General features: G+C 35.1%; 16 protein-coding genes across 22 annotated transcripts; 9 read left to right on the top strand and 7 right to left on the bottom strand.

Moving 5' to 3' along the window:
- Nucleotides 1-499: 499 nt before the first annotated feature.
- On the top strand, nucleotides 500-6,985 carry Bma-sec-24.1 (Uncharacterized protein; the record flags this gene model as incomplete). Of its 2 annotated transcripts, XM_001899353.2 has the most annotated exons (21): nucleotides 500-587; nucleotides 777-847; nucleotides 964-1,033; nucleotides 1,146-1,274; nucleotides 1,361-1,935; nucleotides 2,050-2,161; nucleotides 2,405-2,532; nucleotides 3,058-3,196; nucleotides 3,268-3,383; nucleotides 3,464-3,588; nucleotides 3,692-3,883; nucleotides 4,291-4,384; nucleotides 4,487-4,603; nucleotides 4,801-4,971; nucleotides 5,100-5,196; nucleotides 5,462-5,544; nucleotides 5,632-5,830; nucleotides 5,947-6,141; nucleotides 6,256-6,392; nucleotides 6,486-6,656; nucleotides 6,758-6,985. In XM_001899353.2, 21 exons carry the CDS (start codon nucleotides 500-502, stop codon nucleotides 6,983-6,985), a joined length of 3,237 nt encoding a protein of 1,078 aa, XP_001899388.2. The 2 variants fall into 2 exon arrangements, with proteins under 2 accessions (XP_001899388.2, XP_042929586.1); XM_043073652.1 differs by lacking the exons at nucleotides 500-587; nucleotides 777-847; nucleotides 964-1,033; ... (6 more) ...; nucleotides 3,464-3,588; nucleotides 3,692-3,883 and having other exon boundaries at nucleotides 4,343-4,384.
- Nucleotides 6,986-11,529: 4,544 nt separating this feature from the next.
- Bma-srgp-1 (Uncharacterized protein) lies at nucleotides 11,530-19,182 on the top strand (the record flags this gene model as incomplete). Its single annotated transcript, XM_043073651.1, has 21 exons — nucleotides 11,530-11,593; nucleotides 12,001-12,059; nucleotides 12,208-12,332; nucleotides 12,693-12,858; nucleotides 13,845-13,925; nucleotides 14,153-14,290; nucleotides 14,377-14,505; nucleotides 14,710-14,912; nucleotides 15,065-15,169; nucleotides 15,358-15,556; nucleotides 15,674-15,824; nucleotides 15,959-16,133; nucleotides 16,227-16,321; nucleotides 16,400-16,566; nucleotides 16,738-16,908; nucleotides 17,322-17,461; nucleotides 17,597-17,830; nucleotides 17,983-18,112; nucleotides 18,450-18,559; nucleotides 18,701-18,812; nucleotides 19,081-19,182. The coding sequence occupies 21 exons, from the start codon at nucleotides 11,530-11,532 to the stop codon at nucleotides 19,180-19,182; spliced, it is 2,856 nt and encodes a 951-aa protein (XP_042929585.1).
- A 558-nt stretch (nucleotides 19,183-19,740) lies between these two features.
- Nucleotides 19,741-20,130, top strand: Bm2844 (Uncharacterized protein; the record flags this gene model as incomplete). Its single annotated transcript, XM_001899355.1, has 1 exon — nucleotides 19,741-20,130. The coding sequence occupies one exon, from the start codon at nucleotides 19,741-19,743 to the stop codon at nucleotides 20,128-20,130; it is 390 nt and encodes a 129-aa protein (XP_001899390.1).
- Nucleotides 20,131-23,523: 3,393 nt separating this feature from the next.
- On the top strand, nucleotides 23,524-41,673 carry Bma-wdfy-3 (Uncharacterized protein; the record flags this gene model as incomplete). The annotated part of the gene is made up of 60 exons (XM_043073650.1): nucleotides 23,524-23,673; nucleotides 23,974-24,197; nucleotides 24,382-24,529; nucleotides 24,611-24,803; nucleotides 25,179-25,377; nucleotides 25,507-25,708; nucleotides 25,809-25,955; nucleotides 26,301-26,449; nucleotides 26,557-26,657; nucleotides 26,748-26,837; nucleotides 26,949-27,034; nucleotides 27,128-27,241; nucleotides 27,321-27,569; nucleotides 27,670-27,839; nucleotides 27,913-28,005; nucleotides 28,133-28,283; nucleotides 28,494-28,708; nucleotides 28,895-28,999; nucleotides 29,162-29,356; nucleotides 29,523-29,664; nucleotides 29,792-29,980; nucleotides 30,095-30,243; nucleotides 30,361-30,466; nucleotides 30,535-30,672; nucleotides 30,762-30,873; nucleotides 30,991-31,181; nucleotides 31,237-31,457; nucleotides 31,572-31,736; nucleotides 32,001-32,216; nucleotides 32,430-32,637; nucleotides 32,801-33,051; nucleotides 33,140-33,230; nucleotides 33,357-33,576; nucleotides 33,659-33,774; nucleotides 33,892-33,982; nucleotides 34,054-34,179; nucleotides 34,294-34,455; nucleotides 34,711-34,895; nucleotides 34,989-35,204; nucleotides 35,306-35,423; nucleotides 35,528-35,666; nucleotides 35,758-35,914; nucleotides 36,130-36,295; nucleotides 36,518-36,807; nucleotides 36,968-37,125; nucleotides 37,256-37,468; nucleotides 37,784-37,899; nucleotides 38,018-38,166; nucleotides 38,261-38,485; nucleotides 38,604-38,849; nucleotides 38,973-39,136; nucleotides 39,310-39,491; nucleotides 39,564-39,715; nucleotides 39,860-40,186; nucleotides 40,272-40,409; nucleotides 40,487-40,611; nucleotides 40,726-40,930; nucleotides 41,008-41,153; nucleotides 41,217-41,411; nucleotides 41,571-41,673. 60 exons carry the CDS (start codon nucleotides 23,524-23,526, stop codon nucleotides 41,671-41,673), a joined length of 9,990 nt encoding a protein of 3,329 aa, XP_042929584.1.
- A 1,493-nt stretch (nucleotides 41,674-43,166) lies between these two features.
- Bma-let-70 (Uncharacterized protein) lies at nucleotides 43,167-44,454 on the top strand (the record flags this gene model as incomplete). Of its 2 annotated transcripts, XM_001899357.1 has the most annotated exons (4): nucleotides 43,167-43,190; nucleotides 43,324-43,497; nucleotides 43,858-43,963; nucleotides 44,315-44,454. In XM_001899357.1, the coding sequence occupies 4 exons, from the start codon at nucleotides 43,167-43,169 to the stop codon at nucleotides 44,452-44,454; spliced, it is 444 nt and encodes a 147-aa protein (XP_001899392.1). The 2 variants fall into 2 exon arrangements, with proteins under 2 accessions (XP_001899392.1, XP_042929583.1); XM_043073649.1 differs by lacking the exon at nucleotides 43,167-43,190 and having other exon boundaries at nucleotides 43,411-43,497.
- A 1,101-nt stretch (nucleotides 44,455-45,555) lies between these two features.
- Bm6855 (Uncharacterized protein) lies at nucleotides 45,556-48,578 on the top strand (the record flags this gene model as incomplete). Its single annotated transcript, XM_043073648.1, has 10 exons — nucleotides 45,556-45,627; nucleotides 45,827-45,929; nucleotides 46,104-46,195; nucleotides 46,460-46,566; nucleotides 46,771-46,871; nucleotides 47,258-47,472; nucleotides 47,621-47,775; nucleotides 48,044-48,103; nucleotides 48,374-48,482; nucleotides 48,564-48,578. The coding sequence occupies 10 exons, from the start codon at nucleotides 45,556-45,558 to the stop codon at nucleotides 48,576-48,578; spliced, it is 1,029 nt and encodes a 342-aa protein (XP_042929582.1).
- Nucleotides 48,579-49,862: 1,284 nt separating this feature from the next.
- Bma-atg-7 (Uncharacterized protein) lies at nucleotides 49,863-53,999 on the top strand (the record flags this gene model as incomplete). Its single annotated transcript, XM_043073647.1, has 11 exons — nucleotides 49,863-49,992; nucleotides 50,612-50,784; nucleotides 50,991-51,068; nucleotides 51,207-51,517; nucleotides 51,594-51,773; nucleotides 52,207-52,416; nucleotides 52,607-52,758; nucleotides 52,842-52,972; nucleotides 53,108-53,275; nucleotides 53,514-53,693; nucleotides 53,787-53,999. The coding sequence occupies 11 exons, from the start codon at nucleotides 49,863-49,865 to the stop codon at nucleotides 53,997-53,999; spliced, it is 1,926 nt and encodes a 641-aa protein (XP_042929581.1).
- Nucleotides 54,000-54,652: 653 nt separating this feature from the next.
- Nucleotides 54,653-55,723, bottom strand: Bm1508 (Uncharacterized protein; the record flags this gene model as incomplete). Of its 2 annotated transcripts, XM_001899360.2 has the most annotated exons (4): nucleotides 54,653-54,733; nucleotides 54,984-55,153; nucleotides 55,447-55,552; nucleotides 55,670-55,723. In XM_001899360.2, the coding sequence occupies 4 exons, from the start codon at nucleotides 55,721-55,723 to the stop codon at nucleotides 54,653-54,655; spliced, it is 411 nt and encodes a 136-aa protein (XP_001899395.1). The 2 variants fall into 2 exon arrangements, with proteins under 2 accessions (XP_001899395.1, XP_042929580.1); XM_043073646.1 differs by lacking the exons at nucleotides 55,447-55,552; nucleotides 55,670-55,723 and having other exon boundaries at nucleotides 54,984-55,076.
- Nucleotides 55,724-57,091: 1,368 nt separating this feature from the next.
- Nucleotides 57,092-64,169, bottom strand: Bm5538 (Uncharacterized protein; the record flags this gene model as incomplete). Its single annotated transcript, XM_043073645.1, has 15 exons — nucleotides 57,092-57,439; nucleotides 57,635-57,787; nucleotides 58,182-58,390; nucleotides 58,486-58,590; nucleotides 58,798-58,996; nucleotides 59,142-59,253; nucleotides 59,359-59,528; nucleotides 59,719-59,842; nucleotides 60,141-60,237; nucleotides 61,913-62,053; nucleotides 62,417-62,544; nucleotides 62,772-62,837; nucleotides 63,348-63,445; nucleotides 63,659-63,815; nucleotides 64,051-64,169. The coding sequence occupies 15 exons, from the start codon at nucleotides 64,167-64,169 to the stop codon at nucleotides 57,092-57,094; spliced, it is 2,226 nt and encodes a 741-aa protein (XP_042929579.1).
- A 9,052-nt stretch (nucleotides 64,170-73,221) lies between these two features.
- On the bottom strand, nucleotides 73,222-78,053 carry Bma-enpl-1 (Uncharacterized protein; the record flags this gene model as incomplete). Of its 2 annotated transcripts, XM_043073643.1 has the most annotated exons (15): nucleotides 73,222-73,359; nucleotides 73,448-73,645; nucleotides 73,722-73,862; nucleotides 74,178-74,417; nucleotides 74,566-74,655; nucleotides 75,278-75,454; nucleotides 75,570-75,731; nucleotides 75,854-75,970; nucleotides 76,194-76,421; nucleotides 76,482-76,650; nucleotides 76,792-77,066; nucleotides 77,151-77,277; nucleotides 77,409-77,536; nucleotides 77,648-77,769; nucleotides 77,996-78,053. In XM_043073643.1, 15 exons carry the CDS (start codon nucleotides 78,051-78,053, stop codon nucleotides 73,222-73,224), a joined length of 2,370 nt encoding a protein of 789 aa, XP_042929577.1. The 2 variants fall into 2 exon arrangements, with proteins under 2 accessions (XP_042929577.1, XP_042929578.1); XM_043073644.1 differs by lacking the exons at nucleotides 75,278-75,454; nucleotides 75,570-75,731; nucleotides 75,854-75,970; ... (5 more) ...; nucleotides 77,648-77,769; nucleotides 77,996-78,053 and having other exon boundaries at nucleotides 74,566-74,649.
- A 2,303-nt stretch (nucleotides 78,054-80,356) lies between these two features.
- Bma-imp-2 (Uncharacterized protein) lies at nucleotides 80,357-83,590 on the top strand (the record flags this gene model as incomplete). Its single annotated transcript, XM_043073642.1, has 8 exons — nucleotides 80,357-80,443; nucleotides 80,953-81,143; nucleotides 81,507-81,736; nucleotides 81,867-82,036; nucleotides 82,224-82,391; nucleotides 82,525-82,693; nucleotides 82,953-83,122; nucleotides 83,426-83,590. 8 exons carry the CDS (start codon nucleotides 80,357-80,359, stop codon nucleotides 83,588-83,590), a joined length of 1,350 nt encoding a protein of 449 aa, XP_042929576.1.
- Nucleotides 83,591-87,210: 3,620 nt separating this feature from the next.
- On the bottom strand, nucleotides 87,211-90,086 carry Bm4254 (Uncharacterized protein; the record flags this gene model as incomplete). Its single annotated transcript, XM_001899365.2, has 7 exons — nucleotides 87,211-87,462; nucleotides 87,829-87,975; nucleotides 88,240-88,482; nucleotides 88,933-89,059; nucleotides 89,131-89,216; nucleotides 89,592-89,750; nucleotides 90,009-90,086. The coding sequence occupies 7 exons, from the start codon at nucleotides 90,084-90,086 to the stop codon at nucleotides 87,211-87,213; spliced, it is 1,092 nt and encodes a 363-aa protein (XP_001899400.2).
- Nucleotides 90,087-97,536: 7,450 nt separating this feature from the next.
- On the bottom strand, nucleotides 97,537-100,852 carry Bm6514 (Uncharacterized protein; the record flags this gene model as incomplete). The annotated part of the gene is made up of 13 exons (XM_043073641.1): nucleotides 97,537-97,681; nucleotides 97,781-97,864; nucleotides 97,996-98,142; nucleotides 98,225-98,369; nucleotides 98,443-98,630; nucleotides 98,717-98,818; nucleotides 98,933-99,099; nucleotides 99,284-99,415; nucleotides 99,474-99,626; nucleotides 99,786-99,877; nucleotides 100,020-100,142; nucleotides 100,222-100,399; nucleotides 100,736-100,852. The coding sequence occupies 13 exons, from the start codon at nucleotides 100,850-100,852 to the stop codon at nucleotides 97,537-97,539; spliced, it is 1,773 nt and encodes a 590-aa protein (XP_042929575.1).
- Nucleotides 100,853-102,601: 1,749 nt separating this feature from the next.
- Bm13821 (Uncharacterized protein) lies at nucleotides 102,602-105,306 on the top strand (the record flags this gene model as incomplete). Of its 3 annotated transcripts, none has more annotated exons than XM_043073638.1 (8): nucleotides 102,602-102,756; nucleotides 103,137-103,231; nucleotides 103,303-103,486; nucleotides 103,571-103,746; nucleotides 103,958-104,064; nucleotides 104,194-104,366; nucleotides 104,464-104,601; nucleotides 104,931-105,306. In XM_043073638.1, 8 exons carry the CDS (start codon nucleotides 102,602-102,604, stop codon nucleotides 105,304-105,306), a joined length of 1,404 nt encoding a protein of 467 aa, XP_042929572.1. The 3 variants fall into 3 exon arrangements, with proteins under 3 accessions (XP_042929572.1, XP_042929573.1, XP_042929574.1); XM_043073639.1 differs by having other exon boundaries at nucleotides 102,755-102,756; XM_043073640.1 differs by lacking the exons at nucleotides 102,602-102,756; nucleotides 103,137-103,231 and having other exon boundaries at nucleotides 103,329-103,486.
- An 88-nt stretch (nucleotides 105,307-105,394) lies between these two features.
- Bma-pat-6 (Uncharacterized protein) lies at nucleotides 105,395-108,869 on the bottom strand (the record flags this gene model as incomplete). Its single annotated transcript, XM_001899368.2, has 8 exons — nucleotides 105,395-105,562; nucleotides 105,735-105,950; nucleotides 106,057-106,233; nucleotides 106,705-106,842; nucleotides 107,026-107,213; nucleotides 107,776-107,857; nucleotides 108,383-108,472; nucleotides 108,789-108,869. The coding sequence occupies 8 exons, from the start codon at nucleotides 108,867-108,869 to the stop codon at nucleotides 105,395-105,397; spliced, it is 1,140 nt and encodes a 379-aa protein (XP_001899403.1).
- Nucleotides 108,870-109,625: 756 nt separating this feature from the next.
- On the bottom strand, nucleotides 109,626-114,653 carry Bm4324 (Uncharacterized protein; the record flags this gene model as incomplete). Its single annotated transcript, XM_001899369.1, has 17 exons — nucleotides 109,626-109,679; nucleotides 109,803-109,994; nucleotides 110,152-110,319; nucleotides 110,492-110,623; nucleotides 110,756-110,956; nucleotides 111,051-111,223; nucleotides 111,302-111,461; nucleotides 111,595-111,867; nucleotides 111,964-112,166; nucleotides 112,304-112,504; nucleotides 112,598-112,773; nucleotides 112,888-113,075; nucleotides 113,275-113,394; nucleotides 113,577-113,672; nucleotides 113,742-113,838; nucleotides 114,077-114,279; nucleotides 114,396-114,653. 17 exons carry the CDS (start codon nucleotides 114,651-114,653, stop codon nucleotides 109,626-109,628), a joined length of 2,895 nt encoding a protein of 964 aa, XP_001899404.1.
- Between the last annotated feature and the right edge of the window lie 599 nt (nucleotides 114,654-115,252).

The following is a 115,252-nucleotide window of genomic DNA, read 5'->3' as shown; positions in this document are numbered from 1 at the left end:
GACATAAATTGCCTCATCATGTACATCCTTACAGACCAGTGATACATTTTCGCAGGAGCTAGTTTGAAAACTCCTATGCAGTACATCCGCAATCTTTACTATCCTGGAAGATTAGTGAGATATTCAGATCGAATACGACTGAAGGGGATATTCTTTTCATTAAAAACTATTGTGTGTCGTAAGCTCCCTGCAGTATGTTTGTTTTGGATATGCAGTTGCGTTGTCACTATTCACGTTGAATGGTCCGGATGATTAAACCAAAAAGACGTGCAGTAATTTTCTCGGGATCTTAAATGCTAGAATTCCTGTGCGGAACGATGACTGATTAGCTCTGCATGCAACGAAGTTGCGAGACAGGTCACATTTCATAGCGGTACTGGTGTGATGCCACGGCAACACTATTCGGCTCTTAGAAGTCTTGGAGGAAAGGGGGAGGTGGTGCTTGTTTTCTTGTGTGGTTGGTTTGGTTTGTGTGACTGTTGTTCCGGATTTTTTTCAGATGTACCGTGCAGTAGCGCCACCAACTTTTATGCCAGCTGGACAGTCGGCTAGCGATAATGTGAAGAGTATGCGGATTACCTATCCAGGTGTTTCTTCTTTTTTCTTTTCATTACTTAAATCAGACTGTCAGCTAGGCGAAATGATAAAATGCAGAAGAACAAAGCTAAGTTAACTGTGATCGCAACATATGTAAATGTGTAATATTAGGCAGAAGACGCAGAGCTTTGCTGAGCAGTTATGTCAAATCTTGTCAGTAACTCCCTCATGAGTTCTAGGTGCAGTAAATACAGCACAAAATTATGTGACTTTGGATAGTGCCGTTCACTACAATGGACAGATCCCGCAGGTATCTCCGTATTTGCAAATTTTATTCGCTGTGTGTATAAAAAACCGCATTTTTGTTGCTTATTAAAAATGTTTGAAGCTGTTTTAGAATTTCGAATGTATTGATATATGTTGCAGAACATGGCTTTGCAAACTGGAATGGTATGTGGACAACAAGCATTTCCACCGCAGTTCACTCCAATTCACGGTTTGTTTTGCAAATATTACTTATATAGCCACCTATTCTTATGTGTGTGAACCCAAAGTAAAACTGCCATCGAAATTTTTTTCGCAGTTTTTAAAATTTTGAGAATTTGCAGAAATTAACGATGATAAGACACAGATTATGGCTATGAATGGTGGAGCTCATCTCTTCTCTAACCCACCCAGTAACTTTCCGAGTGATGTACAGCAGAATAGTGGTATTCTGTCAAATCTTCCTCATACAAGTTTGTTTTTCGGAGTTGTTTTCGATGGATTTAGTAAACAAGAATTTTTTCTTTTTTTTAAGAACTTTTAGAAAAATTCATTTCAGATTCACAGCTAATATCTCCTAAAGTTTCTATAACGCCTACCGTGACTGCAACTTTGTCATCTGCACCAACCGGAACCGCATCTTCAACGCAAACTTTTATTGGGAATATACCTGCTGTACCTGATGTAGGAACATTTTCACATATATTTTCTCACCCAATTCCACAAGTAGTACCTAATGCAGAAATTGCGCCGCGAGTGCCTTCGATCGAAGTTACATCATCATCAGATACTGAACAATATCTCGGCACTCATAATGCTCCACCAAGAATTGGAGATGAAGCTCCACCAAGACACCCAACATTTGGTGGTTCCATAGGACTAAGTAGTTTTCTGAAACCTGCTGGCAACAATGGTCAGCAAATGTCTATTCCCCCACAACTGCCTGAAGCATACAGTAGTATTCTTTCTGGTTCACCCGGCCTTCCATCAGTGCCTGGTGCACCACCTGTTAATTATTCTACTGTCGGTGCTGGAATGACTCGACCACCAATGCATGGAGAAACAATAGGACCACCTGCTGTAGGATTATATCAGCAGAAACCTCGTTTGGATCCTAATCTGATGCCAAGTGTGGTATGTTCATAGAATTTCCTCATTCTAAAAGCTTAGAACAAAAGTTACGCAAACTGTTCATGTCCTACAACTCTCCTCTTTTCGGCAGATTTTTCAAAGCATTTTTAAATTTAGGTCCAAGTAATCGAAGAAGATCGTTCAACAAGGAGTGGAACATTTCCAACTGGTTATCCTACAGCTGAACATCCACCACTAACATCAACTGAGTTTATTGCTCAGGATCAGGGTAAGAAATTAAAGTTTGAAGATCGTTTTGTAGTTCTAAAAACAAGATAATAAAGCGGTAGTTCTTTCATTCATTATGAGTGCAGCTGAAGAATTTCAAAAAGTCCCTTGAAGAAATGAGCTTGCTTCTCTTACTCATTATCTTCTATATTGCTTGATAGTTTCATTATTTTTTAAATGAGATGGATTTACAGTTTTTAAATGCATTTGAGGTATTCAAATAGTTTTTAAATTCCCTTTTCAGGCATTTGTAACCCGAAGTTCATGCGGTCTACACTTTATGTCGCGCCTGCATCATCCGATATGTTAAAAAATTCACAAATACCATTGGCAGTCGCTCTCACTCCATTTGCACGTTTGCATCCAAATGAGGTGTTTTATTATATCATTAGCTAGTTGAAATAGAACAAATAGAAATTAAAGCTGTGGGAAGTTATATTTATAACTTGATTTCATCCGGTCTGCCCTGATCTTTAAGAAATAGAAATTTGCAGTAGCATTTATCTTTAGCAGAATACTTTCATAATCTTAATTGGTAATCCATTTGAAACCATCTTCAATTAACCGAACACTAAAGTGATATTGTTTCCAAAAAGTAAGAAAAATAACTTCTGGTATATATGAGTACAATTTTGTGGCACTGAAATTTATTAAATACTGCGCGTTTGACATTTCAGTATATAATATCTATCTGTTGTATTTGTATTTTCATTCACAGTGGTTAGAAAGTACAAAGAATGTGCAAGAAGTGAGATATCAAAAATGTAGTGTAATTAATCATTTGCAATCAAATTCTCAGCGGTTTTAGCATCAGGCTTTTCAGATTTTAAAGTTTTTTTATCTCTTTCAATTTTGTTGATAAATATACCCAGTATGTTTTTTTTTAAAACATCTTAGATACCACCTCCAATCGTGGATCTTGGAGAGTTGGGTCCCGTGAGATGTCATCGTTGCAAAGCTTACATGTGTGCATTTATGGAATTTCAAGATGGTGGTCGTCGCTTCAAATGCCCGTTTTGTTTTACATCCACAGCTGGTATGTTTGGATTCATAATGATTTTGCTTACAAAGATCATTCATTTTGCACTTGTCTGTTTTTGTTTTTAGTGGATGATTCATATTTTGCTCATCTGGATCACACCGGACGCCGAACCGATATTCAACATCGTCCTGAACAATATCTTGGGTCTTATGAACTTGTTGCAACAAAACCGTACTGTAAAGTTTGTTTTTTTCATAATCATATTTTCGAATTTTATGAAACAGACTTCTTAACGTACTTTTATTCCGAGATCATTTCCAGAATGGTTTGAAACCAAAAGAACCTGCATTCATTTTTATGTTGGATGTGTCGTATTCTGCAGTGCAATGTGGCCTAGTATCAATATTTTGTAAAAATATTCGAAATTTGTTGAACGATTTACCCAAGTTTGTTTCCTTCATATAATGAAATGTGGCAATCGAATGAAAGTTCATTTTTATGAATTGAAAATTTTTCTTTATTCTTAACTGCCATAAGATAATATTGCAGAGAATTGGATCAGGTGAATTCGTCTTTGCGCATTGGATTTGCAACATACGATCAGACTATTCATTTCTATAATTTGAAAAGCCATATAGGTCAACCTGAAATGTTGGTCGTTGGAGATGTGAACGATGTTTTTGTGCCATTGGTAGACGGGTTTTTGGTAACATTGGAAGAGGCCGATGTTGTTCTGAATAGGTAGAACATCATATCATCTATGCATTCAAGTATAACTCTCCTTTGGTGATTTTTCACTCAATCTGCTTCCCAAGTTCACGGTCACAATTTCTAAGGTCATTAGTTTATTCCACGCTGAGTTCAAGTACTAGACTGCTTGAACTTAGTATCCAACTTGGAAAAATTTTTTCTCTTTTACTTAACGTATGCAAGAATATGGTTTGCCTAGATTCGATAAAATTCTAGCTCTTGTCATTCTTGCATGTCACAGTAATAGGTTGTCTTTGTATTTTAAGAAGAAATAAAGCGTATCACTTATGTTGACAGTCAACAGGATCGTTGTAGCAAATGACTTTATTTAAAATGATATATCAGCAACAATGAAAATTTGTTCATTTCATAGCAATTATTCATTTATATTTTTTGAGCTTGTTATATGAAATTGAAAAGGTCTTTGGCGAAACGCGAATCACTGAAACAATGCTTGGCCCTGTTATCCAGGCTGGTCTGGATGCACTAAAAGTACGCATGATGTTTTCCATTAGTTTGAATTTCGCTGCAACCAAAACTTTTAATACACAAATTGTAATATTCATGCAGCTTCATAGTCAAACAGAGTTTCAGTGTGCTGATAGAGCAGGGAAGTTGTTCATATTCCATACTAATTTGCCGTTGCTGGATGCACCTGGGAAGTTAAAAAATCGTGAGGATCGGAAACTACTTGGAACAGATAAGGAGAAGGTTATTAATTTAGACCGATGATTTGATTGGACTTGTTGTTTTGCATCTTAGGTGCTGTTAATTTATTTGCAGAAACAAAGTTTTATTTTGATACATATTAAATTCATATTATTGCTGGTCTGTATAGTGGTATCATATTACCGTAGTTGTAGTATGGTTGGTATATACTTTCATTCGTTGAACATTATTTGTTTCAGACTGTATTACAACCGCACATCGATTTTTATAGTAAACTAGGCGAAGAATGTGTGAAAGCAGGTTGCGCTGTAGATTTATTCTTATTCCCAAATTCCTTCGTGGATGTTGCATCACTTTCACCCGTTTGCTATCTAACGGGTGGTTCCATATACAAATATCAATACTTTGAAGTATACTTTAATCATTTTTGATTTTCGATTCATTTATCAAATGACGTGCACAACATGCTGTTCTTTTGCTGCCTTATTTTTAAATTTACTAACTAATTTGTTAATTATTTCGTTGAGTTTCATTTTAGACGCAAAAAGATAGCCAACGTTTCTTGGCAGATCTTTCCCACGACATAAGTCGCGAAATTGTGTTTGATGCGATGATAAGAGTACGTACATCCACTGGTAAGTGTTAGCTTTTGTTTGTTGAGTTTTTGAAGTTTTTTTTCTCTCAAAATAAATGGTTGGGATAATCGCGTTTCTCGACAACTGCATCTGAATGGTAACTTTTTACTTTTGCAAGTACTCTCTGGATCCTAATGGTTTGTTTTGGATCCAAGTTAAAATAAAATTAAAAAAAAATCCGGCATGCATGTAGGGAGTTCATGCTGCCAGTTGTAAGAAATTTTTTTAATAGTTGGTAGTTTTCTGTATTAATCATTCCTTTCAGGTTTACGGCCAACTGGTTTCTTCGGTTCGTTCTTCATGGATAATACTACGGATTTGGAAATGGGTGCCATTGATTGTGATAAAGTGATTTTTCCTTATAATAAACAATAACCGTAATTTTTTAATGTTAAATATATGAAACCATAATTGATGTTTAACATTTGTTTATAGGCAGTTCACGTAGAAATTCGACATGACGATAAATTACCAGAAGGAAGCGCCTACTTACAAGCGGCTGTACTATTTACATCATGTAGTGGACAAAGAAGACTTCGTATCCATAATCTTGCTTTAGCTGTTTCGTCAGATTATAATCAGTTGTATCGTGTTGCTGATTTGGACTGTTTAACTTCTTTCCTCTTTAAACAAGGTAAAAGGCACCTCAACCTTTACTTTCGAAATGTAATTGTTGTCTTCATAATGGAAATTCATTCGTTTCATGTTGAAGCATTTGCAGTTCCACGATTTTATTAACTTTTTTTTCAGCGGAATACTTTTTGCGAGACAAATCTCCTAAGGAAGTGCGGGAAGCAGTGAATGCACGTTGTGCGCAAATGCTAGCAACATACCGTGAGAAGTGTAGTGAACAAGCACCGCTTGGACAACTTATTTTGCCAGAATGTTTGAAACTTTTGCCGTTATTCGCAAACTGCATATTAAAGAATGATGCACTTAGTGGGGGTCGGTTTCCAATCATACAATTCACTAACTTGAATTATTTTTCCTATTTGAAATAAAGACTTGTTTAATTAGCTTAATTGTTTTTTGAAAAGGAGTCGTCAAAATCTTTTTCAGGTAACGATATGACGGTCGATGATAGAGCTTATCTAATGCATCTTATACCGTCCTTGAGGACAGAAGATGCATTAACTTTGTTGTATCCTACAGTATTCCCTGTTTCTGATCTGATGCTTGAGCAGCAGACAGCTGAGGTATTCAGTTTATATGCTTTTTTTTTTTTTTTTTTTTTTTTAATTCATTAGATTATTGTTTATTGTTAACTTTATTTTGATGTTGATTTGCAGATAACATTGCCAGTCTGCATACGCGCTTCTTACGATAACTTATCTCCAGAAAAAGCATATATAATTTTTAACGGTATCATGATGTTCTTATGGATCGGTTTAAAGGTATCACAGGATTGGATGCAAGATGTTTTTAATTCCAACTCAGTCGCACATCTCAATGTGGACAATGTGTGTCTTTGAAATAGTTCATTTGGAAATTTGAACATGCTAAAATTATTTCGCTAGTTTCATTCGTTTAACTCTCCCTTCATTAGGTAAATGTGTTTCAGCATGTCGTACCGGAACGTGACAATGCACGGTCACGTGCTCTACGTTATGTTATTAATCGGGTGAATTTAAATCGGTTGCGACATATGAAACTGTTCTTGATTCGACAACAAGATGCATTAGAAGCTTGGATGAAAAAATTTTTAGTTGAAGATCGTACATCTAGCATGCCCTCATATGTGGACTATTTATGTAACATTCATCGTGAAATTAGAAGTTTGTTGACTTGAAGATGGCATGTTTTCATGTTTTCCATTTCCGTATTTTATTGCCATCTTTTTATTCGGGGAATTGGTTTATCAGTTGTTAATATTAAACTTTGTAATGTGATATGCTGACTGTGACAAACGCCATATCTTTATAATAAAACCAGCGCTTAAAGCATCTTTCTATTTTAGTTTAACGGGATCTCTTCGTCTGGAACTAAAATGTTGTTTCTTTAACATTATAGTGTTTACCAATTTACTATTTTGTAGACCACTATATTGAAGCTCTGGAATGATATTTTCTTACCTTCATTGTATTGTGAGCAATGATTTTAATGGTAATTGTTTGCAAATTATGGTTATTGATGGTCATGACGAATAATGCGATGCATGAGCCATTGTTTGGCATTTGTACGCTCACTCATTGTATACTATTCCGCACTTCGTTTCATTTTCCGACTGAGTCCATGTTTGCATCATCCTTTTCGTTGTGATTGTACTGAAAAGCCTTATTTAGATTCATGATTTATATTTATATTCACACTTAGTTTTATCTTTTTCTTAAAGTGATTTGTTTTCTAATAAATTCATCACTTCCAGTTGCGTCGCTTAATTTCGTCCTGACTGGTCTTGGTATAGATATTCCTTAAGTAGCTAATTTGTTTATATATAAAATTAAAGTAGGCAGCGTTGTTGGTTAAGAGAAGTGGAGGGAAGTTTGCAAATAAAATTCAACATTTAGATTTTCTGAAGCAGAAAGAGTTAGTACTCTGGTTTAAATTGGATGATGCGATGGGGGTTGCATGTTGATATATTAGGAGTTAATCAGCGTGACTGTAATGGGACAGCAGTAGCAGTTCAGATTCTTATTGCGTGGAAATAGGATTGTCAAGAAGTTGGTCATGAATTGGTGTTGTTCATTTCATAGGAGAGATGAGGTTTGCGTCTGAGACTAGACTTTGTGATACGGGACATTATTGGGGAGCTGGTTACACAAGTTTTTGTATACACGTGATTCCGTTTTGTCTTTATTCCGATCTAGTCTTTCGCGACGTCTGGTTGCTAGTAGTGGTTATAGTTGGAGAATTGTACAGGTGGTTTTTCCAGTAACTAGTAATTTCGTATGTTCCAAATTGAAAATTTATACTTATAACTTCGGCTTATAAGTGTGCCATCTAAATCGTATTTATCTACTCGCTGTGAAGTACATAGTGCAGGGTACAGATATGATTATAAAGTAATTTGCAGTGTTAGGGACGAAAGGGCGCGAGATATTTGGACATTGCAATGGACGTCAACGAGCTGCAAGAGGAAAACGATGTATGCGAACGAAAATGAAGTATGCTGTAACGATGGATATGGGATTGGCTTTGGTTTTCGGTATATTGCAGAGGTGGTGGTATGGTTCTACGATATATTAGCATTGTCATCGGATTTGTCAGAGATTTATTCGGCTGTCCAAATCTCAGATATTGCTTTTTTTTCAGGGGCAAAAATCTTTTCGTAATTCTGATGTATATGATAATTCCAAATTTACAAAATGCTCATTCAGCGTAATCTTTATTTGAAAGAGAGAATTGGAATGCTTCAACCGCGTTGATGTCTGTCATAGTCCTATCTCTCGTAGTGATTTCCTTATTTTGTTTCCGAACAGTGGGAAGTTCTCTTTTAAACGAGATCGAATTGCATTGCTCCTTAAACTGGGTTTTTACAAGTTTATTTGTAAATAAATGGTGTGCTCTGACAAAATCTGTACATGCCAGTGCGGTTGTCGGAGTGCTTAACGGTTAGATGAGTTGCCACAAGTTTCATAGCGTCGTTTGTAACCACATCACTATTCTGAATTTAATCACATTAGTAATCTATCGTAAGCTGCGTAAATCATCTTATTTTTTCTCAGAGGTTATCAAAGAGTAGGAAAACAAATTCTTACCTAACAATAGAAGGCTTTTTTAGGATGTCGTGTTGGAAGAGCCTTATGGGATAGACAATGCCAAATCTTGCCATTGTTTCTCATCGAACATTTCTCTAATTCTGTTGTATAAAGCATTGTGTTATACATAACCATAGGAATGTTTACAGGTATGTACTTTGTAGCCAATTTTTATCTATCAATAACATTTCAGATCGCGTGCCCCGGCAAACTATGATAGTTCCGGGTCCAGGAGCAGTAGTTAATGATATCCGTAAGATGTCGCTAACCAAAAGCAAAACGACGCTCCACAGCTTTGATCATCTTGTCAAAGGTAAGCTGTATCTGTTTTTGATCTTTGATTGTTCCTCGTACAATTAGTTTTGCTTTATTTTAATTTTCTAGCAGAGACTAATTTTTTTTCACTGTTCTAGGTCGTTCATGTTTAATTTGACACGCATTTTTTTTTTTTTTTTTTTTTTCAACCTGAGCTAACTGATTGAGTCTACAGTTAGAATTCTTTCGTCAACTGTTACTGTTCATGTGAATTATATGTTTGCTAGGAACGCAAACATGAGTTGAACATAAGCATAAAGAAACATTCTGATCTACAAATGAAAGGTGGGAAAAAAAATGAATGTAAAAGAGGAAATAATGTGGAAAAGGAATTTGAAAAGATCTTTTAATAGTTCGTGCACAAGTTGTGTAATATTCAAAATAATCCAGTTTAGCTGTGCACATTACACTCCTTTTGTGGTCATTAAAGAATCAGTGGCATTATTAGATTTTTTTATAGATTTTGTTTCTGAGTTCCGCTGGATCATCTTTTAGAGATAACGTAAGCATTCGACAGATTTTGTTAATATTACATTTATATGTATATCGTTAATAATAGGTTTATTTGTCATAAGATGTCCAAGATGTAAGGCTGCTAATGGTGCTGTAGAATTTTTTTAAGAATTTTTTTCCGCTTCCATATGTATATAAGAAATAGTAGAAGATGAGAAAAGGAGCAGAAAATGGAAGATAAAAGAAGAGAGGATAATTCTTCATTATGATTATGTTTATATAGTTGATGTGATGAAGCACATGCTTCAGATCGGGGTTTTGAGTCCTTGTTGTTCTGTTCTGTTCCTGTTCCTGTCCCTGTTCTGGCTTGTGCCGTTTGTTCTGCTCTGTTTGAACTTTTCGAAGAGTCGTCAGGCTTTTTGTTTGGCTCACTTCCTAACTACATTTATTATTTTCATTAGTTACGTTGTTGTTGGTAATATTATTAGCATACTGCAACGTTTGCTAATAGTGATTTTGGGTATATGTGATAAATTATGTGTGATTACATATCCTTCCATGTGTACGTATTTCGTGTGTATCTATATTTTTGTTCATTTGTCCTTGTAGTTATATGTTTTGTGACAAGGAATGTTATGGCTTTTGAAACGGTGTGTGTTTATATAAAATTTCTTGTTAAAACGTTCTGTCAAATAGCTTTCAAAAATAATATTCTGACAACGATATGCTTCAGGTGCTAACCTTGTTTTGCATTATTTTTATGCGAATTTCTATATGCATAGACTCTGTAAATGAAGGCTATGGTCAGTTAGCTAAATTATTGTCAGTATTTTCCTTAACTGATGAATACCTGATAGTATTTACTAAGTCATTTCATTCCGAAACTATTTTATTCTCCACTCTGATGAAGTGAAAACTTACACCTTGTTTACAGTTGCTTCTACAGTGTAATGTATGTCACAGTTTAAGTTGGCATGATTTTTCCTACATGTGTTTGACAGCTTTAGAGCAATATAATAAAACGGTTAGCAAATCCGCTCCCAGATTTCAGTCATGCTACGAAATAATTGTATGCTGCAGCAGTAGATTGTTCAATTATGTAACCAGTAGCAAAAATAACAACAGTGAGAATTTCAGAAACAGAATACAGTTGTTAAGGTATTACAATGAAAAAAATGTTTTGTGTATTGTATTTTTTCAACACTGCTAACGTTTATTTTGTCAAAAATAATTTGGTCTTCTTAGTTGAATATTTTTTTCTATTATCCAGTAAGCACCCCATTTTGCAGCTCTTTGATGTGGCAATAATGCTACTGTTTACTTCTGTTCTGATCCATAATATCGACGGAAATCTCTTCTTATAGGGCTCGACTGTTTGTTTTATAGCCATTGTCGCGAGAATGCAGCTGCATAATTGTTACCAGCATTTGCATCATCGTTGTACTGTCACTACTACGCATTTTTGATGGGAGATGTTTCACCTTTTACTCATGGATTTGAACATATAAACATCCACAAAATGAATGCCAAGATTGGGCGTAATTAGGAAATCTTATTTGAAATAAAGGGCATCTTCCGGTGACTAAACATTAGTACCTAAAGGATCAGCTTTGCACAAATCGTAGCATGCTTCCCTTGGCTAATTGGTATGCAACAAAAATTGCGATCTTCTGGAAGAATGAAAAATGGGTCGTTTTATTGCAAACTCCATTCTATCATTGCGTGCAGTTTGTTTGTGATTTTTCCAAAAGATCTGTTGTATTTTCTTGCCGTTCTGGATATACGCATTTTGAAGTGTTATGAATACAGTCTTCCGCTATTGCTGTTAATATTTTGTGCTGTGTCTGCATAAATTTCGAGAAATTCAATGGTTCGGGCAGCGCTATGTGCAGCCAGTAGTCGTACAGTTGAACATATTGTTGATATGAGCAGTAAGTTGTTAATCCGTCTTTGGCTCTTTGTGGAAGGATTGACTGATTCGAGATTTCCAGGAAATTGGAAGATTGAGCATAGCTGTTTTCGTTCTGTGAGTTCTTGTGGAGTGGGACTGATGATTTGACTGATGTTTTAAGCATTTGAGAGCATAAATCCATGCTTTTTTTTGGTTTAACTTTACTTCTACTGCCGTAAATTTAAGACACTATTTTCCATGAGAAACACACAGCTGCAATAAAATAGTCATCTGCGGAAACTCAAGTTATTTTTTGAGACTGTTCGTTGTGGTGAGACTCGAAAATCAAGTTATACGTCTTTATTCTCATGTGGATATTTGGTATGAATATATGTGAAGTGCAATTAAAGATGAAAACTGCCTTGTGTTCATCGTTTGAATTTTCAGAAATCCGTTCCCAACTAAATGACCAATTGCGTTGCTTGGAAACCCGAACGGAGGCGCAGGTAACTCACAGACTGTAGTTTCTTCTGCATAATTCCAATATTCTTGTAACTTTTCTTAAGTAGTACTTTATTATTTTGAAAATTTGGTTCGTAATAAGCTGTCTTGAATGCAACTGATTTTTGGAAATTTCATGTGAAGTTTCTGCAGACTGCTATTTTACTGGAACTAAATGATTACTATCGGAAGAAAGCGGAACTTGATGGCGAATATGGAAAGCAGCTTGAAAAACTTGCAAAAAATATTATGCAGAAACATAAAAATGAGCGGTATAAGTAGGTTTTATGTTTTTTGTCGATTTGTTTTTGCGAGTTACCCGAATTTCATAGAAGATAAAGTGAACTAGAGGACCAGTATTTTTTTCTTGGTTAGTATTTCTTATTAGATAAGTGATAAGGAGGTGAGCATAACAGTAAAAACACTGGTTCTAAACGGAATTTTAATTTGGAGCAATACAGCAACAGTACTTTTTATATTCGGAAAATTTTCTTTTGATATGCAAAAAAAATGACGTATGACTGGTTATGAAGGCTTTACGCTATGTTTAATTCCTTCGTTTTTTTTTCTTTTTGCATTGTACAAATCCTAATTTGATTGGCACTGTTGGTCTTTTTTCACTTTCACGGAGTTTGCAGGCGTGATGCTTGGACTTTACATTCAACGTGTGGGCTATGGCAACAGCTGGTGGATCAGACAAAGGAGGAAGCTAAGCAGAAGATGGCTTTGGCTGATTTATACGCAGCTCGTCTTACAGTACTTATTACTCAGAGAGCAGATGATTTACAGCGTATTTCTCGAAAAGTATAACTTTTTCTTGTAGAGTTATCTACATAGGTTAAAAATATATTCTACTGTTATTGTAGGACTAGCAAATACGCGACTAATTGTCTATTTTCAAAGATTTTTGGTGCTAGGTTGGATGTGAATTTTGATTGTTAGTGTTAAAAACATTATTAACATAAGTCCGTGTGTGAAAATGTTGGGTGATAAGCATGAATGATTAAGAAATCCATTCTATATATTGATACAGAGAACCAAGAAAAAAAAAATTAATGATAGAACAATATATGTGATAAAAATGGCTTAGTCAGATATACCGGAATAGGTTACTTTGACGGATGAGATGAATTTGTTTGAGTACATCATCTCAGAGTCATTGTTTATTTTACTGTTTATTCTGTCTGAGTTTTCGTTTTCATAAGTGTGATATCATAGAGGCGGATGCTTTCATTTAAGTACCATCATGCTTGTTGCCAAGGCATTTAATCACCGCATCACTTACATTAATAGTAGACGGGATGCATTCTTCCTTTCATTAATGTGCATATCTGTAATATATCCCTTGATTGTTTGCTGCAGCAAAAAACAGTTGTCTTCCTCATCGACTAATATGTTCTAATACTAACTTTCCTATATTTGTGGTACAATCTTTATTCATCAAATATCTGCTAGAAAAAATGACGAAGGCCATGGAAAGATGTTTGCAGTATAAACATGTTTCTGAAGTTTATGAGCTTAAATAATGAAGTTTTTAATGGAAAAAGATTTGAATATTGTTAATGAGCCGTTTATCTTCATAAGAATTTTTGGACCAAATTCTTTTATTTCTTCCCTACATTGCTTTATCATAATTTTCTTCACCCAAACTTTTGAAATGTGTCGTAATATTCTCGTTTTGTTCATAAGCTTGAGGATTTATATTTTATATATTTCATTTCTGGTAATTTATCATCCCGAAAATAAGTCAGACTAACCTAAGCCTTCTATTATGATTATCACTGTTACAGTGTCGCGAAATAGGTGCACTTGCTCACGGTGAAATATGTCGAGTGATAAATGAACTGCATACTGCCATGAGGACTTACCAAGTATGTTATCATTTTGAGATGATCATTTCCAAACTCTATGTGTCACTGACTTTAGGTATATTAATTATCATTTTGTGTAGGTAGTGTCTCATGTTTCAAGGTTTTATCAATAATGCATTGTAAAATTGTATGCTTCAGGGTTATGCATCCTCCAGTTTTCAGTCATAATTATATGAGTTCCCTTTGTTTATATGAATTACCTTTCAGAAAAAGTTTTCTTTTTACAGCTTTGTTTTCTTGAATGTTCATCTCTAGAAAGCAAATTTCGCCAAGTTGAAGAAAATAAGGCAAAATATGAAGAAAATAATCCAACGAAGCTCGGTATTACTCGTAAGCATCGGTGTTTAGCAAAGCTTTATAATAAGGTAAACTTTAAAAATTATTGCTGATAAGAGTTTAATAAGTTATAAGAATTTACTTTCTTTCTTTGTTTTATGAATTTATTTTTTAGAGGCTGGAAAAATACAATGCGATAAAACTAAAATGTTTGAAAGCCAGAAATGAGTATCTGTTATGTGTGCAGGCGGCCAATGCAGCTTTGCATAAGTATTTTGCTGACGATCTTTCTGATCTCATCGATGTATGTTTTACACCATTCTAATAAAAAAACATTCGTAATCCAGAAATTATTTCAATATAATTGTATTTTTATTTGGATATAAGAGTAATTTATTTGAATGTGATTGTAATTTTATATTTTTATTTGAAATAAATTATTTGAATATAATTGTAATTTTTTCAGTTGAAGGATTTTATATTGTAACTTATCAATAAATTCGTTTAGTGCATGGATCTTGGTATGGATCAGTGGTTACAGGGTTTTATAAATTGTGCCGTGACAGCGCGGAAAGATATGTGTCAAAAGGAAATGGATGCTTTAGCAGAACTTTGTGGATTTAAGGAATCACTTGATTCAAAGACGGATAAACAACGGTTTATTGAAGCAAATCATGCGACTTTCATGCTGCCAAAACGATTCGAATTCAGGCAACATTTATGACGTGTTTTAAGTTCCCATTCGACAGAATATCAACTTAATTTGCTTGGACGAAACTTTTCTAACAAGTTCATTTCAAATCAAGTTATTTATTTGGTACTTTCTGTCCTTTTCTAGCTGTATTTTCAAAGCAAAATTTCAGGGGGCAGATTGGTGATGCAGTGTCTACGGTAAGTGCAACCGATGTCGTTGCTGAAGAACTGCAACAGCGGCATTTGCAAATCGAACGGAGACTTGCTAATGTGAGGTATTTAATTTTTGAAATTGACTTTCACTTCATTCATATCATTTTAGGTTCAAACTTTGGCTAGATTCTGATGTGGTTTATGGTCCTTCACTAATGTTTTATTTTTGCCAACCACAGGTATTTCTCAAAGGAAGCCCATTAACAAACAACGATTTCATTTTCCTTGTTAAATAATTTCAATTTTTAAGAATTGAGTCGGAAGAAATATGGAAAACCTTGGAGTCCACAGAAAAAGCGGTTGCTGAACGTTTTATGGAGGCGATGACTAGTTCGGTTGCATCTGCTGAAATTCCAAATGATACATCACGTGAAGATTGTAATGACTCAAGCATTTACAACTTTAAAAATAGACTAAATGCTAACGAATTATATGACTTTTATCTTGGGGTTAGTCTAATCATTTATATGAGGTCTTAATTTATTTTTTTTTTTTTAGTACTGCTGTGTATAATTTAGGGTAATTCATTTTGGTACGAATCAGCTTAAACGGGTTTTTTTTTTCAGAAATTCAGTCATTATATGCTGAATAGTAACTTAATCGAACGTCTAGAAGCACGGGCAAATGGAATTGCCTTAGCTTTGAACGGGTATTCCAGCAAAAGTTTTGATGGTAGCACCAGCTCTGTTGTTGTTCCTACCCCTAACTCTTTCTGTCGTATGTTTTTGAAATTTCGGTTTAAGTATAGTTTAGAGCAAAAAAGTAATTACAGTTTAAGTATTTTTCATATTATTTGTCTCTTTTTCGGATCTTCTTGTCGATACTGTACGGTGAGGGAATATTATTTTCAGAAGATGGCGATGACAGCGCAATCTTTCCTTCCGTTCGTAAAAGTGCGAAAAAAAGAATTGGCAGTGGTTTGCTATCAGATGGTATTAGGCGTCCGAAGCTCTTTGGCGGTAGTTTGGATGAGTATGTTGAAGCAACAGGAGAAACAATACCTCTCATTGTCACTTCAACTATACGGTTAATAGTAGTATATTGTCGGTCCATAATTTTTCATATTATTCCATTTCATTGAACTGTCATCTGAATATTTTCAACTATCTTCTCTTCCAGTGTATTATCCCAATTCGCTTTACATCATCAAGGAATATTCCGTATATCAGGCTCACAAATTGAAATTAATATATTTCGAGAAGCATTTGAAAAAGGTAATAACATATTTAATTTTTTCTTTTATTCTCTTCTCTGGCCATGTAAAAATTAGCGTACTGGCGATACAATTGTAGGTGAAGATCCATTACGACATGTTGTTGATGCTACAGATGTCAATTCAATTGCGGGTGTTTTGAAACTTTATTTACGTGAACTTCGTGAATCCCTTTTTCCTATATTTCTTTTTGATCAGTTAACAGAGTGTGCGAAATGTTCAAATGCTGATGAATTCGTCAAACAGGTTTTTTCTGTTTTCTTTAATGAATGCATTGTTCTGAAAAGTTTAGATTTTGAGTTTGTTTAGAGCTTAGCTTTGAACGTTATCGTTTAGACTTTTGAACTTTAATTTTTCACTTTTTTAGTGGTGCTGCTGTAAATGATATTTCGTTGCCAGATTTCTATTACTCTTCAGGTTGTACCGCTTATCCAGAAATTGTCACAACCTACTCAGCTTGTATTACGATATCTGTTTGCGTTCCTCAATCACCTCAGTGAATTTAGTGATGAAAATATGATGGATCCGTACAATCTTGCCATCTGTTTCGGACCTACACTTCTTCCTATTCCAGAAGGAAAAGATCAGGTTGTGCGACTTACATTTTCATTATTCATTGTTAAATGCTTCTTGCAAAATTCGGAGTCAATACAGCTTTAAGCACGATGAAATTATCTACAAAAAACTCGTGCCAAGAACTCAGTATTGTCGATCTCTCCCTAAATAATATCTTTTTAGTGATTTGTAGGTCATCCTGCCAAATCAATTATAACTCAGTAGCGGTCAGAGTTTAAACTTAATAATACTGAACGGAAAACGAGCACCCTTCTTTGTTTCATCCTTCTTTTTTTTGATTGAGACAGGTTGATCGGACGACGGACTTTTCTGGTGTGCCTGCTCCTATTTGTGCTAACATTATGATTGGTAACATAGGTCATATCTATGATATTTGTTACTGCCTAGAAAAATATATCTTTTTTAGGAAAATGACGATATTTCAGGTCTTTTACCATAATTTTGTAAATGAACTTGTGAAGAATTTGATTGTTTATCACGAACAAATTTTCTCCACAGTATTACGCGGTCCGCGGTATGAGAAGTATCTAATTGAATCCGAGCAAGCACTCTTTATTGATGAGCAGTAAGTAACTGCTTTTCTTTTAGATTCAAATTTTTGATCAAAATTTTAATTCCCAATTAAATGAAGGTCAGATATGTTACTGTGTTTTGTTTAATGCATGTAAGTCAGGCTTTATGCAACATTATAGTTTTTTAGAGAAAGTGCCGTTAGTGGTGATGAAGAAATTATAACGACACCGACTGATTATTCAAACGAAAAATCGTTGACGGGACTTAAAGCACTTATGGTGGCTCCATCTTGGAATGCTGCTGTGGAAATGCTATCACCAGCTTCAGATGCCGCTGCATGCACATTAGACAACCTTCCAGAATATGCCGTTGCTTCAGCTGACCAGAATCCTGTGCTCTCAAATTTTTTTGACAATTCAGCGTACGATATTACTTCTTCTATAGTGCATTTATGTTATTGGGTTCACTAAATTTGCAAAACTTCATTTCAAATTCTCAAAGGAAAAAAAGAATTCTAGGCATTTTTTAATTCCTGAGTTTCCAAATTAGGTGTCGAGGTTTTTTTGTTTTAAGGTTGTCAGCAAAATTAATGCCTGGACTAGATAATGATGTAATGAGGCGTTTTGAAAGTAGTAGTAATACAACTGTGGCAGGTGCTCAGAACCTTTTATTGATTAACAACAATGAAATCTCGTCGAAGCAGGTACATCCGGAAATATTTCAATCTATCAGTGAAAATATTTAGGGCTTTAATTTCTTGATGTCTCGTTTAGCTGCTGAGACTTGTCGGACGATTGTTTTTGTATGGCGTTGTTTTCTTAAACGGTTATCAGTAATTAATTCAGAAAGCTGACATTTTTTATGGTTAACAGTTTCAATGATTGAACTATTTGTGGATACTTCTATCACTAGTCGTATTTCTCTTTAGATATGAATTCGTGAAGTTAGGATGATAAACTCCGTAATATGTGGGCAGGTTGGAATTTGATTTAGAGATTTTTTTTTCAACAGCTGTAATAAACAATGTAAATTATTCTTAGAAACGAGCGCAGCAGCAGGTCTGGTCTCGTCGAGGATGTGGCGTGAGTTCGCTACGTGAACAGCTGCACCACAGTCGAGTACAGCAGCAGGCTTTTACCAGTGATAAGTTGTTAGTTTTCTCTTTTTTTTTTTTTTTTTTTTTTAATAATAATTCTTAATTAAAACAACTGTTTTTTCTAAAAACTTGTAAGAACTTCTCGAATTTTTCAGTAGTAAATTTACAAATTTGATATTTGAAATCTGATTTCAGATCACCGTCATCATCTTCTTTAGATGCTGTCATTTTTGATAATCGTTTCGATGGAATAATGTTCGGAAATAAAGTGTCATCAATTAGTAACGAAACTCCTGAAAGGAAAACGGTATCTCTTTCGAAGGAAAATGCTTGTTTCATCTAATCGTTTCCTGAACACTTTAGTTTATAACTTTCAGTGATTTACTTTTTCTACTTATACTGTTGTCTAGAAGGGTAACTTTGTGCAACTACTTGATTTGTGAACAATTTTATAATAGTATTCCAATTTCTGGTAGAGCTTCTATTCAGTTTTTCTATAGCTGGAATGATATTTCAGAAGTCGGAAAGTTGTTTTTCTCTTAATTTCAGTTTATTTAATTGAATTTTTGTTCTAGATATTTCATGAGAAGCTGAGAAGTATGGAACCAGATTTAGTACGCTCTCTTCCGCATGATATGATTACTGTTCATCCAAATCAGCCACCAAGAAATACATAGTAATGGGTTGTGCGTTTTGAGACCAAAAGAAACATAATCCCATCATAAATCACATTTTTTTTCTTCAAAGACATGTTAATAAAGCGGTTATATCAGAGCTATTTAAAAAAATTGTAATTGTAAAATTCCGTAGTATTAAGCAGTTTATGCATGTGTTCTAGGGACTTTCAATAATTTATACATAAAAAATTCTGCTTTGTATTTTGCAGTATTCATTTGCTTTAATGCGAAACATATCTTCCATTACATGTTCGTTGAGATACAAATTTCTGTTTTGTTATAGTCGTTTTTTATTTATGTATGTTACCGAAAAAATAAAAGATTATCCATTGAGAAATATTTTGCGATGAGCAATGCATTGGTGACCAACATTCTTTCCAGTTTCAAGTCAATTGAACATTCAGTTCAATTGACTTGAAACTTTTTGGATAGAAAAGAATTGTCGGAATTTAAGATAGTGCTCAATATCTTACAAACATTGGTGTATATATCTTGCAGTTTTCTGAGGATGGAAAGGCATGATCAATTGTGATTGCAATTTCAATATTTTAGGTTCAGATGCGACGGGTCTTCACTGTCGCTAGCAAAAAAAGTGGCCGAACACCGTATTTCTTATGCATACGTTGTCGAGCAGATGTAAAAGCAGATTCTAACAAAGAGTTGAATTTGGATAATGAGTCTGAACGGATGACGACATCCTCTCGGATTGGAATTGTTACTCCTGAGGAAGCGATCCATCACTTATGTGTTCCTGAACCTCCAGATCCTGGGGCATGTTGTGCGTCTGGATGTGCAAATTGTGTTTGGATTGAATATGCTACCGAACTAATGCGTTACTACAGAGATCGCCCTTTGCATGAAGCTATGAGTGAAATTGACAGAGTAGTCCCAGACATTGGTGTTCGAGAATTTGTCAAAGCAGAAGTCCGTGAACGTACCAAATGTTGATTATGTAATAGGCTGTTGTTTCAAAATTATTTTCCATTCTCGGGTTCGATAAATCTCTTTAAGCTTGACTGTTCAATACTTTTCTCCAAGGAGGTTTGCGATTTCTGCTCTGTTTCAGTCTTCTGCCATTTCGTGCTGTATCATTTTGCTAGTTTATTTGTAGCGATGCATGAATATTCATTCTAAAATTAGTAGTATTCTATATGTATTAAAAACTTCATGATTTCAAGCTAACTTCTGCATATTACCTAATAATATGATTTTGCGATTTGTGTGTCGAATCTTAAAACTACAAATCTTAATTTTTATATATTATATGTGAATAACATCCGCTGGTAGCTCTGATGCAATCACTACTTCAACGCTATGTGTAAACGGCTAGGCTTACAGCGTGATATCAAATTAATGCATTTTGACAATATATTGTTATTTAATATGTCGTGGTTTGTTTTTATGTCTACCATTACAAGTGAGACACGTTCTGGTGTTGGTAGAATTTCTATCGAAGCCCTTTACAGCTTTAGTTTTTCTGTGCTTAGTAAGATGAATCATGGGAACTCCTTGCAAATATACTGCTGTTGAATAACTAAAGCTAAGCACTTCCACACATGAATAATATAGAGTAAAGAAATAGTTTAACAAGTGATACTGTTGTCCAACTAATGACGATTCAAATAAAGTTTTATTGTATAAAGTTTATGGAAACAAGCTGGAAGTATTTTTTTCGGTGTTCGAATTCATGAAAGCGTGAACGAAATTGAGTAGCTTGCAAAGTTTGTCCTTTCTTGTATGCCTGAGAGCTCAGTTGTCATCCAATGGACAGAGACCAGGTCCAGGCAGATCCAGCTACGAACTTTTTAACCGCAGCAATGACGATATACACTTTGCTATCGTCATTATCATAGATGTTATAGGTGAATCGATTTCGACTTATTATTATAGGTGAATCAATTTCGACTTATTTGTAGAACAGTGGAGCTTAATTCGTTTAGCGAGAGATTTTTGAGGAGTGATTTATTAAATTTCAATTATTTAAGTTCATTAAGTTCTTCAAAGCATCACAATCGGGATTTAGGTTTGCCTATCATCTATTTTGGAAAAAATATTTTCATGGCTTAGAGCCGAAACATTTTTAAACCTTATTTAATGACTTTTGAGTGATTTAGTTTTCGATAGTTCTTTTCCAGAATTTTATTGGAAAAAAGTTTTTACAAATCCCTACTCTAAGTAATTGAAGACAGTATGGCCTCTTAATTGATGTAATATCCCAATTTTGATATTACAGATCAAACAGAGCAAAGAATGAAATATGTGTTGAAATTTAAACCAGAAGGATCTTTATGACGCATAAAATCATGTAACCAATTAGGAGCGCATCTATGACTACTCGTGCAACTTCAAGCAAACAGAACTGTGAATACCGCGGGATAAATATGAAAATTTTTTAAAACAATGGTCTACAAGGAAATGGAAATAAAAGTTAAAAGATTAATAATAAAATAACCTCACGAGCAAATTTGACAGCATAAAATAATTATTAGTAGTCAGTGAAAAGTTTAGCGGAAAATTGAAAGAACGGTTAAAGTTGAAGCCTATAGAGATCTTAAAATTGATAAGGGAAGGTACAGTTCAGTAAAGAATAATTAGACGGACAAACTAAGCCATCAAAAAGTATTTACAATATTTGACAATAAGGTAATTAAAGTAACTGGATTTCCCAAAGAAACCTCAGAATGTCCTCACTATAGCGTTTAATTTGCATGACAACTGGGCTGAAAGTGGTCAGTTACTCTCAACGGAAGTTTTATTTTGGGAACGAAATACTAGCCTGTATACAGAAGCATCATTTTCCTAATTCAATCCAAAGGGTAGGACATACGCAGTTCGAATCACTTCTAGAACATTTGTTTTTCCTCTTCTTGTCCTCAATTTTCCGTCGCGAACAAATTTTTAACCGTTCAGCCAGTGATGAGTGGTAATATAATAAATGTTGTTCTAAAGTTTACGTAGATGAGTTTTGGAATTCCTGCGGCCGAGAATCCCAACAATGTGAGCCAACAATTCCAGAAAATTCGTACCAGAGGGTCAGCCTAAAAATAAGGCATCTGTACGTATGTGCATGAGAATGAGAATGAAAGATGCTAATTCTTACTTTAAAAATTATAGTAAAGTACAAACACTATCTGAACATCACCAGATACGTCACTGATGGTTCACCTTATTTCATATGACGCCTCAATAACTATCCAAAGGCTATGAATATTTCAAGCAGCTGTGGGATTTAATGCTAAACGTACTCTTTACTTATTTACTGAAATCCAAACTTTTGATTTATTGCAGTCCTTTCTCGTCATCTTTCTTTTTTTTACTATAAGTATTACGAGCATCAAATCAAAGTAATATATCGGGAAATGATTTGCGAGAGACATACAATTCAATAATTTAATTTTTGTATGTCTGGTATGTTTTATAAATGGACTGCAACTTCAAAACTACTTCAGAATCCTAGGCAGTGGTAATTGAGATAAGTTAACTGTTGGATAATAGATTATTTGAGTTGATTGCTCCTTTATTTTGCCTTCTTTAAGGCAAACATTCATATCATATCTAAGGTTATATGACTTCCTTTATTTCACTTATTATGTTAAGACACTGAAAGTAAGTTAACTTTTCAGCATGTTTTATCGTGTTAAATTTATTCTTTCCGACAATACATTTGATGTTTGAGATGAGATGGCATTTCACAAATGTCTATCAAACATATATTTTTTTGGAGTGGAGAGAGGATGGGTAAGATGAAGGAGAACTAAAAATTAGCAATACAACCTACAAAATTCCTCCAATACCCCTCTATCAGGGTGACCCCAACAGACGTGCAAATCTCATGGGAGGCCGCGTTTTGTTTGTCATTGATTAAGCGCAGGCTGGTGTATTTTTGATATCATTTTGTGTTTGCCTCATTATCTCAGTGGTAAGGAAATCTCAAGGCAGTTCTCCTGGTTGTTAAATAATATTTTAGGCATGTTGACGAATAAGACGGATCGTCCCATATAACCTTACTACTTTCGGACCATTTATTCGTTTAGCGATTTCTTACTGAGTTCCAAAAGGAAGGTGATGTACTGTCACTTGAATATGCAACGCAACAATATAGTTATAATTGGATAATTAACTAAACAAGTGAGTTTATTTTTATTTTGAAAGTGATGTTCTTGAAAAAATTCAAACTGATGAGAACTGCATTTGGATTTTCAAGAATTGAAAGTGCTTCAAATTGAGACATAAATAGGAAATATGACAGTTTTCTTATTATGTGTAGAAAAGCCACTGCACTGCAGTTGTAAACAGTGGTGTGCTAACAAAAAGCTAATATTTCTTGGTAGTCATTGAAGGATGGAAGGAAACGCTAGAATGGAAGACGCTGATCGTTCGTTGACTGTGTTGCATTTGCGTAAGACATTTAGCGAGTACTGCAGTATGCCATTAGGTGGTTCGAAAGATGGAGATCGGAAGTTTGACCGTGTGCTTCCACTTTTTGGAAGGGTAATGGAAATTTGAAGTCGAAAGAAATTTGAACTTTTTTGTTTGTTCATTTTAATATCAGCTTGAAACGAGCAAGTTGTAAAAATGTTAATATTCTAAAAGATTCACGATATGCTGTGGTTGCGCAGTCATTCTCTAACTGCACATAATTATAAGTGATGTAACCATCAATATTTTTAGATTTTGCACCACTAGTTGGGTCAAAAAAATCAGGAATACTGAGTTAAGTTGATTACGTCATGTATAGAATTGATTGCACTACGAAAATTTTTGGAATTACTTTTTTGCATCCTCCTATAGGTTATGGTAATGTACCCTTCACCAGAAGAAATTGTCGATAAATTCAAAGAACTGTGTGCGTTTACGGGTTATCTTTGTCGTCACCTTGTACAGGAAATACGCTTAAGAGCAGCGAATGAATGTACTCAGTTGGCAGCTTCTGCTATTTTAAATTTTCTGTTACCAGATGTTGCTGATTGTCGCGGCTTTACGCTATTGAATGCAGCGTGCTATCTTAGTTACACGTTAGTTTTGATTTTGGTGATTTTTATTCTTAGTGATTTCATTTTTTTGCTGATGAATCAGAGTTAATGTATAGTTCACTTGAGTGCTCGTACAATTTAAAAGCAATTTGATGTGGGAATTGTTTATTTATCTCTTTCACTGGGTTTGATCGAGTTATTTTTTTTTATTGAAAAGGATTTCCAGGAAGCAGGAACAGGTCATTGAAGTGATGTGTAAAGCAGCATTGCCTTCTACTTTGGTTAAAGCACTTTATTTATTTTTCGATTTGCCTCCTTCATCTAATGAAGATGTCACATTATCCAAACAGAAACTTTTCATAGTTTTCCAAAAAGTAACTTTTTGTTTTCTCTCCATGAAAATGAAAAAATAAGGAAAATTCAAGACTGTGAATGCATTAATTTTTTTTATTTAGGTTTTAAAAAAATTATGTGAATTTAATTGTGTTGGTGAAGAGCTTACTCGGAAAGATGATTTATTCCTTCTCTTTGCTGGTGCTTCTTGCGCATGTCCTGCAGAAAATGTCGAATGGAGGGAAGCTGTATCTCAGTTACTTGTAGTGGTAGCTTCGAAAAGTTTATCCTCATCTGTAACGAAATATATCCATGGTATTGTTTCCTAATCTTCGAGGACTGTAGGTTTAATAATCACTCTGTATTTTGTGGTATGAAATTAACAGGTTTGATGAAGTAAATTTGAAATAAAAAGTGGGATATACAGAACAGTGTATTGATTGGCGTGTTGAAGAGGATGATAAGAACTAAATTACGTTCGCTTTTCAATTATAAGCTAAAGTGTGCTGGTTATGGTGGTGCTTGCACTTTTAAGTTTAACTTTCCGAAAAAATGGTAGGAAGAAAATATCCGCAAAAAAATTTAATTGAAATGCGAAAAATTCATTAACTGTATATTCCATCGAATGGTATTCTAGGAACTTTGTTATGTTAGAGATGAGTAGTTTGCAGGTTTATTATTTGTTTACAGCCAAGAATTGTATATCAGTATTTTTATCAAATATATATAAGAAGGATGAAAACTTATTGGATCAGGAGCGCATCGGAATGTTTATTTGTTTGCTGTCTGTTTTGAAGGACTCCGCTGCCATTGTGAACGTTCTGCTGCAGGATTTTGCTCGTGCCAATGGTTATCTTTTATTACGAGACTTTATTTTGAAATATTCAGAGTAAGTTTTAGTTTTAAGTTAACATTGCGACCTTTTTCAAATTTCGGGTTTTTTTTTTTTTGTAAATTCATTGCACCTCTCCAAATTGCTGCACTCGACTTTAAACTACTTTTTTTTTTTTTTTTTTAGGAATAAAGAAGCAGAAGAAGGTATTAAAAATATCTTATTACTTATAATGAGTTTGACGACATGTGGCATTGCTGAACTGAAACCAAATTATACACCAGGACTGATTGTACTTCCCGCCTTTATTCTTCCAATTCCTTCAAATAATGGTCTTACATTGCGCAATATCGATGCGTTTCGTCTTCTTTTTCAGATTTTTATGCAGGTAAGGTTTTTAGAATTTAAAAGTTTGTCTCATTCTTTTGCCTTTGATCTTTTATTTTCATCAAATTGTCTCTTTACGAACTTAAAAATTTTATTTTTAGTGTAAAAATGAACGAATGTGTGAGGCAGTTGTTGATGCTGTTCATAATATTTATGCTTCTGATGCGGTTAATTATTTTATTGCTGATAAAGAATGCCCATTATCTCAAATGATTGAACGAATGGGATCAAAGTCTCCCCAAATACAGGTTCTTTTCGTGAATATCATACTATGAAGTAATAATTTTTTGTGGACGGTTTCCACTATTATTCGGTAAGAGATATATTAGGATGCTCAGCTCCATTTCACGTTGCATTGCTCTGTGATATATTTGTGAGGACAGTGAACATTTTTTAATATATTCTTAGCAACAGATAGAGTATTTAAAAGTGCAGTTAGATAAGTATAATGTAGATGTTAAGATGCAAGTTTGTGATTCCGAGAAACAGTTTTCAATGCTTTAAATCCCAATCTATTGTTATGAATGAATTCTAACATGTAACATGTATCAAGCTGGAATTGTTTCTATTCCTACTTGCTCAATTTATTTTAGCGAAAAGTTATGGAACTTGTTGAGTATGTAGTATTACATTTGAATCATGTTCCCTATAAAGAGCTTATTGCGCTAAGTGTTCTCCTGAAAACAGAGATACTGGATAACGGTTTTGGATGCTGTGTACTTTTTCTGCAGAGTGCTTTCAGGTGTATTTTAATCGTTGTTTTAGTAATAATAGGTTGGCTGCAAGCTTGACAGTAATAATTTTCCGTCTTTTTTGGTGTTATTTCTGCTAAATGTTCTCTTTGTTTAGAATATTATCTGCCAGTGCACTTCTAAAGGATGCTTTCCGTGAAGTTGGACTTGTTGAATCATTGACTTGGACGGTGTTGCATTTCATATCAACCGAAAAAAGTAACGTTTGATCTGTTCTATCATTTTCATGACAAAAATATATAATTTCAAAAACTATTTCATTTTACTGTGACCTTTTTTTTTTTTCAGTTCGACCCCTGTCTGAAAGTGAAGGACGAGTTGCTTTGTTGAGTACTGATATACTTTCTCTTCTTGTCAGCGGTAGTCTTGCTAATGCTTGTAAGTTGTTGGGGTAATTTATATACTTTCTTAGTATCTTAATGGAGGTATTGAAATTTAGGTATATTTCGTATTGAAATTTAGGTATATTTCGTAAGTTGCTAAATTTAGGTGCATTCCGTGAAAGTGCTGGTTCAAAGGTAATCATCGATCTTATTTCTAGCAACAATGATGAATGGAGAGCTTCTGCATTACAGGTAATTTTGCTTCATTACCTATGTTGTTGGCTGCAATTTTTAACTGTTAACTATTTCTTCCCGCTGCATATTTCCTTCGTATTTTAATTGCAGCTCATGAAGCAGCTTCTAATATCCGGTCAAAGTGAAGAACAGCTTACAGCTGTGCTCGTCGTACTTCATACTCCGACATTTAATAATATGCCTTTGAAAGCAATTTTGTTGAAGGTATATGATTGTTGAAGACAATTTTTTTGTCACTGAAACAGACGATTTGAAATTAAAAGTTTTCCGCATTCTATTTCAGTCTCTTCTTTGTGCTTTACGTGAAAGTCATAAAGTGCGTTTAATGTTTCGACGCAACGGTGGATACTTGTGTCTGATGTCTCTTTTGATCAGTCTCGAGGGGAAACTAAGCTGTAGTGCGGATGAAATGATTTCGGAAGTGTCTCTTGCTGAAATTGTCAGCCTTCTGAGGTTTACAGAAATCATTTTCAAAGTGCTGGCAATAAGCATGCGGTATGAGCCATCCAATTCAAAATATTTTTCTCATGAGGTAATTTTTTTTTGTTTTATTCATATATTTTTTTCTACAAATTGTTTTTTTTTTTTCATGTTTTACAAATGTGATTGCTTAGTTTCCATAATAAATTTAGGTGACGTGGGATAATTTGTGTCTTGCTTTACGGGTCAGTGGAGCTTTTACAAAGGATGTCGAGAAAATCGACGCAGAGCATGTAATATGGCAAGCTGAGCCATCAAAAATTCAAAGCAAGGTTGATGCATGTCACAGAATCTTCGATTTCAATGAATGTTTTAATATCAGGTTCGTGTTTTGGATTTTAGTTCGGAAAAGTTTAGTTTTTTGCGACAAAAATTGAAATGTAGATTTCTTATAGTTGCATGCCATCTGATAAAATTCCGACATCAATATTCATTGCTTTGTCGATGCTGCGGTTTTTGGTCAGTTTAGCTCTTGACAGTTACGAAAAGTAAGTTGTACTCACCTGTATAAAAATTTGTTTTAAAAATGGTAAAACTGGAGAATTATGAATCCTGTTTTTGGTCAAATTAATATAGCATTTCGTTCTTACCTGGATAGAAGGCGTTATAATTTAGGCCTGAGGCAGTTTGGCCATCAAGTTTGGGTTCGGGAGCTGGAGATCAGTGTGCATCCCTTACATCCTGGACAGCACGTACACTCGTCCATCCTGGTGCACTAATTTCAGTGTTACATCTCCTTCCTGCAATACAATCATCTGCATATCAGGTTAGCTCCTGATTATTTGCTTAAAGTTCTGCCAGTTAACGCATAATTATCACTCTGAATGTGAATTCTCAATGTCAGCTTCTAATGAATGTGATAATCGATAAGAAGTATCAACTTTACTTTTTTCTTTCATAAACATATGAAAACTCTGTCAAATTTAGTATGTTTAGTTTGAATCTGTGAGCCTAACAACTTTTCCTGTCATTTTAGTGGACCGCTGCAGCTCAGTATTACTGTGCTATTCTTATCAAGGCACTTTTGCGGCCGGAAAAAAACCAGCAAATTATGTGCCAGTCAAACATGGCACACAGCATTTTGAAAATTGGCGTTAATGTTTTCAAGAGCGAAAAACACCTCATGCTTGCACCATTTTATTACATCCTGGAACGACTTTCATCACATGCGATAACTCCGTCTGATTTAAGGTTAATCTCATTCTCGAAGTCATCTATAGATTCTCACTTATTTCTTATCACTAGTGTTCCAATTGATTGAAGGTTCCCGAACCATCTTCAATTTTTTTCGCCTTTTAAAATTTTAAATCTAGAAATGTGTATGATCAGAACATAATTTTTACGAATTAGGAACTTTTTTATGACACTTCGCTACAGGTCCTTCTTGCGTCTTGATATGCCGCTATGTTGTCGAAATTTAGATGAGACGAAGGATGAAGAACCAATGACAGAGAATGAAGGTAGTCCTATTCCTATCGCAAGGCAAGTCCTTCTTTTATCTTTTTGACGAACGGTTTGCTATGTGCAGTATTGAAAATTGTTTCTTTAAAAAAAGAATTTTCTTAACGACGCTTATTAGAAAATGTAAGGAATGATTAATAACTGTTAAAATGATTTTGATATGCTTTTGTTTCATAGTTTTAGGGTGAAAGCGCTGGTTTCAATGATGACACCGCGTGACCATCGAATTGCTCAAAATCCATCGTTTGTGGAATTCGATATGGCACCTGAAGGTTTCGCTTGTCTTTTAATTCCTTCTCTTGCACCACTTTCAACAGATTTTGGAATTGGACATGGTGAACGGATATTTCCTCCTTTAAATGGTTTAACAATAATGATGTGAGTAATTTATTACATCATAAGGTTTGTCTTATGGTTCAGAAAACCTTGTAAAATTTTTAAGGTTCTACGTCATTTCTTCCACAAATTATTTTTACTGCAGTAAGTCTAATACTTTTTCTTCCTAAATTTCGTGACAAGACGCCCAACAAAGCAATTACTTTAGGTGGCTTTGCGTGGAACAGTTCAGTGATAAAAGAATCGATCCGCATCCTATACGCTTACTCACAATTTATCGTTCATTTAATTCTTCAAAAAAAGACGATAGCTTAAAGCAAAATCCTTCACTTGTTTGCCTTTCGGTGCAGGTACTGTTTCGTTAACCGTCTTTAGCTTTGTGAAGTATTCATTGTTTGATCCACAGCTCGAAATTATAAAACCAATTTCAACTAGTGAAAATGTTTCGATTTTCTACTTCTCACAAATTTATTGTAGCTGAGTTCTATCGATCATTCACTCCTGATTTGTACCGCCGAAAGCGAAACTACGGGTAATGATCTTGAAAAAGAGCGGAATATTTCGGATGAAAATCTTATTCGTATTGCATTAGGAGATTCTGTATACATTGGACAGTGGACCCATATCGCTGTGGTACTAACCAGATCTGTTCTGAAACATAGCCAGGTAACTGGCTTAGCTGTTGCTCTGATTGATTAACTTTTTTGGAATTCCTACATTCACCTCAGTACTGTTAACTTCATATGAATTTCATCTTTTATGAATTTTCCATTTCTATAGGCGGCTGTTTACATTAATGGTCGGATGGAAGGCATTTACAGACTACATTACATCATGCAGAATGTTGGGGGTGGTACGGCTCATTTGTCTTGTGCCAGTGGAGTCCATGCTGTTATTGGCACACCACCAGCTTATCGATCACCAAGCAGGTAAATATTTTTTTTGCAAATTAATCGTCAGTTCTTACTTATTAATTTGAAGCAAGAGCTTTTATAGTGATGAAACTTTGAGGTTCATCGAAATCTTAAAGTTTTTTTTTTTTGCAGGCTTTGTTTCAAAATTGCTACTTTTGTCATAGTCGAAGAACCACTAGGTCCAGAAGCATTAGCGCGAATATATGATTTGGAACCTCATTACATTGGAAATTTTCAAGTACGCTTATCTGAAATTAAATTCCATTATATCTTTTATGGTGTTCTTTAATTTAATGAATATTACAGACTGTATCCGGAGATACCGCTCTCATTGCGGAGGAGCGCATTTGTTTATCTTTATCGGCGGTGGCTAATAAGGAATTAAGTGCTTCACGAATTGCTTCATTATATAGCAAAGCAGATAGTGCATTCATTGCACGTTATGTATGTTTGCTTAAAATGTTTAAATAATAATGTATTGAATACAATGTATGCTGTCTTCAAAAGGAGCCATCTACCACATAATTTTTTAGGTTGGTGTTTCAATACATGATAGAAGCACTCCATTAAGGGTTCTTCTCAATACGGTAACACACACATCGGGGCCAGCACGATCCTTCGGAGCAGTACTTCTTGGATATGTTGGTATGCCTTTCTTATTTTTTCCTTTTTTGATTATTATTTGTTCATGTGAATATATTTTGGAAAAATAAATTAGTACAATATCATTGCTGACTGTTTTACGTATGTCATGTTTTTTAGGAATGCGGTTGTTTACACCATATCCTGTAACTCGATTGTTGGACTGTGTCGGAGGTGTGTCTTGTCTTTTTGGTCTCGTAGCAATGGCAACAACATCTCAGGAATTGTATGCATCATTGAAAGCCCTGAATACTGCTGTAAAGACGGACAAAATTATATCAAGGCACCTGATTAATACTAGATCTTACCAGGTGAGCTTTTTTCATCATTATTTTTTCAGTTATATAAAATTATTTGAACTTTTAGATCCTTGCGATGCTTCTAGAAGGAAAAACCGAGCTTCTGAATTCACATATTCTCCACTTAATTTTGTCATTGGTTGGCACGTTGGATACCAGCAAAGACACATCTGTTATCCCAAATCTTTCGGTTTTTGAAGATATGTTATGCGATTTGGATGTTTGGAAAGATGCTAGCCCCGACCTCAACAGACTACTTTATGAACATTTCTATGAATTAATTACAGAGTAAGTTAAAATTTATCTCCTCAGAACATTGTTTTTTTTTTTTTTTTTTTCAGGAGCACTGAATTCTTTTTGTTTACTATACACAAGCTAAAAAATAACGAACAGTTATTTCAGTCATAACAGTGATAACTTGAATATGGTACGCCGTAGCTCATTACCATCCCGTCTTCTTATTCGATTGTTTGATCATCCGAATCTTATTTTTGCTGTTAACGATATTGTCTTCAATCTTCTTGCTGCACTTTTGCAGCCTCCTGCGGATAATTTATTGTTACTAAAGTGATTTTTAAACTTTTCAACAGCATTCTCTTGCATTCACTTAAAAGAGAATGTTAAGATCAAGACTACCCACTTGTTGACAACCATATCTTTTTAATGAACGGCAGTATTTTAAACTGCTGTGATTTATTACCGGACCTGCAATCTGTTTACATGTGACAGAAATTAAATGCTTTCATTCATTGGACTGGATTTTAATGGTTCATTGATTTTGAAGTTTTTTATAAACTTTGCATTCTGTAATGCAGTTTCGACATTTTATAGAGTTGGTCAGCTGATAGCTGGAACTCTTCCAGTGCCAGATTCGTACCAGGACGAAACTTCATACGCATTCTCGATAGCTGATATACAAACAGCTTTGTTTGCGAATAAATATTCGCCACATTTTGATCGTTTGCTTTATGACATTTATGTGCGCAGTCGTATTCTCAACATAATAGCAAATACTTTGGCTCATTCAAGTGTAAACAACAATTTACTGTTAGTTATGCTTTACTGATGTTACTTCGGACAAATTTTAGACAACGTATTTCATAATTGGACAGCTTTTTTATTGACTAGTTAGTTATCTTAAGCTGATTATTTCTTAGGGCTGGTTGATCTAGGGTTCGATATATAAAAAACATAGCTCGAAGTTTATCTTTCTGTACGCGACTTGACAAGAATATATTCTTTTCACACTTTGCTGTTCAGATTATGTGACCTAGTCGTAAAAACACTTGGTTTCGATTGGGTGTTGGCTCTTTTCACATCAGGTGTCCACTGTACAACTGTTGTGCTTGGTCTACGTATTCTTCTTGCCTTGTTGAAACACGACCATTTGATGCAGAAATTCAGAGAAGGCTCAGCAAATGGTGGTTGGTTAACAGATGCAGACTCATTTGTTCGCAACAGAGCTGCGGTAATTTTTTATCGTATTTGTCGAAATTGATTCTGTGAAATGTATCTATCGATGTTTGCGTGCATTTGTCGGATATTTATGGAATTTTAAAACAATTGGCGGTAGATGATAGGACACATTTTCATTGTTTCGTTTCTTTTATTACAGATTCTTAATGTTTTAGGTTTTACTTGGTTTCTCAGTATCAGCTTATGGAGGTAACGTGGGAGCCCATGTTGACATCAATCCAGAACTCTCTGAATGCAGTGGTTTTATAATGTTGGAACACTTGCTTCATTATCACTACGAAAAACCGCAATGCTATTTAGCGATGTTGGCATTATTAGTTGGCCAGCCAGTGTCAAGCATCACTCTTGTGGATAATTTTTCTCTTGATCTCATTTGGTCCCATGTTTTTGGTCTTTCTTTATCAAGGTTATTCATTTTTGAAATCCTTTGTCTTTTCATCGAATTGTTGGATGTTTCCAATTTTAGTTCAAATCTTAAAAATATTTCTTTGAAGTTCTGTATCAGAGGCCGTTTCTGGTATAGAAGTCTGTTGTGAGGCAGTTATACCCTTACTGTCGATGGTTAGAGCTGCAGTTCATGCCACCGTACGTTTCAGTGTTTGTTTTGTTTAATTTAGTTATCTTGTTTATAGGCATACTTTCGAGAATATCTTTCCAAGAAGTAGGTATTTTTAGTTTCATGTTATCACTATTATCAAGAAATATATTTAGGTTGAGTCACCACACAATGATAATAGATTGGTATATTCTTCTACGGTGATTCAAATGTTTACTTTCTTATACCAGAACTGTCCCAACTTCTGTAATCTCTGCCACACAGAGGAGTTCATAACTTACCTGTTTTGTGTTCTTGTACCTCTGGATGTCATGGAATCAAGTACAATCAGAGATGAAAATTCGCTCTCGCCACCGTCCTACGACATGCATGCTGGTATGAGTTTTTATTTTAATATTTTCACATAAACAAAATATATTTTATGAAACCTCTTTTTGTTTTTTATATGGTCTTTTAGTCCTTGAAGAAACTTGCTGTCGAAGTATTTTGGATTTAATTAAGCGGATTTTATATGAAGATATATATCGGAGTCATGGTGCCAAACCGGATTCTTTATTAGATGCATTAATCGAGGTATCCATAAACCTTTCGTTCTGTAGAAATTGAAATAATTTTTGTTGGTTTCTTTTAACAAGTGAGAAATGAAGGTTATTTATTTGCTAATTCATTTGTTCTTTCCACTATTTACAGAACATTCCTGAGTACGGCTATTCCCGTCGATTTTGTACTTTTGTGCTTTCCGAAAACTTATCTTTGTGCATGGAGTACATGATTGCTACTGGTGAGTTTTTGAATGATTTATTAATGCAAAATTAGATGCTCATTAACTTAATTCACTCTGTCTATTTTCAGATGTTTTGCTGGAATCTGAGAAAACAAGCACGGCAGCAACTTGTGGTACATCGACTGCAACTTCTGCTGTTTTACTTGCAAATTTTGCTTATTTTGCTTCCAGAATTGTTGACTGTGTTTGGAGTGGTAAGTGTCAAGAAATTTCTACTGACATTCTATTTCCAGATTGCTTTTCTTTCGAATTGCAGATTTGTTTGAAATTCAAGACTGACTAAAATATTCAAGTAGGCAAATTTATAGGAATTTACGTTGGGGAAACAAGTCGTGTTCTTAGTTTCTTGTTGAAAGGACTTGCTCTTACTCGACGTAACGACCCGAAATCAGTTTCCTATGATTCGCTTATGCACTCACTTGACCGGACCATTTTATTTCTCTTGAGTAGGCCTATCGACAATGCTACCGGTATGTTGCAGCTACTGTTGTCTAAACAGGATTAAGACTTTGTACATTATATTAATAGTGAAGTCGTTAATAATTATCGCACGAAATTGTTTAGCCTTCATAGTCCAGTTTTCGTCTTGTTTCCACGTTTCTAGTCTATTGTTTCTTTCGAATATCATTTGTTATTTAGGTCAAAAGTTAGAAAAACGTTTGCACTTTCCTACGGTATTAAGTATTCCAAAAACTTTTTTCGCTGCTATTACTGGTGAGTTGCAGTACAAATGTCGATTTTGAATACGCTGTCGGAAATCATTCTGTATCGTAACGTTATATTGTCTCCAACACATAATGACCCTTTGTTTTTCGGTTCCCTTACCCATCTTTTATTTATGCTTTCCGTCACACCGGACATTCTTCCAAGAAAGGAAGGATTATCGAATCTTGATCGTGGAAGTGCTCAGGTGAGCTTCTTGTGAAAGCATTTTCACTCCTAAAACATTTTCTTTTTAAAGTGTTTGTGTATTTTTGTATACATTTAGGGGGTTTTATTTTAGGTTGCTTTGTGTGCTTCACAGGTTTGGAAAGAGGTTTGTGCAATGAAACGAAATCTTCTAGAAGAAGTTTTTCGGAGTGGTTTCGTTGCAGAATTAAATGCAGCACGTGCCTTATTATCGCATGCTGCCAGTCTCCAGTGGTTATCATTTGTTGATTCGCAAATGAATTCTTGTGCGCCCAAAAGTGCCATGCAATTTCAACAACAACTACAGTCGGTGGGTAGTTGTAAGCATTGTTAAGTTGAAAATGTCTGGGTTTAAACTTATGTAAAATTTTGGATTTGACTTGTACTGTCCTTGATAATTTCATTTTTAAGAGAATCACGAAAGTTGCTACTGGTTTACAACGTTTGGCAATTCGCAAAACACTGAGCACTTCGAGTTCAGTCTGCAGCTTTACATTCTCACGACAGCCAAATGTCACTACGGAGGTCAGCTCGGAAAATATGCGTTAATAATTCCTACGGTTATGATTGAATTTAATTTCCAGTTCAAATGGTGATGTATACATTTTTTTTTATGGACGATTTTGCAGGTAGTTCAAATGTGGCTGCGTGTACATATATCGTTAATCAAAGAACTTGTTCGCACGCAGTGTCTATGCTATCATGAATGGCATTCACATGTGCAGAAGTGGTGCATGCAGGACTGGCGTTCTCTTGAAATGGAATTGATAAGGTAATATACAGGAACTCTACCAAATTTCTGGAATATCCAGGTCTTTCTTTGTTCGCTCAGACGGGAACATAAAAAAATCGATTTCTTCCAGGGAACGTGGGATTTGGGGAGCAGAACTCAGTTCTTCTCTAGACAAGTATATGTTAGATATGACTGAAGGACCTTGTCGCATACGACGAAAGTTGATTCCAAATCCAACTTTCTATCATCATTATCCCTATCGTCCATATCTTGATTCTCCTGAAGCGGTGATTTTTTCATTTTTTTTTTTTTCTTTTTGTTTTCAGTCCTAGCGTTTTATAAGTGGTTAACACATTTTTTTTTTAGTTTAAAATTTGGAACTCTGAATCAAAAAAGAAACATCACATTATATTTGTTAGGATTTGGGTATCTGTAATAATATCATTGGATGCACTGTTGTTGTTGTTTTTTCTTTTTTTTTTTAAAAAATTCTTTTGTGCAGAAAGCTATGCGTGCCAAAGTAGCGGTATCAAAAGACAGTAAACTGTATTATGAAGCTATAAAGCAACGGCGTGGGAAAGTACCGGAACAAAGAATTGTCGATTTGTCATCAACAGTTTATACCACATCTGAAGAATGCTCAGATCTGCTTTTTACTGACATGCAAGGTTTCTGGGATTTTTTTTATATAAGTGAAGAATAGTTACTATTTGAATTAAAGCTTGTATTTAATAGTACCTCCTTCATTTAATTAGTTTTCGCTTATTGGGAGTGCGAAAACATCTTTTTCTTATTGAATTGCTAACAGATGCGTAGTTCTGTCACATCTAGTTTTTATCAGACTCCTCTGACACGTAAAATGGGATTTGGAAGATTGTTTTACCTATTAGAGATCAGTACGTCAATGATTCGTCGCGTATCGATCAAGCATGATCTGAGTAAAGACAATGATGAAACGGAATGTGTTGTAAATGAGAAAGATGTGAACGAAGCGGACGAGGGAAATGTTGAAGAAAATGGTGTAGATGAGGAAGATAGTAATACTGAGCGACAGCAGGCAAGAAATGAACAGAAAAACGGTATTCAAGAAAATGAATTAATATCTTTTAAACTAAAAGATGGAGGCATGGAACGGAAAAGAGGACCCGATAATCAAACATTGCTGAGACTGCTGGAGCAGGTATTTGAAATTCAATGAATCTTATAACTTATGATTTACTTTTCGGGACTTTCTCTTCTATTCGTATGCAATGTTTTTTCATGAAACCTCCTGTACTTGAAATAATGCTCTGCTTCATTATTTGCTGCTAGCAATGATTCGTCAGTTTACCTTTTCACAGGGTGAACTACTGCATTCCATGTTCCGTTGTGCACGTGTGCAGGGTTTGGATACAAGCGAAGGTCTGTTACTTTTCGGAAGACAACATTACTATGTTGTTGATGGTTTCACACTTCTGAAAACAAAGGAAATCAGAGATTTGGATTTTTTACCACAGGAGTAAGCTTTTGGAATTTGAGAATTTAGTTTTATTCTAAAAGATCATTTCTGGCTAACGTTTTTTTGTATCTTTATTACATCTTCTGTATCTTTCTGAGCTTTTCCTACTTTAATGAGTTCGTAAATTTAGATTGCATGATCCAATTGTACCATACATGGCCTGTGGCACAAGCCATCCTGTGCGACGCACTAGACTATGCAGTAAATTTTCATACAATGATATTCGTGAAGTTCATCGACGTCGCTATCTTTTGCAACCGATTGCTATCGAAGTATTCTCAGCAGACGGTCGTAATTATCTACTGGCTTTCCCGAGACGTATGCGTAATCGAGTTTACCAGAAGTTCGTCATTTGGATATCTTCTATCCATTCACGAAGATTTTTGTTAATGTGAATGCTGCATTTATGCGTTGAAATAGCTCAAACAAACTTCGCTTTATTTTGTGCGTGAAAACTAAAAGTATGCAGTAGTTGATTTAGAGTTTCAATGACTAACGGTTGCAAATAATAACTTATTTGTGAAAAATGTAAATGATTAACAAGGAAATGTTTCTTTGCTGAAAAGTCGAAATTTTTCTAAAATCCTGCTGCTTTAGTTTTTTGTTCTCTTCTGTAATATGTGCACAGAACCAGTTTATTTTTTTCTTTTACATTTAGATTTTTATCGTTAGCAAGATTACTGAAAGACAGTGGGTCCGAATCTGTAGGAGGACAAAGGTCAACTGCACCAGTGGAGCAAACAAGTCGTGTTTCGCTATTGACTTCATTAATAGGTATCTTATTAATGCATTTGACTCGTTTGAATGGAAAACTTCGTATTAGTAGAATTCGATATAGTGATAATCTTGGTGTTGACGTTAGAACTGGGACTGTGTTTTTATTTCATTTTAGGACAGCAGTCTGTCACACACCGATGGGTACGAGGGGAAATCAGTAATTTCCAGTATCTGATGCATTTGAATACTTTAGCTGGTCGGTCTTATAATGATCTTTCTCAATATCCGGTTTTTCCTTGGATATTACGAGATTATGAATCGGAGGTGATCTTTCCTCGTTTAAGTAATCTTGTAAATGACGGATTTAGTAAGATGTTTTCACACTTATTCTCTTTATAACTTTTACATTTTTTTGTAGGATCTAGATCTGACAGACCCACGTTTCTTTCGTGATTTGAGTAAACCAATGGGAGCACAGAATCCAGAACGTTTGGAGCAATTCCTGAAAAGATACAGGGAATGGGATGATCCAACTGGTGAAACGCCCGCATACATGTATGGTACACACTACAGCAGTGCTATGATCGTTGTTTCTTATCTTGTACGTCTGGAACCTTTCACACAGCACTTTTTGAAGCTTCAGGTATTCTTTTCTGTTCTCATGCCTGTGTTAATAATTTTTGATGGGAAGTTTCCATTAACATGAAAAGCTTTTACACTATTATCAGCACAGCGTTTCGTTAACAAAATGAAATTTGTAGGGTGGCCATTTCGATTTGGCTGATCGAATGTTTCACAGTGTCGGTGATGCCTGGCTCAGTGCAAGTCGTAATAATATGGCAGACGTAAAAGAGTTAATTCCAGAATTTTTTTCTCTTCCTGAAATGTTTGTTAACTCAAATCATTTCGACTTTGGTGTCAAACAGAATGGTGTAGCACTGAATGATGTCGTACTTCCAGCTTGGGCAAAAGATGATGCCAGAGAATTCGTACGTATGCATCGACAGGTAATTTCTTGTTTTAGTGGAGAAGTCATTTTATTCGTTTTGGTATTTCTGGTTTGATTACAGAATTGCAAAATGCTGGAGTTTCCAGAAATTCTATTTTTACGCCCGTTCATAATTCTCCAGGCACTGGAATGTGACTACGTATCAGCAAATTTGCACAACTGGATAGATTTGATTTTCGGATATAAGCAGCGCGGAGATGCTGCAACTGAAGCGAATAATGTTTATCATCATCTTTTTTATGAAGGAAATGTTGATTTTGATAGTATTGAAGACCCACTAACAAGGTATGAATGAGCCAATGAATTGTTTAGTCCAGGTTCTACATTTGCCGGTTTTAAATGACTAAAGCCATATGCAATAATGTATCTGTTGAGTTTGCAGTAAATGGAAGGCAAGCAATTTATTGCAACTATTCGTAAATATATTGAATATTCTGATTTTTTTATTCTAATTTTAGAAACGCAACTATTGGATTTATCAATAATTTTGGACAGATTCCATCGCAGCTGTTTAAAAAACCGCACCCACAGAAAAAAGTAGCATACACAGATGTTTATTCATCATTCCCTGGCGTTACAACACAGCGACTTTTTTACCACTCTTTTGATTCACTGAAAGTACCAGCTCAGCCAGTAAAAGGTGGTTTTATTTCTCGGAGAATTGAAATGCTCAACATGAAGTTTTAGTCCACTGATTTGTTAGACTTTTCAGAGTTAAAATCTACTGTTGGAAGCTTAATTCCACTCGAGAAAGGTGGAATACTTGCTTTGGAAACAAATCGTGCACTACTGTCACCGAATCGTTATATATCCTGGGGTTTTCCTGATAGAAGTATAAGAATTGGTGCTGTTGACAGTGAACGGGTGATTTTTATGTCAGATTAAATCTATAAAGATGTGAAGACTCTGCTTCAAACTAAGATATTTATGTTTCGACGGTGTTAGGAAAATGAAGTTTTTATTGTAGTTTATATTTGAATGGCAATAACAGCACAAAAATTTTTCTAGTCAACCTGTATTCATGAACTCTGTGAAAGTTCTGAAATTACTTGCTGTGTATGTGGTGATTCACGAACAATTTTCACCGGTTCGAGTACAGGTAAAGTTTCTGTCTGGGATCTGACCGAACGACATCCTCGCATTCGCTTTCGTCGCACATTAACAGCACATACAGAGGCAATCACTGCACTTGCTGTTTGTTCAGCACAAACCTTGCTTGTGAGTGGTAGCCGCGATGGCACTGCTATTGTATGGCATTTAAGTGCATTAACATTCATTCGGCAGTTGCGACCACACCCATCTGCAGTGACTGCTATTGCTATCAATGATGCAACGGTTAGTTTCAGAAATTAAATCTGTCTAAAATTTACGAAGTAAATCATATGAAACGACCAAAATTCATACACGACTTGAATTGCAGGGGGACATAGCTACTGCATCAGGATCCACGCTGTTCCTGTGGTCAATCAATGGACGACCTCTTTCTGTAGTTGATAGTGTTGACAAAGCTTCGTTTGATCAATTTCCTAATGTCATTTTATCACTGGCGTTTTCTACGGTAGTTCATAATCTTTCAGTTGTCATTCGCAACAGTAGCTATAATGTATTTTACGTTTGGTATATAACTATTTTCAGCTGTATGAATGGGATCCAGAAAATGTGGTTATGTGTGGTGGTAGTGATGGTACTGTGCGAATATACTGTATGGAATTTGTGAGAAATGAGGATGACTTAAATCCAAGAGAAAGCCGATTACCAACGTATGTTCAGATTTTTCTAAAAATTCAGTTTTTCAATTTAAAGTTTGTTCCCTGCGAGACTTCATGATTTTTCGTTTCTCAGGTTTTTACTGACTCCTATTAAAAACGTTTAAGAACATTGCAAATGAGTATAAACAGCGCTGTTGCTCTGCAACAACGGCTTGAACGACAACGACAACGCTTACAGTTTTTATCGTCAACAACTTCATCGGACACTCCTTCTGCTGGAAGTCAAAATGGTTCACCAGAATCAATTTTCTATCCTTCTATTGATTTATACACCGATGAAAAGTTGGATTGTAGCTGGGTTAATTCAAGTGTTAGTAATTTTTAATATTCCCCTCTTTTAAGAAATTTTATTTGTTTGTTAGGAATATGAGTAAAACTTTGTTAAAGAAATGGCAAGAAGATGGAAGTGTGTATTCGGAAAAGTCGATTTGGAAGAAATTGTTGGTACCGAAGTTTTCATTGACGACTCATACAGCTTTTAACCGTAAGGATAATCCACATCCTGCCTCAATTACAGCCATCGCACCGTCGAGGTTTGTAAAAGTGATTTCATACTTTTTTTAATTTAAAATTTGTATTTGTTTGAGGGATTTCAGAGATCATCGAACTTTATACGTTGGAGATAGTGTTGGTCGCGTTTGGAGCTGGCAGATTGGTGATGAAGTTGGTACACGCGCAGACCACTGGGTACAAGACCCAAGTAGAAGTACTTGTACACAATGCATGCAAAAGTTCTCGCTTGCCGAAAGGCGACATCACTGTCGAAATTGTGGACATATCTTTTGCAGTCGGTAAGTCATTTCTTCTTTTGTTGGAAACTTTATGTATTTTTAAGCAAGGAATAAATTATTTTTATCTAATTTTTGGTAAGGATATGAAAAATTGCTTCCAAATCATTGACGTTCTTGTATGGTCCGAAGTCTTTCTTTAAAACCTGTAGTCCACTTCAGGTGTAGTCGATTTGAAACCGACATAAAACACATGAAAATTTCAAAGCCAGTGCGTGTTTGCCAGAGTTGCTTTCTGCGCCTAAAGGCAGAAGGGGTTTCCTGAAAAGGAAGAGACATGAAAAAGAAAGGACTTCCTCCTGTTTCTCTGCTCCTGTTGGCATGTTGTAACTTATTATTACCAGCTTATTTAAAATATTTTTAATAAGTAGCAGTTTTCTAAGGATATTCTCTTCGATCTCAGTCTTATAATCCGTTTGGTGTAATTTTGTGGTTTAATCCTTTATTTCCATTTTTACCAACGTTCTTTGCATAATAAACTGATTTGACTGTAAAACTGTTACAAATAACTGGTTCATCCAAGATGATACCTACAATAGTATCCGGAATGTTAAGCTAGAAGCAAAATGTATATTAATACTGGTATGAAGAGAGAGAGAGTGTGTGTGCTAGTCATATTAATTTAAATTTGTGCTTTGCTGCATAACTTAATAAACTATAAAGTTAATATTTTTTTTAAATAGGTACATTAGGTTACTTCTGGTTCATTTAGTTTATGCAATATCACAGCATTGTGTGTGTGTATGTGTGTTGTGTGATAGAGGATAAGAAAAGTATGTATGTTCATGTTAGCATCTGTTCTAGATTGAAGAAATTCTTCATGCTTATATGGTTTTATTTTATACTGTAATGTGATAGTAATGGCACCTAGATCTGTTATCGTTTTTGTACTGTGTCTGTTTCTGATGTTGGTTGCTAGCTGCTCTGCTTCGTCTTCAAATAAATCTGGTTCAAATTCAGTTATAAAGGTGGAAGTTTAGGTTAAGAAATTGGGAGCTGAGGGCGGATGAGCTTTTCGAAGATAAATTTCTGGGGCGTCATTCTTCATTTTCAATACAGCATCATTCCTCGTTGTCAGGTTGCTTTCCAATATTGGGTATAATTTGACGGCGTGTGGAAATATGCAGATTTTTTCAAGAAAGCCGCGTCTTTTCCAGTTGAGTTTCGAACAATTTGTATGATCATACTCATAACAGCGAACTCCAATATACTAAAACGCTACGTAAGACTTGAAATCCCACTGACGACGGGTAGCTGAAAGATCGAGTTGGACAAGTAGAGCGAAGTAAAAAATTGCTCTAGGATTTCCCATCGTTCGTTTATTAGTGCACACCCGTGGAGCTTTTTTTATAAATTACCACTGGGACTTTGCAATGGTTAGTGGATGAGGTCGGGGTGAGAGTGGTGCTTGTGAACTGTGTAAAAGGCTGAGGTGGGATGGGAATTTTCATAAAATTCCAGAGATGTGCTGTAAGGCTACCGTTGTTCGCTGGATGTCATACCTTGGTGATGTTTGTAGCAGGGATAATGGTGGGACCGTTAGAAATTGCTTCGTATTGCTCGTTTTAGCATACATGCTCGAGCAGAAAAGTGTAGTATGTTTGTTTTATCGAAAACGGTCGGTTAGCAGCGTGACTAGAGTAGAAATCAGTAGTCATCATCCGCTCTGCACTTTACGCTTTTTCACTTATTTATCCATTTCAAAATTTAGTTATTTCGTTTGAAGCTGTTGAAGACGTGCAGAAGTTGTCAGCTGTAATGGCACTGAAACGGATTCAGAAAGTAAGTCAAAAGAAGATTTCAAGATTTTATGACTTTGCGATATGAATAGAGAATAAATCCTTTGCTATTTGGTTCATTCCTTGCGATCTATTCTCTTTAATATCACAGTAGGATTATACTTTAATTATTGTAGGAATTGCAAGATCTGGGCAGAGATCCACCGGCGCAGTGTAGTGCAGGACCAGTTGGTGATGATCTTTTTCACTGGCAGGCTACTATAATGGGTCCACCAGAATCGCCATATCAGGGTGGTGTGTTTTTCCTGACAATTCACTTTCCAACGGATTATCCATTCAAGCCACCAAAGGTAAGAACATATCAGAAAGCTTAGATTTTTATTTGTTTTTCAGCCACTTGGCATAATAAAAGTATAAGGAAACCCAATTAGTTTATCACTTTGGTGAATTTTCTTAAGAAGAGAAAATGCAAAACAAGTATTACTGTAAGGCATGCGTCTTCGTATCGTTCTTTTGACTGTTTTGCTTCTTGAAGTTATATGAAATTACGTCTTTGTCGAAATGCGGGGAAACATCATGGACGAAAGAAACGGATAAACGGAAAGATTATATCCTTTTTTTATAATCGAACTGCTTTACCTATTCTTTGAGCGGCTATTTGATGGAATTTTTGAGAGTGATTTTGATTCCATTTGCATGTTTTTTTGCAGGTAGCGTTTACAACTCGCATTTATCACCCCAATATCAACAGTAATGGTAGTATCTGTTTAGATATTTTGCGTTCTCAATGGTCACCTGCTCTCACAATTTCAAAAGGTATTACTTTTTTGGAACATTTTCACTCGCACACATGAACTAAGTACGCCTATCTTATTCGTTTCTCTGACTTAAGTAGTTCTGGTAATAAATGCAGTAAATTGTTGCAATAGAAGTAGAGAAAATACTTCACTCCATCCTCCCAAAATCAATGCTCCTAATTTGATGTCTAGCCCGAGTGCAGGGTTTATTTCAGTTATTTGATCAAGAGAATATTGGATTATAACCTATGAGAGCTATGCCGTACGGTTTAGTCAATTAAGTTGTCATTTCTACATATTAACATTGTAACAGCGTTAAATGTTTCGTAGGGCTTTGACATAATTAAAATCTTATGTTATGCAGTTGCAGTATTGTTGTCAATCTGCTCATTGTTGTGTGATCCGAATCCTGATGATCCACTGGTGCCTGAAATTGCACGCATTTACAAAACAGATCGAGAACGGTACAATCAACTAGCTCGTGAATGGACCCAAAAATACGCAATGTGATAAATTAGGACTTATATATGAGCTGCAGGTTGATGCGTTATGTTGCCTTACTGAGTAAGGTGATGCATCTGCATGCGTTCTCTAAATAAAAGGCATCCTAACTGTTACATTAATCAATTGAACAATTTCGCAATTTTTAGATTTCATGTTTGTTAGAAATCTTATTTGCCTTTAAAATTTTTGAAAATTAAGTAGGTTGGTTCGATGAAGATGTCGTTTTATTTTATCGCTTTTCCTGAACTTTTGAAACAGTGTATATCTACACCTTCCTTTCCTTGCAGCACTATTTTATTGTTATAGACATATTTGTGAGCGCTGTGCATAGCAAAAAAAAGGAAAAAAAATTTATTCTTCGTCAATGATCTGTACTGTGTAGTATGAAATCTCCTTTCTTCCTTTCACCTTTTATGCCGTTTCATATTTTCTTCATCTTGAATCATCCTGAACACATCCAGTTCAAGTGTTCTTTTTTGGAGTTTGTTGTTCATTCATTCTGTGAATTTCCGCGACTCTGCGCTCATTTTTTTTTTTTTTTTTTTTTTTTTGTTATGTAGCAATCTGTGCTGCGTGCAAATGTTACACACAAATTTAAATATTTACCCATTTGCATATAAAATTTTGGAAGGATAATTTACCTTCGTTTTTTTTTTTTTCACTTTCATATTTCGTTGTCAAGGACATAGCGTGGTATTTCTATTGCTTTAATTTGCCTTTTTCAAGTGAAGTGTGGTTTAGCAATCCTAAGTCCTACGAATTTAGCATTCAAGCCAAAGCTGAGTTCGATAGATCAGAAGCAGGGGAAAGCGATAAGTTATGGTCGATATGTAATGTCACCCAGTGAATTCAGCTGATCACATTGAGATACTTCAGGCTGCCGTGATCGTGAGTGGGGTACAGCACTTTTGCAAGTTAGTGCTTGCTAACTAGATGTCCACATGCGGTTATGTACGTTAGTGTATGGATCTTTTTTTTTTTTTTTTTGGAGGTATTTTGGTATTTATTTCCGTGCTCGCTGACTTCAGTTCTAGAAGTGTAGTTTCTTGTGCCCGTATTGGTTGACGTCGCTCGCAGTGGAACATATCATCGCCCGATGTTCGGAATATGGCAGAAAAAATTGAAGATGGTTTAGAAACCGATAAACAGGCAGTTGGAAGCAAATCATGTGTTTATTATGTAAATTTTCCTGGAGAAAAAATGGCGATTTAGGATTAGTGGATGATTGTATTACTAATAACTGAGTAGAAAGCTTTGTATGACAATATTGCAGGGAGGTTAAAACACATCTGGGATAAAGTCTGGGTTGGCTATTTTTTTTAATTTTATATACATGTATCTTGATTTTAAAATATGTCATTAATATTTAGTTGTTCAGATTAAGTGGGTAGATGTAGAGGGTGTTGAATACGCAGTCGTAATGCAAAATGAAAATGGGCCGTGTCCATTGTTAGCTGTTATCAACGTGCTCCTTTTGCGAGGTCATTTTTCAATACTTTGTAATTTCAGTTGAAGTCGCTTCCTGACTTAGTAATTAAAATAGGAAAAGTAAGGCTGAAATTTTATGGAATGGTTGAAAGAGCATGAAAATTAGACCACTGTTTCGTTGTTTTAAAATGAAATAAAATGTCGTCTTTAGTTTCAAATATTTACAGGACAGATTACCTTACCATGTGGTTCTACAGAAGTTAGTGAAAAGAAATTGTTACAGTTCGTTGCGGATTGTATACTTCGTCTCAAACCCAAGGTTAGCGCTGAAGTGATTTTATACTGTTTTTGCATAATTGTAATTAAATTATTAAGGCTGCTGTATGCAGTACTTTCACTTCAAAGAGGAATTTTTTAATGTCGCATGCACTGTGATAAATTATTTAGGAATATTAAAGAATTTGCGAAATTTTTGCATATAAATTAAAAAAAATTTTTTTTTTAAATTAATAATAATTAATAAAAGCATTTTAGTATCGACATCATATAATTTAATGAAATGAGTCTGTGTGTTTTGTTTCAGGACATCGATGAAGCCGAACTACCAAATTATGAACAGAATTTATCAGATGTACTCGCTTTAATACCTTCTTTGCCTAAGGGTCTCGATGTGAATATTCATTTTACTGGGTGTGGTGCCAGTTTTCTTGCGCAGTTTTACCTTGCACATTTTTACTTTCGATTTTTTCTTTTGCCTATGTGATTCAACATTCCTTGACCGTCTGTCATCATCTCTGTGTATTTCATTTCTTCTTTTCATTTTTGTGGTGGAATCTTTTACAAGAATTCCTAAGTGATTTATGGTAGGAATTCACGTAATCTGATATTTTCCAGAGTAAAAAGATTTGAATACACTCCAGCATGCGCATTGTTTGATATCTTGAATATACCACTAATGCACGGATGGATTATTGACAAAGCCGATCAGGAATTATGTGGGTTACATCTCATTTTGGATATTTCTTCGAAATAGAATAATTCTGTTTTCATACTATATTGATGATGATAAAATATAGGAAGTATTACAATCTTTGTTGTTTCATGCAGTACTCGTATCTAACAATTTTTTTAGTATTTTTATTTAATGATTCGCTCTTCGTGATGAACTAGAGGATTAGTTTGCGAAGAAAAGCATGTTTTTATAAGTAAGAGAGAGTTTGTATAAGTGAATGCGTTTATGAAAGGTAGTGATGGTGAGTAATAGATTTTGATAATTGATTTTTAGTTAGAAAATATCTAGTTTCATCCGCTCTCTTTTATCACTACGTTTTGTAGGTTTTACAGCTGCTTGTTATTGTGCTTCAAAAAAAAATTTTTTCAGTGAGATTGATAGATGGATTAAGTTACAATCGAATAGTGGAGAAAATTGTTAGTACAAACAATGAATCCGAAAATTATATGCTGAGAAATTTCCTAGATTCTAGTGCATCTCAATTGACAACGCAGGGAATTGCCGAACTTCTATCTAATCTTAACGATGGTGAAATTGCTGTGCTTTTTCGAAACAATCATTTCCAAACATTAGCAAAGCAAAAGGTTTATGGATATTCATATGCTGCGAAATTACATACATCCGATAATAATTCCTAGCTGTTATTGTGCCTCATTATTTGTTAGTGTCTGAGTGACTTACACGAACTGCATCTTAGTGTCTAACACAAATTGTTTGGATATCTTATTTTAGGATGCACTGTATGTTCTAGTTACTGATATGGGATTTCTGGGGGAATCTGCGGTTGTGTGGGAAACATTGGATTGTATTGATGGGAATTCTACCTTCGTCAATTCAGTTTTTAGCACATCATATAAATCGAGCATCCTTGCTAACGAGAGTGCTGAGTAAGTTCTAATTTTTTTAAACAATTGTTTGCTTCTTTAACGCCTGAGATTTTATTGTTTGATTTCTTTTTAATAATATTTGCAGGCGAGTTAAAAATTTGTTTGGCTAATATAAATTAGATTAAATAGCCTGTCATAATATCAAAATAGTTTTGGATCATAAAGTACTGGAATTTCAAATCTTCAAGGAATTATCTTTAAAGCTCAGACTTGTTGTTCCTTTCTGTCACTTATCTCAGTTCAGCACTTCTAAAAAGATCTTTTTTAGTTTCTTATTAGCTCTCTCCATACAAGAAGCTGAAAAAAAAAGTATGCAAAGTCGAAGCACGTAAGCATTTTTCCTTTTTCCGCTTCTTAAGTTGATTTTTTATTTAAGCATTTTTCCTTTTTCCGCTTCTTAAGTTGATTTTTTTTATTTTTTAATCTGTCTCTAACAGTACGTTTTGAAATTTCATGTTTTGCGAGTTTTTAAAATGAATTGATACTTGAAGCTGCCACTCTGATTGGTTGTGAGCTCCATATTTTGGAATTTGATGAATGTGCTTTGCTTGATATATTGTTTGTTTTCTTGCCTTTCTTTTGTAGGAATTATTTTTAGGCACATTAATGAAACAAGTACATCAGCTGAAGATCATTATGTGCAGCATGAACGAGTACGTGTATTACCTTCGTCAACACAAGCTATACGACCAAGCAAAAATTACAACGTTTGTTTATTTTAATTTTTTCTCTAGTCTACGGATTCATTACTTCGATGGCTGCTTTTCATTTGCACGAATTGCTTTCAGTGCTTGATATTGTGAAGCAATGACTGCCAGCACAAAATGTTGTCAGAATCCTTTAGAGCTTCACTGGGATACCTTCAGTTCGTTGCCTTCTCAGAGATTGGGGTAACTTCAAATGCACGCCTTCAGTTTTGTCTCGACATTTTCAAGCTGCCAATTACTTTAATATAGTTTGTTTGTATCAATATCCAAATCAGTTTTCTGAAGTGCGAGGAAAAGTCAGAATTCCTTACAGATGGAGTTACTAGTGGAGTTAGATGGAGTTACATGCAAATGTTTTAAATTTTTCTAGTTTTTATTGATTCCATCTCGAAATTTCAACTTTTTTATATACTGTTATGTTTGTCCGTGTTTTTCTGAGTTTTTCGTTTTCCCCTCCATTTGAAAAAAAAAAAAAAAAATGATGCAGTGCTATATCGTCTTTGTCCATTGCTGTCCCACTGGTTTCAAATTTTGAATAGAAAACACTTGGTATATATATTTATTCAGGAAATCACTGTATACATATTAATTCTTTGTAGAAACATCCGAATTATTTACTGGCTAACAAAAAAAAAGATTTATTTTTTCGTTAGCCAACCGATGAATTTACCAACTGATGTTAATATGTGTATATTTGTACATATGAAAAGCACTGCATCTTTTTTCCTGGGGAATTTCTTGGACATTTCTATCTTGTTTCAATATTTCAATATTCCTTTCTTCATTAAATATATATAATTGCGCTTGAGGCTCAGAAATTAATTGGTTATAGCCTTTTGCGTTTTTTCTTTTTCCTTTCAAAATTTCTCCGCGTTACTGTGTTTTTAATTATCAAGTGTGCTTTGATTGTTTTGGGATTGCTTCTTTTGATTTATTTCGTCGAATTTAATGTATCCTTTTTATTGCAATCATGCAAACATAAATAAAATGAATGAGTAAATATCGAGCTTCTCAACTGTTGTCCATCCTCGGAATTGTCTGTTGCAGTTTTACATTGAATATAATATATAAATAGATATTACACTGAATATATAAATAGAGGTTGAAGGGATTGAAGGATGATTTGTCAAATTTCAAATGGCTTGTATGACATACGTTTTAAGAATTTTTACGAATTTATTGTATAATGTACGGATTAGGTAAAGAGTGCCGTAACCACTAGTATTGCAGTGAGGTTCATATTAGTGTTGAAATCCCATACTTTTGTTAATTATTGAGCTCATTTGGAGGAGATTTTGTTTGTTGGAGAAACTGCAAATTCGAATCGCACTGTTTTTGTTGATTGGGATTACTCAAACGAATTGAAGTACTGTGGTTGAGATGGCGGTAAAATTTGTTTCCTTCACAACTTTCGTCGACCCATTGTTTTGGGATGAGTTGGGCATGCGCAAGTTGAATGACTGGAAGTTGGACGAGCAACCACACTCAATCACTGCTACATATTGCAACCGTAATAGATTTTTTTTGGTTTTAATTGAGTTTTATTTCAAAAAAATCTTTGTAAACAGTTATCTTTTGCAAAAGCGTTCGTCGATGAGCTCGGTGATTTCTAGTTACCTTTTAAATAGGTTGCTGTAGTTTTTATCTACAGTGGCATTAACCTTATCCTATGAAAACGATTACTGGCCTAATTTTGCATAGAAATATTCTTTTCTTAATAATAGCACTGATATAATTTGTATCGTATTTATCTAGGAGTGCTTAAGTTTATTACGGGTACCGCTGCGATCCTAAACATTTTGCCGAATACAAGTGAAATTGGAAATCATTTTTCTGTCCAGTTTTGAGATTCATTTATTCTCTAATGATGATCTAATTTGGAGCATAATTTTTCACTTAAGAGTTACTTGTACTATAATGCATTTAAGATGGCTAATGAAACGGAATACATAGATTACCATTAATATAGCAGTGTTAATTTTATAGTTTACTGAAAGTTAAAAAACAATTTGTTAGATGGTGAAGTTTATCTCTACCGGGACAAATTTTCATTATTCTAATTTATCGAAGTCTGAATGGAATTAATCTGTTTTTATTTGCTTAGATTTGATAATAAATCAATGTTACAGAAGATCCAGGGACATCAAATACGAGGTTGTCCATATCATTTGATGCATTTTTGGCCAAATCAGAGTGGAACAAAAATGTGGTTCCTGTGAATGGATTAGTGCTTGCTGTAAATACTCATGAAACATTCAAAAATCTTGATAGGAAGCAAATCTTGTGTAATGCTGCTCAAAAGGTTTGTTCTTTTTTATCGTAGATGTTTGCTTTCTGTTTAACTTTTTTCCGACACTTCATTCATCAATTTAGATATTTTTATCTAAAATTCAGTTCTTAGTACACTTCAATCTTTTTTTTTTAGTTCTTTTATTTAGTTGCTTCTTCATGCTGGAAATATAAGATTTCGAAGATAGTAAGTCACTTTTCGTAAATTCATATATTCAGGTGAAAAAGTGCATCGAGTCTTTGGATTGGCTTGAAAAACCGTCTTTATTAAATACATTTTATCTAACGGTGTATCCGGTCAGTTTTTTTGTTTGCTTTCCACTTTTTTCTTTGTATTTTGTCATTTCTTTGTATTTCGAATTTTTGGAAATTTTTGGGATTGTATTCACGTTAATAGCTCATCTTATCATGGTAATCATCATAATTCCATTATAGGATCTGAAAAAATATACCTTCCGGTATTGGAATTGTATTCCTGCACTTCTTTATCCACAATCAGTAAGGATGTTATCAGATCCCACACAGCTTTCAGCCGAAGTGACTTCTTTAATTCAAGTTTTCATTGCATTACATCACAATGAACCGTTTTTGCTGGTCGGTAAGACGCCCACTCCTTTATCTTCAATACTTCTAAGTACCTTCGTGTGGAGCAATGACGTCTATGTCGTTTATGCAGATCCATCTACCTTGGCAGCTTTTCCTGGATGGCCATTAAGGAACCTCTTAGCTGCGATAGCTTATGTTCGGTATGTAGATTTGATTCAGTATTGCAAACCAAAATTATTTGTTATCTCCCGTGGTTTTGAAGTCATTTTTGTTCAGAAAAGATCTGAAGAATGCCAAGTTTGTGTGTTATCGAAGTGGTAGTGTTCCTAGTGTCATTATGCATCTAGCTTGGGAAGCGAGCGGTATTATCAGCACAGATGCAGTTGGGTGGGAGAGAGTGAAAGGTTCACTCTCCCCTGCGTTTATCGATCTACGTGGAAGCCTAGATCCGCTAAAGTAAGTTATGATTTCGTTACTCATATTAACTGGAAATTTGAGGAGAAATCCAGAAATTCATGATGATGTCTTAGTGTAATTTTTTGGCTAATTCGAGTATTTGGATATATTTCTTGCTGTAAAAGTAGTGAAAACGAAGAGATTAAGAAACTGTAAAAGCATCTAACTAACCTTGGTTGTCATGTGGTTCGTTTACTCACCCTTATCGTGCGTTTTTTTCTGACATTTTTGTCCTACGCCTTCCTTCTATTTTTCTTTTTCTATATTTTGAAAAAACTTGAATGCTAAATGAAATGCAAACGAACACTTTTAAGTCGAAAATAAATCAACGTATATAACAATACGAGACTCAATTTCGCCTCCTACAGTTTTTATTAGCCTTAATAATGACTGTAGTCTGATTGATAGTACTTTGAACAACTTCTCATTTCAGATTAATGGACTTTAGTGCTGAACTAAATTTGCGCCTGATTCGATGGCGTTTGGTGCCCAGTATCAATCTTCAGCGTTTTTCTAATTTAAAATGTTTGATATTAGGTGCTGGTACACTGGGTTGTAATGTGGCACGTTCACTTCTTGGTTGGGGTGTTAAAAATTTCACATTTGTCGATAATGCTCGTATATCTTACAGTAATGTCGTAAGGTCTATTATTTTTTTGGTTTTAGTCTTATCTAAGTTCGAGAAAACTCTGCTTTTAGTGAAATATTTAAATGGAAAAATTGTTAATATTTAATTGGAACGTAGAACTAACTAACTCTATGTATATATTCCACTCTCAAAGTTTCACGAAGTCAGTGATATCGGTGTATTTGAATCAATATAATTTTTCCAGACAATCACTGTTTTCTTTCGATGATGCTGCGAATGGAGGGAAATTAAAAGCTGTTACAGCCGCGGAAGGTCTTCGTAAAATAAATCCGTTAATAAACGCTGAAGGCGTTTGTTTGAAAATACCAATGCCAGGTCATAGCGTTTCAAAACAAGGTTCATTTTTTGACGTTGTGTGATGTACGCGAATTAAGTAATATCATTACTTCACTGCAGTTGTCTTTATACTTTTGTTACAGAGGAGAAAGAAGTTGAGGGAATCGTGAAACGTTTGGAAGACCTTGTGAAGCGTCATGATGTAACCTTTCTGTTACTTGACAGTAGAGAAGCAAGGTGGTTGCCAACACTTATAACAACTTACCAATGCAAAGTTTGTTCTTTTCGATCCCATTTGTATTTTATTCATTCTGATTTTTTTGACTGTGCTGTGTTGAGTTTTTTTTTTATGTTTTTAGGTTTCTAATCCAAAAATTCCAATTACTTTGTTCGTGAATGATGGTTTTAGTTGGCAATTAGCGTTGCGCTTGGCTTCGATTGTTTTGTCGTAATTCGTCATGGTGTTTCTGATGATGAAACCAGTGAAGAGCAGTCACAAAGTGATCTTAACACTATCCTTGGTTCTCAGTTGGGTTGTTATTTTTGTAGTGATGTGACCGCACCTGGTAATTCTTCTGTTGATAGAACCATGGACCAACAATGCACGGCGAGCACTTTCTTTATTTCCTTTTGTCACACTAATTCTTCCTCTTTAAGGGAATGTTTATTAACTAAGTCTTAATCTGGTCAATTACCAAATGAGTCCTAGTTAGCCTAACTTGAAGACCCAGTTTAATTATCCAATGTGTTCCAAAAAAAAAAAAAAAATCTGAAATGAATTATTTGCTTTGACTTTGCCATGAATTGCCTTTCAGGTTAGTCGACCAGGTATATCTCTAGCTGCTTCTGGTGCAGCGGTTGAACTACTTGCAGCGGTTGTTCAACATCCTAAGATGGGAGGCTCTCCTGCTCGTCTTGGAGAAAATGATGAGTCAGCAACTGTTCTCGGTGCAACACCACATCAAATCAGATCTTTCCTTTCAAGATTTACGCAGGTGAAACACTTACAACAAGGCCGTGGTGGTTTCAGCGGTGAAGTTTTTAATTTATATTAAAAATTCCTCATCTTCAATAAAAACTGTTTGCAGATGACCCCAGCCGTCAAGCGTTTCGAGCGTTGTGTCGCCTGTGGAGCTGCCGTGCAAACTGCATATCGCTCGGAAGGCTTTCAATTCTTGCTGAAAGTTTTCAATAGTCCGCTTTATTTGGAACTAGTTTCTGGACTAGATCAGTTGCAGGCGACTGCAATAGAAATGGATCTCAGAGAATTCGACGACAATGAGAGTGTCTCATCTATCTAATAAATTTTAAATAGTTCGACTTGTTTGATCTTGTTTCCTTCCTTTGTGATATGGATTTTATATTTGTTTTTATTATCATTACCGTAGTGTGATTTTAACTCATTACCCATAAAATAGCTGCAAGGAAATACCAAATCTTCCTGAAGATATTGTTTTCAGTGATTACTTTTTAAATATAAGTTTTTATTTTTCGAAATTTTTTTTCCCTTTAGCTGACTCTACTTCAGCACTCTCGGTGTGTCAGTTTTTAAATACTTTACGTCCAGGATATTACAATCTATCAAAATTTCTGATCACAATTAGTTTTGATTTCTAGCTTTTGTTTGTTTTATCGTTTTACAGGTCCAATTTTGCTTCTGTAATTCAGTTTTGAAACCAACCCATAACTCTGTAGCATTTTAATTACCTGTTAATGAAAATTTCGACTTCCTTACTTACTACAAAAGTCGAAAGTGGTTAGTTTTAAAATAAGAAATTTTTTTTACCGTCGGGGTGAGGGAACAATGATCGAGTAGCACAGTTTCTATTCGCGAAAATCATTCTGCTGAATTAAACACAGGTGTGATAATTAACACGAACATATGAGTCGTATTGGAATATATGACAACAGATATTTGCTTTAGTTGAGTCGCATGCAATGGGAACTGCGGAAATCAAGGTATGTGTTGGTTCCTGAACTTTGCATAGCGCTCCAATTCATCCAAATTGAAGCTTTTAACTTTTTTTGCCAAACTCTGAATAAAAGGATTTTTAGGGCAGGCAATCAAATTCTTAAAGAAGGAAATAGTTCCTCAAACTAATTATATAAATGTTTTGAAATTTCAGCCTCGGTACTGTAAAATAAAAGATTTGAAATCCATTGTGGATCTGAAGTTTTTTTTCCAGAGAACTACATATTTTGATCTCTTATTAACTAATTTTAATGCCAGTTCGGCTAATGTCGTTTCGTTTATTAATGCAACAATTTTTATCGAAATTACTAACGAATTGGTATCTCTCGGTAATCGTTGGCAGGACATTTGGAGGACAGTGATCAAAAAGAAAGCTGCTCAAAACTTTTGGGACTGTCGAGTTCATGTCAGTAGATGGAACATAAACAACATTTATTCGGCTGCTATCTTCGATACCGTAAGATCCAAGACTCGCCTCTGCACCTACAACTCAAACTCCCACGGCTGGGTATTTATGTCCAGTTTCGTCCTTCGATATTCAAAGTAGCACGAAAATTATCTTTAATTTTAAGATAAAGTCAACTTCGGTAAGAAAAAAAGCCAATCATGCTATATTGACAAAACCTGGCATGGAAAACATTTCGCTAGCATAAATCAAGGAGATCCAATTCAAAACAACATTATCTGCTTTAGTTCCCGCTTTTGTTATCAGAAGTATGCAATCATACAAACGTGCTATTTTAGTTCCTGAAAGGAAGAAATTCCAGAAAACTTACTGCTGAGAGGATGTCCTTGGTGAAGCAAACGCACAGCATCTGGAAACAGGTCCAGAACACCACCAATTCTTTGCTTCAAACTTGCTACCGTATCTTTACCATCAACCTAAATACAACAGGTAAAACTTGATAAAAATATAAACAACTTCATTATTACCTACTTTTACAACAGATTAAAATTACCAAAGATAGAGTAAAGCAAAACGAAATAGGAGAAGGTTACAGTGATTGTGAAGACGCCACCCTTTGCATTTACTCTTTTCACATAGAGTTTCATCACTTTTCCAACTTCTAGCAAATAACGACTTAGCAATTCTATTGATCAGCAATGATTTCTGCAACAATAATCCCACAGTAGTGAAATTCAACACAAAAAATTTATGTCACGACCTTTTTCTTGAAGGAAATGTTACACAACTCTCCAAACTTTGTTGATCCACACGTTTTAATCAGATTAATCAATCTTACCGATCTCCCAAGCATTAATCTCCCATCCTCAACCACACAAATACATGATTTGCTTAACTTTTAGGTCCTCTAAAATCAAACTTCTCATCCGACCTCGATGAGTCCATGTAGCCAACTAACATAAGGAATCTGGCTCTGGACAAATCCATTCTAGAATATCCGAGAGAGATGACGCACCGAAGCAGGTGAAGGGAGATGAAAGAACAACGGTGAGTCTAAGGGAGAAGGAAGTAGATCGGCCAGCCGTGTTATGTCACACGGTGGAAAAATTAGGGACCCTGGTACGGGCCCTACGAGAATTTCTTTGAGCTACATCTGACGAATTGTAGGTAGTAACCACAAGAGATAAACAGCAACGCAACTGTACTGAATTACGGCTCGCGTTGATTGGCCGAGGATAATATCCCTCAGTCTAGCAGGTTTATGCAGTCTAGAGACTGGATTTATCTTTCTAGCTATTCAGCCACTGCAAAGGACAGGAATGCTAGTTACCAGGACACTTGGTCTGTACCACAGTCCATACTAAATAATATCCTCATGATTAAATGTAAAGCGTCAATAAATGATATGCGCATTTCTCAGTTTATTCTGGTCAAAGGGAGTTACGAAATGGATCCTTCGACAATTGAAGATACTTTTATATATATGTATACTGCAGATGGAAAGACAATTGATTTTTACTCGGAGGAAGTTGTACAGCTATCATACATAAGCTCTACCATAAAAAAAAAAAAGGGTAGAAAGCATACTAATCGATATACATGAAGAAATACAAACAGGCTGCAAAATATGAGTGACGATACACAAAATTCCCATCATACAAAGTATATGAATATTACCAGTCATTTCTGAGCAAAGTTTTTTTGAGTGTTTGGAATTGAGTAAAAAGAAGTCTTCGAAAGAATGCAAATAAAACCATTTGAAACAAATAATGCACGACGAAATGCAAGGCAATGGCATATTGGGAAACAATAGCTCGCTTGTAAGTTAAGTACGGACGAAGAAAGACTATAACATTCGCAGCGAAAGCTTGGGGTGTTGTTTAGAAATCTTATTCAAAAAGTAGACTGAATTTCCTGTTTTCTTGTGAACATTTTAAATCATTGTTCTAAACAGATAATGAAGGCCTCATAATGAAATGTGAAAGAAGCATAGGGAGAATTAGTTAAAACACTGCTTATATAATAGCTTGTAAAACGGAAGGGTAGTATACAGCAGCAACATTAACAATAAGACGTAAATCGGAATAATCACAGCCAATAACACTCACAACACGTTCTGCCGTGACTGTGGACGGTGTAACCTGTGTTCTGCCTTTGTTTCCTGTGGTACCACCCAATAGTTCCACCAGTGACAATGATCGTGTCAAGATATGACTCAAGCAGTCTTCAATAAATGATAACAAAAATGTTGGCGCTGCGCCAAGCCGATACAAATCACCGAACTGCTCAAGCATCGTAACTACTGCATCACATGGTGCCGTCATTAGACTTTCACCGACATTTGTATCATCTCCCGATATCATCTGCATCACACAATTCCATAACATTAGGGAATGAAATTCAACAAATTATCAATTTATACTGTACTGATATGTTATATCGAAAACATCATTTCGTAATTGAACTCGTTAAGAAAAAAGTGTTTAATTCGAAAATTTAGAAATTTTAAATCTGCGTAGTTGACCTTCTTGTGGAATCATTCATGAACAAAATCAAACCTTCACAGTATAGTTCGTGGCATCGGCAAGTACTACAACAGTTGGACTAAGTGGTGCAGAATTAGCAGCTGATGAAAAGGACGACTCGGGAAATGATGTGTTGATCAGTTCTGATTCCCCATTTTTTATGTGGCACATCACTGAACAATAAGTCTGGAAAAGTAGTGCGCAACTAAAGGTATTGACATGAACAATTTAAACTTTATGTGCTCCACTTTTTAGTGCTTGTCTCCCCAGGTATTCGTTCTTTTTTTTTTCTATGTCGCACAGCACAGAGTGATAACACATTAAATGAAGCTTTAGTCAAAATAAAAACTGTTACACATCAATAGACAACAATTAAATCCTTTATGCAAACAAAAAAGAGTTTGACAAACGGCTGCATATTTAAAAATCGAATGAATTCTGTCGCTTTTAAACAGAAGCATCAAAAAAAAAAAAAAAAATTCTGAAGAATCAGATTTATGAATGTTGAACGGTTAGCAGATAGATTTCCTCACAATGCAATAAAATGAACACAACTTAATTGAAATCTACATAAACAAACCTCTTCCAAGTCAATGGCAGCCAAGCGTAACCCGCATATAACAAAGTGTGAGCAATAAGAATCACAAGGACCAGCCAACATGGACCAAGCCAAACTTGAATTCGTCGAATCATCAGTGTCACATGTTAACGGAAAACACCATCCAGAACGTTTCGCATTAACACCCGGTTCTGCTGTCTCCCGAAGAACCACGAACTCTGGCTCTTTAGCTTTAAAATTGTATTTCAGCAATATTCATAACTGAAAGCTTTCCCATACTCCAAATAAATTCCAAGAAAGCCGGTTTTAATTTTAGACACCATACCTTCCTCTCTTAACGAGTATTTCTTGCCAAAATCAATATTACTATTTTCGTTACAACTGGTCGGTGAGAAAGACCTCATTCCTGGATGTGAATTCCATTTGTCAGCTGTAAAAACCTGATAACGCTTGAAAATTCACCGATGCTACCCGACGCCCTTTTGATGGGTATGGAAGAGTTCCAAAGCTCAAACTTCATCTAATAGTCATAAGTTCTTGTGTATTAACTTGTTAATTAAGAAAAATCGATTATCCAACAAACAACCAATTATTAAATGCAACAAAGCAGTTCAGGTACGTGAAGATTTAGAAATACCTTTACTTCCATTTGGCTGAATTGCTGAACATCGAACAAAATATGTGAGGACATAAAGCAAATGCGTGATTAATTTCATGTCATTTCCGATGATAACTGTTCGAGCTAAACGTGTAGCACCGCCCACACTGCCACTTATTTCCATATACTGAGCTAACTGCGCATTGTAGGGATAACGCATACAATCTGAACTTCCGCTCTGGAATTCAAAATTTAGCACAGCTTCAAATTGTATAATTACAGACGAATTTTGGGATATACAAACCAATCTTATCATGATTTGCACCTGAGCTAAGAAGGTCGATGTAAATGTAAGGTTTTGAAGATACATTTCAAATTCTTACCGTTCCCATCAGAAGCGAACGATGAAGATCTTCACAGTCTTCCGATGGAGTAACACTGGCGACCCACGCAAGATGGTTCATCAAAACACAAGATAATAAAGTGGATAGAAAGCTGAAACACTTTCAATTTCGAATAATTAAGTCACACTTATAAAACATTGTAAGCGAAAGGGAAAAGTTTTTTTTTGATAACTTTAAAGAGGAAAATAAAACTCACTATCGCGTGGATTTCAAATCATATTCACAAATCAGTGCAGCTAAATTAGTGCAGAAGTTGTTAGCTGTTGAAGCATACTCCCTTTCATTCATTAAACTCAACCAAACGGGAGAACGAAACCTGTATGAATTGTACAACAGACAAACATTATGTACAAATTCTAACCACGCCTGCAAATAATCAAAACTACGTACTATATATTTCTGCAAAAACTTAATAAGTCCGTATTTAAACAAATATAAAATAATGACGAACTTAACATTGAAAGTCATCTCAGCAAACATTTAGGGTCATCTTAGCGGAACCAAACCTATAACAGCACAAATTTTCAAATATGAGAAATACATGCACCAAACCAACCTCAAATAATAAATGCAAAAAACGGGTGCGAGAAAGTGTTGCTTTCAGAATTTGAGCTTCCAGTTTAATGATTTCAATTTCAATAAGAGGAATATGGCAAAGCAAAAACTGTTTCTCTTCTTCTCTGGAAAAGACAATACATGGAAATAAAACCATTCACCGGAACTCTTGTTCGGTAATTTGAAAACTGGGCTATTCCAACGCATGACAAGCAATATATGAAATACGATATCTCATATACATATAAAGTTTCATGATGGCCAAGACGAGAGTACTACGAATTGGTCGTTTTATAAGTCAGCATAAAATTTTGTCTGGGGAGTACAGGTTAGCTTCCTACCACTTTTCCATCATTTCAACCAGAGTTCCAGGCTGCTTGCATAAAGTCATGTGTGGAGAACAAAGTACTGAAAAAAATTCACCGAAATAGAACTCCAATTGCGATCTGTCTCGATTCTTCGTCTGCTATTGAACTACAACTACTCAAACGACTTCGCATGCACCAACGACCGGAATTATCTGAAAGACAGTTTAATTATTGCTTAAATATGAATCACAGCAATAATAATTACTACAGTAACAGCAAAACGCAGTGGGAAATTGTCAAATTTTGGGAGTTAGAAAAGTATCTCTAATTAATTACAGAACAGAAACTCTTAACAGTATTTCTTCTGTGGAAGATAAGCAACTCCATAATGGATAAAACAATTTTGGTAATAATTTCAATACAACCAGATTTGTTATTTCTTAATACCTTACTTTTCTTGAATCCCTTGCCATATATTCACAAAAAAGTGCACATCTACTCTGAATTTTTTTTATTTCCACCTTAGTTTTAATTAAGATAAATCCAGCACATTTATGGGAAGGCATATTTGCATTTCTTCACGTTGATTTTAAACCTAATTTTTAAAATTTTTTTGGAACTTTTTTTCCGGTACCCAATATCATAAAGCATCCGTACTACGAATCATTAATACCTTCTATTTGAATAATTTTCCTTCATCTTGCAGACCACTGATTTTTGGTTTTGATACAACAGACACTACCGTTTAGAGAAGAAAAAAACGATTTAGTGCTACTTTTTTTTCTCATTATGCTCTGGCCGGTATTAAGGCAGACCCTGATATCACAGAGATGAAAAAGAGATCTTCCATCCATATTAAAATCAACAGAAAAAAAATATCATCTCAAAAAATCAAGGAACTAAAGAATTTTACAGGAATGAAAAAGGTATTACACTGTAAAGTCGCCTGACGACAAATGTTCTCAAACATAAAACAAGAAATCAAATAAAAGGTAATGCCTAACGTACAAATTGGAGAACACTTAATGAAGTCAAAAGTGACGAATGGAATGAAGTGCATCAATTTCGGAAATGAATTGTTTCATAGTTTATGCATCAAGAAACCCTGCTAATGTAACTTTGTGCAACTTTGGGAAAATGAATGTTCGCTATAAATCGCTTATTGTCTTTAAAAAAAAGCGACAATAAAATCTTTGATTTTAGTAATGAACTTTTGGATTATGTTAATCTCAACTTCAGTAATGGAGACTTACAAGATATGGAGAAGTTTCTGAAGACTTTATGTATACTTGAGAATCTTGAGTGTATACAGTGAATCTTGAGTTCATTGACGATTCCTTACAGATAAGTAAGGGAATCGTCAATGAAAGACAGACACAAAATGCATTATCCTGAAGTTACTGGACATAACAGAAGATACCACAAAATGTAATATTGAACACCTTGAATAGTAGTCTACAATAGTTTATTTACAGTTATTCTTGAAAATAATAGTATCTCCTTTTTTAAGCAAAACTGAAAAAATTAAGAATTTCATAAAAAGTTTAATAAATTAAGAATTTCATAAAAAGTTCTAATGACTTATTGCAAGCTCAATAAAATCCGAAACAACACTTATTTTTTACGATTTCTTCAATCCAAAATTACTCAAAACACCAACTTTTCCCCATCTTAAGCCCCATTAAAGGTAGAAAGGGGGAAACACCATAAATCACGGCATGAAAAAATGATAGCAGTTAATATTTTATTTTAATCAGGGAGTATTACTTTTGGAATGACTCTTATTCTATCAGTTAAAATGTTCTCAGTTAACCTCTTCTATTAGATTTTATGGGTATTAGTCATATGAAACTACTGATGAAGCTTCGGAAAATGCAAATATTTTACTTTCATCACATAAATTGCCCCGCTGTGCAAGTTGCATACGACGATACCGGGAAAGACGACTAGGTGAGAAAGACCGGCAAGGCTTTATACTTCCTTCTTCGGTGTCCAATTGTAAGAAAGCATCCCGCACTCGGATAAAACCTACAAAAAATTCAATTCTACTATATTCTAGAAACAAATTTTACATGCGTCTTTCAGTAATTCAACTGTTGCATATAAATTTCATCGAGAAAATCAGGGTACATAGTCACCAGATATGGAGTGTTTCAAAATTATAGAGTGAGTCATATAAACGAAAATAAAGTTACATAAACGGAGGTAATTTTGAAAAAAGCTTAACATGTCAACAACTGAACGATCGCTGGTAGTCCAAACTGGAATGTCATTAGTCTTTGTGATGTATTCGTTTGTATATCTATATAATTTTTTTGCATCAATGTAAATGTATTGTTTTAAAACAGTAAAACTAAAACAACAGTGATTTCAAGAAATATTAAGTGAAACCTTCAGGAGGATCAGTCAATTGTGAGCTGTAATGTGGTCGACTGCGCAATCCTTCCAGTGAGCAAACTGTTGAATAAGTGCTTTCCGAATCAGCACTACTAGTACTACCAACGGGTATTTTGTTGTAGCTAAAAGAATTAATGCAGATAAATCCTCAACACTTAATTCTGTGAAAATCCATATATTCGATTAAATTCAGAATAAAAAATCTGAATTACCAATCCTCTCAATTTTGGAACTGAGAAGTAAAATAATAAAGTCGCAGCAGTGGGCAGGTCGAAATCAGATGATTTGGCAAATGAACTGCAAATATAAAAACAAAAACACTTATGGCACTATGATATTAAAGTGATACCTGTTTGATTGTCCTGCCATTTTCGGGACTGAAATAATGCGACTTACCATAACTTGTTTACTACCACTGAAAAAAAAAAGTTCTGAAAACTCTACTCTTATGTCATTCTATTCTATGAAATATGAAACGTATAAAACCAAGGATTTAAAAGAGAAGAAAATCTGGCCAGCGATAACGTAAAACTCGCCCTCACTATTTTTCAAAAATTTAAAAGGATTTTTATCCTTTCGAAACTAATCGCTAGCAGAATGAATCGTTAGTAGTACAGGAAAACCCAGCAAAAGTAACAAATAAATTCTTATACACATACAGTATACTATTCTGTCAAAAATTCAAAAACAATGAATTTCTTGCAGCACTATACCTACATTTTCCTACCTAGATCACCAAGGCTTTTTCTATTAATCCATCTACTTCCTGTTTGCACCGGATATGTCTGCATGTACAAATCATTCTGACAGCTGATCACATCAAAGCTTGCAAAAGCAACGTCACTCTCCATGAGATGAGAGGATGTTACGCTAATTTTAACAGGTGAAATCTGTAGACTGTATAATTTTAACAGGTGAAAACTACCTTAAAGAATGTATTTTGAAAGATTCATTTTTTGTTGTGGACAGCGAGCCAAATATCATTTGTCCAATACAGGGAACATCTGGACGATGTCTTAGAAACTGAAAACTTTCGGTAACATCATCGTTTCATATAAGTTTCTATCGAAAATGACTTTTTCTTAAATGAATGCTAACAACAATATCGACATCCACTGAATCCTCATCAGAACAGATACAGCCAATAACAACTTCTCCCATAAAACTGAAATATGCTGGTCTTCTTTTTAAACCCACGAAAGTACGTATGTATTCTGAAAGAAATTCATAATTTACCCGAAACCGACCACAGTTTGAAAGTGGTGTTTTAGCCGGGATATCAGGCGTATTCACCGGCAAAACAGTTTCGCTATCGAACAACAGCCGCCGTTCACTTTCAGCCAAAATAACCAGTCGTAGTGATTCTTTACTAAGCTTTTTATCGTGACAAAAACTAAATTAGTAGATTTTCGGTAATATCTCATTATTTCTACATCAAAATAAATAACTATAAAGGAGGATCAATTCAGTCTAACAGATATTCCGAGAAGAAGTAGAGGAAGTAGGAAGGAAAGTACATTATTCTGTTTTCTTAATCTTAATTGTAACAGCATCCCCAAAACCTGCTCAAAATACCGTACCTTAATCTCAGATGATCAAGCAGATATATTTTCATGAAGTTTGCTAACCAAAACTTATTGATCACTTCATCTTCTCCATCTGCTTTGTTTAAAAAATTGCCACTATCATTAGTGACATGTTCAAGTGGTCGTTTTTTTGATCTTCTTGGGAAAACGCTTTTCAACATCGCTAGATTCTTACATCAATAACCATCTATGAGATCGAATTTTCTTTCTTCCAAACATTTTATCTTATCTCAATTCTGAAATAAAAAAATCTCGTTACAGAAACTTACAGCTTTCAACTAAAACAACATTTCCGCTTATCATTTTTTAGCATTCCATCCAATTTCTTCTTATACCAACAATAAAAGTACCCTAAGTTACGATGTCCAAACATGCAATTTCCTACATTTAATTCTGAGCTGATAACAAAAAGATTTTTCCCTACCCAACTCACGAGGTTAAATTTTCAGAAAGTAACAGAATAAGGAACACTCACGCAAATCTTAAAACTTGTTTCCCTGTACAACACTAGCAAGGTCCAATCATACTCAAACTTCTAAACAAAGTGGTATGTATTTATAAGTATGTAATTAAAAGATGAAATTACTTCAGGAGAAAAATCTGGAACATATAACCCATCTCAAACAAATGATTGTTAATGCTAATAAGGAAGAATATTCAAACAAATTTTCCCCCCACCTTCAATAAGATATGCTAATACACTTCCTCATATCTTCAATTCAAGTCCACTTCCCTCTTCCAGAAAGGTGTAATTAAATGTGAGATCGGAATTCACTAATCCGTTCATATTTGTTTCTCTTTCTTATACAGTCAGAACAAGGTATGAAAGAGAGGAAGCTTGTAGAAAACGGAAAAGTGCCACATGAAGTATGGGATAAAACTTCATCCTCAACTAAGTGATCAAATATGTTGACGTCGTAAAAGTTAGATCATTATCACAATGTACAAGAATGAAACAATAAAATCAGTATCAGCACAAGTAATTTCAAACAGTGTCTTTTTTTGACATAATAAACTATTTTTAAGATATAATGAATGTTCTCTCTATTAATCCAGGACAAAATTACTCTTCCTCTTTGACATCACTTACTGAGATTAACCTAAAACCAAGTTTCACGAATGGAAAATTGTTTAATATTTTCCGACGATTTTGTGATTTAGAAACAACTAGAAATAGATAGGAAAGGAGCAAAGAACATTTCACGTTTCCCAGTGACCACAACAGTGAAAACTTTGTTCGTTTCATTGAACAATGAACAACTCGAGGTCAAGCACTGAATGCAAAGCGGGGTAGAAAGAGTGTTACCACTAGGAACTGAATCAGCTATGACACACAAAGGGATTTAGCAACGTTTTGATGCATCACAATTTCATTGCAAAAACAGATTATAATTTAGCTAATTTATATAACATTCTCCAGAGATTTTGAAGGGAAATTAAAGGAAGTAGTTAAAGGACTCCGAGGGGAAACCTAAAACATTAGAGAAACCAAATCAAAAACTCTTTTAGCTCAAGACAAGAAGTATATTATTAAGATCAAATTGGAGATACAATATGATAAGCTTTAGCAAAGGTGTGAATGAAATATGTATGACTGCTTTGCATGCAACACAAGATATTGTCTACATATTTCAAAACTGGTGAGCTCGCAATGGTACAATGACCTGTTCAAAACTAAAATGACTCGCTAAACGATAAAAGTTTTCTGTACATTACAACAATGATTTTAAAAGTGCCCAAACCTTTATAATTTGCACTATGAAATTATTTACATTTCAGTAATTTCCACTTAAATTCGCTGCAGAAATAGGAGAAAATAAGATTTTTTACTGGTACAGCGCGGAGTATTACCTCAGTGTTAAAACTTGGCTCTCCTAGAATTACGGAAAATAATCTCTTTATATGTATAAAGCGGCAAAACTTGAAAACACCAGGCTTTTTCTGATACATAATTTCTATTTTCATTTTATAGAGAAATACAATAAAGAAACATGATAAAATATATTATTTAGACTTTTCTAAAATTTCATAATTCCTAGCGAAATGATATGCAAATCTTCCATACAGTTATCCAGAACGCTGCCAGTATAACAAGCATAAAAAAAGATGTCTGGTAAATGTGCACTGAACTTTCACTGTCAAAAACCGATCGAAATAATGAAAGAATGGACAGGGATATTATCATTTGGTATCTAATGGTAGATCTTCGTGAATTTATACCTTAACACGTCATGTTTGCAGCAGAAACGAGAAATGGAAGAAACAAAACAAGTTGACGTAATCGCCTCGAAATTAATATTCAGCTTGAATGTCGATTCAAAAAACTTTGAGAAGCTTCCATTGCATGAATTGCGATGGGAAGAAAAAATGGGATAAAGAGCATTTCAACTCCTCCTGGAATTATAATTACCTATTCAGAGAAAGGATTTGAAAAAGGAAAAAGGATCAGAAAAAGGATGTTTCAAAAGGATTTGCAATTATTGTAATAATGTACAGAGACACTTATCACTCCTTACTTCTTATAAGCGAAGAAATCATTTTTATTTTATATGCATATATTAAACGTAAAAGTATCGAAGATAGGATGGATAATATCGTTATCAGACACGATTAAAACTGCAATGAGCGGCATAACACTGCTGCATAAAAGGTGATTGCAGACACTCAAGAGATCTGAACTCGAGGAGAAAGAAGAGAGAGAGAGAGGGAGGAAATATGAGGTGGATGAGATTGTTGGGGTTATTTGCACCGGTATCGGAGGGACAGTAACAGCTCACACTAGACCGTTTGTTCACGCAATCCTCCAAGCTGATCATATACATATATATCAGTCATGTCATAAGGAGGGATTATTTCAGGGACACTGAGAGGTATGACAGTATAGAGTTATCCCAACTTGTCATGATCATACTTCATATACTAAGTACCATCTGTGAATCCTTGTTTCCCAAGAGAAGTAACTGCTATACTACTTCTCTTAATTAACAATAAATAATGATTGGAGATAAAATGATGGCGAGGAGGAACGGATATCAGGTATCGGCGACAAGGCCAGTGGGCGATCGTACGGCGAAAAATAGGAAAGAGTTAATGCCATAAGGTGGGATGGGGATCCCTCTTATACCATCATATCGTCAGAGGAGGGTGATGCATTGCACTGCAATTCATTCAGACTTGCACAAACCACTGCACTGATTGATACCCGTCCTAAAACGCACATATGATGCTGACAGACGTACTGAACGTCTGTCTCCCCGTCTGCTTGTCTGTCTGTCCTTTCGTGTGTGTCTATGCGGAGGCGTCTCAGCAGTTGGTCGTGGTTCCTTGGCTCCTCGCCTGCTCTATCCATATCATTCTACTTGCCTATCATGCCATCTGCACGTGACGAATGTTGGCTAAGAGCCAGCCAAAATGACGGACGTAAGGAGAAACAGACAAAAACAAGCTCCATCCACACACATAGCTAACAGTGCATCAATATTGCTATTGTGATGGAGCGAACATTACGTTGTCCCACAGATCGTTGTCAGTGAAAAACGTATGTAGTACGTGCGTGTCTTCATCGTAAGTTTTAAATTGCTGCTTTTGTGTACTCAGTGTTTCAATGAGAGCAACGGGAGTTCGTTAAACGAGACACACGCATACATGCACACATATACAAATAGCTAACATGCGAATGCATTTAAGTTACTGAATAATGAGCCTACAGCGATTTTGCGCACCTTCACTACTTCATTTGTATTCTTAACGATCTGTTGTCAGTTCAGCTCACTCGTGGAGGATGTTTTGTAAAGGTAATCAATCTATTCTTGCAAACTAATAGTAGCAGTAAAGCTATATCACAGTTTCGTTTTCTCTGAGTAACATTAATCATTCAATCATCTATTAAACAAGGAGGTTTCTTCCGCAAAAGTTTCAGGCCGAAAGTTCAAAATAACTGTCAAAATTAAGTTTCGTTAGAAGTAATTTTTAACCTACTAAAGAGTGCAGGTTTTATCCAGTATTTGATTTCATTTTCAAAAATTTGAAAATAAACAAGCTTTTCTGGATGTCTTCCTCTCGGTTGTCATCTATGTAATTGACATTATACGTAGAGTTCCCTGAGATGAGTTGGAAAACGATAAATTCTATTGCTTTGGACATATGGACACACGTACTTTCTAAGCGAATGATGGTAAAGGCGGTGTTTGTTAAAAAAGAAATACAAGAAATGAAACCGATGATGAATGGAGTGCTTCTATCTCGAGGTGGTCGAATAATAGAGAGGAAACTACAGGAAGGAAAGGAGAGCGAAAAAGGAAGAGTAATAAGAAACCCTTACACCGCGGAAACTGGCCGATAGAATAGTCAAAAAAGAAAGTTTACAAGGAGTCGGACTGAATGTTATTGACTGAGAGAAAACTTTGAACCCCAAATCGAAGTTCTCCATTGTAGAAACTCTAGTCATTGGATAACTTGTTAGAGGACGACTGGAGAGGATCTATTCTTGTAAATTGGATTTCCTCGATGTGGTCATAAATATGTCTGGATCATTAATAGTTCAGTTGGATTAGATTTGTGAAATCTCCAAATAGAAACTTCTAACCGATTCACTTTCTCCTGATGAAATGTTCAACAACCTCCGTTGTTTTTTCTTCACGTAAACTAGAAAGCGAAGAAAAAATACGCTGAAAGTGCCTTTTGCAAATTCCAGTGCCAATAGTATAAGTAGGATACAGAAATGCGCTGCTTTTGAATGCAGTGACGATAATAATTTACTGAATCAGACGTCCTTCACTCCATCAATTGCTTAAAATCAGAATCTACTGCAATTCCGGAATCCGTCTGCATCCAGATGTTAGAATAATGTGACGAAGAAAAGTATAAGAAAGTCAAAAAACATGCAGAGTAAAAAACAAAAAACGTTTGTAAAACAGAAATATGGAAGTATAGGATTTTTCTCAATGTATTCTACAGTTTTTCTGTGAGGGTCTGTCCAAAATAATAAGAGCCCTTTTCTCACAACGTGTACTTCAAAACATGCAGGGTGAAACAAAAAACGTTTGTAAAGTAGAAAAGTGGAATCTAAGGTTTTCTCAATGTAAAACTTCAGACATTCTACAGTTTTTCTGTGAGGGTCATAACAGACAGATAGGTGATTTGAGTAAGAAAGAAAAAAGGTCATTTCGGCATGTTTTTTGGCTTACGAAACAGAAATTTTGGCAAGAGGGAATGAAGGGAAAGGATTTCACAATTAATGTAGATCGCTTTTAAGTGTGTGTGTGTGTGTGTGTGTCTGCATTGTCAAAATGTGTGAAGAGGTGGTGTTTCTTTTAACAAATACCGCTTCTTCTGGATTTGTGACGTACTTTTGGATTTATGAACAATTTTGGGATTTTCCAATTATTTTAAGAAACTCGCCAAAACAAATTTTTTATTGCAATGCTGGATTGTTCGCAGATGGATGTCAATGTTTAGCAAGACATAAAAGGAATTTTAAATAAAGAAAAATGAATATTCAAAGTGAAGAGAACAAACATAACATTTCAACAGATGGATAAAACGGGATGCAAGATGATTAATCATTAAAAAGACTGAAGTATAAAACGACCAAATGTTAATTTCAAATGATAATTCAGATTTTCAATTATAAGTGATGAATCATAGCCGAAGAAGCACGGCAGTGAAGTAGTGCCCGATGTATATTTTTGAGATTGTTTGCCTAACCGTTTTCTAGCGGTCAAAAACTTTTCCAAATAGGATTTTCAGGATTCTATATTACTTCAAGAATTTCGAGAATCGACTAATTTCAATCAAACTGGAAATGAAAATTTTTAAAAATTTGGTTATTGATATACAAACTGAGCAAGCCTTGATATACCTTAAAAATTAAATGATTTCCAGCAGTTTATCCCTGTAATGAGAGGACAGCGAACTATGTAAAATCTAAGCATAAAAAATACTCTGAAAAAAATTTTGAAAAGGACAAATAATAATTTGAATAAAGAAACGCTTGACTCTCCATCCAAAGCAAAATAAAAAAAAAAAAAAAAAAAAAAACTTTATGAATGTGTTTTGTTAATTGAACAAACATCTTATCATTGTAGACAGAATAGATTTTTATAAATTAAAATAGTTATACAATGTATTCCGCACTTTAACCTTCGGCATCAACTTCCAACTTATGTATTTTGAGATCTAGAAAGTTTAGACTAAAAGAATTATTTAAAGCCAGAGCTGTTAAACATGCTTTATTTTTTCTAAGTAGTGTAACAAAAAAAAAAAAAAAACGATCAATAACAACGGCTAAAGTGCCATAGTTATGATTCTGAACCAGCTTAACATCCTGCAGGTAGAAAAAACTTTTTTCTAGTTCTGGAACCTAAAAATTGAGTGTTATTTTGTAACGAGTATACTGATATTTTGTAGTGAGTAACAGTTCAGAGTTCGTTTCTTTTTTTTTTTTTTTAAATATTTACTGCATTCAAACTAAAGTCAAGCCCAAAAAGGCATAAGCGTCATACGTCTCACCTGATTATTTGAAATGCATACACTCAAACATTTTACTCTCACAACCTCCCTCACATTTACTAGATTTCAGCTGGACATTCAATTCAGAAAATGTTACCTGAGAATGAATAAATTGCAATTAACACGTTCCAATAATGGCATAAAGAACACGTAACTAAAGGAATGGAAGTATACGACACATCTATGTATCTATTCTAAGCATATATTTATTTTAATTACAAAGCAAAATGATCTCATCTAAAAGATTGCTTTCGGAGAGCCTGTAAAAAACAAAAGCATTTAAATTAATTCGGAATCCAATTGTTTAAAATACAATCTTGCTAGATTTTAATTCCATATCTAAGAATTTGGATTACGGAAGACTTTTCTGATCAAAAATCCTATTAACAGTTAGGGGAAACAAAGAGGTATGAAAACAATGGGAAAAACAAAACGAAAGTAATCGTAAATGGATTTTTACGAATTAGCAAATACCTAAAAAAAAAAAAAAAAAAAAAAAAAAAACACTGTGATAGTTTAGAACAAAATGTGAGATGCACAGAAAAACGCTCAAATCCTATTAATCGGGACGTGTTATTCCAGTATTCAAGGTAGGACTGCAAAGTTGTTTTGCACATATGACGTTTTGAATAAAAAACTCTTTATCATATGTGCTTTCATAAAAACTTAACAGCAGTCCGGACCGTAGTTTGCTGATCGTCCACTATTACTCCTTATGTAATCACTGCAAAGGAATGCAACCTCGTGATTTCCCCATGTGAAATAATCAACTGGAAGGAACGTGAGTGTTCAGGTTTCTGAAATTGGTGGAAATAGAGAAATGTTAAGAAGTGGGGAACAAATGAAGAAAATGAGCGAAATGATTGTACGAGTAGATCGATCAATCTATTTGTCCATGTTTTGAAATTCAAATTTGATGTTTCGAGATTTCTTGGCGTAAGATCAAATTGTATGCCATAAATTTACATCAGCATCACTTGATGTAACAGGGTGTTGACAACACAAACTGATCTTGCATTGCAAAATTTATCGTACTTTTTGGCCAATGATTAATTAATGATCATAATTAGTTGAAAATTCATCCTACGTTTAGTTTGAGTGTTTCAGATTTTTGATTAATAACGTAAATGAAAAAGATGCACATAGCTGCAACCATACAATTATTTAAAAAAAATCGGTCACTTCTACAAAATTCTTAGAAATAAAATTAATTTTAAATAACATCATACATACAATTCTCTCGAATAATTTTGCGAAGATATGGTCAACAAATCCCCACTCCTTAACTAGTAGCACACTCAGCTCCCTCACCCAATCAACTGTTTCAAATATGAATTACTCGCAACATTAGGAAATAAAAATTTTCTTCCAGCACTTGAATGATTAACTGGAAAATAACCAATTTGCGCTTCGATTACATCATCCAGTTACTCGGTCGGCAACCACCAACTTCCCACCTCATCCGAGAAATTTGAAGCACATTTTGAATTATACTTAGTTCAGTCACGTGCTTTACCCGTGCACTTCTACCTCCAAAATTCCCAGATCGATCCTTGAATTCTGCTATTTCTACATGTTTAACATCACCGAGATCTCACGCATTCATTTAAAAGCCCTTATACTCCTTCTACATCAAAATTTCAAGGAATGACATTTTATAAAACCCCTCCTTTCCCTTATCTTCTCATCTTAAGATAACCACATGTACACTAACATCCACATTTCTATCGAGTTAAGCATGATATCTTAGCAAAATGTAACCCCAAGACTGATTGCAAAAAACCAGACATAGCAGCTACAAGAAATCCCTTGTTTCTTTACTGTACCTGCTTTCATTTCCTCTATCCTGTGATTTTTAAGCACAAACAGCACACAGCTGTCAAATAATAGTCTTACATGAACACGTTCATTTTTCTTCTGTAGCATAGCATTATGTAGATGCAATCAACATCCGTGTTACACGGAAGGGATATGTGATCGTCCACAAACATACAGCTTCAACTTCGACAGAGCGGTTGTCAGAGTAAAACTGTATCGCATTTCTCATTTGTACTGTTTCGTCCTTCCTTATTTAATTTATAAAAGTCACGTCCCTTAAAACTACGACTGTGTGCTTGACTAATTATCATGCTTGTTATCACACATCTGCCAATCAGACCTATTAGTTAATAACCTTCCCCACCTAATCTATGTAATGAAGATGTTTAGGGTGAACTTCGTAAGATTAATTTACAAAAAAAGAATTAAAAAATAAATAGATAGAATTCGAAACAACAAACATAAGGGATATATCAATAAATGAATATTTGCTAGATCACTGAACAGCATTAACAATAATAATACCAGATTTGAAATGCTAACAGCCGTCAACAGTGATATTGATCACTTAATAGTGATAATAGTTTCATCTCAGCTAAGTTTATATTTAACATTAAGTATACTTATCCGTAACAGATTATTTAAAGACAAAACTAATGCAAAACAAACATCAAAAAAATAGAAAACAACCAATAAACACAACATTTTGAACGAGTAGAAGCGGAATTCTCGAAAATTTATCAAGGTGGTTGCCGAACCAACATATATTACATATTTGTTTGAACAATTCTTATAAAACAATTCCAGTTATGCTGGTTGTTTAAAGTCAACAACTAAGTCTCGCTTTACTCATAAATAACAGCTTTGCGCATAAGATAACAAAATTCAGAGTTCTGAATGCTCTGTCTCATCCTTTGTTTCATCTTTTTCCTCGACATACTCTTTGTCTTTGTCCTCTTCCTCAATTTCAGGCTCTTCTTCTACTGGCTCATCCAATGATACGTCTATCGTTCGGCGCAGAATCTGAAAACATGCGGATAATTTCCAGTAATAATACAAGGATGGAATGATAACATAGTAAACATGTCTTTGAGGATTTAAATGATGTTACCTGCTCAACTCGTTCAGCAAATCCAATCTGATCATTCAGAGTGAAACCGGACCGTAATGTAGCCGTTTCAAACAGTAGTACAGCTGTATCAGTAGCTTTCTCACTGCTTTCGCCAGACTTCACGCGACGCAGTAATTCCTTGATAACAGGATGGCGTGGGTTAATTTCGAATATTTTCTTCTGACTTGCGTAAAACTCCTTCAAAACATCTATGAGAATCATGCGGAAACAATTTTTTTTACTTTGTCCGGGATAATCAATGATTTAGGACAACCTGAGTTGGGTCGTAAGATTTCGAATGCGCTTGAGATTTCATGATCCGTTCCATGTTACCTGACCAACCGTAAGAAGATGCGATTAGTGCACATGGTGATTGTACCAAACGTTGCGAAACGAGTGCTTTCTCAATCTTATTCTAAGATCATGCAATAAATTACATATTTGAATTCAAAAAAGACGAAAATAACAAATCTACACACAAAGCTGCAGAATCAGTGACAAAATCAACAAAAGCAAAAAAAAACTTAAATTTTAGCATTTATCGTTTTTATACTTGTTCGTATAGGCCGCTCTTTGGCAGATCATGGGATAGCTTAAGATTCCACACCTGTTATTTCAGTATACAATGATAATCCACCGCACTGAACCTTTTCTTTGAGCTGACAATTCCAGTTAGCCATTACCAAAACAACGCTGAATCGGTACAGTCAAAACTAAACTTGCTGCCTACCTTCAGAGCCACATTTCTGAGCCAATCCGTCAGCGGCTCAAATTCTTTTTCTAATTGTTCTTGCATTCCTTTACTTCTTTCACCGTCATCAATTTTCAGTCCTTCTTTAGCAGCATTCTGGAATTTCTTTCCGTCGAACTCCGGCATCGACTGGATGGTATATTCATCCACAGCTTCCACCAAATACAGTACCTCATATCCCTTCTTCAATAAACGTTCAACAAAAGGAGATGATTCCACCTGTAAAAAAATAAAATTCAAACTATATCAACTAGATTTAGAAAATTTCCAACGTTAACCTACTATTGTTTTATTCATTTCCAGTGCCTCTGGAATTTTATTCAAGGAACTATTGATTATTTCACACACACACTCACACAAAAATAACCTCTTCTCGTGAATTTCCAGCGACATAAAAAATCATTTCTTGCTTATCCTTCATTCGGCTCACATATTCAGCAAGTGAAGTCATTTTGCCCTGCAACAATGAAAATGTCATTTACTTAAACAAAAAGTGATTAACTTTTCATAAAACTTTCTTTGTTTCTGTCAAATAAGTCAGAAGATGTCGTAAAATGTATCAACTGCCAGATATTTTATTTGATTTCACACTTGGGTTAAACCAACAAAGCGATGCGCAATGAAAGATATAATATGATTATAAGTAATAAGATATTATTAAAGGTTAACTCCAAACGTAGAAAGAATAACAAAGAATGACCGAAAAAGATGAAACCAAAGAATGAATGCCCAACTCATCTTTTCTGGTGGAATATCTGTTAGCTTATTATACCGACTCGAATGACAATTGGGATCTAGGGGAGAGATTTGATTTATGAAAAACAGAGATTAATAACAGTTGGTCCTTCGTAGTAAGAAAGAGAATGTAATAAACTTAATCGCTTAACGATCTTGATTAGATTAAATGTAGATGCAAAAATGTTTGGTGATTGATTGATCAAACATCTGGCGAAGGATATTAGGATTCGAATATAAAATATATATAATATGATTATAAGTAATAAGGTATTATTATTTTTTACGACAGAAGAGCTCTTATTTAGGGATGGAGATATCCTAAGAAAATCCGAAAACATTACTTTTCCATTGGAAGAATAGAAACGCAGGAGCTTTGCAAGACGTGTTCTATTTGTGGGATCTTCCATGATGCCCAGCTTGATATTTGTGCTGTATTCTTTCCAAAAATCTTCAAAATCACTAGGTTCCATCTTCTTGAACATATCCAGTACTTTCCTGACAAGCTTCTTCCTGATGACCTAAAACAAAACTATCTTTCTAATTAAAGAATGTAAGAAAATCAATGGCTTTATATTGCTTTCCCCTTGTATCTACTTAACAGATTACCCAGTTATACAATTCAAGCAAAAATACCTTCAAAAGTTTATGCTGTTGGAGGGTTTCACGGGAAACATTTAATGGTAAATCATCCGAATCTACTATACCACGGATGAAAGATAAATATTTCGGCATAATATCATGAAAATCATCAGTGATGAAAACACGACGCACATACAGTTTGATATTGTCTGTACCCTGAAGATAATGAAACTTTTTACACTAATAAAACTAAGAAAAGTAGCATTCAGGAGGAGATTTAAAACTAAAGACAAATTCACGACAATGAAAGAGATCCACTGTAAATAAAAAAGTCATACCTTTCCATAATTCTGAAACATGTCGAATGGACTATGTCGAGGAACATAGAGAATAGATTTGAAGGTAACCTCCCCTTCAGCCGTAAAATGTACATAGGCAAGAGGATTTTCGTGATCCTGAAAATGGTAACGGTCAGAATGGTAGCAGCAATGCATCTTTGGGGAGAAACTACGGCGGCTGAAGAATGAAGGAGATCAAACTACAGATGAATTATTTAAAAAAAAAAAATATGCCTTGAAATTTTGAGAAACAACTTCAAGTAACCGAAAGTAAACTAATATCAATAAAAATATGAGAAAGTTTTAGGAAGATAAATATTGCAGAGTTCATTTAATGAACCTTAGTAATGCTCTTGTAAAACTCTGTGTATTCTTCCGCTTCAACATCATCATTCTTTCGCATCCATATGGGCTTAACGTTGTTGATTTTTTCCCAATCCCACGTTGTTTTTTCGACTTTTTTGGTTTTCTGTTCTATTTTGTCCTCTTCAACTTTACCATCAGCATCTTCAGTCTTTTCGTCATTTACTTTTTCTACTTCTTCAATGGGTTCATCAACTGATTCTGTCTGAAAAATAGTGAACATAATCTTCTGAATGCCAAAAAAGACAAAAATAAGATAAATAACCTTGGACTGCCACAAGTAGATATTAAAATTGATGAATTGACTATACTTTTCCACCAAGTTCTTCAATGTATCGGCTTCTAAGAAGTCATAAGCCTCTTCCTTCAGATGCAATGTAACTTGTGTGCCACGCTTAAGAGTTGCACCCCGAGGATCTTTTGCAACTATAAACCTACAAATCAGCAGAATTAAATAAATCCAATTTTATTCATTAAACAAATTCATGAAGAAAGGTAACAAACAACAATCATATATAACAAGTAAAACTACTCAAAATCAACAACAAAAAAGTGTAATCGATATAAGAACTTACGAAGAACTGTCAGATTCCCAAACGTACTGATCATCATCATTATGTTTCGAAGTTACGACAACACGATCTGCAACAAGATAGGAAGAGTAGAAACCGACACCGAACTGTCCGATCATGTCCTGTTGTTGTTCTAATGATGTAGAAGAATCCAACAGCTTTGACAAAAACTCTGATGTTCCTGACCGCGCAATTGTACCCAAATTATTGATTAAGTCTGTTTTTGTCATTCCAATGCCAGTATCCGTCACATGCAATATGTGATTTTCTGGATCTGCCTGAAATTCGACCAGAGATGGCGAAATGTTTTGAAAATTTATTCAAATACCCAATTGCCGAACAGCTAAACTGAAAAGCCATACCTTAATCCGAACTGAAAGTTCATCAGTAGCAGAAAGAACCGATGGATCCGTCAATGATAACAACCGAATTTTGTCCAGTGCGTCCGAAGCATTTGATATCAACTCACGAAGGAAAATCTCTTTATTTCTATAACATAAATGCTTAACCAAATGTTAGTGCGACCGACAAGTAAAGTTCCCCATAAATCGTTAATCAAATTAACAAGCATCCAACTCCAATCTAAATTTGGAAAAAATGACATATAAATTTGAACTAACTTATATAAAGAGTTAATAATCAGTTTCATCATACGATTTACTTCAGCCTGAAAACTGTGTTTCTCAGCCCGAATTCTTAACTCTTTCATCTCTGCAACAGAGAGCCCATCCAATTTAATTGCTTCTTCCTCCCTGAAACCGAATTTTCTTTCCAATATACAAATAGTATAACTACAGCGGTCGAGAACAACACATACAGCCTATGCAAATATCAGAATTACAGACAACAAGATGTAAACCAGCCTCTGAATAACTTCCTCATCTGTTTTCGAACTGGTCTTAATTCTTCCAATATTTTCTTTCACTGTTGCTTCACTGTTTGACTCAACTTTGGCATTTACCCCCGTGTTTGGAAAAAAAGCTGAAAAAAGACCAAACATGCAGCTTTTTGCTTAACTGACTTTTCAAGGTTTTAACTATTTCACTGTCTGATATTTAGTTGGCAGTAATATTCGAGCAGGGGGTTGAATGTTTTCGTTCCATTTGCTATGAAGATAAAATGAAAGCAAAAACATGGTTAAATTCAATGGTTGTAATGATGCTGCTATGAAACAAAGTTATAAATGGAAATATCTCAAACAACATACCGAGAACAAAAAAGACACCGATGAAGACAATGAGTCTTGCGGCACAGTTGCTAGCCATAGAGGTAATATACAACGACCGTCCCTTGTTTGCAACAAGGAGGTCAAACGATAATCACAATGACAGCTACTCTAAAAAGGACATTCATTAAAACTCTCGCCCTCGGATGTATACATCAAATGCAAAAGCGCTACGTATGTTCAGCTGTACGAGGTACAGAAATGTCTAAAGCACACACTTTTCAAAGAAATCGAAGAAAATTTCTAAACGTTGGTCTAATCCACTGACACATACACAACACGTAAGCAAATGTACGCGTACGGCGTCACCTAACATCACAATCACTCTATACAGTAAGGTCACCACCACTTTATACCAAATACCATCCAACCAACTAACCACCCTGCTCCGCCCACTCCCGAACTTTCTATGATTAAACACAATTTGATTGGCCAGTCGGTTTCTATGGACGTGTATTTCTCCGATTTCACGGGGACACTATGAAAATTTAACGAACGTCCTTTTCGGTGATGCAACTTTACGGCGTACGCATGTGTAAACACGTCATGCATTTCATTAGAATCGCCTCGATGTTTGTCAGTTTTTTTCTTTTAATTTGATTTTGGTAAAACATTGATAAAATAAAATCTCACTTCAGTGTTCTATGTTTGGTGGAATAATGCATGCTTTTTTGTCTTTGATATTGTCAGCGACGTCCATCAAAAATCATTGACCTACAATTTCTATACCATAAGTGTCAAAGAGCGTTTCTTTAGTCGGATGTTTTTTTACTAGATGCAAAACACCGGACTGTTTGACTGTTTGATTATCCTTTGCTGAGCGTTGACCAGTCTCAAACTTTCATAAACAAGTGCCTATCCCAAGATGCTGAGACATACTGTTGTGTTTAACATTTGCTTGGTTTAGCTGAGGTAGCTCATTTTAGCGGCTTTCCATAATATTAAAATGCGTCTTTATAATCTCTGAAGTTCTTTTTTTCGTCTTGAATTTTTTGAATTTTTCCTTGCAATACTGTTTCCTTAGATGTACTTAGCTGAAGGATGTGCTGAAAAAGAAATGAGAGTCAAAACGCTGGTTGACAGCTGCTAATGGCGGAACTGAGGATGAGAAGTAGGAATGACCAAAGGTAAGAATAGCCGACGATTTCTCCATTTGTCAGCTAGCATTAGTAGCAATTAAAGCGGTATGTCAAAGCATACATACTGAATTAAGCTGACATCCTCCTCAAATTATGCAAAGAGCAAAGAGAGTTGCGCTCGTTAACACTGTTAATAATTAGAATTAGTGAAATGAGAACCGCACATATGTATATTGCTAAACACAGTGGAGTTCAGCAGCACTGACAGTTAGTTCTGTTCCTTGGAGACATTTTCCGATGATTTTTCTCTCAGGCTGATGAACGCCTGTGCAAGTAAAATGATGAGACTACATTTAATGCAGTGCTACGGATTTGGATTTTGAAATGCGAACAGAAATGGAGTGCCGAAGTGCTGAGAAAATCTAGTATTGAGACTGGCATAAATATTTCAACTACAAATTTGATTTACATCTCATTTCTGAATCAAATTATGTGTTAGAAATATTAAATGCATTGTTGCGAGCTTATTTTTTTGCGCTGTTTCAGTCCCGACAGGTTTAGTTGAGTTTGCTTGTTTAAATTAAGAAGGAATAACTTATATAATGAACATTTTGGAAATTTCCCATATATAAGTAAAATATATGCTCTAAGAAAAAGAAAGATACTAGCACATTCACGATTTCTGGATGTATTTTCAGTGATTCCATGCCAGTATTGATTTTTATATGTTGTTCGTAAATGAGAGTTGAATGGGTAACTTGCTGGCATGTTTTGAATGAAGCCAGTCTATTACAAATATGATGATAGGGTGAAACTAATCACAAACTCCAAACCTCTATCATTCAAGACAATTACGAACCTCATAGCATTCTAACCTGTCGTGGCGGTTGTCCTGTCTTTTTTATATAGAGGTTAAATATATACAGATGTAACTTATAACACCGCTGATTTGCGATTTTGATTAGTGTTTAATGTTTGAAAGCCTCCCATTTTGTACTTTTATAAGATCCAAAAAGTGATTGATTCCTCGCTGTGCTGAGATGCGTTAAGTCTCCCGTGATTAGGTTTATATCTGCTGTCCAGGTTGTTCGTCTTAAACGTTTTTAGTTGATGACGAATATTGCATTTTCTCAGAAAATTATTTAAGGTTGCTGTGTTATAAGAAAGAATGTTCGAGATAGTTCATTCGAATTCTATCTGATACGATTTATTCATTAAATTATCATATTATTGGTGATGTACTTTTCAGTTCGGAAGGCGCACGATGGCGGAAGCGACGACATTACCATCTGCCAATAACATAATTTCTAGTGTTTCCAATAGTACCATCACTTTCACAGTGAAAGAACAGGTTAGAAGCTAAATCTTTCGATTGAAATTATTTTATTGCAAAAGCAATATTTACTTTAGCTCATGACGAAGAACAATGAATTGAGGATTGGAACTGATAAATACGCATCTCATTTTTCACTATATTTCATTAACTGCTGACTTTTGAATATGATCTTATAATTATTATGAAATGGAGAGTTTCGTTAGGTTCTTTTTCTATGTTTGCGACCTGAAACCATTGTGTGAATCATTAACTAGTTGCTTAAGGAAATTTTTAACTGGGTTTGTGTACGCAGCACCTAGAGGCTATGTGAATAAACCACCTTTCGAGAAACGTGGAAAATAGTTCTATTCAAATTGGATTTCCTCAATTTTGAGATTTTCTTTTTTGTCTTTAGTTATGGCTCGTTCGCTTGAGCTTTCCCGGACATTGAATGCATATAACAATGTAATGCAATGTGAGGTATACATAATATCTCAAGGGAACCCATTCAAAATGTTATTCACTATATTTAGTTCATCTTTCAGATAACAGCTTATGGTTCCATATATGGTATGGCACTGTTCTGTATTGTTATCGGTAGCATTCGCTCTCTTTATTTTGTGCAAAAGCATATGCGTAAAAAGCGACTCATAGAAACTTCGATAACAGTAAACGAAGCTAAAAAGTTTCCGTTAACAGCATCTTGCGTTCTATTTGGGCTTTATATTTTTTTCGGGTATGTGTATTTCGTCGTATATTAAATGTGTAAGGAACAGTAGTTTGAAAACCCTATTGTAATAATTTAAATAAAAGAATGTATGTAAACATGCTATAGTTATTCATCTCCCACGGGAAGATGGTTAGAATTCTGTGGGTGAATGAAGTCAGACATCATGTGACCCACACTGAAAATTTTTAGCAGGTAGTATATTACTTTATTTTTATTAATTTTATGCACTGACATTCTCTTTTTGAGAATGAAATATCAGGTCACTGAAGTTAGGACCTAATCAGTCTGTTATTTTTTCCAGTAATGATTAGGAAGAATTCTAACCACTGCGCAGATAAAATTTATACAAATTTTCACTTGAATTTTAAGATGCGATGCTGAATGCCGGCTGAGAATCTATTCAACAGTAAACAATTATTTGCCCCCAGAACTTTCAAAGCGTCTTGCAATATTCCCCTTGCTGACTAATGCTACAGGTATCTCGGTGGCAATAGAAGGAGACTCTTCTAGAACGTTGTTGCAAAAGGCGTTACATTTCTTGCCTCTCATCAACCAAGTCAATGTAATGTATTTGTTGTTGATGTTGCTGTGTTGGGAAGGTAACATTAAACTTTAAAATACAATTAAACTGTAAAGAAAGATTGGATTTTTAGACTGTTGAGTTTTAAATCTTGAATTTGAATGCTTTTTTAACTTAACATGTTGGCCTGTTATGGTACTATTATTCAGGATGTGTTGCTCTCGCTGCAATTTTAAAGCCAATATTCTCATATGTTCTTCGTAAGCTTCCCATTGGAAATCATCAGCCAAAAATGAATTATCCATATTTTTGGTCACTGAAGAGAGGCAAGATAGAGATGGAAGAAGGTGACGTTGAAGAAGCAGCTAATGATGATTTTGTAGGTAACATGTTTTTATTCTGAACAAGAGATTTCTGTTGTGAGAAATTTTATGAAAAGCATTGAAAATTGAACAGCACTCAGGTCATGTAAGCATGGCTGCATGAAGATAGCAAACAGCGTGTTATGAGGAAGTTTTTATTATTTGTTGTATCATGTGTATTTTCCGATTCATCTTGAGTTTCAGGAATATGTTCTCAAAGTTGAGTGGGATACTCACGACATTGTTGCCATACTTTGTTGCTTATGTGTGGGTGTATCACATCTTTACAGAAGGCACTGGATAACGAATAACATACTTGGTGTTGCTTTCTCGATTTACGGTATTGAAAGCATACATTTATGTAGTTTTAAGGTTGCTTTCCCGTTGTTCATATATGCTTCATGTAACCGGCTTTGTCGCAATGACTTTTTTTCCCTTCGTCTCGAATTTTTAGTTGTGCATTCTTGATTCCCGTCGCATATTTAAACACGAATATGTATTCTAGGCGGGAACAATGTTGTTGGCTGGACTTTTTATTTATGACGTTTTCTGGGTGTTCGCCACCGATGTGATGACCACAGTTGCTAAAGGCATCGATGCTCCATTACTGCTTCAATTCCCACAAGATATCTATCGTTGTGGATTAAATAATGCTGGCAAACATGCAATGCTCGGTGAACGTTTAATAAAATTAAGAATATAGTTTAGGGATTTATCATCATTACTTCTCTTTGTTTTATTTAATTTCATAACTGCATGTCTTGTATATTTTACACTGTGTTAATCATTTTCAAAAAATCAGATCAAGTTCACCTGGAATTCTACCTGTATGCAAGCAAAATCAATGAAAGTACTTTTTATTCGTAATAATTTTCTGGAACGTAACTTGAAGATCAGGCGTCTGTGGCGATAGCAATAATTCATTGTTTGTAGGTTTGGGAGACATTGTAATACCAGGAATATTTATTGCTTTACTTCGACGATTTGATCACTACATTGGTTCGGGAGGTAGTTACAAGAAGCCGCGTCACTACTTCCTCATAACCACGGTGGCATACTGCTTTGGTTTGATGATTACAATGGGCGTGATGCATTTTTTCAAGGTAAAGCAATTTAACGTTCAAGTTATTTTGCTTGTTCGTAAATCGATACAGTCAAGTATTTGCTCAGGATTAAACCTTATTGCAAGTTAACAGAGAACAATTCTGTTTATAATTTCAAAATTTGTAATTGTTTCTATGTGTTTTTAACTTATAATTTCGTTTTTCTTCTTTTTGTTAAGGATTCCTTTTTAGAATTCTTGATGTGTTGTCACTGTAGGTGTAAAAACTCTTAACTGCATACTTTCGAAAATGTAATAAAACTAATAAGGCAATGAACATTTTGTCATCTTATTGACATTTCAGGCAGCACAGCCGGCATTGCTTTATTTAGTTCCAGCATGTGTATTAGTCCCGCTTTCGGTTGCTGGTATCCGTGGTGAAGCATATGAAATGCTTAGTTATTGTGAAGAGCATCTAATCGAGAAAAAACATTCGAAAAAATCAAAGGATGAGAAAAAAACTGACTGATACTTTGAACGGTGTTGATTCTTTTATCTGTTCTTCTATCCATTAGATTCTTCTCTTTACTGACATTGCTTTGACCATTCCAAATGCAGAATTGCCTTCTACTTTGTTTCCCTTCAGTAATTGGTTTTCATCAAACATAATGTAATCAAAACGGTGCAGTGTCTCTTTTGTTCGGCTTTTTAAAGACTGTTTAATTCCCTACATGAGATCGGTTCCAATCATTATAAGCCGTATAAAACGTGTTTTCTGAGACAGAACACTTGCAGTCGTATCAAACAGTTACCGAACGTAACTAGTTTCTCCGTTCAATTAAATCTCTGAAATATGTTATCGAAAAAGTCTGAGTGGTTGAGTGTAGATTTGTATTACTGAAAACGTTGGTTCCCGAAACCTAGTACATATAACAAGAATTGCATTAGTTTTGTTCTAGTCTTCATATACTGAGGTTGAAATTTTTATGATTTGATAAGTATAAGTTTTCTTTTCGTTTCTTAACGACCCATACCTTCATTTCATATTGTTTGTATGGTTGTATATTTGGAACAATTTTTGTTTTGTGATACATGGCTTATTTTATATTGTTAATGCATTTCTTGGATATTTTGCTTGGGTTTTTGTTTTTAAGAAGAAAATGTCAGTTTCTCTTTTTGTATGACTAACAGGTTTGCCTATGTGGCTGTGATTCCCATAAACTCCAAGCATCCAACCAATATCTTGATTGGAATATGCCCACATTATCTCTGAAGGAAGGAATCAAATATCACAGCAGTTTGTTAAAACATAAGCGGAGTGGGGGATTTAAATTTCTTGTGACTACACGGATTTAGTTCCACCATTTGGAAGCCAAATCAAATCCATCGCAAAAGTAACTACGACAGGAAGGGGTACTGCACTGAAGTACATCATATGGAATATAGCCACCACCTTTACAAAGTTTCTGTCACACTTATCTTAAACTTATGGTCTCAAAAACACGGCAGATCTGGAAAGTAACATAATTCGGGACGTCGATTGTAACCTCTCGCGATGTCACCAGTTAGTGTTGTGATACGGCCCCGTCCAGGGCTAGGCAAGGCCAGTGAAAGAGCGCACTGAGTTAGGGGAAGGATAATGATCGTGGCAGTGGTAGTGCCTGTTTGTTAATGTGCGTTGATTATAGTGATGGTCTGTGCAAAGGTACACACACCCACACACATCCACCTATACAGACACACCCTCACACACATCTGCCCATTGAGTATTGTCATGAGGGTAATAGGATGTCACCATGAGCTCCCTACAGGATGTCGTCTTCCTTCCCGCCTTCCTCCTTTTCATAGAGCAGTAGCACAACACTGATAGCAGCAGCAGGAAACGCTTTCCCCGCCACGGACATAATCAAACATACATACATATGTAACACGAGTGTTATCAATAAAACTCGTTGATAACGAGACTTAGCAAGGTGGATAAACAGAAAAGTATGGGGACCTCTTTCAAAAATTTGGTGAAATATGGGTAGGAGAATGAGTAAAAGGAAGCAAACAGTGAATAGTGAGTCAGTTATAGGACTGATATCGATAGTGATGATGATGATGAGAGAGTATAACAAGGCCATTTAACAATGAATAAGAACTGGAAAGATGCTTTTCGAGGGCGAACAACTGCGAGAAAGACGAGGTCGAATCATGAAGATAACAATGAAATGCTATGGTTAACATAGGCCTCTCCTTCTCCATTTTCCTCTCCGTCCCACAAAACCATTATCGGTTGGCAACCTTCCCAGTCCAATTCCTCCCAATATTAAAATATTAAAACTAGTATCAACGAACCACCAATACCTTGCTCTTGCACACAAATGTTGCAGACGCAATCATCAGTTCCACAATATTACTTCAGAACGAGTGAAAAATGAATCTCAGTGTACAATGTATCATCCAAATCATTATCTCCTCAGCTCAATTAATGATATACAATAATCACCAGATGACCTAGTTCTAATCTACACACATGAAAATTGCGTGCCAACCCTTCTTCACGGTGAGCTCTCTTCATCCAAATAGCAGCACTCAAGTTGATTAAATCTACTCTGTTGCTATGTCAGGTAACAAAGTTCAAATCACAACACCTGTACCAATCCAGGAAATTCATTCACTAAACCAGCAAACAAGATGGGAAACCCAGCATTCTTTTCTTATCAAAAACTTTACCATTGCATTCTAGAAATTCTGGAATTCCAGCATACTGATTTACTATCTCATTAACTGAACCAAATGCATTCCCGTATATAGTGTACAAACTCTATAAAACCATTATATACTGTATCTTTCTCTTATCAGGAACATTTGAATGACATTTTTTTTAAAGAGTTACAAAAAACTTTTGCTCGCACCATTATAGGATATTATGCATGTCCATTACTCGACAAACAAATTATGTGAAAAAAGAAATGACTATGCGAGAAAAAGCAAGAAAGGAATTGCAAAGAAAGAAAAAATAATTCTTTTGACACAGGCTTCTACATAAGAATTAAATTGAACTGATAAAATCAATTCAAGTTTGAAAACGTAGACAAATTTGAGAACAATTATGTGCATAAGAGATGGTTTACACCAATCAAAAAAAAACAAAAATGCTATTGTGGAATGGAAAATACAGATGAAGTGAATAAAAGACACACTGGTAACAGAGAGAAAGAGAAAAAATAAATGAAGAGCTGGAAAAAATAAAACAGGTAAAGCTCGGTAGTGCAAAACATGCGTACACAACGGTTTGGAAGTAAGAGATTATGCTTATGCATCGGTAGCTCAAAGGAGGAAAAAATGAATTAAAAAAATTAGCTGCTTAAGAGCTAAACAGGGAAAGCTACACACATATTAACGGAACAAAAAGCACAAAATTAAAGCAGTGTCATTGAAAATCCTTAAAATGAAAAAATTTTTAAAATATGAAAACGACTGGAAAAACCCGGCTGCTGGTCGCTATATATAACAAAGTGACTGTTGAAAACTGGAAGACATCTTCAAAACAATGAATATGCTCCAAAATAAATTTTCAAAAAAAAAAAAAAAAAAAACTGAAAGCATTGGAGCTGCACAGGCTCGACTCCAACCAACACCTTAATCTGGAATCAAAATTTCCCACTCTTTTTTTTCTACCAAATTCTCTATAAAAGTACTCAAACTGTTATAAAAACATTCAAATTGATTTATTGCTCCATCCGATAACGTCCAATAAGTTATAGTTGGCACTTGGTTTCATTTTAGGAATCACACTCGAAAGATGGATCAAAAACCATAGTCGAGAATTACTTCAAAAAAGCAGCCAAGGCAACTCCATTTGATTATATACATAAGTGAGTATCAAATACAGCAAAAAAGAACTGTGGTAAAAAAAAAAAAAAAAACTGCGCCCATTTGCATAAGCATACAAAACTGTTGAAATGGTTCCAAATGATGAAGTATTATGCCAGATAAATCACATTACTAAACCATAAAGAGGAAAATGAACAATAAACCAAATTCAAACATGAAATGTACGTACTATTATGCAAATTTGCAAAAAAAAAACTGCCGTTTTCTGCAATTATGCTGAGGAAAAAGAAGGACCACTTATCAGCTATGGCTTTCGATGTACCACAGTCAAATGGGTGCCGTTTGATTCTGGGCCTGTAACGTATTCTGCTGCTCAAATAAAGGCTGCCCATTGAGATTCCCTTGCAGTGTATTATGCTGTTGCTCTAGAAGTGCGAATGTAGCTGCAGCTGAAGGTGAAATGGAAATTAATGATGAAAGAACCGACTGTGGATTATTGGACACAGCATCATCTTCTTTGACACGACGTCTGAAACGCTGTTGAATAATATCCTTCCGCATATGTACCGGTCGATTTGTCTGCAAAAATCGTTTGCGAAAAAAATTTATTAGTACTAAATATTAGCTCCCTGACTTGTCCAGTAAGAAGCACGATGACTGAAATGAGTGGAGAAGTATTTCAGCAAGAAACACTGCTGCATGGTAGGGTATTTCAGTAAAGTTCAATGAATTATTGTTGGAAGAAAATGAGAAATATTTTAGGGAGAAGGGAAGAACTTTCAGGTGCCAAGATATTTCAGTAATTCTATACATCTAAACGAGATTTTATGTAATAATGGAATAGGGAAATAAAATGTGGAGGGAAGGAAAAGACAAAGTTAATGATAAGGCGGATCGTATTCGATGGAAATGTTAACCGGTTACCAATAAATAATGAAAATTTACCCTATGTAAACGGTAATAAAGGCCGCAAGCATTGCATACTAATTTGCCAGTCTGATCTCTCCTCCAAGCTGTTGTCTTTGTTGTCAAACAATTGCTGCATCGCGACATCGATGGAGAATTATTGCTGCTATTTGTATCTTCTTCCTCCTGATAAAAAAACTCAAATTTGCAAAAGTATGCAAACAAAAGTAATGAAGTTGTTTTTTTTTTTTTCAAACTACTATAATTAAGAGGTATCATATTACATCCCGAATTGAAGTCTACCATAAAGGACCAATAGAAAATTCTTTTATTAAATTTACTGAAGCAATCATTCTCAACAAAATCCATTAAAAACTTTCCTCCCTAGTAAAACATCATTCAGTGAAAGTATTGCAATCCAACTTCAGAAAAAATCAAGGAAAAGCTTACTTCCATGACGAGGTCATTCACGCCGTCTTCTGTGCTATTTGGCGTAGACGATGGAGGAGGATGGGCTGTGGCTGGTTGCTGGCACAACATTGAAAGGATGTTTTGTTGCGCCGCTGCGTTAGTTCCACCAGTGGCCATTAAATTTGCGGCCAATGAAAAAGAATCAAAAAGTGCTGCTGCTGGATAGATGAAACCATCCGTCTTCACTGCTGCTTCTATTGGTTTTTCATTTACAACTGAATCCTGCAGTAAATTGGTTCAAAACTACGAGATATCCAACAAAAAAAAAAAAAAAAAAAAAAAAAAAATGCTCCATCAGCTACAATGTTTAATGCAACGCTGTTGCTATAAACTCCTGAAGTATTCCAAAAAGAAAAAATCGAACAGCTCATTCAGAAAAGAGTAGCTCATATTTATTACATATTTGAAATTTTCTTAATATTTTTTTATCTTAATAACACGCTGGCGATGTATGTCAACAGGTTAGAACGTACATTTGTATCAAATACATGTTCGTTAAAATGTAGTGGTAGCAAAATATTTTTCATACCTTTTAGTAATTTAAAATAACCTACTCTGATAACACCCATCACATATATTGCGAACTGTTTAAAAAAAAAAAGTATTCAGCGTGAAAGCATTTTTGTTTAATACTGTAATAAAATGCTTTCTAAAACAGAATTGTACACTTACCAGGTTCTGAGTAAGCAAATTGTTACTGCTATTAATTTTCTCTACTCTATGTACTGCTTCCCTGTTTGGTTTGCGTTTCCTGCTACCGCTCAATGCATGATTGTGATTATCTGTTGGTGTCGCCTCACTAAAAATTGAACACTGAGTCACCGTGACGTTATTCCGAAAGTATTAATAGAAGCAAAAAAAAGAATATACCTTTCAGCGTTTCCTATTGTTGTATCACTATTTTCAAGCAGTGAAGGCGATGGTGTCTCTTTTTCCTCTGTTCCACATTCCGAGACCTAGAAAAAATCAAATGATAATAATTTCTAGCCTTATAATTCAATAAAAACTCCAAACTGAATGAATGAAAAGAAATATCTCTTAATTACCTCGCTAATGGCTTACACACTTCACTAGTGAAAAGAACGTTTGACAATATTAAAAAATAGAACAGAACTAGAAATTAACTGCAAAAAAATCCTCAAAAATATGACCAGATTAGCCTTCTGTGTCAAAGAAATTGAAAGGAAGCTGTAATTAATTAGACCATACTCCACTACAAAATTATTTAGATAAAAATAAATGAAGAAACCCACTACTAACAAATTTTGCTATTATGGCACTAAATTTCAGCAATAAAATCGGGATGCTTAAATGAAGCTGGTCATACCTACCACTTCATCTTTCAGAGTTATCGATCTCTCAGCCGTACTTTTTTCGCCTTCAGCGCTCACCGCCACGTCAACTCCGTATCCAGGTTGCCTTAGCGCAAATAATGTTTCAACCCGCACACGTAATTGGTCCAGCTTATCAGAGAGCTGGGCAACACAGTCCTGAAATCCAAAAGGTAATATGGAAATAATATTTTGTGTCAACGGTTAATGATTTTTCCTTAGATTTCCCAACAATAAAAACTAGCTACAACGACAAAAAGATTAACACAACATAGCAGCGCCATTACGATGACATAGAACAGGACACTACAGATTTTGTTTAAAGGGAAACGCATTGTCTGCAAAATTCTTTTTACGTATAGATACTTTTAACCCAATTACTTCCAGAAATTAAATTAAAAGTCACTAAAATCAAACCTTTATATCAGCATGAAGTTGCCGACACGATGCACAACCCATATTTGCAGTTAATGGGAGAGGAGAGGAAGCAACCATTGTCATCCTTGCTGCACACACATGCACTCGTAGAGAGTTCTATCTCGAACGTTTCTTCAGCTGAGATCGATGATGGTGCCTTCAACAATAAAGAATGACGTCATTTCTCGTTATCTTCAAAATAAAATGCTCAAATAATTATGCTTTAGAATGCCGAAACAAGCAGCAAACGAAAAAGTCTATAACAGTGATAGTAAGGAGCAAAAAGATGGCGATAGCAAGACGAACAAATTACATCTGTTTTAGTAAACATGGTGATAAATAATATACATACTATCCGGCTGCTGTCATGAAAAATCAAATTCACTGGATTACAATCACTAGTGATGTAAGATGGTTAAGCAAGTAAACTTCGAGACTGAATTACAGATAAAGTAAGAAGTAACAAAATGCAATGGTAATTACTCAATTTGCTTCAATTACTTCAATCACATTGAAAATTACATGGAACATCTGCAGAACGGATTTCTGAATTTCAAGTAGCAATGACGAAAAGCATGAATAAAAATACGCTGAACAATATAAAGTTTGTAAAGTCGATGATGAGCGAGGTGAGTGTTGAGTAGAGAGGGAACGGGAAGATGGAGGAATACTCAATGAGTCACAACAGTGAACATCAGCAATACTCTTTTGTAAAACCAGTTCACAACACGGTCACTTGGAACAAAAGGGGGAGGAAGAGGGAAAGGAAGAAGAGGAGGAGGAGGAGGAGTGGAAGCAGTTGGGACATTACGTTGTCACCTAGGTTAATCGTCGAACGATGATAAAGTAAAGTTGTCGCCTAGATTAGTATAACGAAATGTTATTTGCTTATTTGAGTACTTGCTGGATTCAGCGCCACCGCAACTGCAACACTACTTGCTACCACGAATATTTTCAGCTGTGTGTCGTACAGGTCAATCACACATATGTCACCAGATGATAGCCACGCCTCTCCGCAGAGGCTATTCCCTCATTATTTACATATCTCCGATCGTCCAACCCGCTACCTCACGACCTACCCATATCCTCATATTTTTAGCAATCATAAATCGACTATTCAATATGAATACATTATTAACTTCAACTGATATTCTATTGCATATCAACACTGGAAGAAACAATTCCCGAAATAGCATCAATAGAACAGTTTTTACTTCCTTCTAGGTAAAGCAGATGCTGCTTCGATATTTAAACTGATAAGGAGTAGTCTCGCTGCAATTCATAACACAGTCATAAATCCGAATCCAGTCGACTTTTATTAAAATGAATTACATTTCAGTAATACTGAACAACTGTGTAACCTTCTTACCCTTTCCGTCTCCTGCATATTGCGAAACGAATTCTCCTGCACGACCCACGTACAACTATAGTTTCGTTAAATAGGACGTCCAAAATTTACTACTCATTGGTATATAGCATTCAGTAAACTTATAAAGCAAAGTGGCATTAACAGCGAGCAACAGTAATCACTCACGCTTCAAAAAAAACATGCCTTCATCTTTGAATAAACCATGTAGATATTGAGGTAAGAGATGAAAGTATCATAAGTACTAAGCAATTAGTAAATATAACAAAGTCCTACGAAAACTAAACCAGCTCATCGTTCCAGTAATGGATCATTAGAAAGAAAACAATTCGAATTACTTTTCACATTATGATATTTATGATCAAATCCCCAAATAGCGAAAAATGCAAACAGGGGCAAGTTAAAAAATAAAGAAAACAGACTGTGCTTGAACAAACCTGAAATTAGTTACCAGAAATCATTACTGTGCAACATCAGCACCAAGAGTGATTGAGATATGAGGTTAATTTCAGAAATATCCCACAAAGCAGAAAGTTCTGAATATAAAACTGGTTTTAAAGTAGTGTGAAAAGAAGTGACACAATGGTTTGACAGCTTCAAGCGGAAATGCTAAGGCATGAAAAGGTGAAGTATCAGCATGAATCACGGAAGGAAAAGCAATCCGACGGCTTGCAAGCAAAGTTTCAAATCAATGGAAGACAAGCTCTCGGAAGATATAGTGAAGCTGTATGAATGCAATACAGGTAGAACGTTAGACACTGATCATTTCGCACCTGCGACTGATTAACTTCAACCACCACCACTCAACAGCCGCAGCAGTAGCAGCATTAACACAACATCACAGAACAGAACACTACAGTAACAGTGCTAATAAGCTGTTCGAAGTAGCACTGGAAAGTGAACATTTTATTTCATTCCATGCAAATTTAATATTAAGAACTAACAGCGAGCATTTGGTAAACGGCCAATGACAACGACCACATCAACTCATTAACAGCGTCTAACAGCTTGCAAAGCGGACTTGGACGAATACTGATTTAAGCAACCAATAGTATAGCAGTAGAATGGTGTTGCATGTCGCAACAGATGTTTCACACCATTAATCAGGTGGGCTCGGTGACGAGTAGACGAAAATGTGTTAATATTCGTGATGCCGAATCGACCATTTTCATTTTTATTACCATCATTACGACATAAAACTAATCAAGATTCTACTACCTACAATGATGACATCTACTCAGGAGAAGCAACAAAATTTAAACAGCCTCTTCGAAAAAGGACATATGAGGACCGTGCAGCTAGAAAGTATATGTAAAACATGCTTCCGAATAACATTTCTTCCAACTGATAAGATGTAGCACCGTCCCCTAATGCACCAGTAAATTCGTCACAACCTTGCGAGGGAACTTATTCAAGAGGACTCAGATAAACAATAACAAAAATAGTGCAAATTGACTGATATTTATCAAAATATTATCAGCAGCATCACGGCTTGTGTCAACTGACCACGTAATTAACGTAGGCTAGGAAATGGAAGAGAACAGAGAGATGAAGGATGAGGAAGACATAACAATATCTCATCGTCAGTAGCGAGCAACATAATCTGTCACAAAGAACAACGATCTCGATCAATCACTCTCTGCAACACCTCTGTCCCGTTCTCGTCTTCGCCTACAGCTACGTCTTCGTCTCGTCCTGTCTTGTCTTTTCTGTGGATAATGTCTCGACGACAGAGGTTCGATTGGTAGTAGTGTTCCCCTCCCTCTGTTACTTGCTTCTTCGCCTATTATCGAAGTAGAAGCAAGGGAGGTAACGTTGATGGCTGGTGGAAGTAATGTTGCAAGGCAGTGACGATGACAGCAGTAACCCCTTGCCCAGTCAATCTCTCTGATAGCACTTATCAACTCACTAACTCAGGAATGGAGGACAGACACAGCAGGAGAGCCCAGCAACACTAATCAACAGAGCAGCACTCCTACCTCGAAAGCCAATTGTTAGTAGTAGCAGTCACCCTCACTCGTATCCTGTCACTTCCTCCCCCCGTTGACTGTCCCTTTGTCCCCTTCCCTTATCGTCGTTGTTGTTACCATAATCCCACCTCTTCCCTAAATATAACATTCAAAATCTACTCAGAAGTCAGTCAGTCATTAGTAAATCACCTACACGGTACTCATTTCGGTTTTCTTAACTTCTTCCACACCCTTATCCTTCCCTCTACTTCACTTCTCCCTCTCCTTATCTCCGGCCACTTACCGAACCAAATCACTCCCTCCTTAACAAATAGTGCAAACAGAAAGACGGACCAAAATTCATTTTGACCAGAAGCGACGGTCCCCCTTGTACCATCTGTCAACCACAGCCCAAGCCTTCATCCTATGCAAACATCATTATCAGTGTACGCGGGAGCGGAACTACCCATAATCAATTGAAATCCTTTTCCGAAAACCTCTGTTTAGAATAAATCCCTCAGCATTCTCAGCAATCTGTGCTCCCTCCTAATCTCCCCGAAAAATAACAAACATGCAAATAACGGCATCCTCTAATACTACCTTACACAACAACATCGATTTTCGCATCATATCAATAATAAAAGTGACAACTGCAAAATGTCGTGCAGCAACAATCCTTGTCAGCTTATTAATACAACATTATCGATTTTTTTTTCTGAATTTAATGATAACACACTGAGGGGTACGACGGCTCTCTACAGCAACCATACAAACATAATCGCGGATAATAAGTGTGCTGATGATGAACTACATGGAAAGGTCCAATACCACTGATCACTATTGATAATATATTCCATAAAATCAACGGTAGCCTAGGAATCGGAAAGTTTACGCATGTGAATGCCTGCACGAGATTGTGCATATGTATGCGGTGTATATACTTAATGGAAAAATCGAACTTGACCCACTTCCTTCGGTTCACTTTCTCTCGTGGCAACATATCACAGAATTATCCTTAGATTGTGAGTCAGTGAAGCCACAAACACGAGAAATCGCTATTATCAGTGGTTACATAAATCTTTCCCAAATAGCTTTTTCGTTTGAATTGTTAATAACATAACTGTCAATGAACGGAATGAAGGATTGTGAGGTGGAAGAGGTGAGGGAATGCTTCATCTGTCCAAATCACAAGCGTATTCGAGATCTAAAGTGAGATATAGCGGGAAAATGGACATCAAAAATTTAAATGAGCATATATAAACCTACGTTCAACACTTCACGGTCCTATTTCCTCACCAAACTAGTCACAATGTATGCTCCCTACCTCCTCAATCACACATTCCAGAGTAATTGTGCACGGTGGAAACTTCAGTAAAGTAAGGCGTAAGCTTACAAAAGCATATAGAATCTTGCACTTTATTAAAATGACAATCTCGCCTTCTTGGAACTCACTTCATTTTGTGAATATTATAAATTTAATTTTATGCTAAAAATTGAAGACTACCGAAGGCTGGATGTATAAATGGATGGATAGATGCAGACGGATGGATAGATGATGGATGGATGGATGGACGGACTGACTACTAAGTCAGTAAGTAGTAACTGATGGGAAGAGGGATTGGATAAAAATTTGTGTGCTGAAATGGTAATCAATGTTTCCTGAGTGATATGCAGCACGAGTTTGAAATGGGGTGCGCAGTCACCACCATCAGAATGCAAACATACGACTAAATGGATGGGAAGGGAGAAAGGAGAGGTGGGAGGGAAGGGGAGAGGAGAGGAGAAGGGCTGAGGACCCGGAGCAAAGGATTATGTTAATGGCTGTAGAAAAGACAGAGGTCAACCCACCGTAGAGGTCATTTTCTTTAATAAATAAAACACCTGCTGATAGGGCAATCCGCGATCGTCACACCACGTCACATGCTATTTTCTTTTTTTCTCGGAATTTGCTCGCATCAGTTCTCTTCAACATTATTTCAGCTGATGCTAATTGCCCATGCAGAGTCCTCTTTTAGAAAATTTATTGCAAAACGATCACAAAGGAAGCAAGTGGATTCAGAGCCGAATTCAGTTCTCAAAGAAAAATCTAGTTCGATATTCAAGTTCTAACTTTGGACTACAAGGATCAGAGACTGAAAATCCCAATATTTATAATTACTTTATTACAATCAACAGTCAAATGAAATGCTTTTAGTGCAGAATTTCATTAATCTAGACTTAATCTAGTCAAACTAAAAGGATTCTACCAGCAACCAACAGAATAAAACTTTAAAACGAGAAAATGAATGGGAAACTAAAGTACTACGATGAAGTTTGAGACTATGTTTGTTTCGTCTCTCCTTTATCCATCTTCCCACTTAACACTTTTGACTTTTCCAACGAATTTAAACAGAAAAAAGAAAAAGAAAAAAAAAAACTAACCTAGTAGTTAAGTAAATGAAACATCGCGCCGTCACACAGAGAATGCGTAACTTGCGAGCATTGCTAACAAATTAATTACATGAATCCAACTCAACTGCTTTGATATATGTCTAATCAATCCCAAACACCGAACAATAAACAACATGCAAATTTCTGAACTAGTACAGCTATTAAATATGCACCCCATGAATGAACCTGCGACTGAAATCGGCCTAGTGCTCTCGTCAGCATCAATCGATTTCTATATGACGCAATGCAGACTCAGTTTTTCGCGATGTTCTTACTACAATCACAGCTAGCAGAAATACGAGAATAGATGTTATTAACAGATGTCAAGGGCGATAATTATCACCAGACGACATTTTAGAGATTGCTGATATTGGTTGATAAGAAACTGTTTAGCTCACAGTTAAATAAATATAATGAAATCTGTAATCGTTCGAATCTGGTCATTCTTAGCTCTACATCACTTCCCGAAAACATGCCTCTAGTGTTTTTGCTACTCTTCTTACCTGCACCGTATTACTTCCCGTTTATAAAAAACACCTCGTAAAACTAGAATAATAAAAAGGAACGGGATAATGAGCAGCAAGGGTATTTCTTGGTGCCAGTATCAAGATGAACCTCATGAAATGCTGTCATGAAACATCCTATCAATAACCTTGCCAAAAAAATATCTGCATACCTTACAATCGAAAGCAAGGATGCCAGAGTTTTAAACGACTTCAAAAATGCATCAACCTATTTCGAGAGATACGAAACCATTTAGAGCTCGAGGTTGAATATTCCTGTAGTTGAGCGCCACTAAGCTTCTGATATGATTTTTTTAGTCTTATCCTCTCTACACCTCATCCAAATACGACCACCGGCAGTAGGTTGATTATTTATAAACTTGACATGAGACGCGGTAGTGTTGGAATTTTCTGAAATAAGAACAGCGCATGACTCAGCCACCTCTCAATACTTTCTCCATATCTTATATAAAATTACTCACCTTTCCTTCAAAAATGTTGCTAAAGAGCACGTAATCCATGAGAAAAACAGATTTTATCACCAAGAGGAAAAAAATGATAACAAGGAAATGGCGAAATATACATCCCAACACTTTGCATTAATAAATAATTAATATACAAACAAGTGATTTACTTTAAGCTTCTAGACGGATGAATTAAAATCCGGAATTCCACTTAAAGAAGTGAATCCCACAAGTCCTTCATGATGTTTGGATAATCCACAGGCCTTTGAGAGTAATTAGCTACGAAGGTTACAAATAATTAAATAACTTCACGGCACATTCACAATATAGATTATTAATTCTTAGTTCAATAATAATAGATAATGACGTAATGCAGCTAACACAAATTTTCTATGCTTATCGACGAAAGATTTTTTCCTGCGGTAAACCCAAATTTGTAATTCTGCAAAATGGTAATATAAATGTAAAATGTCAAAATCGCATCTTTATAAAAAAAATACGTCCAAGCTACTCTGCTTTTCTAAATTATATCAATAACCCGTAGTGACAAGAAAAAAACTATTTTTAAAACAATTTGTAGGAATATATTAATAAAATTTTAGATACAAAGCAACTTTTTACACTGTCACGAAAAAAATTTTCTACACTTATCGAGAAACAGTGTATACAAAAAGCTAGAATAAGACAAAAGGAATACCCCGATCATTCATTCGATATAAAATGTTCGCAGGTATACATAAAATTAATTATTGACCTAGAAATTATAGTACAGCAACCTTTGCGTACAAATTAGTGAAAAACCAATCATGAAGGAATCTAGTCAATCTTCACCGTTGAATAAATTTTATGAATAAATTTTGCAGCACCCCAGTAGCCAATGGTGCCACACATAAATCCGAGGGCTGCACTAAACAATCCCATGTACCCGAAATAGAATACAGTCTGGAAAAGCCCATACATCCTGAAAATTCAGTCTTCCTAACTTTTGAACCATATTAGTTAGAATTCAATAAAACTCTGACGAAATCGAATTAGAATAGTGAACTTGAAAATAACTAACTTTGTCTTGAACAAGAAGTAATAGATTGAGTAAAGATAGACATAGAAGGATGTAGATGCTCCTGCCAGAAAGCTAGTCCATCTCCTAAAGAAACTGCCACAATTAGTGTAAAAAATTTACACTTGCTTTCGATAACAATATATAGATTTTATTATATATTATATAAAATCTAAGAGTGAAATAGTTTGAATCGATAATTTCGAATCGAAACCTACCATCGATAATCTTCGGCATTCAGAAGGAAATAAGTGCATACAACTGTAACGCACATTGTAACAATTGCAAGAATAAGAGTAACCAGCAGCATGAAGCCATAAACATAGTATATTTTATATGCCCAGAATGAAGTAAAGATGAAGTACCTGAAATTTTCAGGAGCACTGTATTATCACAGTAGAAATTCTACAAAAATACGATTCTTTTCTTTCAAAAAATAGGAATTACATTTCAATGAAGATAGAACCAAATGGCAGAACACCACCAAGAAGAATTATCAATGATGGTTCCAAAAACCATTTCTTATCCGGAATCGGCCGTGGAACAGCATTTACTCGACATGGATTGCTACTCTGTCCTTTCACGTTGCGTCCTGAGATCACAGAAATACTTTGTTAAAGTTAGGTAAAATACTTTTTCAGTAGATATATACGAAAGTAACTGACCGAGTACAGTGCCCACTAAAGTTAACGGGAGAATGACAAATAAGCAAATAGCGGTGACGGCAAGCATAATTGTGAACGGGATAGCTCTTGATGCATGGTAGGATATTGCGACGATGTTAACCAAAAACGCCACAGATGATATCAGAGAAGGCAGAAGAAAAGCACCAAATACCATTTGGCGTATCCATCTATAAAAGTCGATAAATGAAACTTCATAAGTCTATTTAAAATCAATTTCTTGGTTCTAAAGTTGAAAAAATGAAAAACAAATTACTGCTTGCCACCAAATCGCGCATACATTGATCCACCAGCAAAGCCATTCACTGGAGATGCTGCAGCATATACAAAAATTGCAGCACTCAACAATGACCCTCTTCTGAAAAAAAAAAAGAAAAAAAAAACGAAATGAAAGATAAAATTCAATACAGTGCAAGATTACCGAATACTGAGGTCATATCACACAATTCCTTCTTTAAAAGGCCAAACTTACTCCGTATAAAATTCGCCTATAATGGCAAGAAAAATGGTGATTATTACAACTGCAAACACGTGATATCCAGTACCCACTAGCGATGAAAAAAGCATTGGAAACGATGGTGTTCTGAACACATCTCCATGCACCTGCTTCCAACCATATTCATCACCTAGATCACGTTCCTGAAAAAATCCATCTAGAAAAAAGAACGGCTAGGTTATCTGCCCACAAAATCTACACAAGTTCGAAATCTACACAAGTAACGATAAATATTCTAGGGTGTGGGGAATTTATGAAAAAACCATAAAAATGTAATTTGATAAGGAAAATAACGTAAGGAATCTCCAAATAAAAATATCATTTTACCATATCATCAAGATCTTCATCTTTCTGATAACGAGCATAATCTTTTCTCAGTGTTCGCATGAGTATCATCCAGACCAATCCAACCAGAAAGATTACCATCATGAACGAATTGAAAATGGAGAACCAGTGTATCTAGAAATCCAGAACCTAGTGTATGAAAAAAAAATTGCACTGAGATAAAATAACCTACTCTGTGTTGAAAGAATGTTGGATCCAGATATTTTTCGAACCGTTTATCAAATTCAACATCAGAAGATTTCCAAACAACTTCGTATGTGAAAGAAATAGATGCGCCAGGTGCTAGTGAGACGCGTACATCTGAGGTCACATTAATATCCACAATCTTTAAAAAATGTCAACAAATTATTCGCAAAAAGAACTTCAGTACGATAACTACCTAGGTTAATCAGCGCAGAGTTAGATAAGATCAGAATCCAAATCAATGAATGAAAAAATTAGATGTCTAAAATAACACACTAACGAAGAATAAACTGTCACCTACTTGTTTTCCGTTATAACCAATTTCTAGTTTTTTATGTGTGAAGAGTCGATAATTTGGAGGAGTTATTGATGAGTCGACCTCACCAACCATACCTAAAATCAGTTTCATTTCTGATTGCATTAGTGAAAAAAAAAAAAAAAACATCTAGGAAATATTAGCATACATATAATCCCTTAAACTCCGATTGCTTGAACTTCTACAGCTAGATGAAATACAATTACATAAAGCACCTACCATACATAGGCAGTTCATCAAGATACATTTGATACCAATAATTGTTTCGTACTGCATAAACGAACTGCTTGTAGTCTTCTTCACTAAGAGTTTTCTTACAAAACTCCATTTTTTCCACATTTTCTACAAAAATATTTTTTTCAACAATAGAAATAGTTTTCATTTATCAAGACGGTTAAGAAATAAAGCTGCAGACAATAACCTTTAAATCTGATATCCAATCCTGAGTAATCAAGTTCAACGCCCAGCAATGCTTCTCCCAGTGTTTCATGATAATGACTAATTGAGTACTTCGGACCTCTACAGAAAGGTAATGAAAAATATGTGTAAGTTTCCTGCCGATTGCTGTATGGACCAACTGTATTCATCCATAACACAATCTTAATTTTAGTAAACATCAGAAAAGGGAAATTTAGATCACATACAGCTTGCATACTGAATTTATACATAATTATTTGTTTCCCTGCAATAAAAGCCACCTCCTCACTGTGCATTGTAATGAAAAATGTGGATTTAAAACTTTTTCGAATATGTAAAAATTAAGATTCACTTTTCAGACCTACAAAAATACGACTATATAACTTCAAAGTGCTATCAAAATTTTCTTCCAGATTTTATACCATCGAATTTTAATGTTCTTCTTTTTGACTTATTCCATTTTTAAACATATGTTAAAACAACACAAAAAGATTTGTGGGTGAATGTTGTTGGCTGACCTCCTCACCGTCACGATATAGATGATCATGTTCATCGCCCTCAACAAAAAGATATGCCCATAGCACTAATGCACAGATAACGCAACGCATTATTCGATGAGATCCAAAAAATATCATTCATTCATTAAGCAATATGAAATATCTTTTTCAAAGTTTATGAGCAATGTTTATGAAAATAACTATTACGACAAAAATCTTGTCTCAAATTGGTTTACATACATGACTAAATCTAAGTAAAATTCAAAATGTTTATAAATTAAACTCACGAGAACTAATTAACAACCAGTAATATTCGGTTTCTACCAATCAAATAAAAGTGAATTTAAAATTTCGCCGAGCCTGCAAAGAACAAGATTCAGTTTTTTGACCATCAAAATATATACATATAATTGTAAAATGTTGTGAAAACCTTAAAAACAAAATTATTTAAAAGATTCTGTTAAATGATCCAAATACCACTCCTTGAAATTTCAATATTCTTCCTAGCGATGAGATTTGTTCAAATCACATCGCATTCCAATTGATGAATATATTTATAAAAATAAGTGAAAAAAATTACAAATATATACAATGGGAATTATAAATCTTGATCCCTTCAGCAAGGTTCAAGCTTCACTGCTACGCCGTTCAAAATGATCCAAATCGAAGTTTGAAAATCTCTATTTTCAAATGAATATACTAATAACTATACAATTACTTGAAATAATTGTTCCTGTTGCCTGAATGCATCTTAAAACTTCATATCAGACCTTTCAATATATATAAATATCAAAAATCCAGAACGTATGCTTCGAGTTGAAAGCTATCCTAATTTCCAAAATTCAGGTCAGACTCTACCAGAAAATGGACTCAGAAAGCAAAAATATGACATAATCTGTTTTTATGTATGTAAGAAAAACATCCACTTCAGCCTAAACGTATGGTCTGTCACAAGAACTTCCCTTTGCAAAGAATGATTATTTGTAGGCTTACAAATATTACTTATAGAAACTGGCACAGAAAGGGAACTAAGTAGACACAAAATGCAGTCACGAAATTATAACAGGCATATGTTACGGCGAGAAAGGATAAGAGCGTACTCTATCCGCCATTTATTCCATGACTTGATTAGGAAGTCAATGAGAACATAATCTTTAGAGAGAACTTGTTCGAACTTGAGTATGAATGTAGACTTGTAGCCAATATATAATAATGTAGAATGGACAGCATTTTAATAAAAGTTATGGGAATTCATAACAAAAAAAGAAAAACAATTTAAAACATGAAGCAATGGATCTATGTTAATCAATTACATACGATAAGCCCACTTCTTTATTCATTCGTCTGAATAATTTCATTTTAATGAACTTTATTGGAATTCACCATAAAGAAGGTCTAAAGTGGAAGGGAATGAAGTCGCATAAATGTTCTACGCTCCTTCAAATTACATTATTAAACACTGGAATTTATTCAGCTCAACACTAATCTACCTTTTGGGAACTCTCACAACATTAAATTCGGGAAGCTAAACGTGGAAACTTTATATACGCCTACTGCTACGCAAAGCAGGACGAATTCTAAGCCCCATAAGCTTTATGTTCACTGTGCAATTATTCAAACCACAACAACACGAGTGCATTTTTGAGAATTCTTATAAGACCCTTGTGATGCAGTTTAGACGGCTGGCTTCTTTTCCTTAGTTTTTACTGGTTAGATTGGAATTTTGAAGAGTAAAATTAGTATACGATGAACTATGCCGAGAGAGATGATTCATAAGCAATAAAATCTTCAATTGGGCATTGCATAATACAAGTTTGACTTCAAGCATTAAACATTTGTGACTGCTTTAAGGCTTGGTTCTTTTTTTTTTTTTGTAAGATCTTACGAATGGAATGTATCGAGGAGGCTATTTTTAAAGCTATCAAATACCGCAAGTTCAACTCTTTGATCACAGAAACTTTCGATTTGGCTTGTGTCCAGGCGAAGGAAGCATTAAAAAAAGGAAAAACTCCTTTTCCTGTGGTTGTCAAAGATTGCTATATGTTTGTTATCTTTTTTTTGACATTATTCATATTTCTCAGCTTTATTGTGAAATATGTACTGCAGCGCTCATTCCTGTTAATGCTCAGTGACATTGTCTAAGGTGTCAGTCATTTCGTAACAGTTCAAAACAATGTATTTTTACACCCATAAAAGATAATTTTTATAGTAGACCGGATTAAATGTCTCAACTAAGGAGCTTTTATTTAAAAGTCATTTTTATAACTTCAATATCCGGACTGAGTATTGAGCAGTATTCCTTCGGCAAGAATGTTCGGAGACTGTATGCACTGCCGGATTAGTTCTACTCTATAATATATTACAGGGTTATTTTCTCACACTTTTTTAAATATTCAAGTTCCTATTCGTACCTAAATTTTAGGACAAGGAAAGTCCGAACAACGTGCGCATCACGAAATCTATCAAATTTCATTGCGCCGTATACTGCCACTATTGTCAGCAGATTATTTAAAGAGGGTAATTTATTTATATGTTCTGCTATTATTTTGTATGTTAAATGAAACGGCTATTGAAAAATTATTATTCAGGTGGTTGTTTGATTGGGAAAGCTAATATGGATGAGTTTTGCATGGGAACATCAAGTTCAAAAGGTTATTTTGGACCTGTGAAAAATGGATTAAGTGACCAAGCAAATCTCGGAACTGATTGGCGAAGTCCTGGCGGATCTTCTGGCGGTTGTGCTGTAGCAGTGCAATTGGGTATTTCATCAGTGTTGGTATTTGAAGCATCAGATTCCAGTTCTAGTTTTCACGTATTGTACTTACCGCCTTGTGTGAGATATTTTGAGTATTACAGAAGTTTGGGGTCGGACACTGGTGGCTCATCACGGAATCCAGCAGCATTCACAGGACTTTTTGGCTTCAAACCTTCCTATGGAATCCTATCAAGATATGGGCTCATCCCTTTAGTTAATTCACTTGATTGTCCATCAGTAATTGCTAGAACTGCTGCGGATTGCAACTTCTTACTACGTAAGGATTTATAAACTTCAACCAGTTGTTAGCTTGTAGTAAATTGTCGGAATCAGTTAGCACAACCATAATCTGAGGTAGCCGCATCTTTGCAACAAGTTTATTGATGTCATCTTTCTGGTCTGGTGCTAGTTTATGTCGTTGTAGCCAGAAAGTATTAAGAGCTTCATAAACATTTCACTGAGTGGATATATATATTGTTATCTTGCAGAGGCTATGAATGGTCGAGATGCGTTGGATTCGACCTGCATTGATGCGCCGCCATCTTGTTTTATGAAAGGAAGACCAATTTATGGGATGACTGTCGGCATACCCAAGGTAGATTGTAGAATCAGTCATTATTAACTTTATAGGACTTCTTCAAAGATTCACAGAGTGCTCATAAAAACTCATAAAACTCCTTTCACAAGTGTTCTGTATGTTTGCTTAATTTTACTTCCGCAGTAGGAATATTACAATGAAACATTATCAAGTGAATGCTGGAAAGGATGGAATGAAGCTGCAAAAGCTCTAGCTGCGTTAGGCTGCAAGATAAAAGAAGTGAGCATGCCATCCACAACCTATTCCATAATTTGTTATTATGTGCTTGCTGAAGCCGACATTACATCAAACATGGCAAGGTGAAATTTATATTTTATAAAACTTCGTGAACTGAAATTTACATTCCATAAAACTTAAAACCTAAAATATAGTTGTAGACAATTCCCATATTATCAGATACGATGGAGTCAAATATGGCCACAGATCAAATTACGACAGGTCAACTTTTATGCTATATTCCGCAACAAGAAATGAATCTCTCAATGAAATTGTTCGTAGGAGAATATCCGCAGGGAACTATTTCTTGATGAAATGGTATAGCTTCTCTAATTTTGCATTTCAAATTCAATTTCATCAGTGTTGGACTGGGAATTAGATTTTCCGCCTTGATAGATAATTATTATAAACACAAGAATTATGCAGAAGTCGTCAAGTCGTCCAGTTCATTAAGACTTCTGATGCACACGACATGTTAGTAATTCATAGACTTACCGTAGGATATGTGATCTTTCATGTTTTGACACAGTATGGGTGTTGTTAGATCTATGAGATTTCCAATCGGATTTTGTGTGAATTAAATAATTTAAATTCAAAGTAATTTAAAGCTTTTCGAGTTAAATGTTCCGCTTTGAGATTAATTATAGCCATTACGATGAATATTTTGGACAAGCTCTTCGTGTGCGACGCCTAATCAAAATGGATTTTGATCGCGTCTTTCGGAAAGAAGGATGTGATATCCTGTTAACTCCTGTGACAAGTGGTATACCACCACTGTTTTCCGAAATTAGTGACACCGACGGGTACAGGCGAGAATGTCAAGACGATTTTTACACACAACCCTGTAATTTGGCAGGTGTTCCAGCAATTTCAGTACCATTCATGAGAACGGCGGATGGATTTCCAGTTGGCGTGCAGATTATCGCTGATCATTTGAAAGATGGTATAGCACTGGATGTGGCAGAAAAGCTTTACGAATATTCTGTTGTGAAAACTGTAAAACAACCATCTGTAGCTAAGTAGAATTTTATAAACATTATGCAGTAACTTATAAGACATAAATTTCCGATGAAACTATTACCATTCGTTCAAATTTGTAAAGTCATTATGATTATACATGCTTGTACCGTGTAAATAATGAATGAAGAATACGCAGCGTGCTTTTCAAATCACCATTTACAATGTCCTGCACTCTTGCGCGTGGTTTTTGCAAATCGGCTTCATACATCAGCTGATATGCGAACGTAACGTTATGTATTTTCTGCTCATATGTTAATGCCTTAAAAATGTTGAGCTCATATGAAATCGATCATAGAAAGAAAGAAGGCTTAATATTCAACTCAAGACGTGGTTCCTCACATGCTGACTAGAACAGTCAAACCATTTTTATCTTTAAAAGTAAACAATAATGTCTACAAAATAAACCCTGCCATTATCAACAGTACGAATACCTGTAGATCGAAACTATAAAGTGGAACAAAGTATCCTTCCAGTAAACCCATCAAAAATATCAAATAAACACCATCCTTGAACTGATTCTCCAGATCTGTCACCTCCAAATTAATTTTGTTAAGATGTTTATTACAGAAAGCCAACAGTGAACTCTTTACATGAGCCAGTTTGTCTGGTCCGTAGTCGAATAGAGTATCAAAAGCATCTCTCTCACCCTAAAAATACAAGCTGTCTTTCAACTGAAATGAAGCAGAAATGAATGAAGTGTTAACTAATCGTTATCACTTTCAATCCAACAGCATAGTGAAATTCGTGAATAACCTTGACACCCAACTCTGACTGGGTTGTTGTAAGCTGTTCTGTGATATAACGGCTTTTCAGTTGATTGTCTTTTTTCTGTAGGACGAGGATCTGTGCATTCACATACTCCGGAAATCTAACAGGAGCACGGAAGTATATAGCAATCGCAACCAATAGCTGTATAATTGCTACCATATCCTGCAACGAACATCCAATTACGTAGATAGTGCCTCACAATTCCTAAGAAATCCCAAAAAAACCAAATTTAAGATAACACTATCATTAAAAACAATCAAGCCAGCTATATTCGACACGTAAATAAAATGGACCAAAGATCCAAATCCCAACCGCATAAAAAGAGCGATAAGAAAACCATGAAGGACACGCACAAAAGGATAAGGAGACTTCATCCTCCTACCTTTCCTCTAGAGAATTCCACAGAACATAAGGTCAACTTAAGGACAACCACAGATAGTCAAGTATTCTGTAATTAAATAGAAACCTTGCATGTGTAGACATCATTTGTACTTTATGCACTGACGACTTCCTACAATTCATGTCATCCGACAACTTTGGAAGGTGTCTAATCATTAGTTTCATTCGATACTGATAATTTTACACAACGCTTGCATAAAAATGAAAAAAGAATGTACTGAAAAGAACCAATACTTTATTGTGAATTAGATCAGCATTCCATTTTGCTTTTTCATACTGTCCTTGAGCGATGATGCGATTAACAGTCTCAATCACTTTGTGCAGTTTTTGCCGCTGTCCTTCCTCACTTTGCGATACTTCAGGTACTTCAATCTGAACGAATCACATTGCTCACAGCAACTAAATTAATTATTCATCATGGGAAATAAACTAGCGATTAATTCAAGATCCAAACATTTAAAAAAAAAAAAAAAACCATTGCTGGCATACCAGATATATTTGGGAAATAAGGAATACATACCATACATATATACGCTTCAAACGAGAGATACAGACCTTGATATTCGCTAGTTTTTCAGTAAGTTTTTGTATGATTTGACCGTCGTACAAGTCTTCTTGTATGTGTTTCACAACGATTCTTTGCGATGCTAATTCATAGTTCAGCCAGCGAATCAAAAGCTGTATCACTTCTTGTATACGTGGGTCATCACGAGATTCCATGGTCAGCAGTCTTTTTTCCTCGCCTAGGAAGAAATTTCATTTCATTTTAATATCATATTAAGTAAATTTAAATATTATGCATAAATGTTTTTGCCAAGAAGTCATCTGGTGACACAGAGTTTAATATTGGCAGCAAGTTTTTGTATAGCCCGACAGTCTTTTTGTATGTGTTTCATAACAATTCTTGATCTATATTGAAGTCTGTTTCATAACGATTCCTGGTCTACATCAAGGACAGCTGACTTTTTAACCACAACAGTTGTGCATAATACCTAAGCTTCACACTAATTTTTTTGTGTATAAATTTCTACAAAACTGTGTAAACTATTCAGAGATCTCATGAGACTATGAGAACTACAAATTACTCCAACTCATTTTTTGAATAAATCTCGCTCTTATATTTCTAACTCTTCTTTAAATGTTTCACTTGTGATTGTGAATACGAAGGAACACATATGAACTATAAGGCATTTCAAACTCGCTTTTCATAAACAAACTTCAAGCTCCACAAACTGGTTGAAAAGAATGAAAAGCAAGGTAACCGAAAATACTTATGCACTTAGAAAAGCTGTCTTGTAAACCTACCTTCTTCAAGCATAATATTCTGCAGAGTCGCTGAAACCGGGATAACTGCAGAATCAATTGCTTTTGCTCCTTCTGTTTCAACCTAAAGCTAAAAATTTCCAATATCCTGCTAAGTTACTATTAAAAAATTGGAAAAGACCACATAGAATTGACAGGAACTACGGATAAATCAACGCGATAACTTCGCAGCACTTCAATTTCATAAATTCTTGAAGTCTATCTTTAATACATTCAGATCACGCAGTACAACTATGTGTTGAGATCTATCAATTTTTCTGCTCCATTCACCATCTTTCTTCATCCCAAACCTTTTCCATATACTCTCTCACTTTGCTTTGCAGAATACAATGATTCTTTGTTTAATAAATACAATATCTAGTTAAGGCCGTAATCAAGTATTTGCTATATTAATTTCCAAATCAAACATTATATTCCATGCTATCAGACAACGTGACGTTCAATTTTCAGAAATACTTCAAATTCAATGAAGTTAATCAAACTCATCCGACTTCATCCACTACATTCTACTTCATGCATGTGAACATCATGAGATTTAAATCATAAAAAGTGAGAATTGAATTAATTCAACCATGTGTAAAAAACTGACTTCAATAGCTTCATTTTCAGCTTCTTGTTCCAGTTGTTGAGATTTCTTCTTTTTTCCAAGAGTTCCTAGCTTTTCAAAAAATGATTCATCCTAAAACCAAGTTTTCACAACTCACTTACTGCAGGTACATACTAAGAAGGTATTACAATTGTTAAAGAAAATGCGAAAGAAGTTTGGTAGCATTTCCAATGTCGTTGAAAATACATTAGGTAGAATGTATTTTCTAAAATCCTACCCCATGCAAAATCCACTTTATCCATCAATAAAAGGGAATTACGCACTACTTCTTTTCTTTCTGTAAACAATAACACAATTACTCTATTTGGAAAAATTTTTTACCACACACTCACTTTAGAAGCGTCAGAGAGGAAATCGTACCATTGAAAACGAGAAAAAATTTTCTAACCTTCTTCTCCTTCCTGATTGTGCCCTTCGATGGAAAATTTGGTTCAGTGGACAATCGAGACGTCATATCTGAAGCTAACATTTCCACACTAACACCGCTTTAGCCGTAGTCGCAGCAGTTAAAGCAGGAAGAAAGGTCGACTAGGTGTTATCAACTGGTCGTCAGCTGTCTACCTCTGTCAGTCCGCTGGTATTCCGCTTCTGAGTCAAACAACTACACTACTGGAAAATAGGCTTAGATACTACGAACAACGCGATAGTAAAAGATACTAGGAACAAAGGTAGTATATTTCAAGCTAAATGGATCGATCGTTTCGCTTCAAACATATCTACTTCTGAATTCCACAAAATTGACTTCCAAAGATAAAGAAAGAAAACACACAAAATTACGGATCAAAACGTCAGTGAATTTCGGCGATATCCGTTCGGAGAACTCTTCCCACTTCACTCTTCACAACAACAATTTCACATTTGAGCGTAATACTGTTTGCAAGTATGACCATTAAACATTAAACAGTTCATCTTCATAATCATAAAGTTTAATAAGTATAACAAGAACAAGAGCAAGCATGAACAAAATAAAAAATAACATCATTAAAATGAACAACAGCAATGATTTCAAATATTTACACAACAAAAGGAAACAAAGGTAATGACTCAAAAACAACACTGTTGTAAAGAACAGGATTTTTTTTTCTAGCCTGCATTTTTTAATTGTGCAACTTCATCGTCTAGTTTCAAATTAATCGTTTTTACCGTGAACCTAAGTTTTCGAAAATTTTTGATTCAATAATATGAAACAATCACAAATCTTACGAAGAATGATTCAGTTAACATTTCAAAAAACTTTGTATCTTCCTGCTGTTGAAGCATTTCGTGCACCTGTTTGTGCCTGCAAATAATAAAAATTAAAGTCTCTGTTTGTTGAAATGCAAAAAACTTCCTCGATATTATTGATTAGTTAAATCACTAAACTATAATTCAAAATTCCAAAAGGAAAGAGGAAAAAAATCACCATTTGCCGCACTGTATCCTTCATAATTCTTAAAATTTCTTCACGTGCACGACGTAACGCAAGCTCAGACCGTGCTTCCAAAAATAGGAAAAGCTTTCTTTCACCATCTTTCGGCTCCTTATTACCTGGGTAATAGGATCCTTTCACGGAAATTCCTACGTCAGCATATTCTTGCACCTGAGCTAAACTGTCCTGAAATTTTGATAAGTTTTTATATGACTTTTTTTAAAACCCAGTGTTTTCAAGTTCAACGATTTAAAACATCATTTACACAATCTACATTAAAACTTTCTATGAAAACGGTTATTTGGATTTCACTTACAAAAAGGAATATGGTAAAACTCTTTACCCTGGAACATATTTTATAACGAATTTGCTGCGGGAAATCATTAATTTCAATTTCCTCTTCAAAGTATTGCAATTCTGTTTCTGTCTCGACTCCTGGGATTAATTCTGATGGAATATAATTTAAGCGTTCATTTAACTGCTCTGCTTTCTGCTTCGCTATCGACTTTGCCTGGAGAAGAAACAAAGAATTGAAAACTTTTACTATAAAAATCAAAAACTTTCATAATTATGCAAGTTTCAATTTAAGCAATAAATAAATATCAAGTATTAACAGAAATTTTAAATACCACATCTAACAGAAGATGTCTCTAAGAAGACATATTTAGGATAACACAACTAACCGATAATGCTATCGGTACCGCATCATTACCACGCATGACAGCCTCTGCTGTCAAAGAAGCTGCGTCCTTTTCGACTGGTACGGTAACTCCAAGTTGCTTTGCTTCAGCAATTTTTGCCGCCATTGCTCGAGCCTATAAACCAAAACTTTAGTTTAAAAAAAAGAATCATTTCATGACACAGAATAAAAACCCTCACACTGGAAAAAACATGAATTTATTTACTAAAAAAACATCGTAGAAAAAAATCAAAAAAAAAGAGAATACTTTTTCTAATTTGTCACCAGCAACCCCTGAGCCAGAAGTTGTACTACCAAAAGTATGACCCTCGACAATACGTCTTCTGCCCTTCATCATACTACTGAGCTGCTGCTCTATCTCATCATCATCATCATCATCCACAGCATTTTCCATGCCATGCATTAAACGCGTAACTTTTCTCCGCGTCGCTTCTTTCTCATCTTCGGCCTGAAGAAAAAAACCTTTTTAATAGTGAGAAATATAGATACAGTGTACGTTATTATAACATTATATAGTTCTCAAAAACTCATTCAAAAGTCACCTGATCATACTTGTAACCACTTCCAGAAAATCCACAACCCCCGATATAGACCGTTTTTCCCTCTGCTGCCATATGTGCTTTATAGTCTTCCCACATTTTTTTCAGCTGTTCTGGTGGCTCCTTCCCAGCTGTTTCGAAAGCGCGACATACTTCGCCTGCCATGCGTTCCTGTCCTATAGACTGATAATATAAATGACATAAAATTCAACGTGTTTAAAAATTTGATTAGTGATTTATAATTGACGAATAACCGGTTGGTAAGATGAAAGTGTAAGCATATCCTTTATTGCCTGCTCTTCCCGTTCTACCAACACGATGCACATAGTCCTCATAATGATTTGGACAATCATAATTGACTACAAGGATCAGTTTCTTGATATCTAATCCACGTGCAGCCACTGATGTTGCTACCTGCGAAACGATAATTTTCATAAGGTAAAAACAAGTCGAACTTTTAATTTTTAAACATTTTAAATATTTACAAAACCAATCTTCAAGTAAAACAAAAACATGTTGCATGAAAAGAAAGATAATTTAAACTTACTAGCAGCTTAATTTTTCCAGCCTTATAGTCAAGGATTGTTGAGTCACGATCGAATTGATCAATACCACCATGTAATGGAGCACAATTATAGCCACTGCGCATTAGTTGTGCGACGAGATCATCTGCTTTCTCTTGTTTGTCAACAAACACCAAAACATTTCCGTTTTCCCAATAGACACCGAGTAATTCCAAAAGTTTTAGCATTTTTTGGTGTTCTTCCAGAATTACAACATTTTGATTGACATCGTCACAAACGACGCTTTTACCTCCTACCTGAATATAATTTAATTTCGAATTTACTTAAAACCCAAAGCAAAATGAGTTCACTTAATAACCCTCAAATCCAAATACACCTAAAAAATTAATTACCATTATTTCAATCGGTTTATCCAAAATCTTCCTTGCAAGTGCTTCCATTTGTCGCGGAAAGGTTGCAGAGAACAAAACCGTCTGTCTATCGGGTCGTATATTATTCACAATTTTCATCACTTGTGGCTCGAATCCCATATCGAACATTCTGTCTGCCTCATCAAGTACCAGATATGTTACCCGTCGCAAATTTGTTACTTTGCCTCAAAGATTTAATCGAAAATCAAAATAGAAAAAAAATTTTACAGAAAAGGATAGCGTTATTATAATGCAGAATAAGATAAATAAAAAACCTGAATTTCCAAATCCACTAGCTCAATGCCTGAAGAAAATATTAAACCTTTATTTGCAGCGAGCATATCCGTAAGACGCCCAACAGTACACACAACAACTTCAGCTCCACGTTTCAAATCCCCTATTTGATCAGATATTCCGACACCACCATAAACACATGCAACACGAACATTCAGCTGTTTCGCGAACTTATTCGCTTCCTTCCATGTCTGCATTGCAAGCTCCCTTGTCGGTGACATTATTACGGCTGAAAGTCACTCACATCCGACGAAATTTAGAAATTGAAGCGCTAATTTAATCGTAACAGCTAATATACTAGAATTATTTCTGTGAAACATACCAATGGGACCATCCATTTCTTCCAATTCTGGTTGATCTAATATGTGTCTAAACATAGGAAGCAAGAAAGCAAGTGTTTTACCACTACCAGTTTTAGCAATACCAATAACATCACGGCCACTAATTATTGCTGGAATTGCTTGACATTGGATTGGTGTCGGTTTCTTATATTCTAACCTAAACATTCAGCATTAATAAATTTTTATAGATTCTCAGCTCTTCCTCTGGTTTTTATCAATGGAATAATTACTCGCTTTAAACGGAAACAATGTAAGTTATTAAAATGTTTACTTCTTTAAAGTACTCAAAATTTTCCACTCGACGCCACACTGTGCCCATGATCTGATAGGTTTTGGACAATTTTTACCCCTCACGCGTATATCGAGTTCTTCTCGATATTCGTCAACTTCTTTCTTCGTTATTTTCGCCAGTTCAGCAGTTTCCACATAAAAATTCTTACGAAAAGGGCGGTAGTACACCTTTCAAAAGAGAAATCATATAGAACTCAATGTTTTACGCGTCACTAACATAAAAATAAAAGATATTTATCTTTTATTTTTATGGTAGTAAAAGATATTTATCTTTTATTTTTTTTTATGGTATGATTATGAACGTTTAGGAAACTGATGTGAAATGAGAATCTACAAAATGACTAGTTTTAACACCCTTTTAAGTCACAAAAATACAATAAAGATCCTGAAATGTAGTTGCCTTAGAATGGTCAGTCTGTGGTAGTTGCCTTCCTTTCGCAATCAATGATGAAGCTGCTTTCTCAATATCGAAGTCGTCAATAACTGGCTAAAATAATAGTAAGTTGATTAAAGTAAATAATGGATGGAACATTATCTGATGCACTGATTACCATCCTCAAAAGCATATTGATGAGTTTAATCCAACGAAACAACTAAATTCTGCGACAAAGCTTAGTATCACAGCGAAAAAAGTGCTTGTAAAATAAAACGGTAAACAAAATGATGTACCTCTATCTCGTCTTCTGCTTCGATGATTTCACCTTTTTTTGGCTCTAAATTTACATCTGACTTGATCACAACTATGCGGGCTTTTCCTTCATTATTCTGGAACAAAAGTAGAGTGAAACAAGTTTTGACTTATATTTGATCTAACTACTGTAAAATGTTTTTCACCTGCTCCAGCCCGTATTTAGAAGCACGAACTTCCTTACTGACTTCAGACATGAATGCATCCAATGGATCAACTTCATCGTCATCCTCTGACTCTTTTCTGCAAACTCTTGCATGGATATTTACCAATTAGAGAGTGTTACGAAATAAACAGTTCCTTTTTAAAGAGTGCATGTTTTGGCATAAAAATTTATTGACGCACAACTCCTCTTGTATAGTAAACAGAAAAGATTTGCAAAAACTGTTGGAACTGCACGACAAAATAATCAATCAGAAAGATGCAAAGAGTTAAAAAGTATACACAGTAGCCAGTGTTTCAAAATCATAAGAAGCATTACTTTTCAATTTCCTGTGGTGTACTTTCTTCGTCTTCTTCTTCGTTATCCAGTGTCCATTTCTTCTCTTGTTGTTGCCGTTCCTCAATTTTCGAAATACTTTCATTACTTGTTGTTATCTCCCCTTTTTTCCGTTCCAAACGCCATTTTTCGATTCTTTCACGACGCTTTTGCATTTCGATTTCTAATTTCCTTTCAGCTTCATTCTGCAATTTACAAAAAGAAAACTCTCATATATAAAAAACACTTTTTTCTAGAAAGATAAATCAGAAAGATGGATGCTTTGAACCCTTTTACATTATTATTATTGCAAACCAAAAACCTTATCTGTCATGGCAACGATTTCACCCAAATCTAAATCTTTATCCCTTTTCTTGTCCTTTTTACCATCGCGATCAGATCGATCTCGAGAACGACTTCGGTCTCTTTTCCTAGGTGATCTGCTGCGTTCCTTTGTTCTCTTATCCCGTGGTGAGTGACTTCGATCACGACGAATTTTTTCGCGTTTTGGAGAACGATGTTTTTTTGAATCAATTTTATCCCGGCTACTGCGCGAGCTGTGTTTTTCATGTGAACCCATTTACTGCAAAGCAATGCTTTCGAAATGCACACCATCAAAAGAAAGTCTTTAGTAAAACAGCGCAATGAAATCATTTAGGAAACACTCACAGCCAACTGCGACAAATTTTCCAGTATATAATGACTTTTTTTTTAAATACTATAAAGCCCTTACCAAAGTCATTCTATTTGACTCGTTATTTACTTAGCTACTAATTCTGAAAAGTTACACTGCTACCAGAAATTATAAAAAGAAATCAAGAACAATGGTAAATTGAACAAAAATCAGAGCTTACAAAGAATGTAAGTGACATCCAATATCCTCGAATTTAATATATTTAGTCTCTATGTTTCAAAGCTCAAGCTTTGTTCTTAGACATCACCACATGTCCGCCAGCGAACTAATGCTCTATACTTACGTCTCATGAACTTCCTTCCCGTGCTAATTCAAACCCTATTATTTATTTAACAAACCTTGCACCAACGGGAAAATACCCAAAAGACCATCTAAACAACCACATATAAGTAATTGAAGGGCGGCTCGGGCCAGATGGAACAATTTGTTTGAGGTAATTTCGTGATGATTGGGGAATATAATTAGACTTGAGGGCTTGAAAGTTG

The sequence above is a fragment of the Brugia malayi genome, assembly GCF_000002995.4.
Source record: "Brugia malayi strain FR3 genome assembly, contig: Bm_v4_ChrX_scaffold_001, whole genome shotgun sequence".
NCBI classification, from domain to species: domain Eukaryota; kingdom Metazoa; phylum Nematoda; class Chromadorea; order Rhabditida; family Onchocercidae; genus Brugia; species Brugia malayi.
This window is presented reverse-complemented; position numbering and strand designations above follow the sequence as displayed.